This window comes from Bombyx mandarina, chromosome 05 (assembly GCF_030267445.1).
Source record: "Bombyx mandarina strain Sakado chromosome 05, ASM3026744v2".
In the NCBI taxonomy this organism is placed as follows: domain Eukaryota; kingdom Metazoa; phylum Arthropoda; class Insecta; order Lepidoptera; family Bombycidae; genus Bombyx; species Bombyx mandarina.
The window spans coordinates 6,468,319-6,581,464 of record NC_143212.1 but is presented as its reverse complement, the minus strand read 5'-3'; the positions used below and the strand labels follow the sequence as shown (position 1 = coordinate 6,581,464).

At 35.8% G+C, this 113,146-nt stretch overlaps 6 protein-coding genes across 11 annotated transcripts; 3 read left to right on the top strand and 3 right to left on the bottom strand.

Annotated features, from left to right (window-relative positions):
- Window positions 1–2,741: 2,741 nt before the first annotated feature.
- NKAIN (Sodium/potassium-transporting ATPase subunit beta-1-interacting protein) lies at window positions 2,742–6,110 on the top strand. Its single transcript, XM_028179195.2, has 5 exons — window positions 2,742–3,070; window positions 3,271–3,408; window positions 3,868–3,948; window positions 4,052–4,301; window positions 4,393–6,110. The coding sequence occupies exons 1-5, from the start codon at window positions 3,017–3,019 to the stop codon at window positions 5,148–5,150; spliced, it is 1,281 nt and encodes a 426-aa protein (XP_028034996.2). The 5' UTR covers window positions 2,742–3,016; the 3' UTR covers window positions 5,151–6,110.
- A 46-nt stretch (window positions 6,111–6,156) lies between these two features.
- Asph (Aspartyl beta-hydroxylase) lies at window positions 6,157–21,515 on the bottom strand. Of its 4 annotated transcripts, XM_028179191.2 has the most exons (17): window positions 21,172–21,515; window positions 20,912–21,100; window positions 20,446–20,552; window positions 19,131–19,334; window positions 18,625–18,942; window positions 17,132–17,270; window positions 16,417–16,559; window positions 15,269–15,377; window positions 12,827–12,904; window positions 12,102–12,194; window positions 11,882–12,030; window positions 11,507–11,810; window positions 10,929–11,026; window positions 9,070–9,304; window positions 8,125–8,230; window positions 7,341–8,051; window positions 6,157–6,785 (listed from the first exon to the last, which is right to left on the bottom strand). In XM_028179191.2, exons 1-17 carry the CDS (start codon window positions 21,221–21,223, stop codon window positions 6,635–6,637), a joined length of 3,186 nt encoding a protein of 1,061 aa, XP_028034992.2. In that variant the 5' UTR covers window positions 21,224–21,515; the 3' UTR covers window positions 6,157–6,634. The 4 variants fall into 4 exon arrangements, with proteins under 4 accessions (XP_028034992.2, XP_028034993.2, XP_028034994.2 ...); XM_028179192.2 differs by lacking the exons at window positions 18,625–18,942; window positions 19,131–19,334; XM_028179193.2 differs by lacking the exons at window positions 11,507–11,810; window positions 11,882–12,030; window positions 12,102–12,194.
- Window positions 21,516–21,916: 401 nt separating this feature from the next.
- On the top strand, window positions 21,917–25,408 carry LOC114246661 (metallo-beta-lactamase domain-containing protein 1). The gene is made up of 4 exons (XM_028179322.2): window positions 21,917–22,164; window positions 22,419–22,583; window positions 22,666–22,779; window positions 24,128–25,408. The coding sequence occupies exons 1-4, from the start codon at window positions 22,014–22,016 to the stop codon at window positions 24,328–24,330; spliced, it is 633 nt and encodes a 210-aa protein (XP_028035123.1). The 5' UTR covers window positions 21,917–22,013; the 3' UTR covers window positions 24,331–25,408.
- On the bottom strand, window positions 24,396–47,917 carry Nhe3 (Na[+]/H[+] hydrogen exchanger 3). 2 transcript variants are annotated; one of them, XM_089727610.1, is made up of 17 exons: window positions 47,474–47,917; window positions 44,999–45,154; window positions 44,477–44,637; window positions 41,004–41,219; window positions 39,730–39,803; window positions 38,059–38,199; window positions 36,307–36,413; window positions 35,154–35,356; window positions 34,756–34,867; window positions 33,873–34,032; window positions 33,076–33,127; window positions 32,304–32,333; window positions 31,879–31,947; window positions 31,481–31,555; window positions 30,878–31,069; window positions 29,433–29,513; window positions 24,396–26,326 (listed from the first exon to the last, which is right to left on the bottom strand). In XM_089727610.1, the coding sequence occupies exons 1-17, from the start codon at window positions 47,700–47,702 to the stop codon at window positions 26,261–26,263; spliced, it is 2,124 nt and encodes a 707-aa protein (XP_089583736.1). In that variant the 5' UTR covers window positions 47,703–47,917; the 3' UTR covers window positions 24,396–26,260. The 2 variants fall into 2 exon arrangements, with proteins under 2 accessions (XP_089583736.1, XP_089583735.1); XM_089727609.1 differs by lacking the exon at window positions 31,879–31,947 and having other exon boundaries at window positions 36,307–36,408; window positions 38,054–38,199.
- A 3,446-nt stretch (window positions 47,918–51,363) lies between these two features.
- LOC114246682 (myrosinase 1) lies at window positions 51,364–73,954 on the top strand. Its single transcript, XM_028179349.2, has 7 exons — window positions 51,364–51,571; window positions 65,507–65,625; window positions 65,966–66,541; window positions 66,836–66,930; window positions 67,959–68,264; window positions 70,594–70,835; window positions 73,685–73,954. The coding sequence occupies exons 1-7, from the start codon at window positions 51,534–51,536 to the stop codon at window positions 73,896–73,898; spliced, it is 1,590 nt and encodes a 529-aa protein (XP_028035150.2). The 5' UTR covers window positions 51,364–51,533; the 3' UTR covers window positions 73,899–73,954.
- LOC114246683 (facilitated trehalose transporter Tret1) lies at window positions 73,625–100,896 on the bottom strand. Of its 2 annotated transcripts, XM_089727608.1 has the most exons (5): window positions 100,496–100,892; window positions 79,780–79,894; window positions 79,112–79,509; window positions 76,404–77,210; window positions 73,625–74,228 (listed from the first exon to the last, which is right to left on the bottom strand). In XM_089727608.1, the coding sequence occupies exons 3-5, from the start codon at window positions 79,382–79,384 to the stop codon at window positions 74,040–74,042; spliced, it is 1,269 nt and encodes a 422-aa protein (XP_089583734.1). In that variant the 5' UTR covers window positions 79,385–79,509; window positions 79,780–79,894; window positions 100,496–100,892; the 3' UTR covers window positions 73,625–74,039. The 2 variants fall into 2 exon arrangements, with proteins under 2 accessions (XP_089583734.1, XP_028035151.2); XM_028179350.2 differs by lacking the exon at window positions 79,780–79,894 and having other exon boundaries at window positions 100,496–100,896.
- Between the last annotated feature and the right edge of the window lie 12,250 nt (window positions 100,897–113,146).

The window sequence follows — 113,146 nt, the reverse complement described above, 5'->3', positions numbered from 1 at the left end:
GAGTTTAACGAAAAATATATGGGCGAAATTAAGAACTTTCTCGGAATGGAAGTTAAAAGAAATAAAGATTCATTAGAACTGAAACAATCTAAAATGATTGAAAAGATATTGACTAAATTCAAAATGGATGATTGTAACGGAATTAAAACTCCCATGGAAAGAAATTACAATATAGAAATAAAGGACGATACAGAAGTTTTGGACGTACCGTATCGAGAACTAATAGGAAGTTTAATTTATCTTACTGTAACAACAAGACCGGATTTAACATTTGCAGTGTCATATCTGAGCAGATTTTTAGATAAACCGAACGAAGAATTATGGAAAGCTGGAAAAAGAGTAGTACGTTATTTGAAAGAAACAAAAGAAAAAGGATTATTATTTAAAAAGACAAATGACAATAATTTATACGGATTTTCTGATGCCGATTGGGCTGGAGATAAAAGATACAGAAAAAGTGTTAGCGGTGGTATTATCCTACAAGGGCAAAACCCCCATTGCTTGGTTTTCAAAGAAGCAACAATGCGTAACTTTATCGTCTGCTGAAAGCGAGTATGTAGCCGCCGCATCATTAGCACAGGAAATTGTTAATTTAAAAGGCATATGTAAGCACCTAGGTTGTGATGTAAATGCCGTGCTATTTGTTGACAACAAAAGTGCGATATCAATGGCCAAGAATTACGAGAACTCTAAGCGTACAAAACACATTGATATACGGTTTCATTATATAAAAGACTTGGTTGTCAATAAGCTGATTAGCATAGAACATACCATAGAACGTACCAATGAAAATTTAGCGGATGTTATGACTAAAAGTTTGAGCACAGACAAGTTTTATAAATGCATTAATAAGTTTTTGTGCTAATTCATAATTAGTTAGTTTACTGTTTGTTTAAGTTAGATATAGTTGTGTACTAAATAATAACTGTAAACCAAGTTATCATTTAGGAGGAGTGTTGAGATATAGCACTAGCTGCGTGTCGCCACACTATTAATGTTGACTCGTTACCATAGTTACATTCTCTACTTAATAAGATTGTGTCGTGTGAATAAAAATATAATTTGTGTTAATAAAAAGAGTTTGCTTATTCTTCCATATAAAATCTTAACATATTAATAGCTTGATACGATGATTGATTGTCTCAAGATGGGTGGTGGCTTTTACGCTGTAATGGGCTCCGGTAACCACTTAATACCAGATGAGCCAAGAGCTCATGCACCCACCTAAGCAATAAAAAAATATATCTGAATTTCAACCAGAATTGTTTAAGATCATGTTTTACCTATGGCGGTACATCTATCATCTAAGAGTACAATGTGTTATTTCTGTGTGGAATCCAAACTGTATACTGTTTGCAGAATAACGAAATTTAAATGATCTAAATTATCTGGAACCGCTGCGTTCATCGACAGTGCGTTTCCAAAGATCTTTTTTGCCACGTACCATCCGGCTTTGAAATGACCTCCCCTCCACGGTGTTTTCCGAGCGCTATGACATGTCCTTCTTCAAACGAGGCTTGCGGAGAGTACTTTATGGTAGGCAGCGGCTTGGCTCTGATGCTGGCATTGCTGATGTCCATGAGCGACGGTGACCACTTACCGTCAGGTGGGTGTATGTTCGTCTGCCTACAAAGGTAATAAAAAAAGTTTTTTTTATTTGTATATTTTATCAACAAGCGACGATTTTGTATAAGGACTATGTTTTTAAATTTTTAGCTTGCCGATGTTTCTACATTAAGAATCGATTTTATTACTTACAAGTCCCTAGTGATTTATATTTAAAATACTATTCTCCTAAATGTCAAATGCTTAATAATGGAACTTCTCGGGGTCCTCCAAAAAGTCCACTGAAAAAGCCTAGTGAGACTTTAAGCTGAAACGACCACCATTTTACTGACATTTTATTTCATCCTGTTGGACGGTTAAGTTTGAGGGGATTGGGTTCTGTAGGTTGATGAGGGGCTATTTAAAAACACACTGCTTCATTATAATATAATTATATTGCAGATACTTTGAACACTGTTACACCACTATAAAAATATTATCTTTATAAAACTCTTAGATGCTGCTCTGACCGTGTCTAGATGAGAAGTCATTATCTTCACTGACGAGAAGACAATCGTTGGATTTAAACATTTAATAGCATTCCAATATTCGAAATCTGTAATCTTATATGTGTCAAGTGTTGCCTACCATTACGTTCATATTCAAACTCCAACACATCTCATATCGTTTCATTTCATATCATTTTTCCTAGAAAAAAAGATGTGTATATAAGATTAGGCTATATAGTGTGATACCCTTGCCTTTCCAGTTGAAAAAATAAACTACTACTACTTAAGGGATTTTATGACCTGGTAACTGAGACCTTTAAGTCATGTCTTATTTTAATTTATATTCATATTTTTATGAAAAATGATATTATGGAGTGAAATGAAATGAAGATGATTAATTTGAGACATTAATCAACTGGGATGAAATATAATCTCAGTAAAATGGTGGTCATTTACTAAGATTTTTTCAGTGGACTTTTTGGAGGATCCCGAGAAGATACGTCCAGCGGCTTTGTTTCATTTTCCCACATTTTTGCACTTTCGAAGATATTGAACAGTTAATAAACCATCATTATTACACATTTAAACCAGAAGAAACACTAAATACACAAAATAAAACAAATCACAAACCTCACTCCTCGCGTTTCCGCCAAAAAGTCCCAAACTACTACTAGTAAACTCAAATGCATAGTCATAGATTATTGTCAATATTCAACAGTCAAAACGTAGATTAGAAATAAAACAAGTCAAGCAAAACTAAAACCTATTTTCAATAATCAAAAACTGAAGTCTGTTTAAGTAATATTTAAATCTTTATTGAGCTATGTTAATTAGAATTAGAAATGTAATTAATGAACTTTTTAAAAACATTGTGTTGAGTACATAAGTAATGCATATAAGAAGGATTTCAAATAAACATTCCGTCCACATATACCTTTCGTTGTTTCCAATATTCCATCGATATGGCCGTTTGTGGTCTTAGAACTGTATTACTCATCGTTTGTATACTTGAATTGGTATGTAATATTCTTTGGTTCGATATAAGTTCAAGCAACATCAACGTCACTTAGTTGGGAAAAAATTATAAAAGTCAATAATGGCAATATAAATAAATACATATAAGCATATAATTGTAGATTTATATAGTTTGTAATAGCTAGTATTTATTCGCAATCTGCATTATATTTGTATATTAAATTAACTTTCCATTTTACAGATAATTACTATTCAAAGACAGGTCTTTGATTTTTTAGGATACATGTGGCTGCCCATCATAACTAATTTTCTTAATATTCTACTTATAATTTTCGGATCGTTTGGTGCAGTACAATGCATCACAAAGTACCTAATAGCGGTATGTATAACCAGCAAACTGATTATTGAGTAGTAATAAGTTTGTAGTAAGTGACCTACTTTTTAATTTCTTGCAATGTTAAAACAGTTATATTGGGTATTGCTGCGTAATTGAATGGCAAATGCAAATCATAATTTATAAATAAATAGAGTAATTCCAGCATCCCAATAACACAGTTGATTTATTATGTATTGTAGGAAAATTTCTGAATAGTGTGGTTTGTATGATCCCATGTACAACACTGCACAAACCATTTTTATTTATTAAATAGTACCTTTCATCCAATGAAAGTTAAACTATTCGTAAGGAACAAATAATTTTTTACAATAATGCAAGAAAAATTAGTTATTTAAAATACTGCAGGGTAGCTGAAGTATTGGGTCAGAAAAACTACGGGCAATAATTTCTGATTTTATACTCTTGAAATGTGACCAATTTTACTCATTATAATAATTTCAGTATGCTGTATGGAGTTTTATGTGGATGGTGTGGAATATCTTCCTTATATGCTACTATCTAAACCTGGGCACTTTAAATAGGGTAATTATAAAATACATATTTTTGTAGTTAACTAAGGATGTTATTAATCATTTTAGATTTATTTACTTTTCATAAATCTTGTTAATGGGAGCTTATTTTGCAGGAAAGTGGTTTATTATCATTGGGTACTGGTAGTGTTAGTTGGTGGGAAAGCAATGGATGGGGCTGTCAGCCAGAATGGGGAGAATTGGACAGACCTGGTCTATGGAGGCCGACTCATGTTGAAGGCTGCCACTTCCAATGGTATCATGTTGAATTGGGACAGTCTGTATTTGGTGCCATTTTTGCTGCCACTGCTATACCTCTTGCCACCATTTTAGCCATTAAGTCATACAAGAAAAAGACGAAATCAGGTATGGATCAATAGTAGGATTTAGCTAAATCATTGTGGCAAATTTTACAGTTCATGTTTAAAGAATTAATAGATTTCTCTGATTGTTTTAGATAAAGGTACAATATCTCGCAGACCAGTTTATACAATAGAATTAAGTCCAGCTGAAACTAACGTAAGTGAAAGTAGTTTGAAACCAATGACACCCCGTCGAGTCAAGCGTCGATCGGGCTCCCGAGGTAATAGTTCGTCAGTTCGTAGGTCGCGACGATCTTACAGGAATGCTGGTTATTCAGCTTCAACAGGATCCTTACCCCGTGAACCACGATCGAGACCAACATCTGCACATTCGTCATATTCGAATTTTCATGGAACACGCCCAGTTTCATACCATGTACCTCGTAATGAAGAAACTGTTTCGGAAATTGTTAACAACGCATATGAGCCTGCACCGCAAGTTGAATCAGTACCGATTGTCGTTAACAGAAACAATACTATAGGTCGGAGCAGCATAAAATCTTCCGGTTACGATGTGGCTGGGCCATATAAAGAGCCGAAACCGGTGCGAACGTACGATTCAAAACCTTTGAGTAATTACGACGCGAAATACGATACAAATTCGGCAAGAAATTATAATACCAACGTTCCCACTTATGACAACATCGAAAATGTTTATGACAGAGGTCAGATGAACACCAATTATGATGGAAGGATAGATACCGTTGGCGGTTGTGAGTCTCCTTCGTACGGATACGGCGACAGCGAATGGCCGCCCCCGCCCGCTCCTCCATACAGCGCGCGAGCCACGCCGCAGGCACCAGGTCCCCCGGCCTATCAACCTGTCAATGACCTATATAACATGGCGCCATGAAATCTATATTGTTGACATTTTATAAATGTGCCTTATTCCAGTGTTTGGAACTTGTTAAGCGGAGTATCCTGCATTGTCACAATTTAACTAACAACATTTTTTATAACAAAATTTTAAATGTTTTAACAAAACAAAAAACATACATACAATTAGATAATTATGAGAAAAATTATTAGGATGGAACTAACAATAAAAACGATTTTTATTTAATTATGTTGCCTAGTTAGTTCTCTGTTTTATTAGTAGAGTTTGTTTTTTGTTTGACTGCAGTTGTAGGAGACTGTTTTACTTAATTTGTTCGACGTGATAACTTTACAAAGCTCAACACCCTGATAGGTGTACAAAAAATTCCCAGGGTAACTTAAAAATATTTTGTACATTAAAGTAATCGAAGATTTTCGTCTAGTTTTAATGTAAGTCATTGTTGCAAAGTTAATTATAGGTTACGAATTTAGCTTTAACATAATTTAGTGCAACGAAATTATAAAAATGTCTAGTTATCATTTTTAGTTGTCGTTTTTGACAGCACAAATTGCAGAACACGGTATTGTTTTTACTACATTTGTTATTTATACGAACTCAGTAGAATACATTGTTTAGTATATAAATTTAACTATACATATATTATAATCATTCCACCGGTAAGCAGACTGTTGAGAAATCTCAATTTAATCTTCAATTTAATAATCTTAAGGTTAATCTTATTTTTACAATGAGCTTATTTTTACGTTAAATGTATAAAATTTTGTTGAAGTATCAACAAAATACTGTCTCCGTCCAATGTTTGCCTTGTTTATATAATAAGTACTTAATCTTATCTTTTTTTTTAATGTTGGACCAATTAATTAAGAATATAAAACGAAGCAAGCAATCAAGCTTTAGTAGAATAAGTTCTGTTTTTTTTTTCTGATGGATCAAACTTTCCATTCATTTTATACCAAATATACACTGTTCAGAACATGCGCCTGTTTATTAATTCCTGGTAATTATTTAAATAAAATAATTATTGGTATCGAGCATAGAAATTATATTTAACCAAAACAAGATTTCTTGTATTTAACAACAACAAAAAAAATCACAATCATTTGCTAAAAACATTAAGTACTATTCAAAACACAGACGTACAAACTAGTATAATGTTATTATTCTACATCACTGACCAGTTATACAAATAATTTGGTTTGTTTTTAGTTACTTGCAACAAAAGCTTTGGTATAGCAGATATTAACGAAGAAAATTTGAAATACCTATACAAAATGTTAGTTGGACTAAATGCAATTAAAAGAAAATTAACTTGCAAATTTTTTGTTCAAAAGATAAATGTGATGAATAAAAGCATCAATCAGATTTCAAAATACACTGATTAAATCACGCGGTGATGTTTCAAAAATATACCAAACTGTCCCACCACTCGGCCCGTTATCAAACTACGACACGAAACTGATTCTATTTTATTTGAAACTACTACTACTTTAAGTTTTCTGTTAAATAGCAGGTAATTGTCGCCTCTCGGTAGGCGTAAGGTCCGGGTGCCACACGTCGACAATGAGCACTAGACGAGTACCGGTGCCATTGTGCCACACCTCGTGTTCGAAGCTGTCGTCAAACAAGAACACTTTGCCGGTCTGCCATTGCCTGTAAACAAACAAAAATAAAAACTATCGCGCTTTCAATGGTAATTAAGTATAGTGAATGCGAATTTAAACTGTCTTAGTTACATAATATATACGTAACATAATAATATTTATAGGCTTAGCCGGTTTCATTTGATCTCGTCGTGGCCTAAAGGATAAGACCCGCCATCGTATCGAGTGATGCCACCTGTGCCGGTGTTCGAATCCCGTAGGCAGGTACAAATTTTTGTAATGAAATACGTACTCTCAACACATTTTCCGCAATGAAGGAATAACTTGTCACAAAAATCAAATCGCAAAAATTATAATATATATATTTTTTTTTTTTTGTGAGATCTCTCACAAATAGGTGCTCACAATCGCCATTTCTGCCGCGAGGCAATAATGCGTTCCGGTTTGAAGGGTCGGGCAGTCTTTATGTTATAAAACAGACTTGGAATACAAGTCTCAAGGTGACTGACGGTATATACGATGTCTATGGGCTCCGGTAACCATTTAATACAAGGTTTAAGACAGTGAGCTCGCTCAAACCTTTAAGCAATAAAAAAAGCCAAACCTGGTCTCTTTGTCCACTCTTATATAAGTATCTTTGGTGTTGCTCAGTCCTAAATGCATTCGCAGGCGACAATTGGTGGGTCCCACGTGCGGTCTGACGTGGGTGCCCGCTTCCATTGCGCTGAACTTGATCTGTCCTCGTCGACATCCGGCCGCGGCTACCTCTTGCCGCACTATAGAACAAGTCACTGGAGTCTTTTTGCATCTTCCCGGTATTTCAGAACCGCGCGCGAACAAATCCAATTGTGACCATTCTCCGCGTTCTTTTAAACCCTCTTTTTCTTTTTCATACAACGCTCGTAAGCTTTCACCTTCTTCTAGAATTTGCCTCCACGAGCGTTCTAATGCACGTGCCAATTTTGTGTAGGGTGTGTTTTCTACGTTCCACCAGGGTTTACTTTTTAATCGCTCCACGTTGTATAGTGAACGCTGATTCGGCGATAAGAAGTGGCCTAGAGCTGCGCCGCGTTTGTGAACTTCGTGGGCCTCATTGAACCTTCCTAATAACAGTAATGCGTCGCCGTAGTGGTAGTAAAAACGCGGTTCGTTAGCGGGCCCAGTTTGATCCTCTAAAGCTTTCTTGAATGCATCTACTGCTTCTTCTAAACGGTTATAACTGGTTTTCAGGATGAAGCCAAGATGAGCCAATGCGACGTGGTCGTTAGGCCAACGCTTTAAAGTTTCCTTTAAAACGGTTTCCGCTAGATCAGCCCTGAAGTAAGGTCAGTAACTTTAGAGGCCGACTTACATTTGAGTCACGTTTAGTTAAGAACATAATTCAGTACCTGTTTGCCATTAATAACGAAACAGTCAAATTATTTCGATAGTTCGGATTGTCCGGAAATCGTCGAATCAATAGTTTGTAAACAGGCTCAGCACTCAGATATGTTCCTAAAAGTATTACATACATTAGTTCTGATAAGAGGAACGAGAATTTACATAATTATTATTGTTATTGTGTATTCAAATCAAATCAAATCAAATCAAAAAACTTTATTCAACATAAATGAAAGTACATACTTGTTGAACGTCAAAAAAACTACCGCCAATTCACAAGAACTAGCCTCCGTCCTGAGAAGAATTGGCAAGAAACTCAGCGGGCATGTCTTTTTTTTTTTTTTTTACATATGAAATTATTATTTATTTATTATTTATTTTTATTGTATCAATAAGTAGATTAGATTGTACTCTTTTACCCACTTATGTAAAGCTCTCCCTCTTTAAGAACTGTTAGCTGGTAGATAACTCAATTGTTGAGTTAAGCTCGCCATTTTATAACTTTTCGCAATTATTGTATAACCCACCCACTAATTTCCATTATACTTTATCAATTCCAGGCCGTTCACATGGAAGGTAAATGTCAGGGGGCTTGTCGTAAAACTTAAACCATATCATGTTTATAGCAAAGCCATGAAGGTAGGTATAACTGATTGCAAAACAAAGAAGCTTTGAAAAATTTCTATATATCTATACTAATATATAAATCTACAGTGGTTTTTACGGATGTTCCGTTATAACTACTGAACCATGCATCCGATTGACTTGAAACTTGGTACCCATGTAGAAAATACATGTACTTAATGGATAGGCTAATATTTATATGAGCGTTGGACTCTCTACACCAGTTGCGGGGGCGTTAATTATGAGAATTTTTGTGGGGGTGAGAAATAATAATGTTAATTTTAAATGCCCAGCTAAGCGGGCGATTACGGTTAGTTATTTATAAATACCTCTGAATTTGATTCTTTCTAGTGTTCTGTCAGTAACTTCGATTAACTTCTTATCCGAGAGACGCTCGTTCATCTTGAGTAGGTCGATATACGCGGCTATAGCTTGCGAAAGCAGTCTATTGTCGCGCCGAGCTTCGGCCGTTGCGTCCAGTGCCCGCGCTTTTACGTATCGAGCGCGGGCGCTGGTCTGGAGGCTCGGCGCGCTGACTCGACCCAGGGCAGCGCTCCACTCGCCCTCCGTACGTTAGTACACAACACTCACACACAGGCAACAAAACTGGACGGTTTCTCGTTCATCCAACGGGTACAGGTTGGACGAATGAACAACCCTCTCTGGTACTATATAACTAAGTGGGAAAACGTCGTCCGGGTCTCGTCAGGGGCGTCGCGTGCGGGGTGCGGGCACGAAACGTTACCTGAACGAAACTCGGACGAGGTACGGAAAATGGCACAACGAGCAAAGTTTATATAAAAATTGAAAGAAATAAAAACTGCAAAAACGAGTTAGTCGAGCCAGTCCTGGAAAATTTATGAATGTATTACACTTCTGTCTTCTGAACAAATCACGCACGATCATTCGACCCCAAGTTAGGATTCCCTGTAGTGTGGGTATCTACCAGAGACTGACATACATACATAAGTACATTTTTATACATATGTACGCATATTAAGATAATAAACACCCAGATAAAGAGCAAACAAATCTGTTGATCACACGAATGTTTCCCCGATGTGGGAATCGAACCCACGACCCTCGGAGCAGCACTCAGGGCCTTTAACTATTGCACCACCGAGTCGATCAATTTTAAGTATTCGCAGGTTGGTGTATTCTTCTATATTGTATTTTATGGTTAGCACTAAGCTTTAAGCAATAAAATCATGGGCTTATACAGAATTGATTAGGTCTTTTGCAGAATACTTAATGTATTTTTTCGGAAGACCATTCGAACTTAATATGTCCTCGTTTTGATGGTTAGATTAGGACAAGGCGTCAAGAAGCTGCTTTTAGCGAAAAGAAGCGATAGCGATAGTTTCTGTTCGCTACGATACATCGCTGCATGCGTGGCCTGGCCATTACCACCTCTCTGATTGTTATTATTTCTCGTTACTAATTTAGATTTTACTCAACAAATATTCAGGATAAACCCATGATACCGATTAGATAATTAAAATTGTTCATGCATTCAACATTCCATGTCTAAGGTCACAGTAATAAAAAATACACCAACAATAAATTAAAGAATACAACAACCTTAGCTCTGTTATTTAATTGTGACGTGCGACCGAAGAGTTTTCTATTATATCCTATTAGCAATTCTGAATAATGGCGGAATTGTAAGACATTGTGTTTTCTGAAGATCTACATAATATGTATAATTCATTTTATCTCACATATTTAGATCTAGATTAATCTATTTGCACCAATTTAGTTTTTACCTTATCATTTTCATATAGTTAATAATTGATTTGGGATAAAATTCGATATTTCGCTTTCTCGCATTAAAACTGTATAATCTCAAAACTTACTAATTTTACAGGAGAGTGTTTGAAAGGTTTAACATGACGTGATATTTTTAATCTTTGCAACATTTGTTTTTTATTTTTTATCTGTCTTTTAAAGTAAGCTAAAATTATGTATGAAATTTGTTAATAGTAGTCAAAACATAGGTAAACTAAAACTAAACTACGCTCTTTTGACAGTATTTATGAGAAAAATACTGGTGATACCAAATGATTCCGCATATTAACACAATTTCGATTGGTTTTTGGAAATTGTACACTTTTAATGCGAAAAGACAATTTATCTCCTCTTTGAACTATTAAAGATATAATTATTGTTTTTATTTATGGGTCAATACCTGTCTCAAGTCCTGTTCGGCTTGGTCTAGTTGCTGGCGCCAGTAACTCTCGCTAGGTTCGCCCGGCCAATCGTCATCTAGGCTGTCCCCACCATCTTCTGTAAAGCAATTCGTACCTTGAAACTGTTTCATTCGTGGTATTATAGTGATTTTCAAATTTGTTTGCGTCCTTTGTTCTGGCTACACCCCTGGAATTTGTGGATTCTATAGAGAGCAGATAGCCTCATAATATCATGTGAGCTATTCGCTCGTCTGACATTGAAAGCAATGATATAATACTGATATTCCTATACAGGGCATATGTGTTTCAACAATCCTGTTTTTAAATAAGTAGGAGTTTCATTTCCTTTTAATGCCTATGATTTTTTACTTTAATTTAAAATGTATTAAAATTGTAAGCAATCATAAAACAATACAAACACAATTCAACATGCAAACATAAACATTAATTAAAAACAGATGATTGTTTAAATTGTATCTGAAAACTCACGTTATTGCAAATCATGCCGTATCATTGTTATTGTGTTAATAGCAAGCCAGTAGCCGAGATCTACATAAGCGGACACATTCTTGTTTACTAGTTTGTTTCGGTCGGTCGGGTTCGGGGAGTCGGCCATATTTTGCTTCAAGCCTACTCAAAAGTTCTGCGTCATCAACATCGGATATTTCTTCTTCCTCAATCAATTCTTCTTCCAGTTCTTCGTCGATTATTTCGACGTCGTCAGGATCTTCTTCGGAATCCGCGATTTGTTCCTCAGCTTTGTGCGTTTCTACGGGTGCAACCTCTTTGGGTGTATCTATTTTTTCTTCAATCAATTCCTCGTCAAGTTCATCCTCATCGCTGTACAACTCTTTATCTACCTCGTATTGTGTTTGTATCACCTGCAAAATATGTTTATTGGAGAATTTCAAAGGAACAACTACCTTTATAGATTTCAAGGAATCGACTTTACCTCAGGAGCAGGCGTGTCTTCAACCTCTTCATCTACGTTGAGTTGACTTTTAATTGGTGTGGATTTTTGTGTACCAACGTTTTTCTCATCGACCTCTCTTTCAACGACAGGAGGTAACGAATAGTCTGTTGGAACCTCAACCGGCACCTCTAAAGTATTTAAAATCGTTATTTTAGCTCTCGAATAAACTTTTAAATGTGAGCCAATTAAAGTTCCATACCTGAATGTTGTTCTTCAAGTATTAGAGTCATTCGTCTATCGATTAAAGATGGTGTTTCCTCTCTCGCCATATGTTCGTATATGTTATCCGTCTCTGTCATGAAATTAAAGTTTTTGTTCTTTTCATATTTAATATTTTTGTTTGTCCACTTGAATTATAGCAATTTCAAATCATTATAAAGACTAATTGAGCGTAGAGATGAGTTTACAATATTAAGTAAAAAAATTGTGGTAAGCTCGAGGGATATTTTAATCTATGTACAGATATTGATACTGATTAAAGTACGAATTTTAAAATTAGTTTCTTTGTTTAATTTCGAACATCTACGATATATTTAGTAGATATAGTAAATATAACAAGATACAGATTTTTCAAGAAAATCGAAATCATATGATTATGAGCTGAAAATAATATTGATTCACAAAAAATCAAGACGTTTATACATATTACTTCTAGCTATCTAGTACTTAAAATTGCATAGTACACGCTAAAATTAAAATTCCGCGTCAAAACTAATTTTATCAGACAACAAATTCAGAGACGCATTTAACTTTCGCGTGCACTACACCAGCATTATCCTCAAACGCACCCACCAAAACCGCAAGTGTCGAGTGATTAATAAAAGGGATGCGTGCTTAGGGCATGCCTAACGGTGATTGCGTATTTTACAAATGGCCATTTCGTACAAATGCGGCTTAGGTGTGTTGTCATGCGTTAGTACGCACCGCGTGACGCAGTGGCGCGCCGCACGACTGCGTGCGTGGCGACCAGTAACGCTGCACCGACCACCACTTTCAGCCACACTGCAACACACGCGTCACGCTTTTAAACGATACAATTCTATTCGTATACGTTTAACAATATTAATTCGAGCGCTTTTTTTTTCCTACATATCCTAGTAACCTCGAGGGGTTATTCTAGATTCACCGAACTAGTAGGTGAGCTCACGGGAATCAAACCGGAAGTGTTGTCAACACTGGCCCTAGCAAGAGCAGTGCTTCGCAAAATCTACCACCGGATCGGAAACGCGACCCACTGAAAAGATCCGGCGAGAAACTCAGCGGGCTAAAGAAACGTAGTGGGCTAAGTGGAACGCATTAATTATTCGTGTAGACTTCACACTGAACTATTGAGGGCTTAATATTAACCATCAATACAGGAATTGATTGAAAAACACATTGTTTTTTAGTCTAAAATCTAATTCAATCCGCGACTTTTACAACTAAAGAACGTTTTCATATATCAGATATTTTTTGAATACTCAATAAAAAAAATACAAAAAAAAAAAAACTTTTTTCTTATACTTTTAAAATGTATAGGTAATGCACACAAGATAGCTTTGGTGTCGTTTTATTTACATAAGCTGTAATACAGAAAAGCAAATGGAGCGAAATAAAAGAAAATAATTTTGCCATTATTTATTTTTGTAATAAGTCCAAAAAACCTTTTTCGTCAGTAATATTACAATATTACTTATGACTTTTTTTTACTTCTTTTCTATAAATAATGCTTAGATATTATTGCAACATAAGTACACAAGTAGGCATCAAGTTATAAAGGATGAGTGAAACATTAGAATTAATTTTAATTTTGAGCAACATACGTTTACTCAAATTTTGTTTTCATGCAACGCGTTAACATGCTCGTCTTATAACGCGAGACCCAAGTTATCTATACATTCAAACCTACAACCTAAATTATGAGCTTTGTAATTTTGCAATGTGCGTGAATAAAATGAAATTTTAGTGTAGACTTTAGTAAAAATTAGTAATACAGGGTGGCCCATAAGTCCTTTGAAAAGTAAAATTTGAATAAAACGAACAGGGCGCGCGTGAGCGGTGCAGGGGAAGCGGGGGGAGTAACTTCGGTTTCTGGGAATTTAGTCGCGATGGAGCGTTTTACCGGAGCGGACCGTGCGTTTTGTGTGCGCGAGTTTTATAAAAACGACAATTCGGCAACCGTTGCGCGGCGTAAATTTCGAGAACACAAAGGTTTACACAACTTTGACGACACTCCAACTCTTCAAACGATTAAGAACTGGGTTGCTAAGTTCGAGGAGACCGGTTCGACGTTAGATAAACCGCGGTTGGGTCGCCCAAGGACGTCACGTACGGAACAAAACATAGACACAGTGACACAGTCTATTCGCGAAAATCCGACACAGTCAACTCGTAAGCGCGCCAGAGCATTAAACGTATCCAGGACATCGTTACAACGGATTTTGAAGAAAGATTTACATATGCACCCTTACAAAATTCAGTTGGTTCAAGAATTAAAGGAAACTGACGGTATTCAAAGACAAAATTATGCGAATGAAATGTTGAATCGGTTTACTTCCTTCAATAACATAATGTTCTCTGACGAGGCTCATTTCCATCTTAACGGGCATGTTAGTAAACAAAATTGCCGCTATTGGAGCCCCATCAATCCAAAACTTAAGCATCAGAAGCCCTTACATAGTTCGAAAGTGACTGTTTGGGCCGCTATGTCAGCCCATGGTATCCTAGGGCCTTACTTCTTTGAGGATGGCAGAGGGCGCGCAGTTACTGTTACGTCGGAGCGATATGTGGCTATGATCGAAGAGTTTTTCATACCAGAATTGCAAAACTTTTCAGGCTTTAATGCCAGGACGTGGTTTCAACAGGATGGGGCCACTTCTCACACCTCTAACACTGCTATGCCCGTTATCCGTCAACTTTTTCCTGGCAAAGTTATCTCTAAGAGAGGAGACATTTCCTGGCCTCCACGTAGTCCAGATCTGACCCCGATGGATTTTTTTTTGTGGGGCTACCTTAAGGCTAAAGTATACGACACAAACCCGCGGTCAATTGAGGCCCTAAAAGAAAACATCCGCAGAGAAATGACAAGCATTTCAGCAGTGACGTGCCGCGCAGTCATCGACAATTTTAGACGTCGTTTGCAAGAGTGCCGTGATCGCAACGGATTACATTTAGGAGATGTTATTTTCAAAAAATAATTCCCGTTTTTTAAGCTTTTTATGTAAATAAAAATTTAATTCATAATGTAATTAGTTTTATTTTAATATTTTTTTTTTCATATCAAAGGACTTATGGGCCACCCTGTATTAGTTGACTTTACCTTGAGTGTAAATGGCTAGTTAAAGTCATGCCAAGCTGGGTGCAAGATAATTTAGTTAATACACTTACTGTGCGATGCTTGTTCCTTCTCAAGGCGCAGTTGCTCCTGTTGTTTCTCATATTCGTCTTCTTCGGTCAAACTGTTGATCGGTTTTTCGGTTGAAATGTCATCCTCCAACTGTGAAATTGTGGCAACTAAATGTACTAGTCGATGAAGCGAGAGAGCTGTTCGGATTATTTTATTTTTTATTTTGTTGCTTTGATGGATGGATGAGCTCACAGCGCACCTGGTGTTAAGTGGTTACTGGAGCCCATAGACATCTGCAACGTCAATGCGCCACCCACCTCGAAATATAAGTTCTAAGGTCTCAATATAGTTACAATTATAATATTTCAACGGCCGTCTGGTGTAGTGGTAAGTGACATGGTCACTACACAAGGAGGTCGCGGGTTCGAATCCCGCCAAGGGAAGATATTTGTATGATAAATTTAAATGTCTTTTCCAAGGTTATGGATGTATATTAAATATATGTATGTGTAATAAAAATCTTACATTTATTTCCGTTATCTGGTACCTGTAACACAAGTTCTTTACGAACTTATCACGGGACCAGATAACGTGGCGTGATTGTTAGTAAAGATTTATTATTTATTATTAACTATGTGGGTATATTTGACGCGATTATAGCCGTCTTGAGCTATTTATATGTATATGCCTTTATATGTATGTACCTTTATTTAAAAAAAAAAAACATGTTACGTTGTTTGCCTGCGATGAAATTCTGAACTAATGAAGCGATTTGATGTATCGAATGAAGCGTATTAAAATGTGTAATTGAAGTTTCATTTTATTTCACCTTATGTTAAGTGTTTACCGGAGCCCATAGACATCTACAACGTAAATGCCGCCTCCCATCTTGAGATATGAGTTCTAAGGTCTCAGTATAGTTACAACTGCCCCACTCTTCAAACCGAAACGCATTACTGCTTCACGGCAGAAATAGACGGGGTGGGGGTACCTACCCGTGCGGACTTACAAGAGATTCTACCACCAGTAATTCAGTTTGTTTAATTGTTTTTTAAGAAACCCCAAAACCCTTTTTCAGTTTTTCCTTCCCCGTTATCCCATCAGTATATTTTAAACTCCACAGAGTTTTTAATTTCCAGTTAGCGCAAAATAGAATTGTATAGTGAAGCATTCTTGAAAGTAATATTACCTCAGGCAAAGGTTTCCCTGCGGGTGCTGTGATATGTTCCACTACAGGCAATTCTTCGATATCTTCAGGTTCTAAAAATTCATCTTCATCGTCTTCTACAGAGTCCTCGACTTCATCTTCAGGTTTTCCGCCAACGATTTTTTCTATTCCATGAAATTGAATTTTAAATTGTTCTTTTTTATGTTCTGCATGTATTTCAATGAAATGTTGTTTGTACGATTAATTATAACGTACGGTTTCTATATCATTTCTCCGATTGTGATTAAATTTAGTGGCATTAGGACGGGGTTCCCAAATACCAAATAATTTCTGTTAAATTTATATATTAATCTAAGTATACTGTTGTGAAATATTAAACAAATTTAGTGCAATACTCGTCCCAATCAGTCGGACTGTATGTAAGCATAGTATTTGTTTTAAGCATCAAACAAGATTAATATATGTTTTACCTATTTACTTATTGTCTAATCAATTATGAGTACATTGCTAGGAAAACCAGTTCACAGACCACTCAGTGTTAAATAGTTAAGTACCGGGGTCTATGGATTTTACAACCTTGATGCTACCCTAAACCTTGAGACACAAGGCCTATGTCTTTATTAAGTCTTAAGCTAGTATGCAATAATATGTAATAAGAAATGAATGTTTAGCGTCAGAAGTACACTGGATAATAATAGTAGCACTAGAAAGTTTCAGTAACATTTAGAAAGTGTACCTTCACTTTTTTGGACAGGTGCGTTTACTTCGTTTGAAGATAATTCCTGTTGGATCTCTTCGTCTGACACTTCTCTTTCGATTCTTTCCACTTCCACTTCGGAATCCTCTTGAACATTGTCTTCGAGATGGTCATCCTCCTAAAATGAATTATGCCAATTTTAAATATTTTCGTCTTCCTTTTCTACTGTAAGGATTGTCGTTAATAAATGTCATAAGTCTCAATTTTTTATTAGCGTTGTGACGCCTATGGCTATTCAAAAGTTTCGTTCGCTTATTTTTAATTATCAGACTAGCTCTATAGTACCATAATATTATGCTGTTATAAGAAGCACAAATGGATGCTAGTTTTCATGATGATCAACAATTACAAATTGGTGCAAATTTAGTTTAAGAATGCCTTTCATGCATATTAATAGTTACGTACAAGTCAAGATAATAGAAAGCGTTAGTCATGTTTATTTTTTTCGATTAACGATTCGACTCTTGTTTAACTTGAATTAATAAATGGTTAGATCTGGTTTTAAACAAAATATTAATCTTTATAATTATTTTATTGTGATTTGACGAACTTTTGAAGATTTTGAATGATACTTAACTGATTTTGATATATTTGAACATTGAATCTACACATTCGCACCCTATAATTGGTTGCATACTAAACAAAAGATTGTGCGCGCTAATAACGAATGAATAGAGCAATATGATCTTAAATTTTATTTTTGTATTTGCAACAAAAAAAATACAAATTTAATAATATTTTCATTGCTTTACTGGTACGTAATTATTCACCATTTTAAAAATAATGCTCTTCCTGTGTTTAAATGTAAATTGAAATCGTTTCTGATTTATGTTATTTTTTACGGTTCATCTTTTAAAGTCCTAAAAGTTAAATAAAGATAGTAGTGCTACATAATTAACAGCCCACTGAGATTCTCGCCGGATCTTCTCAGTGGGTCGCGTTTCCGATCCGGTAGTAGATTCTGCGAAGTACTGCTCTTGCTAGGGCCAGTGTTAGCAACACCTCCGGTTTGAGCCATGTGAGCTCACCTACACGCTAGGGTAACGCTGATATAGCCTCTCATCAAGGCTGTCAGCATAGGACGAAAAAAAAAACGACATTAAAATTGTTGTTGCGATACGGAATGGATTAACGATAAATGCAATCATATAATCTGTATGATTGGTGAACAATAGCATCATCTTGAACAATTTCAAAAGTTATAATGCTGATAGTATACGAAAGTCAAAACATTAAATAAATTTTCCTCAAGCTTTTTTCCTATTGTATTAGATTAGAATTAACTTATTAGTGCACTCTATGTATCTTCATATTTCAATTTTAAATTCTTGCAATAAATAATATACACACGAACATAAATGCCACAATGATTATTCCATTTTAGAAGCCGCATTAGTGCCAATCAAATCAAACTGTTATCTATCATCTATTCATTAAATTTAGAAAACAGACACACGTTATTTTTTATTGACCTCATCGCTTTCTTCTTCAGGATATTCGGCACTGTCATGTTTATCTTCAGATTCGTCTGTTTGTCCACTTTGATCGTCTTGTTTGGATACATAATCATTTTGTTCAAATGATTCATCTTCGTCATTTTGTTCGATCGATTGATTATTATCATCGAGTTCTTCGATCGATTGTGATTCTTCTTCTTTCTGTTCGACCCACTGATAGTTGTATTTTTGTTCTGTTGATTGATAATCGTCATCAGCAGATTGTAAATCTTCATTTTCGCTATCATCATCGTTTTCGTTGCTATCGTAAGACTGCTCGTGTTCATTTACACCCTGTCGACATTTAAATTTGAAATGCACAATTTTGCTAGCTTTACTACCATTATTCAAATAGTTTAGTAAAACACAGAATATGTTCATTTAAAACTTATTAACACCTTTGTTACTTTATTTAATGTTTTCATGTAAAGGGAATTATTGTACTTATAATTAAAATTAAGTATTGTAACTGTTATTCACACCTCATCAAGTTCATCTATGTCTTGCTCTTCACTTTCATTTTCTTCATCGTCGACATTGTTGATTTCTTCACTGGTTTTTTCAGTATCGTCTTCGTCACTATGAGTGCCGTCTTCCTTTTGATCGTCTTCAGCACTGTGATTACTTTCATCAAATTCTTCTTCTAGCTCATTACTTTGGTCTTCTCGATCGTCACCGTTATCATCCTACATGTTTATGATCGTTTACGCATTTGAAATAAAAAAATAGATTTGAGACTAATAAACGAAATTATAAGCAGCGATTCATTTTATCAGTAAGCCGGCGTGGAGATGCATTACTGGAGCACATTTATCAAAAGTGGAATGCCACTGGCCACTTCAATACTACAATAACTGTTATTTTACTGTTTTTTTTTGTTTCTCATAGTTTCTGAGGTGGCTTTAGAATTTTGCTAAGACTATTTCCTTATCACACATCCACAACAATAATTTTTCCTACCGAACTTTCTAATTTTTACACATCATGCACTCGAAAGATCATGGTGCAAACTCTGACGTATGGATCTAACCTCTGATGTAAAAAAAAATCTCTATGTCAAAGTAATCAGTCATTTATTTGCGAGGGTGAGAGTCGTTTTACTGGTGCAATTAAGAGGGATTTTCTTTCATAAGGTGGGTGACCAATACATTGCTATTTTTTGATGAAAAAAAGTTAATGCAGTTTTATACGGCCACAATAACTTTATAAAACATTATTCAATTATTATATTTATAACTATATTATTATTGGTTTGGATCAAGCCACGATTGTAATGCTGTGTGCAGTATGGGTATAATATATATATTTATTAGCTAAGATAGCTAGATCAGAGATATTCAAGACCAATCTAAAGTTTAACAGTTATATTGGGACCATAGACTTTCAGAGACAGAGTGCAAGTCTCAATTATATTGGTTTAACAGATATTTTACCTATAGTCTATACACAAAATTCATAATTGCTATGTACCAGAAATAGACAAAAGTTGTATCCACCTTCTTTGATTTTCTAAATTTTAGTTCAAAGATAAATTAATCTTGCGGAAGCTGGAAACACTACAGTGGGAAAAACATTTCCTCTGACCCAAAACAAAAGAGACCCTTTGAATCTCTGAATTATCTGTTTGTTCTTATCTGATAATATATATATCTGATAATATAATTATCTGATAAGCTGACTCTGCCCCTAGCATTGCTGACGTCCATGAGCGACGGTGACCACTTACCATCAGGTGGGCCGTATGCATACAAAGGCAATAAAAAAAGGGCCATGTTCTATTTAACATTTAAATCTTACATGATGCTTCAAATCCAATGTTTGTTCATCATGGTGATCATCTGGTGCATCTTCTATCCAACCATCTAAGACTCCTGAATATCTTGACTCAACTGAGTTTGCCTCTACTGTAAAAGGATATATTTAACATATATAAAAACAGATATGCAGATATAAAAAAATTATTTGTATGTATGTTGTTCTTTCTAAATAAAGGTTCAATGCTTATTATTCTTGTAAAAGTTTTTAATTTAATTCCTTCAATAAATAATAGTAAATTCAAAGTTTACAGTTGTTACTATATTGTGTGACAAACAAATTTGTTTTTTTTAAGAAACTACTGTTTCTTCTATTTAGAAAGATTCCTACAAAATTAAATTCTTCAAAGCAATTTATCTGAATTAATTGTTAATCAATTTAGGTTTCTTGGTAATTAGCCAATTTGAGCGGCATTGTTAACACCAATTAAGATTTTATAAATACTTACACTCTGTAAGACCTCGATTTTCCAGGATGATCAACCCAATAAGTGTTACAAGGACTGCTAGCAGAGAGAAGAAAATTATTTTAGCACACCAGTGACCACCCGTGCCATGATCATGTTGAGAGTGTAGGAAGACATCTCCTTCACCTAGAGCTGCTGCAGTACCACGAGGCTCGTCTACGTTTATTTCATCTAGAATAAACCAGCAATGAGATGGCTACACTTAAAATTGTATTTAAAAATAATGTTCCTTTATTTTGTACCTTTCTTTTTCCGTTTATCTTTACGTTTCCTTGGTTGTACGTCGCCTGACATGCTTCACTCCTATTTGGCGCACAATAGGCCACTAAAATTCGTTTTAATGTTTCATAACCTCGGGTTAAATGATTATATTGCTTTTGGTACACTTTACAGTAGAATGCTATCGTTAATCCTTACTGTGTAGCCGTAACTGTATTTTATTGAAGGGAAGCCGCTAGGAAAACATGTAAACTAAAAGAGAGTATCTTTGGGATAGATCACAGGTACTTCTTCAATTTATTTTAGAATTTAACCTATAAATAACCGGATTAGACAGCTGGTCACGGTACACACCATAGATTTTCATAATTTCTTTTAATGAGATTTTATGACCTGGTAACTAAAGTTTTTAAGTCATATCTTATTTTAATTTATATTATTATTTATATGAAAAATGATAATATGGAATGAAATGAAGATGATTAATTTGAGATTAACTGGGATGAAATTAAATGAAATGAGATGATAAGGGATGAAATATAATCTCAGTAAAATGGTGGTCATTTACTGAGATTTGTTCAGTGGACTTTTTGGAGGATCCCGAGAAGGTACGTCCAGCATCTTTGTTTTTTCATAAAAATAAGAATATGAATTAAAATAAGACTTGATCTAAAGGTCATAGTTAACAGGTCATAAAATCCATAGACCTATAGGTTTCATACTTCAGTGATAAAATCCTTTTAAAAAAATATACTCAAGTAACTAATATACTAATCTGTGGATACTCAGCTGTCGTCTGTCTACATCAGCTGAGTGCTACCAGCAACACTGAATCAACTTCGAATTGATTACGTTTCGATAAAAAATGAGTGAAATTATTGTTTTATTTGATGGGTTCTCAAACATGAGTGGAAAAGATCAGTTAGATGCCAATTGCAGTTGTACTCTGATAAAAGGAATGCATAATATTATTGTTGACACCATGACAGCTTGGGATGCGGATAAGATAAAAAATGGTATAAAATATTAACAATACGACGATCCAATGTGGGTTTGAGTATCTTTAAAGTGTTTGTTCCTAAATGTTATTTATTAAATTAACATTTATTTTAGTTTATGTATGATTATGCACCACCTGCGTAATGCTCTTCAAACGTCATTTTTATGTTTATTACAGTGTAAATACATGTACATACTAAGTGTATAAGTAAATATAAAATTATACGTTGGTGAGAATTAACATCTCTACTAATCTTTACTCTTATTTCAGCCCTACAACAAAACCAAATGATACCTGAAGCAATAAACTATGTTGTGTCAACACATGGACATTCAGACCATGTAGGAAATAACAATCTCTTTTTAAATGCAAAACATATTGTTGGGTTCAGTATATCATTTAGAGAAAAATATTTTATGCACCCTTTTGATAAAGGTAGCTAGCTAGCTTTGTCTAAAATAATTTTTTTAAAGGCTTTATATTACTCAGAGTATAATTTTGTAAAATAATCTTACAGGTGAAGAATACAAAATTAATGATAGTGTAAAAGTGATACCAACCCCTGGACACACACAATCTGATGTCACAGTAATTGCAACAACTAGAAGAGGAGAAGCAATAGCTATTACTGGTAAGTTTGATCATTGTGTTAAAGGAAAAAATGTCACACAACAGAGTTACTGTTATGTTTTTACGTCAAAACCGTTTACTGCGACATCGTTTAGAACAACATGCCGGTTATAATAACCTAGAACAAAGGTCCCGGCTGAATGCTATATGACCGCCTTATTAAAAACATTGCTTTATACGACATTGCTAATAACGACATACCTCATAAAACGATCACAGTTAACTATATTTCGGAGAACTAGATCTGTTAGAGCGACCGGCTAAGCTGTATTGTAAACAATTTGAATAGGTATCCATATTTGTCTTCAATGGCTATTAAAATCAGGAAAGAAAACAATAGGATTTAGTTTATAGGGTCTTTTCTAATTCTTAGAAACAAAACACGTGCATGCGGTAGAGTCAAAGCGCGCTTCTTCATATCTCTTCAGTTAGTTTGTTATTTATCTATACACAAGACGCACCAAAACTTTGTGGAGTTATTTGTGAAACTTTCAAAATGTTGCAAAGAAAAAGAAAACAAATTAATATTGAAGAAAAATCGCGTATTATGTAAATATATTTTTCCAATAATTCCCTATCGATTTGTTTGTACTTGCACGATACACGTTAAACATCACCGGTTGTTACGACTATCGGTTTTTACGACTGAATATGAGCAGTCCCTTTGATGTCGTTATAACAGATTTTGACTGTATGTACCTAAACTATGTAACAGTTTTGTGTTTCATTCAGTTATGAATGAGTAATGCTTAATTCTGGTTATTATCCTGAGTGTTGGTATTGCATGACATTTCTTAAGTACTAAATAAAGTAAAACAAGATCTCATAGAGCAGAAATATGTTATTTTATTAATAATATAGACCTTGTGAATGTCGATTGAAAATAAATATGAATAATAAAATACTATTATACAGAGAAATTAAATAATTAACTTACAAAAATATTGTTTTCATGCTAATCAAATATGTGTCTGTGGATTCATGGATCACTGAATATCATCAAGTCTTAAACATAGCCCAATTATTTCTGTCATAAAATATTCATGCTTTTTAGTTTGAAGAATGCATAGCCCTTATAAAATGCAAATAACACTTTGACCACGTCTGAAAGTTGGAGGCAGCATTCATATAATAATATAGGCTTCGGCAAAAAATAGTGTTTGTTAACTTTCTTTCACCTGTGGAATATGAAACATGACTTATCAAAAATAAAGATTATGTTTAGGAATTTTAAATGTAATTTGCAGTTTTTTACATTTCTGTCAAAGTGTGTGCTGTGAGTGACTTAACTGTCCACTGTAACACTTAACTGTAAGGGTAACTTAATACTTATGTAATTTACATTTTAGGTGATTTATTTGAAAGACGTGAAGATATTGAAAATCCTAGTATTTGGTTGGAAGCTGGAAGTGAAGACCCAGTACAGCAAATGAAGAACAGATCAAAAGTCGCAGATTCAGCAAGCTGGATTGTACCTGGTCATGGTACTAAATTTCGAGTGACTGATGAAATAAGACAAATATTAAGGAAACAAGCTCAAGATAGTTCATAGTAAAAAATTCAAGTCCATAATGTAACTTTGATATTTTACTGCTGCAGAAATAAAAATACGAAATATTGAAGAAAAAATTTATTACACATACATATTGGAATTAGTATTTGAAATATATGAAATATTTAATTATAAAAGTACAGGAACAAACTAAGCAGATCTATTTCAAAGTACAGATTTCTTAACATTGCAAATAGGTATACTTCCATGCTTCTATGTACTGTAACAGGACCAAACAAATATTCTTGTAAGTGCCTTATAAATGTTAAAATCTTACTTATGTAATCCAACAAAAGATGGACATTGACACTGATAGTATATTGTTTTATTTTAAAAAGTTTGATAGAAAATATAGTATAAATAATTTTTAGGGGCCATTCTTTAATTGTTGATTTTGATGATCTAAGGATCATGTTAGTTATTTTTGACCTATGAAACTGAGAAACATTTCTTACACAAGATTTCAAGTAGTTTTCCTAAACAGTTCAAAATCATTAGAAAAGGAATACACTACAAGAGAGAAAAGGGAAAAAAGGAGAGAAGGACTAGAATACAGGAGTACAATGATCATACTAGTATTCATTATAAATATTATAATTGCGAAAGTGAATTTCTGTGTTTACACTTTCGTCACGTGATTTTTCTTGCATGTTTTCAGGGGTACAAAAAAAATGTTTCATCAAATAAAAGTACTATTCCCGAAGGGATATATTTAATTCTATATGAACGCGAAACAAGCCGCGTGTAAAAGCTAGTAATATTATAAAAAAATGTTTGAAATGACACGAATTCATAGTTGCTTTATCTAGTGGTTTGCTCACACTGTACAAATTATGTAAGAATAGTTTGATGTAGAGTTTCTTTTACACCTTCCCTTTCAGAACTTTTAAATATGAATGGACCCCTATTTCTTTCACGAAAATTACAGATATAATATTTACTAGTATGCAGTTTAGAAAGCCACAAGCTCTAAGCATTTGCTTTATTACATCGGTTTTTATTAAATTTCGATTTGATTACGGCAATAGGTAAATTGCATAAAAGTGCATTAACATTAAAATAAATTTGAAAAACTGTATTAAAATTAGTCTTATTTGAAAAATTTGGTTTTCAAAACCATGATATTTTCCTTTAAAATTTTAAATCAAAACTATTTCACACCAAAGTTAAAAATATTTCAATCATTTTATGTTCCCATTTAATGGATTAAAGAAAAACCGTAAGGATAATCCCAAATTAAATTAATTTTCCTATCGGATAGGAATTACATTTACAGACTAGATAATTAGAGGACAGTTTTAAAGATGACATTTTGTCACACTCAGTGTTTAAGCCTTAATTAATAATCGTGTACTTGCGGAAAGAAGAAACTCGTAAAAAGATAAATTGGAATTGGTTTTAAATCAATAAACATTAAGTACAACTAGGCATAATCAAATTGAAACATATTGTAAATTTGACTCCTGAATTTGACAAAACGTATTCTAAAAATCAATCCAAAAGGTTTTTCACCAGATGATCTTAGTAACAACTATACATGCATACGTTTTAGACGATGAATAATATGATAACGATGATAAGCTACGAAAGAAGTTCTTTATATATAACTTCTAAAACAACATAATAATATGCGCACCATTTTTGCGTAAAAACATGTCATTTATCACATAATGTGAATCATTACTAATACTACAAAAATATATTTTCAAGAATGGCTTATTCTTCTGACAATTTCATATTTTTGTACCCAGTACTATGTCATACTTAACTATAAACAAAAACATAAACTGTCTTTTGCAAATATTCCAGATCGATTAAACTTCTACTTATTACCGTTCACAGTGCGTATGACAGTTAATTTCTTTTTTTTAACAGAACAAAATTAAATAGGGTTTTATTCTTTTTATGAATGACGCAAACAATAATCTATTTAAATGTTACTTCCGGTGATACCTTCAACCGAAATCCTTGTGTCGACGAGCCCAGGCCATAATTGCTGCGTGCAATAATTAAAAGAAAATTGCCTATTATTTGTCCTTTTCTGTACACTATTTAGAGAAAGTTTATATCACAGCCGAAGGTCACTAACACTACAAAGCTCAAACATGCCCATATCCATTCCTTATATTAATTGATAGCTGCAACCAAAATAGAAAAAAAAAACTTAATTATTTAAAACATTTCAAACAATTTACACATTGTTACTAACAGTATTTCAAAATAAAAATAATCAATAAGCACTTTGTGATAATAATATATATAAATTTGGTATGCATGTATGTACATGTTATAAACAGAAATATTTTATTAGATATGCGGAACAGTTGGTAGTGATATTTCTCTGGAAAAATAATATCCATAATAGATTTTTCTAGATCGTTCCATATAGGTAATCGATATTTTCGAACAGAATTAAATTCAAAAATCACTACCAACTCATAATTAAGTATATTTTTTAAACAATTAATACACTCAAGTTAAAAACAGTAAAAAAATAATCACACGAGTGACTTGAAATTATTTATAGTAAACTAGCGACCCGCCCTCGCTTCGCTTCGGAAACATTAAAATACACATGAAACCAAAGTAATAAAATAAAATAAAAATTAAAAAAAGTAGCCTATGTTCATCAGGGACAATGTCGGCTTCTAATGGAAAAATAATTTTTCAAATCGGTCCAGTAGTTTCGGAGCCTATTCGAAACAAACAAACAAACAAATCTTTCCTCTTTATAATATTAGTATAGAAGAAACCCTAAACCCTCTAAGTATTGGAACCTTAGCTTGAACCACTTGTGAAAATGCCCTTATAAGTTTTGCGTAGTTGTAGTGTTTGTAAGCTTATATATAGTTAACATAGACTTATGACATAGTCCCGGCTGTCGCCGCCGTCGTCCGTGCCAGTAAAGCCTAATGGAGTCTGTACTTAATCAAGCTTTGATAAGCGAGCAAATTGATAAAATTTTAAGTATTCAGCGGGTTGAAACTTGTTTCTATCGCTTCACCATGGCATCAATTTTAAAATAAGTATGCGTAAAAATTTTGAATTTTAATATAATGTAAAACCTTTTATCATATATTTTTTTATCCTTATCAAAACTGACAAGTAATGCATACTATATTGGGTTGACTACCAAAATAATTACATATTGACTCAAAAAATTTATAGCAAAAGGAATCCCTTCCAACCGGCTGTATATAAGGCACGTTTTATTTCATATGAAATTATTTATTGATACACTTTCAGGAAAAGCTTCTATATATTTGCCTTGTGGAACAGTAAAGAAAATTCATCCTACCGATTATTTAACGGCTTTTTACATTTCATCTTTGAAAATATTTGGCTTTCACGTCGCAAGGCCTCGTACGTTTATTTAATATGAATTCAAGGGGCTTGAAAACTCACTAGTATCGACCTCAACTTCCATTAGAACCATCTCATCTCCTAAAGAATGCTTATCGAAGGAGAGAGCTTACTTTCGGGCATTTATAGCCCGGTTCCATTAGAAGCTGAATAAGAGCTAATATGCCGGTTGCCCCTGCACTAGAGGTCCTGTGGACCATGCAGTAAGCTTTTTGGATTTCCCCTCTCATACTTTGCTGTTAAAAGGACATCGTATCAGGCTTCTTTTGCAACGTAAGGCAACTTCGCGGCAACTCTCTCGACTGAGCCCACTGATACCCACTGCGTAAGGGATCTTGCTTACACAGTGAGCATCATTTTGAAAGCTCTCTAAAGTTCTAATTGGCATCTGAACTTCAAGGCGAAAGTGGATTAATACGTCCATTCTTTCAGTCGATATAGGAGCTTCCAACTACGTATGCTGTTCTCAACTGCGGCCTGATGTACCCGAAAAAGGAGAAAACGATTTCGAAAGTGGTTAAATTGGACAATCTGGGCCAGATCCTTATTCTAGAGGATGATTTTTGCGACCTGGGAAAAGCCCCTCAGTAATAAAGTACACAGTTTTGCAGGTCTAGAAAATAGAGTATGTTCACGCATATTAACGTGTTCGGCGACAGAGGGTCGTCATTATATCCCTACAAACTGCTGGGGGAAAGTTCACACTAAAACGTTTGAGCCTATAAACATATAAGATATAATATCATATTATAAACACATATGCATACATTACAATGTAGTAATATATGATCAAACAGAAAAACAGGTAAAGATACTTTTCAGAAACATAATATCTGAGAAAAAGATTCATCCGACAATATTTAGACCCCTTTCATATTGTATTAAATCTTCAAATCATATCAAATATTGTGTACACCGGTGTACAAATGCGATATAAATCTGTGTCAAACGGATTTGCGAAAGAAAACACTCCAATTACGCTTTTTCTATCGTTTGGCGGGAAAATGGTTGCATTTTATGATCAAATACAAATAATCATAAATGATATAATTATGTCATTTCCTGCCGGACCTTCTATCGGACTGTTTCTGCATAACAGAATTCTCTCTGAATTTTCTACCAAAATTAGTCACTTATTTCTGAAGTAGAGTACCGGTAGCATGCGTTATAAATGTACGCAACAGGTTAATACCATCATATTTTGTCGCCATGAAGCAAGAATGTGTTCCGGGTTGAAGGGTGATTTATTATAGAAGTTATTTATGTTATGACTCAGCTTAATACCACGATGTTTCTGCCCACCTACGTTAACCAAAATAGCGTATTGATATGTTCTAAACACTTTCTGATTATTTTTATAATGTTAAATCGTTACAAGAAATGTACCACTAAGTACCACCAAATGTACTAAAAAAATAGCATTAAACGTAAATAACACATTATGTAATTTTGGACAGCTTAAAAAGAAACTTAAATGATATACTTAAATATATTATAATATTGTATGTATATTAATAATATCAGTAAAAATACCGAAATAAATCCTGATCGCGTCAAATTATTTATAACATTACAATTTTTTCGAAAATTGATTTTATCTTTTGTTCAATTAATTATAATTCAACTGCTTCAGGTTTCACTTTGGCACAAATAAATTTCGTTTTATTTGCATAGCATTTAAAAGTCACAATGAGTTAGCTGTAACTTCACATTTAGGTTATGTAAGCGCACGTTCCTACCTGTGGATCGATGCTTGAAGGTATCTGAGGATCATCGATACACAGATCCGAATCAGAGTCCGTTCTGCGAAGCGTATTGTCCTGGAAATAATAATTTTATACTCTCATAGTGTTGCCATTTTAAAAACGAGTACACCACAAATAATATCTGAAAATACCAGACGGTTGATCAGACTCGATTGAACCTTCGTTCGTGGGTGTGAAGATTTCAGGGAGCGTCTCTGTCGTAGTGTCGTTAAGGTGTGATAGATGGCACGCGAATGATTGCATAAACTTTCATACAGTTGGCAATACTATCTATATATATAAAAATGATTTGCTATTCGTTAGTCTCGCTAAATCTCGAAAGCGGCTAGACCGATTTGGCTAATTTTGGTCTTGAATTATTTGTAGAAGTCCAGAGAAGGTTTAAAAGGTAGCTAAATATGAAAATGTTCGAAATTAAATAAAAATAACAATTTTGTTTTTCCTTTGATGTGTCCCCCGTCGGACGGATTCCTATTGTTTGTTTTAAGTTTATTTTATACAAAAGTTTAGGTCTTTTATTTATCGATTGAGGCACTACGAAGTCTGCCGGGTCAGCTAGTATATAATAATAATAATATATAGATTTTATCCGGTTTCAAGAGTCCTCAATAAAAATGAACGCGTACGGTTTTGTTTGTTTATTCATCTTTTTTTTACGTTTATCCGATTCTGCCGAAAATGTATAGTTGTTGACACACAAGAAAACGGAACAGTCTCAATAATTGAATGTATTCCATTAATAATTTCGTAATGGACACAGAGAAACGTGGTCGGATTTCGTTAGTATGGTTTATATTATCACTTGATTTTCTGATAGAAGACTTGGTTAGTGCGTATCAACAGAATTTATCCTGAGCGAAAAATATCGATTACCAGCGACCCGCCCTCGCTTCGCGTTGAGGACTATCATTTATTATTGATTTTATTGAATTTTCTTTTATACAAATCTAAACCTGAGAAAATGATGCATTATAGGATATTCTATAGCGAATTGTTTGTAGTACCACCATTACGTTCTACCACGTGGCTTTGAAAACACTTTGTCAGCACTGCCATTCCCCTATCCCCTATCTATTGCCTAGTCACTTCTGGCTGCTTCTGGCAATTCGTAGAGCTACAAATGTAATTTACGCCCTTTCAATTGATACACCATTTCAATTGAAGCCTGCCAACTATTTTGCTATAGACAAGTGTTGGTAACAGTTCATTGTTTTTCAATATACTTACTATCTTGAAAGTTGGCATAATTTTTTCTTGAATAGCCTTTGTAGCTCCAAATAACGTCATTTAAAAGCGATTATTGTATTGCTAAATATGAGTCAAAAATGTTTATTACTCAATATCTCTTCCAAATATGAATTGTTTTAATTCTGCAGTTATATATGGAGAAGGATTAGCATGCTTCTTCTAAAACTTACTCCCTGCGTGTACTGATGGGTGGTTGTGAGTAGTCTGGCTACCGGTCTCATGAATGCAGGCAGCGTCTCCGTGAGTGGGGGACGAGCGTGAGTCAGCAGGGGCTTGAGGAGTCTAGAGTCAAGGGCGCCCCACACTCGGGCGAGACGAGCTTTCTGCCCCCCACCAGCATCCCCACCGCCCCTCGGCGTATCCTGATATACAAAAGTGTTTTCGAAAATTAATTATATAAAAAGCTCTTTCTTCAAATAACAGATCTCTAATTACTTATAACAGTTGAAGATTATTAAAGTTTATAGTTTGAAGTTACGATCTAAATTTAGAATATATTTACATGAAAACAGTTTTGAGGACTAGAGATCTTTTGTCCAGATATGTATAGGAAAATTTCTAGGATATGAAAGAAGAGATTTGAAAAAAATCAGTGTAAATTATATAATTTACACTGATTTTTTTATTATATAATTTAATATGTAACTATAAAATAAGTGTTTGCACGGTGACGTTGTAACATGTCATGCAAATTTCAATTGACAGCTGCATTCTCATGCAATGGGGTGATGTCACTTAAATAAAATACCAATAAAATCAAAATATGTACATACATCGTAACCGTTTAGTTGCCAAGGCATTATCACTTCCTTCGCTCCATTAGACCATCTAACTATCATGCGGCTTCTCTATACATTAAAAGAAAATCAAAAAGCTTAAAGTTAAAAGAATAATTAAACATGCTTTAAATGAGATACTTAATGGATTTGTCTGTAGTATAATCTCAATGTGCAGTTTCCTTAAATATGTCGATCCAAAGAACTAGTACAGCAGAATTGCAGTCCGTACATTCCCACAGCTGCACATATAAATTCTTACTTAATTTGCTTTGGTTTTTTGTTTAGTACTTAAAAAAAAATGGCAGGAATTGCAGTGATAATGCAGTTTCAGTATGTTAGTCACCCAATAAAACCCGTGCAAGACAAAAGCGTGCATTATATTATGTCCTTACTGATCCCCTGTCGCAGTTGCCGGACTGCGAACCGTCCAAATTTCTGAGGCCGAGACCGATATCAGGCGGCTGAACAATAACAAATTAACAGTTTAGTCTCGTTTTGAACCCTAGAAATAGGGCCGTCCCATTTTGAAAATCTACGCGATTAAATTTGACTATGTATCTGGTAAAATGCGCCTTGTGCACGAGACCGAGCTTAGAGTTTCGATTCTCAAAATTTCGCTGATTTATATAACATTTAACAATAAACATAACAAGTTTTAATGAGTCGATGAATACAAATTTCCCTCAAACGTAATTAAGACTAATTCAAGGCGCCCTGCGTTTGAGGAAAATCCGTGAAGCGATTTAAGCATGAATGCTATTAACAAAACCCACATTGTTTGTTATATGTGAACGGTGCATATTGGCGTGATACGTACCGATTCGCCGGTGTCCGTTGCGTGGTAGAGCTGCCGTAACAAGTTCTTATTAATTAAACGCTCGGTATTTGGCTTGTATGTGCTTTACTGCGAGCGAAAGGGGTCTTACGACGATAAAAATAAAATATCAAAATTTATAATCATTAGCGCAAATAATTATTGCAATGCGTTTAAAAACGTCGACCCTGCGATCGAATATTACGTGCGAACGAATGAAACCACTCTGCCTAGTCGTATGAAGCGAGAGCGAATGGTATTGCGTTGCTTCATTTAATCGTCCGACAGTTATGGTCGTGGAAGCATTACCAATTTCCTAAGTACACCAAATGAACAAGAAATTGGTAATATTTGTGTATATATTTTTTATGATAATGGATACACGGAAACAGCTCATACAAGCGTGTCATGGATTCGGAATTACGATAATAACTTGAAACATTTCCTTTCTTAACAAAAAAACTTAAATACTACTAAGTTTTTAGAGTAAATAACTTCACAAGAAAGCACATTACCGTGAGACAAAAGCGACATTAAATCTGTTAACAAAATGTGAATTTATGATAGCATGTTCCGTAAATTAGTTCTCTTCGAATCACCGAAGCGCGTTTCTAATTTATCGTTCAATGAATTAGTTTTACGTTTACTTTAATAATACATACATATCTAAAAGAAAATCTAATTTAGATAGAATTCTGTATCTAATCAAGGTGAAGTGAAGTAATAGTTTTGAAAAATTTGTTAAAGAGCGTGAAGGAACATTAAAAATACATACACTTCTTACATCTCTATAAGGTAACGCCTCACTCTCTTCATTCGAACCTTCTCTGAAATTAAAAAAAAACAAAACGTCTTTGATTACCATTATAATTAATTCGATTTAATTTAAAACGCTTTTAAACTCGTATTAAAATTTATTTTATATATATATATATTTTTTATTGCTCTTATGGGTGGACGAGCTCACAGCCCAAATGGTGTTGAGTGGTTACTGGAGCCCATAGACATCAACAACGTAAATGCGCCACCCACCTTTAGATATAAGTTCTAAGGTCTCAAGTATAGTTCAACGGCTGCCCCACCCTTCAAACCGAAACGCATTACTGCTTCACGGCATAATTAGGCAGGGTGGTGGTACCTACCCGTGCGGACTCACAAGAGGTCCTACCACCAGTAAATATTTTAACATATTATTATGTTTTTTAGAATTGAGTTACGCGTGAAACTCGAGGTCGAACGGGTGTGTAACGCAGGGGCTCCCAAACTTATTTTGTCTACAGCCCACTTTGAGAATAAATTATTTTTTACCGACCCAATTTTTCACCTACTATAAACCATTATAGGGAGAGCTCAGTCGGTGTCTAACAGTCCACCTAGATGAAATTTCAAATCGCCTCTCAAGCCTCTACACAACGCCCCCATTTTTTTTCTGGGTCTCTTAACGCCCCCTTTTGGCCTGCAGCGCCCACAAAGGGGCGTTATCGCCCACTTTGGGAAAGGCTGGTGTAATGTAACGAAAATATAAATTTGTGTTTGTTTTTATATTTAGAATAGTCATAAGTTGGTACACACCCGGTGGGAATACGAAGGTAGTCCAGGGCATGTGTGGCAGCGCCGCCTTGGAGCACGACCGTCGCGATGACGATCAGCGAGGTGGTCGTCAGCATCGCCTGTCGCGCCTCCGACACCGTGTTACGTATAGCGAGAGCAAACGACATAGCACCGCGCAGTCCTATGATAATTTACGTATTTTATACTTAAATACCTAGATACAAGCACACATAATATAAAGAGGTTGAATAAAAAAGATCTAAAATATGAGTGATACTGATGTAAACTCTTTTGATGTAACCTATTTTGTTCGGTTGTGTTTCATCTAAATAAAGGTGGCTTAGCTTATACTGTATTAAAAAAAGTTATAAAGTGTGTGGATTACCGATATTTTGCAGAAAGAATTTTAGGTGACTATTAGATTACTATATTTTATAGAGTAATGAAAAAAAAAGAAGTCTCGCTAGGAATGAACCAAAACAAGTTAATAAAAAACCGATATATAAATCTATGACAAAAAAATGCGATCAGACGGCACAAACCAATTTTTTAAATACTTTTTTTTTACATGTTAGGTATACACACACGGTTTGGGGATGCGTAAAGCATTATCGCACCTTACACGATTATAATTTCGGGTTCACCTAACTTGATTGAAATTGAACACTGCTTTTAGCTTGAGTTACAAGGTACATTTATTTTATAGATTTTTTATAGATTTAACTGACAGCAAAGAAAGATAATATTAATTAATAAACATTTTTCGAGTCGCACTAATTGACGAGATTTGTATCAGACGAGATAAGATAATGATGAAGCACAATAAAACTTGAAAATGTCTTTTCTTATATGAATATAATCACAAAAAAAATCTACTGTGAAACAGTAGTCGTGAGTGACTTACCGGAGAAGAAGAGCATGTGTTGGAAGTTCACCGGTATGGGCGGCTTCCGTCCTAAGTTCAACAGGAATGACAATGGATATATGTTAACCGCCCGGCCGAGCATTGAAGTTATCTGTCAATCGGTTGAGGAGACTATTTCTGAATTAATTTTATATAATAGGTTTCTATAATATATAATAAAACCACTTTGGCTATTTGTATCTGGCTGGTTGGTATCATTAAAAGTTTAAATTTTAAAGAAGATAATTCCAAATTCAAATGAGGACTTAGTTTTATAAATTACGAAAAATGTATGTGTATGAACTTTCTTTTCGCGACATAAACTAAGCTGACTTATCGAAAACAGTACCTACACGGTTAAACGTCCACAGAGTTAAAATAAATCTTGTAAAGGATACAAATCCGGCGATGATGAACCACGGATCGAAATGGTGCTTCGGGAACGTGAACATCGACACCCCGATGTACGTGAATATGAAGTTCTCCGCCAGGAAGTTGAGCAATTCGAACAGCTGTTTGGTTCGATTGCGTGAATCGGACGACAAATTGTTGTAAGTGTAATGAGCTTGGCATATGCCGCAGAACAGGACCGCTACCACACCTGGAACGCCGTTTTATAATAACACTTAAACGGGATTCTATTCTGGACGACCGAAAATGTGACTGGTTTGTCGAGAACCAGCGATTCGCGCTTATCTCGGTTATAGGGCTGTCATATAAGTGTAGGTTTAAGGCAGGGCTGTCCAAACAAATGCCCGTTTTCGTGCGACCCGCGACGCAAATTTTAATCAGAAAATAGTTTTGGATAGTTAAATTCATTGTCAAAACATTCAATATTTAATTTTGGTATAGTTTATTTTTATTCTTGTGACACTCGATTCCCATGACATCATTTAAAAGTGAAGCTATCTTTTACTATTATTTGGGGAAATTCCGGAGAGTATTTATTACCCTGTATTTTTTTTACTTCATGCCTGTTAATTTATTTTTTCTGCGGTCCGTCAGCTTTTGTAGTAAATTTCATTAGCCCCCAAAGGTATGTAGTTTGTACAGCCCTGGTTTAGGCGATTAGTGCACATACATCATAGTGCAATAATATTAGATAATAATTCTCTATTAGCATAAACTTTAATATCGGTTGAACTATTAAAATTGGACAGTTTTAAAATTACATGATTAGACAAAATAAACTAAACGGATCTGATTCTCGCTGAAAGCGGATCCGACCTAATTGATTCTAATGACCGATGATAATTTTATTGTAATCAAGACATTCATACACATGTGCTTATGCATTTTTTTCTGTAGAAAGGATTACTGGTGGCCCAGAGGCCTTTTCAGTTTCACCAGGACAGGTGGGCGAGCAAAGGTTCGGCCAGGAGAGATGGGATTTGCTAACAACTGCCCGAGCGTCTCCGAAGCAGATCTAACAGCTCAAGGGCTGCTGCTTCGCGAATGAATCTACTACCGGATCGGAATCGCGACCCGCTGAGAAGACCCGGCGAGAAACTCAGCGGGCTGATGTATAGATTATGTATGGAATTACGTTACCTGTCAACTCGCAGACTTCAGCGATAAGGAAAGCCGCGTACGACATCAGCACGAACAACGCAGACTCGAGCAGTGGCCAGTCGCGGACGTGCGTGAACTTGGTCATTTGTTTATGCGTTAAGGATCATTAATATGTTACATCTAAACTATAATTGTTATACAAAAGACACACGACACAAAAAAAAAAAATTACGTAATAGTAATTTTATCTAATAACTAGCGACCCCCCCTTCGCTTCGCTTCGGAAACATTAAATTTTATTACTGAAAGCTGAGTCCCGCGATGTTACACGCGGTTATTGTCGTACCGCGGGTGAAGCCGCGGGGCGAAGCTAGTCTAAAAAAAGCCTAAGTTACTCCTTATATCATCACCTATCAGTGAGTCTCATCAAAATCGGCCCAGCCGTTCCAGAGATTAGCCGGAACAAACAGACAGAAAGACAGACAAAAATTGTAAAAAAATATATTTTGGTGTATGTACCGTATTGCATGTAGTAAAAAGAGGCTATTTCAATATTACAAACAGTTTTTTCCAATTTTATTTATACATATGTATAGATAATCAATTTATGGAAATGATAGTGCAATGTAGAGAGGGAACAGGTCGAGAGAGTGAGGAGTAAGTGTTGAGATGACGGCTGATAGAAGAGAATGGAAGAGAAATATTAGCTGTGCCGACCCCGCCTACTAGGATAAGGTCGGTAGTGGCATTTACGATGCATATCTATGGGCTTTGCCTTCGAAACAAAAACAAAACATTTTTGCGATGCGGTAAATATGTCAGGCACACTTCATACAAAGGTCAAATATAAAGGTATTTGTTTATTGCTATAGATGGACAAACGAGCTTATAGTTCATCTAGTGTTAATTGTTTATTGGAGTCACACGGTACACGAGGTCGTGGTTTAAATCGTATCCTATAAAAGTTAATACATTTTTTTCGAGTATAATTTTTGCCATCCTGACTATTCGGTAAAGAGACGACAAAAATAGAACGATCGTGAAATACAATAGGGAAAATTAGATTTTAACAATTAATTTAATCGATATACAAACTAGAAACGCATTATTTTTAAATCGTTTCTCCATAATTCAAATTATGTTTTAAGTATTTTTTAATTGATTAATTAAGCTGAGTGGAGTGATCGTAATTAATGTTGGCCTACCTACCGAAATAGCTATAATTTAATTGGAAGGGTTCGATGGGCGAGACAGTCTTTTGTGTTTATGTCCCAAGGTCGGAGGCGGCAGTCACATTGTGTTTCTATGGAAACAGATAACCTTTTTTATTTTTTATTGCTTAGATGGGTGGACGAGCTCACAGCCCACCTGATGTTAAGTGGTTACTGGAGCCCATAGACATCTACAACGTAAATGCGCCACCCACCTTGAGATATAAGTTCTAAGGGTCTCAGTATAGTTACAACGGCTGCCCCACCCTTCAAACCGAAACACATTACTGCTTCACGGCAGAAATAGGCAGGGTGGTGTTACCTATCCGCGCGGACTCACAAGAGGTCCTACCACCAGTAAAAACCTAATAACCTAACAACAGATGCTCACTAAAAATCTTTGCACGTCTAAGCTAAAAAAACATAATGATGATTATCGTCACAAGGTCACACCGGAATCGACCATAAATAAATTCATTTGAAACAAGTTCAAGAGGAACATAACACGTAGGTATTTTTAATATCGTTTCATATAAGCGTGTGTTATTTTCGTTTATTGGGGCACGTTTAAAAGGATATCAATGCTGTCAAACATCCCATCAGAGCACCAACTAGCAGAGAAAGGCTGAATATTCCTATGAAATCCCCAATGGCTCCTAGGAAACCGGATATTTCGAAGCCGCCGTCATGCGAGTATCTCGTTTCGTAGTTTTGTATCGCTCTGAAATAAAACGGTTAATTACCAAGTGCCTTCTCACATATCTCAATAACAATAATAATTTCGAATATTTTTTGTCACAAAATCGTCGTTGCCTGAAGGTCGGTGCCAAGAATCGATGTACTTACTACTCATAACGAGCGGTGCACAATTTTTTTTATTGCCTTTGTAGGCAGACGAGCATACGGCCCACCTGATGGTGAGTGGTTACCGTCGCCCATGGACTTCAGCAATTCCAAGGGCAGAGCCAAGCCGCTGCCTACCTACCTAAATTTCCGTAATTGCTAAAACATTCAAGACGTGTAGACCTTTAGTCTCAAAGTGAGTAGCGGAATTGAGGCCGTGAGGTAGTTGACTAGTCCACGCCATACAAAAAAAAAAGTGCCATCTATTAAAAAGGAGAAGTAAATTCAATATATAAAATTTTGATTAAATCGTTCACAACCAAATTAGATTCTGGAAGATTATTTTTTGATAAATCGCAACGATAAAATTTTGATTGTGTCATTACAAAGTCAGACCTTCTTAATTAAAATGATTTAATTTAAACACTGTATTAAAATAGATCAAATAATATACTACTATTTATATGGTCTATATCCTTTTCCTGTTTGACGTTAATTCTGTTTATATATTTTGACGCTGTTACGTATGTTTCTGCGCCCGTATAGTTTTAAAACTCGTTTTTATTTCGTTTTCACGTCACGTGATACTGTTTCGATTTCACGGGTTATCGCTCACAATCGTAACGCAAACTATGGGGGTTTTATTGATCGAATACTTCATTGCGTATACGACACGTCATCACACGTCTGACACATTTTTTTGTATTTATCTTATGAAAATTGTATTCACACGTCTATTAGTCTGACGTCGAATCAAGGTAAACAATTTAAGTGAGGACAATAAAGGTGTGCCTTTTAAGCAACGTTAAAATAAGCTCCGAAAAGATACAATGTTTTTGCAAAAATGGTTTACAATTATATAATTTCAATTTAAGATTTTTCCTTTCACTTTCTATTATCAATGTTCATCGGACTACGGATTGCCCTGCACTGATTTATTTTATGATTTATTCCTATAAATTAGTGACAGAACCAAAATCATAACAAAATAAATCTTTTTCAATTTTTTTATTGCTTAGATGGGTGGACGAGCTCACAGCCTACCTGGTGTTAAGTGGTTACTGGAGCCCATAGACATCTACAACTTAAATGTCACCACCCACCTTGAGATATGAGTTCTAAAGTCTGCCACATCCTTCAAATCGAAACGCATTACTGCTTCACGGCTGAAATAGGCGGGGTGGTGGAACCTGCCCGTGCCGACTCACAAGAGGTCCTACCACCAGTAAAAATGTACTGGAATCGTTAATAAAACACGAAAAGGATATATATTAGGACATATTTTAGGAAGGGATATGGAAAAACAGAATATTCAATGTCTCCCGATCTTGCATGAATCCTATCCTGTTTCTAATTTCAAATTACACTTTATAATACCATATTCAAATAATTATAAATAAAATATTACCCGCTAAGTACAAGAGCGACGGCGTCATTCAGAACGCTTTCACCAAATATCATCGCATACAAATTGACGTCCACCTGTAACAACATGAATTGATTGTAACAAAAAGCGATATTGATATATCAATACATACATATATATAAAAATTTTGTTGTCACTTTTGCGTTTTATTTATTAGCTCAAATGTGTAGACGAGGTTGAAGCGAATCCTAATCGCGGTAGACATACATACCATGCACTTGAATGCAGTGAATTTTACAAAAGCAAATGCATATAAAGTTACAAATCGTATTATCCATATTGTCTCAAGTTGGACAACAGATCTCACATTGCTAAATAGAGGCGGTTTGATAGTTCGTATGCTAAAAAAATTTTATAATAGATACTAATAATATTATTGTCTAAATAGAGGAAAATATGATGTTACATTCGGATGATTAAAACTATTTCATAAGTTCCAAAATTGCAGGTCTCTGTGATAACAATAGATAATATTAATAAAGACGGTATTTGAACTTGGTTCTTTACCTTCAAAAAAGGTTTAATAAACATAAAATGATCTACGTGTACATAAACACCTGATAAAATAGAGACTTATCATTTTAATTTGTTTAATAATGAGAACATAAGTGTCAAGTACATTTTGTTCTTTAGCGCAAACTCAACAAAATAATAGGTCTGTCGTCGACTACCTATGAAGTTGTCGTTTTACAATACAGGTACATATCTTGTGATATATTTCCAAAAAAAGTTGGTACTTTATCTTTCTGTACACTAAACGACAATTTTATAAGTAAGTTTTATAGTAATACATTCTAAAGCATTCGAAATTGATTAGTGTGATTTTCAAGGATCGAACGTAACTACAACTCGGTATGATCATTTCAAAATTATGGATTACTAGTTCGCTGTCAAATGCGTGGTTGAATTGACGTTTTAATTAAATAAAACACGCGAAATAATATGCTTATGAAGGTGAATTAAAAATTTACTGGTTCGTGATTAAACTGGACATGAATTACACTAGCTTTCATTTAATAAAGAATCATCCAGATCGGTTCGCATAGAAAAAAGTTCTACGCATAAAAAATACAGTCGATTTGAGAACCACCTCATTAATTGAAGTCTGTTAAAAAATCATTACGTGAGATAACGTGTGTTATATTTCTTATATCACGAATGTTTTGATCTTAGTAAATTGTGCTGTGCGCTATCACGAATAACGCTATAGAAAGTTTCCAGTAATTTCGATAACCGATTTGAGTTCGAAGCCTTACCTTCAACTGTGAGAATATAGCCAGCACCGTTAAAGGGTCCGTTGGTGAGATCAATGCCCCGAAATACAGGGTGTCAAGGAACGTGAAGCTGGATGCCAATGACGCCGGCATTAGTTGCACGCAGCCGTACATCAATGCTCCTATAACTAAAGCCGAGAGAGCTGTTCCGACCATAGCGAATGTCAATATCGCACCCAAGTTTCGGAAGAAATATTTCTGAAATTTTCCATTTTTATTACGACGAATTCATACATATCAGTATTATAAATAGATCAAAATAAAATAGTTCAGTTCTTTTCCTCTGTTTGATGTCAACTGATTTGTATTTTATTTATCGTTATTAACAATAATTACAATGGTGTTTTGAATAAAAATATTCAACCCTTACAAAAATGTATATTACTAAACAAAATAATGTAATACTATGTCAATAATTATGGTCGAAATTAAACTGTTAAACAGGTATTATCTAACACATTCATATTTGCTCACGAGAAAATTATACAGCTTATGAGATAGGATATATTTATATTGATCGTATGTTGAAATAACTATAAAGCCATTTGAGGCAGATAACAGGTTTTTGTTCAGTTGTATGTTTTATTATTCTTTAGGAAATATACTGAGCAGATTATTAAGAAACTTATATTAGAGATTTGAAGTAAAGCAGGCTAGTTAGTCATTGAGTGGCAGTCAATTTTGTGCCAACTTATTTGTGGCTACAAGAATAACACCGCAATATGTATTTGTAATATACTTAGTCTGGTCATAAATACTGTTACAATTAAAAATAAAGAAAATATTACATTTGAATTTGGAATCTGTCATTTTTATATGATTGCTCATTGAGTTTTCTCATTTTGGCGCCAATACATTGTACAATATTTTGCGATATTAAAATGGAGTGGGGTGATAAAGAGAGCCGAATCGCTGTGATTGCATTACACAAAGTAGGAATGGAGCCAAATGCAATTTTTAAAACTCTCCATACGCTTGGTATTAGTAAAATGTTTGTGTACCGGGCTATTAATAGGTGCAATGAGACCTCCTCTGTTTGTGACAGAAAAAGATCTGGCCGTCCACGTAGTGTTCGTACGAAAAAGGTGGTCAAAGCAGTAAGAGAAAGAATTCGAAGAAATCCTGTCCGAAAGCAAAAGATTTTATCTCGGGAGATGAAGATAGCACCCTAGAACCATGTCGCGTATTTTAAAAGATGACTTAGGACTTGCAGCCTATAAGAGACGTACTGGTCATTTCTTAACTGATAATTTAAAAGAGAATAGGGTGGTAAAATCGAAACAACTACTGAAGCGGTACGCAATGGGAGTTCATAGAAAAATTTTGTTTACGGATGAGAAAATTTTTACAATTGTGCAACATTTTAACAAACAAAATGACCATATTTATGCTCAAAGCTTTAAGGAAGTCCCAATTAGTCGACAGAGTGCAACGTGGGCACTATCCGACTTCAGTGATGGTTTGGTGGGGTATTAGCTATGAAGGAGTGACTGAGCCATACTTTTGTGAAAAAGGTATCAAAACATCGGCACAAGTGTATCAAGATACCATTCTTGAGAAGGTAGTGAAGCCCCTTAACAACACCATGTTCAATAATCAAGAATGGTCCTTCCAGCCTTCCAAGACTCGGCGCCAGGTCATAAAGCTCGGTCTACGCAGTCTTGGTTGGAAACGAACGTTTCGGACTTCATCAGAGCTGAAGACTGGCCGTCGTCTAGTCCCGATCTTAATCCGCTGGATTATGATTTATGGTCAGTTTTAGAGAGTACGGCTTGCTCTAAACGCCATGATAATTTGGAGTCCCTAAAACAATCCGTACGATTATTGACAGTGAAAATTTTTCCCATGGAAAGAGTGCGTGCTTCTATTGATAACTGGCCTCAACGTTTAAAGGACTGTATTGCAGCCAATGGAGACCACTTCGAATAAGCTTTTTATACTTTAAATTGTTTTATATTTATGTATTAAACTAACACACTGTAATGTATTTAATTAACACACTGTATTTGCAATAGATTTTTTTTTTCCTTTGTAACAGTATTTTGGCCAGACTAAGTATAATATATCTAATATATAAAATTCTCGTGTCACGGGGTGCGTGATTGAACTCCTCCGAAACGGCTCGACCAATTTTCGTGAATCTTAGCGTGTATATCGGTCAGGGTTGAGAATCAAACAACATCTATTTTTCATCCCCCTAAATGTTAAGTGTGGTCCACAAACATTTTTTTTATAGACATTTTTTTTTTATGATACAGCATACAAAAATACATACAACCCTAAATTTTCACCTCTCTACGATCAACCCTTATTTTTTATTTGCTAATTAAAAATTTAAAATTTTTTGCGAGAATTTTGTTTTTATAATGTCATGACTTAGAATAAAAAATTCATATTACTCAGAAATTTTCACCCCTGTACAATCAACCCCTATTTTTTATTTGTTCATTATTTTCATTTTTATTTTTATTTTGTCATGAATTAAAATAAAAAATCTGATGTTACTCTCAATTTTTCATCCCTCTATGATCAACCCCTATTTTTTATTTGTTAATTATAAACTTTAATTTTTTTGGCAAGATTTTTATTTTTATTTTGTCATGACTTAAAATAAAAAAAAATTATATTACTCTCAATTTTCACTCTTATCGATACGATCAACCCTTAATTATCCATCCCGATTTTTATTTTCTATTTTTTTAAGGGATTTTATGACCTGGTAACTGAGACCTTTAAGTCATGTCTTATTTTAATTTATATTCGTATTTTTATGAAAAATTATATTATGGATTGAAATAAAATGAAGATGATTAATTTGAAACATTAATCAACTGGGATGAAATGAAATGAAATGATATGGGATGAAATATAATCTCAGTAAAATGGTGGTCATTTACTAAGATTTTTTCAGTGGACTTTTTGGAGGATCCCGAGAAGCTACGTATTATAATTGTATATTATAATTGTAGTACGATAAATTCTTATTCAGAGTTTATAATTTCAAGTTCCTTTAATTATGATTTTTTTTAAATTCAATTTGATCTCCTGCCCTCGCCTGTCGATTACTGATCAACTATCAATCGATCAGTTATCCCCGCCAGGTGTCACCACTCATCCAGCGAACATCACGTAGTAGGGATGAGGACGAAGCCGATCTCCTGTCTTACTTACTATATATTTTTCAGCCATGTTTTTTTGGTTTTATTCGGGTATCAATCGTAGCTTGCCAGCCATGTTTTTTTATTTGTGTATCAATAGTATGTTCAGCAGGTCTGAGAATCGTCTACTATCTATTTTGGTTGTCCACCCTAAACATTTAAGTATTTTTTATTTTTATTTTTTGGATGTGGTTGAATGAGGTTTTTTTTTCTACACTAGAATTTCCCTAGAAATCTTATTTAAGGCAACACAACGTTTGCTGGGCAGCTAGTATTTTATAAAATAATAATACTTACCCGTTTCAGGCAATAGCCCGCATGGAATATGATTGGTGGTAAAATTATATTAAAGAATATCTCAGGATCAAACGTAGCTTTGAGATCAATTTCATTTTGTTCTACATTTACTATTTCACCCCTGAAGCTATATGCGTATGTTTTGTTTGGTATTGGAGAATCTGTTTGGTAAAAATAAAATACAATTTTACATTATATCAGTCTAAGAGGCGTAAATTTCAGTACTGACCAATTTATGTTTCGGCATTCAATTCTAATGAATAACATAGATTGTTATTTTTATAATATATATTCCATAGCTTGATGAATGTCCTGTCTCAGGTGCTACGAGATTAGCGCCCATAAACTTCAAAGTGAATATCTTTATCGATCTTGTCATAAGGTGAAAGTCTCAATTATAATGTATAATGGTTGTCAAATACTTCGAACTAGAAATAGGTAGAACAGTGGTTCAAACCAGTGTGGGCTTACAAGTTTACACCTTACCCAATCCATGATCTGTATTATAAAAACTATAATTACCTCCTGGTGTGATCGGTAAGCTAGCAGGGAAGTGAAAACGCAACATATCCGGTGGTACAGACAGGTTGTAGGTTGTGCCGGGTTCTGGATTGACATTGATGTGGGTAATATGAGTCGTACTGCCTGCATAACGAATGATTGCTCCTACTATGAGACCTGTGAACAAATAACATTGAATGCCTAAAATGTATCAGTTAAAAAACTGGCACTAAGCACACAGAAGTATTTGTATTTTGATTTCGTTCCTGCAGAAGCCACACAACATCCACACAACAGGTATACTAGTGTCTATAGTGTGTTATATAGTTACTTGAGTGCACAGAAGTGATCATCTACCGAACTTCGAGATTAGTAAAGTTACTTCAAGAGCTAGAGTGACACTTATGTGATTTCTCCAACTCTTTGTCTGAATTAGAAATTTGTTTACGTGTAATTGGAAACTGATTAGCAACAGTATGGGAATGCGGTTTAGTTATTGTTGTATGCCAGTAGTTGTCAAATAAAAAGTTACTGAGATATAAACTGATTTCATTGCATACAGGTTAGCAGGAAGATGTTAATAATAATAGTACTGGCCACTTTGAACATAACATACTTGTTAAGTATAATTTATAAAAAAATCTTTTTAAATTTAGAAGAATATCTATAAGGTATTCATCTTTAATTTGAGTGCTCATTATTTTAAAATTCATTAGAATTTGAGGGAAAGACTGGTTTGTCTTTGTAACTGAGAGCTTAAGATATCTGTGATATGCGAAATATAACTTCACCAAAGGAAGCATATTTTGAGCAGATCAAATCAAATCAAATCAAATCAAAAAAAATTTATTCAACATAAATGAAAGTACATACTTGTTGAACGTCAAAAAAACTACCGCCAATTCACAAGAACTAGCCTCCGTCCTGAGAAGAATTGGCAAGAAACTCAGCGGGCATGAAAAACTTGAAGTTTCCTTAACCAAAAACCTAACTGGCTATAGTGGAGTGGTTTTACATCAGGGTAGTTAGAGAATAGTTTAGCAAAATATGTAAGTATGCATGTATACAATAGTTTCATAGACCACACATGAAACTGAGCAAGCACTTAATATCTGGTAAATATAAGATACCACTGTAGCACCCTAGTGCCTATAAGGTAGACCTCATATGACTGCAGGTTTTCATATTTAGCATATAAAATTTATCACAAAATAAAGCTCATTAACCATTCAAGAATATAGCAATCAAAACAATTTATAGATCTTTGTTTAAGAAAGGTGATTTCTTTTTATATGAACATCAATTTCATACTTTAGCCATTGTATTAAGTAAACATTGTTTCTGGAAGTATCCTCCTACATGACTCATTCAATACAATCTCTGAAATGTCAGTTTAAAATAATTGTCTATAAGATAAGACAGTAATAAAGTTGTATCATTACTTATTTATATTTTATTTTGATACATTGTTCTACATTTAAAACAAAGATCAAATCTTTTGTTAACTTGTAAGTTTTTATCTTAATAGTAATAATAATTAAAACACTATCATGAAAAAAATTACAAGAACTTATATTTCAAAAATATATACAGAAGAAACTAAGTAACAGAATTAAGTTAAGGTATTGCAATGTACAATAAAATATGTTAACCATCAACATATTCAAGTTAAAGGATATTAATTATACCAAATATATTAAATATAGCCAAAATTACTTATGAATATCAATGTTTATTACAATGTGTACTACAATGTTTTGTTGTAATTTTTTGTACCTCTATAAAAGTATTTTATTGGTTTAAAGAAATTTTCCCCATAATTTAATTTGTTTCTGAAAAATTGATTTTATAATGCAATCTAAATTACGGTGCTTCAATCTAATAGGTAACAAAATAGATCCCAATTCCAGTGGATTTATTTTCTGAATTTTTTTTATACATTGAAGTTTACACATACTTAGCAACATCATAGACATACTATATGATTTTTCTCAAATAAATTTATTGTTGATACAAAATAAACTCAAATATTTGGCACCAGTGCACAAACTTAAATTAATTATTGTTATTATAATATGATTCTATAATTTTACTCAGGCAAAGTATTTACTTTACTCTTTAAATTTGATGTTTCTACTTTACAATGTGAATGTTTTTTCCAACTATCTTTATATTTTTGGTTTTATAAATAAAATTGATAGATGTTATTAGTCTGAGTTATTTTAAATTCCTGACTTGACAGAAATAGTTATTACGGCAACTTGAGTTTACCATTTTATGAGCGCAGTATATTTTCTATCCTTCATCTTTTTTTATGAATATTTAAATGGTATTAATCAAGAAGTTTTTTGGTGAGTTCATACATCATTTTTCTGTTAATGTATCTATGAATTGCGCGAAGACATATAATTGTGTTCAAGGTCTCGTCGTTTTGTTGAATGTATCACATGACTGGTCTCTAATACTATAATATTGAATTTTGAATTAACTACTCACCATAAATTACTGCCAGTCCAGTTTCGTGAAGCCAGCTGACTCGACGATGTTTGAACACCCAGATCGTTAGCACAGTAAGAGTTAGGAGGCAAGTGTAAATAAGTAGATTCAAACTATCTATACGGTGTAAAAGAGTGGCTTTAGCATCTAGTGCGATGTCCGTACCTGAGCCTCGACATATTGTTACAAAACAAAACAGAAAAAATGTGAAAACTACATTGCGATTCATGATTTTATTACGAAATTGGCAGGTTTACATCACAGAAAAATGACTTAGTTTAGCATTGAAGTTCAATGTAAACAACATTTGATTATTTTTCACTTTCGTTGAGTAGTCTAGATTTTTTGCTGACAAAATAAAATCATCGACACAATAGCACACAAATTGCCTGTTTTTCTGAGTCTGACTACGGTACCGTACTGAAAAAAACAGATTTGACATATGTCAATCGTCACTACTTTGCCTTGTTTGTTTTGTCAGTTTAGACAGGCAAAGGGCTTGAAACCCAGTACAGTTTCCTATGTTATTAATTTTAGGGCATATATTTCAAAACAAGATTGTTCAGTTATTTCAAACAAAAGGTATAGTTTTTCACCTAAGAGGGTTATATCGTTTGTACATTTTTTAAATATTAGGTTTTTTTATCATATTGTTTCTATCCGTTGAAAGCTACCATTACATTACCATTATTACATCCTCAAATGTAAAAAAACGTTAAAATGACAAAATAAATTTGTCCTTGTCACATTACTGTATAATTTCATTTTCACGTATCTCTTGAAAATTATAATATTGGCTTAAGATTATAGCAAACTTGGTGTTTGGACCACGCTCCCTTTGCCTGTTGAATTCTACAAAACCAAAAAACGACCTTTTTTTTTTTTGGACGCAATACCAAGTGTTATTTGCCACTTTCAAAATAAAGGTTAGGAAGCAAAAAGCAAATCAGAAAATATAAGCTAGATAAGGTTTAGGCAGGAAAATCGGATTAGGATTAATATAATTAGGAAGAATAAGTAATATATATAATTATAATTTTAGGTTAAAACTGTTGAGGAATAAGATAATAATTTTATAAATAACTGGGTCTGTATGTAATAAATAAGGTACAGATATAGGGAAAGGAATACTAAGTGATGATAAAGAGCTATATAGAAGTGAATGATCAAAAAGGGGACATGAAAGAATAATGTGATTTAAATCGCCAATGTCCGCACCGCATTCACAACAATCATTTATCTGCAATCCGCACTATGACAAGTTTAAGGAGGGTAGAAGCATGGAGGATAGAAATATGGAGTACCTACCATTTTGATGGGACAAGTTGTAAACGTGTCCACCTGTAAGCAGTAAGTTATTGTTCAAAGGCTCACCGAAATAGTGCTAGTGTAGGAAGTGGGAAAGGTTTGAATATAGCTATTTTAAACAGAGCGAAGGTTGCTGGATCGCAGTTAAGGCTATCTTCCGATATGCCCTGCAAGCACTGTTCAGTGCTCTTAGTCTCGGAGAAATTCGTTCCGTTAAGGACTGACAGTATGCAGTCGCAGTATCCTAAGGAAATATATGACATCATAAATCGTGGCCATTTTACTCTGAATACAGGTGTTTTCGAAGTAAGGTGCTCTTAGTGTTTTGATCACGTTTAAGCAGTGACCGGTATAGCTAGCTTTAAAGGGTAATTTGTGTATTATCTACGTTTAAAGGAATGGCTTCCCAGTATACTTAATTGACGTCACAGCTTACAGTTCTTGCAGTGCATATCGGAACATAATAATATCTAGTTGAAGTGTGGTAGTTTATGGCGCTGTTTTTAAATTCTTTCCACTAGTAGCAAGTGGTGCCACCTTAATTGGTAATAGTGCTCTATCTAACGAGCACTATATCAGTGTATTTAAAGTGACCGCTGAAACGGAGTTCATTGAGGTGGTGCCATAGTAGCAAGTGGAAAGATTTAAAAAATAGCGCCATAAACTACTACATTTCACTTCAATCAGCAAACTTCACTGCGTATAAAACTGCTATATTCATATCATTTCCACTTTCTACACTAGCGCTATTTCGGTGAGCCTTCTTAGGAAGAATCACCTGTAACACCAAGCTATCTAAATACTTGCTGTTTACCGGTGGGCACTTTTTTAACTGGTCCTTTATACAAATGGTGGTTCCTACCTCTCCCTCCTTAGAAAAGCACAACCCTGCATTGCTTTATTACATGTTTACCAGCTATGAAAGTGCACAAAAAGTCTTCTGAGAAAGTCTCTAAATATCTACCATTTTACTGAAAGCATATTTTTTTCCCAATTAGTTAAAATCCCAAATTTATCAACTTCATCTCATTTTACTTCGTATCATTTTTCACATTTTAACAGAATATAAGAAAACATGGGATGTAGCTTAAAGGTCTTGTTACTAGGCCAAAAAAACATTCAAAATTAAATCTGGTTTAATATCAAATTAATTAGGAACATGGTGAAAATTTGAAGAAAGGTTTATCCTCTATAATGAACTACCCTCACCATGTCGAATGCAGATGCGGTAATTATTCGCCTTTCATAGTTCGGGTCGTACGACTTCTTCGCACTTCGTCGAACTCGACAAAGAGTTCGATGTGCAACCTAACCCATGCATCAGCTCGCTGAGTTTCTTGCCGGATCTTCTCAGTGGGTCGCGATTCCGATCCGGTAGTAGATTCATTCGCGAAGCAGCTGCTCTTTGCAGTTTACTGGTGGTAGGACCACTTGTGAGTCCGCACGGGTAGGTACCACCGCCCTGCCTATTTCTGCCGTGAAGCAGTAATGCGTTTCGGTTTGAAGGGTGAGGCAGCCGCTGTAACTGTACTGAGACCTTAGAACTTATATCTCAAGGTGGGTGGTGCACTTACGTTGTAAATGTCTATGGGCTCCAGTAACTACTTAACCTCGTCCACCCATCTAAGCAATAAAAAAAAGTTGTGAGGTCTACTTCGGAGGCTACTTTGCTCGCCTGTCCTGTCCTGACCTGTCCTTGTGAAACTGGAAAGGTCTCCGGGCCACCAGTAATTCTTGAATCTTAAAAAAAAAGTTCAGGGTAACTGTCTCGCAGGGTAACTGTCAGGGTAATTTGTCGGTTCGGGGATCAGTGAAGAAGAACTACAAAGGATGCATTGGGTTACTGACATAAAAGTACCTCATTGGTTTTGGCCCAGCGGGTATTTGATTCTTGGATAACTCGGAATTTCTGTTCGGGTTCGATTTTGGATGATTAGTTCTGGAAGGGTGGGGGAAAAAATTCCGTTTACAGCAAATTCAATATCAAGCAAAGAACTAAAACATTTGTGTTTAATTTAATCGTCCCTGTTTGGAATATGTTCTTCTTGTAACGTGCGTTATCTCTCTTCTCATCACGTTGTGAACGTTTCCCACGTAGTAGGTTATTTTCAAGTGAAGTCCTTTACGGCTTTCCGTATTTTTCTGCCTTAGTAAATCTATTAAATTTTTTTTAGTTATTAGACAATAGATTTTAGTTATTATTAGTGCACTCTGGTTAGAATTGTAGGACACTAATTATTATTTCATGAAATTGAGAATTGTCTCCTTAACTTATAGGCGATGCGCTATAACACAAAAAAAGGCTTGAAGCACCAGTTACATAATAACCCTTTTTTTAAATTAACGTTTAGCATCGAGAAACTCGAACTACCTAAGTAGTTCTATAATTCGTGAAGTTTTTCTAGTCTTTGGCGGCTACACTATTCTCTACCTGATGACCTTGAAGAAGGCCGTATATACGTCTGAATCTGCTAATAAAAACTGGTCAGTCACTAGCCTCTCTATTTCTCAAAGGGAGTATGACGACAATGAACGTGTTTTATCTTAGCTATTACTTGCTAAGTGCGGCTGTTCTCTGCCTTTAGTGTAAAATCAGAACAGTACGCGGTATAACTCCGCTCGTGCTGAACGTTTATTGTATATTTAATACGAAACAAATAAAAGTAAATTACGTTCTGTGTGATTTAACGTTCATAGATTTGACCTTAGTGTTAACATCGAGTGTAAAATATACCTCTTTAGTTATTTTAAAATGAGATTGATTTTAATCATAGCCTTTTTGTGTGAAGGGTAAGCATCAAATTCAAATTTTTTATAAGTATAGAAACCAATTAAGAGTACAAGGACAAGGGTATATTTTATTTGAACTAAATTTGCCTATTTTTGAACTATGTACTATTTTAAATTTTTTAATACTGGAATGAAAATTATTTTTAAATTAAAAAGTCCTTGAAATTGAAGTCTTCATGGTTTAAAGGATTAAAGCTCGATGTACACTTATCAATCGATGTGACTTTGCCCGTTCAAATCCCGTAAGCAGGTACTAATTTATCTAAGGGAATACGTTTACGGTCGACCTAATTTCACGATGAAAGCATAACATAGTATAATATTAATAAAATCCGCAATATTTATAATTTGTTTAATTAATAGTGGTAGGGAGTATAGTAAGCCCCTAAAGAAGATGCAGGTAGGTACCGCCGTCCTTGTTATTTCTGTCGTGATACAGTGGTATGTTCGTCATAGTTATCATCGCAATTTCACTTTGAGAAGGCGGCACAACATGAAAACCCTCTTGTCGTGGCCGCCGGTAATTACATACCCAAACCTGTGGACTGAATAGTAAACAGTCGACGTCGCCCTAAGCACATCATTACGGATCCTCCCGATCCATTAACGGTGCTTTTAGGTACCTTAAGCACCGGTCACCGTCGTCGGTCTCGACGAGTAACCCATAGTTACCCGTAGACACAGCCCACTGAGTTTCTCGCCGGATTTTCTCAGTGGGTCGCGTTTTCGATTCGGTGGTAGATTCTGCGAAGCACTGCTCTTACTAGGGCCAGCGTTAGCAACACACCCGGTTTGAGCCCCGTGAGCTCACCTACACGTCAAGGAGAAGCTTAAATAGCCTCTCAAGGCATAGGTAAGAAAAAATAATAACCGCGATCTACCATAAGACAGCCAGACAGGGACAGCTGAAGTCGTCGTGGCCTAAAGGATAAGACATCCGGTGCATTCGTGTTGAAGCGATGCACCGGTGTTGGAATCCCGCAGGCGGGTACCAATTTTCTAATGAAATACGTACCTACTCAATAAATGTTCACAATTGACTTCCACGGTGAAGGAATAACATCGTGTAATAAAAATCAAACCTGCAAAATTATAATTTGCGTAATTACTGGTGGTAGGACCACTTGTGAGTCCGCGCGGATAGGTACCACCACCCTGCCTATTTCTGCCGTGAAGCAGTAATGCGTTTCGGTTTGAAGGGTGGGGCAGCCGTTGTAACTATACTGAGACTTTAGAACTTGTATCTCAAGGTGGGTGGCGCGTGTACTTGGTAGATGTCTATGGGCTCCAGTAACCACTTAACTCCAGGTGGGCTGTGAGCTCGTACACCCACCTAAGCAATAAAAAAAAAGCACAGAAATCAAACCGGCAAAGATTATAATTGGCTAGATTGCTATGCTATTGATACATTGATTTCAAGTCTATAGGTCGAGAGCAACATTCCAGTGGCACTTAACATTAGCCGAGTTGTGAGCTCGTTCACCGCTTTCATTATGACCCAACTAAAAATTAATTCATTAAAAACGACTTATTCAAACAACGGAAACATCATGTTATTTCTATTAAAAAAAGGAATTCAATCATTTTTTAAGTATACCTAAGCATTAGTGATCAAATCAATGTGCATGGTGTGGTTCTTATAACAAAATGTAGTAAATGAATCGATTGTCATATTTTATTCAAATAATTCGCGAGGCCCTTTCACCGTATTCATTTCGCAAGGGCTGTCGAAATCGTAAGGTTTCATTCCATTACATTTTAACATTAAGGGTGCATAGTGTGTTCCAATATGCATTTTATTTAAATTGTCACGATCCATTAAATGTAAACGCCAGGTGCTCTGTTATACTACACTAGACGATGACCGAGCTTTGCTCGTTTTTTTTTTATAACGCCATCTTGTTGTGTCTTTAAAGCGGTTAGTTGCCCTCAATTAAGAAAAATAGTATTATTATTCGCCAATAGATGTCGGGAAAAGTCATAAAGTTGATTATCGATAAAGTTCATTGAAAACACGAATAAAACAACATTTTCTGAAAAAAAATCGTATGTAGATCGATTTATCGCCCCCGAAATCCCCTGTATACTAAATTTTATGAAAATCGTTGGAGCCGTTTCCGAGATTCAGATTGCTTGTTTTTTTTTTTTTATTGCCTAGATGTGTGGACGAGCTCACAGCCCACCTGGTGTTAAGTGGTTACTGGAACCCATAGACATCTACAACGTAAATGCGCCACACACCTCGAGATATAAGTTCTAAGGTCTCAGTATCAAAGGTATAAGATAATTGACTAAGCCATGTTTCAAGGTTACTGGCGGCATTTGTTTTGTTGATGTTCATGAGCTCCAGTAACCGTTTAACATCAGGTGGATCATGATCTAGTTCAACCGCATGAGCAATAAAAAATGGCAGGTAGTAAATGACCAATTTTCAAGAACGACCTCATGATGAAGGAATAAAATTATGTAATACGTCGGATTTCAAATCCTTATGGTCTTGGTAATAACATAATACCAAGTAGCTGTGAGTTATAAATTAAGAGCAATCGAAAGAAACGCCATCTGAATAGAAATCTATTGTTATGGGTCTCATGAATTTTAGTAGTACGATCTTCCAATCGAAAAGGTTCTAGGTACCTAATGTTCTTGATATAGATTGGCGGAGAATAGTTCATATGGCGATGCTAAGTTTATTCATAGGAAAATCTGAATGAAATCGAGGAATGAGGTAAAAAATTATAATTCATTACGATATTTGAATGGCCAGTACTTCTCTAATGACAACAGGAAGGATAATTACATACCATCATACGCCTTCAACACGCTGTGATTTCCAGAATTACTCAATTTTGTTAACTTGTTTAGCATTGGTAGACAAGGTATAGCAGATCTGATATCTGAACATGGCGTGTAGAAAGGCTATCGAAGCCTAGACATTACTATGTATGTAATAAGACTTATTGTATTTTATAAAAGCTTGCGGCAGAGATATGTAGATATGAAATACTAGAGTGGTAGGATCTCTTGTGAGTCCACATGGGTAGGTACCATCACCCTGCCTATTTCTGCCATGAAGCAGTAATGCGTTTCCGTTTGAAGGGCGGGGCAGCCGTTGTAACTATACTGAGACATTAGAACTCATATCTCAAGGTGGGTTGCGGCATAAATGTCTATGGGCTCCGGTAAAAACTTAGCACCAGGTGGGCTGTGAGCTCGTCCATCCATCTATGCAATAAAAAAAATTTACAAAGAATAATAAGAAAAGGAGCTGTTTTGTGTCAACGATGCTTAAGATTGGAATTAGATTGTCGCAGATTAGATTATTGGAGTGATAGCCTAACAAACTAACATATGATGTTCTTTTTTTTGTTCGGGCCGGAGGCCGAACCTCTTACGATGGCCCGGCGCTTACGGGGGCGCGCGTGTTATGTGGGACTTGCCGATCTGCTGTTGGGAGCAGACCGCAGGCCATCCAAGGAGTTTTAGGGCCCTACCGCACTAAATGATTCCCCTGCACTCTTACACTCGACGTCCGATCTCCGTCCGGGGTCAGAACCCGGTCAGAGTAGGGGGGTTCCCGCGATCAACACTACAACAAGACTCGCGGCGCCACTCCGAGGACGCCCGATCGACGGGTCGTCGAGGCGATAGTCGACGACCAACGATGCCGGTCTACGAACATATGATAATAGCCCAGAGGTCGACAAAGTGCGGCTCCGGAGCCACATGCGGCTTTTTGAACTCTTGAGTGTGGCTCTGGCACAAATATCCTAATTGTTTGCCCTGCCTCTAATATTCTCCGGCTGTGGACGAAAAAGCCGGTTAATAGTATGTACGGTCATTTAATATCAGCACCCCTGAGTGATGTCGATTATTATATATATATGTATATTAATCGAAGAAGTATACAATATAGCAGTTATTTTATGATTTGCAATAATAAATGCTTATTACATTTACAAACAGATTTGGCTTTCAATTTTTTTAAGTCGTTTTAATTTGCATATTTGGCTCTTTGGCTAATAAGTTTGCCGACCACTGTGATAGCCTAACAAACATAGAAAGATAAGTTTTTGATTTAAAAATAAATCGATTTTTACAATTAGATTGATTTATTTAGAGTCGCGATATCTTAGGATGAGGATATATTAAGATTATGATATCGAATAGGTGTTAAACTACATGTTATTCTGTTGGCACATTAAATAGGGTCGTGGACTAAATATACTAAATCTTTAGAAAGGATTAAGTGATCTGATAATACAATAATTACATTCATATTGCTTACAATGTAGATTATGCACTCTCGAGTAAATTTTATTACTTTACTGTCTATTGTATTCATAATGCATTTGTAAATAGTCACTTATCTATTAATATATACTAACACGTTTTTGTTTGTTTTATCTTTTTGTACCAGCTACATGAAAGTGAAGCACTTAATATCAAATAATTTCAGTATATTTTTATAAAATGCATTCTTAAATAAAATTAAATTGTCGATCAATTGACTAAGGATACGTTTATACATATAAAGTCATGCATGAAATAAAAGTAGAATCCGGTGCGTCTATAAATTTAAGAAAAGTAATAAATAAAGACGGCGGTAAGTAAGGAATAGCAATAGAATATAAATTAGCGATTTTATTATTATTTTTATAATATTATTTGTTTATTTGTCTGTTTGTTTACGCTCATCTACTAGTAAACGGACTATCATGTGGTTTTTACATAAAGACAAACTGAAATACAAAGATAAATTTACATTTATAAAATATTGCAGGTTAAAGAGAAATAATTGGTGATTAGATGTTAAGTTTTTCAGAATAAATTAACTGAAGAGAACTATGACCTAAAAATAATCGGTAACCATGGCTCATGGATATACCATATTTTATGTCCGGAGCACAGTCATCCGCTGCCCACTGCTCATTCTCTCTATCTCTCTCTCTCTCTCTTCCTAGTTGTTCATCCCACATGGTGGTTCGTTCAGCTTTTCTTAATTTTCTCCTCCACTTCACTCTATCTACGACATCATCATCAGTAACATTGCATTCTACCTCGTCCTTCAGCACCTTGTGTTACGCTGCCTACTGCTTATATGCGTGCTAAATACGTAAACCATTGTAGTAAATGGCGAAAAAGTTGAGAAACAGATCATGCTGTGCTTATAAATAGCTCATTTAATATATCTGCGAATTTACAATTATTCACCCAACTTCACCTGAATTTAAATTACTGTTTTCTGATTTCTTATTTTAGACGTTAGTGAATGTTGTGTTATTGCCTCCTTTAATTTCTTTTAATGTTATTATTATTATTGTGTATTAAACACTGCCACGCCTGGGAAGACGGCAGGACACACTCCGGCGAGGTGGGCAACAATCGGCCGGAGCGTTAGGGACTATTGGGAGAGAAACCGGCGAACTATACGGGCATTGTCGAGCAAGACTGCTTTTTGCATTTGGGCCACCACCGACTTTTTATTGAGACCAAGCCTCTCGAGATGTTTTGAGAGGCTTTTAGGGACCAAACCATTCACCGACACAACTACCGGGATTATTTCTGTAGATACCACCCTCCACATATCGGTCACCTCGTGCGCCAGGTCCAAATATTTGGTCTTTTTATCTGCCTCGGCCCGCACGAGGTTCTCGTCGTAGGGGATGGTGATATCCACCAGAAATACCCGAGACTCCGTCTGGTCCATCAGCACGATATCAGGCTTATTCGCAAGAATAGTCCTGTCCGTAATGATGGGCCGGTCCCAGTAGAGCTTGGCACGGTCGTTTTCGAGTACAGCGTCCGGCTGGTACTTATAATACGGTAGCCTCTGTTCGATGAGGCCATACTTAAGGGCGAGCTCTTGGTGGAGGATTCTGGCTGCTTGGTTATGTCTGTGCAAGTACTCAGTGTTAGCAAGCATAGAACAACCAGAGGTGACATGTCTGAGGGATTCACCCGATCGGCGGCATAATCGACAGATGTCAGCTGTCCCATCCCTCAGAATGTGCTTCCTATAGTTGTTCGTCCTGATAACCTGATCCTGTATTGCACAGACAAAACCCTCGGTTTCCCCAAAGAGGTCACCGAATCGCAGCCAGTGCACGGAGGCTTCTTTGTCCACGTGGGGCTCATGCAGTGCCTGAAAGAAGCGTCCGTGCAGCTCTTTCCCTTTCCATATGGCCTCACGGTCAGAGGTACTGAGTACCGCCGGTGATTGCCACCCGTCTCTGGCCAGGGCTAGCGGGGTCAGTCCTTTGTCGCATTCCATGACCTCTCTGTGCATCACACTGTCAGCCCTCAATAGGAAATATTTCCTGAGACTGCACACCCCACTGTTGTGCATGACCTTGGCGCTAAGTAGGCCCCGGCCACCACACTTCCGCGGAATGTACAATCTCATTACCGAGGACTTCGGGTGAAGCATCCTATGGAGGGTCATAATTGAGCGGACTTTTCTATCCAGGGCATCCAGTTCGGTCTGAGTCCACCTGAGCACGCCGAAGGTATACAACAGGACGGGCATCGCCCAGCCGTTAAACGCCTTTGTCTTATTCACGCCCGACAAAAGGCTCTTACACACTTTTGTCAAACGTTCATAAAACAAGTCGCATGCAGCCTGTTTGACGACCGCCACGTCAATACCTAAATTTTGCGACATGCCCAGGTACCGGTATGTTTCTCCCTCGGAGAATTATTATTATTATTATTATATTTTTTTATTGCTGTAGTCAACGGCTGCTCCACTCTTCAATGCGAAATGCATTATTGCTACACGGCAGAAATAGGCAGGGTGGTGGTACCTACTCGTGCGGACTCACAAGACGTCCCACCACCAGTAAAGACGTTTTTTTGAACCAGAACAGTATTAATTGAATAGCTGTGCTGATTAAATCAACGTTGGTTTCATCAATTCAAGTACAGTTGCTACAAAAAAAATCAAATTTTCGAATGCATAACAAATAGGTACGCTTAAAAAATATAATGACCTCATTTTTACGAATGTACATTTACTTGAAGAATAGAAGACTTCATCAATTTTATACCTTATTATTCTGGTTTTATTAAATGGTAATATGTGTAAGAAATGCAAAAGTAGATTAAGTGTAAACCAACCAACATTATTAAGCCTCATTCGTATTTTTTTCTGTTTATTGCAGTAAAAAATTTTTAATAGACATACTTAATCAAAGCTTCTATTGAACAATATGTGAATTCATGTAAGAAAATCAGTCAATGAATTTTTGCATTATCTATTGATAGACTCTATCGTATATAATTATGATTATGAATGGTAAATAAATTATGTCTTCAATCGACACGACGAATTTGCGACCTGCAAAGACAGAACATACATGCAAATTAAAAAACCATATGTTATTTCTAAAATCGTTTCAAACACCCGGAATACTGTACGCGATTACCATATTATCATATCTAGAAAACATTTAGGTATGTTTTAGATACTTAGCAAATACTATCCATAGATGGAAAGAACAAGTTTGCAAAATGGTCCCCATGAATTCAAAGTCGAAAGAAACCCTTCTCAAACCCTAATCAAACTCTGAAGGGTAGGAATTTAAGTTTTATCAATTCATCGACTTATGGCTCTTAAATAAAATTCATTCGCCTGCCCTCTCAAAAATTTCGCCCATAATTTTCTACACTTGTCATATTTTTGCGTAATCTTAACACACCTAAGATCTGGAAATAGACTAGATTGAATAAAAGTAGTCCACTAAAACATTATCGAGGCGACTGTTTCCCCGCATTACACTTCTATCTAAATTATTTAATATTCAGTTTAAATATGTACCACAGGAAACCATGGCTGAACTTCTAAGATATTTATTTGTGACTAGCTGACCCGGCCGACTTCGTAGTGCCTCAATCGATAAATAAAAACCTAAACTTTTGTATAAAATAAACATAAAACAAACAAAAGGAATCCGTCCGACGGGGGACACATCAAAGGGAAAACATAATTTTTATTTATATTTAATTCCGAGTATTTTCATATTTATCTACCTTTTAAACCTTCTCTGGATTTCCATAAATAATTCAAGACCAAAATTAGCCAAATCGGTCCAACCGTTCTCGAGTTTTAGCGAGACTAACGAACAGCAATTAATTTATATATATATATATATATATAGATTTTATTCTATAGTAGACATCTTGTTATTACTTTTGAACGTTTATAGTATTAAAATTAATGATGGACACGTTTCAATAACCAGTTTGTCTGTTTCGGATTTAAGTCGTTCACGGATAACGTCTTCTTTTTAGTGAAACATCAGACATTAATTGATTAAATTGTCCAATTTGTTTCTTGAGTTCGATGTTTTTGAATTAATGGTATTCATTGTATTTTACTTTTAATTTTATTAGAATTAACTGAATTCGTATTTTAATAGTAGTATTAATTGTATTTTATTTTTACTTTTATTTGAATTAACTGAATTCTAATTTTAATTAACTTCATAAATTTAATTTTAATTGAAAATATAATGTTTGTCTTATGGGTGACAATACCCTTTGACGGTGCTGGGTTGCTCTACTTATCAGTTGAATCGGGTTTTTAAGCGATCTATCAGGTCGGTCGGTTTTCCGCTGGGCGCTCTGCACGGCTTTCAGCCAGACCTGCCCGTTGTTTATCACGGGAACAGAGATTCCAATCCCGGGATTTGTATTGGAGACCCAGAGACTTCAATGTGACCTTTGAACAATTTTTTTTTTTTTTCCTACCTAAGCTGGTAGCCTTGAGAGGCTATTCCAGCGTAACCGTAACTAGTAGGTGAGCTCACGGGGCTCAAACCTAACGACGATGTTAACACGAACCCTAGCAAGAGTTTTGCTTCGCAGAATCTACCACCGGATCGGAATCGCGACCCACTGAGAAGATCCGGCGAGAAACTCGGTGGGCTGTGTCTGAGAGTTAATTTACTCGTCAAGCCCTTCGTCGCAAGCGACGGGTTCGACGAGAACGGTGACCGGTGCTTGAAGTACCTAGAAGCACCGTTAGTGGATCGGGAGGATCCGAGATGACGTGTTTTGGGCGACGTCGACTGCTTTCCATTCTGTCCGCAGGATCGGGAATGTAGTTACCGGCGGCCACGATGAGGGGATTCTCGTGTCGTGCCGCTTTATCGAAGTGGCACATCGACGCCGACTGCATATACTTACTGGTGGACTCTAAGTCCAGGTCGTCATGGAGGTTTGAACAATTACTGAGAACGTCTCACCTTCCGGGTGACGCAAGTGCATACAGATCAGAGCTGTTTCGGCCTTTAATTGCACTGAGTTAACAAGCGGGAGCTAACAGCAGAGTACTACCATTGTGGCGATAAGAACACAGTCGAGCTTACGCTTGTAGTCTGCTCTGATTCTGCTCTGCGTCAGAGAGGAGCAAACCCGTGTCTTCGTCGAAAAATTAGGACCGGACTTGCACGCCATAGTGATCAGGTTGTTCGGCAGCGACGTGTAGAAGTTTGACTTTGCTCCGGCCCCTGTTGGACGCAGTTTTGGTTCAGGTTGTGGTTTAGGGCATCTGAAGGAGTCGAGGCCGTCCAGCGGGGTATCACAGATGTGCAGCTTATCGAAATGGCTGGTGTAAAACCGTTGCTCTATTTAATTCACGGATTAATATATTTTACGAGTAGTAATTCCTATATTTTGTGCCATTTGCTATCTCTGAGTAAATGATTATAATAGACTAGCTGACCCGGCAGACTTCGAAGTGCCTCAATCTATAAGTAAAAGACCTAAACTTTTGTATAAAATAAACTTAAAACAAACAAAAGGAATCGGTCCGACGGGGGACACATCAAAGGAAAAACAAAGATGTTATTTTTATATCATTCAGAGCATTTTCATATTTATCTACCTTTTAAACCTTATCTGGATTTCCACAAATAATTCAAGACCAAAATTATCCAAATCGGTCCAGCCGTTCTCGAGTTTTAGCGAGACTAACGAACAGCAATTCATTTTTATATAATAATATTTAGAATAGATAAAGTAGGGTTATGGACTTATTACAGTAAAGTTAAAATCAAAATGTATGCTATCAATTAATGAAGCTAATTATAGCATTGCACTTGACTTACACAGTGCAGTTAATATTTTCCGCAAGTATACACTACAAGGGTTTGAAGGTTTTCCTCTCAGAACACTAACGACAACAATGACATAATTTACTTCCAATTAATTCTTTGACCTGATTATATTGCAATGAAATAACATTGAGATCAAAAAGGTTAGTAAATAAATCATTAGTAAGTATACGGAAGTAACGTTTACACTTAAGTGCATGCGTGCACATATTACACGACTCAAGTAGAAAATTAAACGTAAATCATAGTAAACTTGAAGTAATTAAAAATTGAGTCCAAGTAAAAGATTAATGGAAAATATATTTGACGACTCTACTATCAATGTTACCGTATCTAGATGGAAAAAAAAACTAAAGACAACCTAATCTCAGACCAGAAGATCTACTTGGAAAATATCCTGTCGGAAATATCGTCTTCGAGATACAGTTCGATAATCGTCTATTCCTATCCAACTCCTCATTTTTATATTTACTACTTCTGATTGGATGATATATTGGGAGGTAGCACTCGTTAGGGCCTGTCACATATCTTGCTCATCTCCACCTGAAAACAATCACCCGTCTATTCACCATTTATAAATAAATAGGCAATAACAAAACAGTAAAGGAGAAAATGTTCCTTTTCCTCTATTTGTCAAGCGATTTTCTTTTCCTTTTTTTTTTGCTTACTAGCTTTTGACGAGCTTGATCGCTATCGAAATCTTAATCTCAGCAAAAAAAAAAAGGGAAATTTAAATACAGAGATTTATTTTAATCTTGTAGTGTTAGCGATTATGGTCAAACATCGAACATTGGGCGAAAACATATAATAATTGAGGTATCGTATTTTTTTTCTATTTTTTATCAAATTACAATGGTAGTCACATGTTTTTTGGGAAATTTGTATTCACTGCTGGTCAATGGAAGGCGAGATTCGTATTTAAAACGTAGCAGACTTTAAAGTTAAGTTTCCTGTTCATTTTCTTTTCATCCAAAGTCAAAGTGATGCTTGAGTTATTGATTTCTATGTAAGTGCTTACGCTTGATAGCGTCGTCAATGTATTGATATGATAAATGCGAGATAAAGAATGCGTTTATTCCACGAAACTACTGGCCGTACTCTGATGAAACTATTGTTTTTGTTACAGACATTCATAGCTAATATTATGCAAGGTAGACTCGAATTATTTTGTGATTTCTTAGTTATGTATCAAGGTTATGTATCATGTTTGGCCTCGTGAGCCATAAATATAAACAAAGAAAAGGTTAATGTTATTGAAAATGTTTTTGGGTTGTTAAAATTAAATTTTGTTAAAAGGTCAACCGACGCCAGCTACGAATAATAAAAAAATTACCACCGTCACCATTCAAATTTGAATAAGCGAAGACCCGTCAACAATCTTTTTGTGTAATGTGAAGTTATGTTAATTCAGTTATGTTATCACACAAAAGATCACTAGCATGGGAAAATATATTTTATAGTTTTATCTTGATACGAATTTTGATTTGAATACGAGGTGATAAAGTAGCACAAAAACTGCAATTATTATTTAAAATTTGTATATAACTTTTTGACTGAATAAATTTATTGTAGCTCTGTAATTCCCATACATTTGAAAAATTAAAATTGAACTAAGCATTGCAAGCATTGCTTCAAGCATTTATTGAATCGACATTACATGTCGCTCTGTATCTTCGTGTTAACAGAAGTTCTGTTGATAAATCAATGAAATCAAAACGATAAATCACTGAGCTCGAATGGCGAGTTTCGTACTCAAAACAAACGGTGCAAGCGGATACCGAAGCCAATAAGCATCCCAACGCAAATTCCGACAATCCCCAAAACAAAGGTCAAATGTAGCTTATTCCTACTGCCACTAATTTTGGAGTTAATAATATTAAGTGCGTTTTTACTTAAAAGATTTGTATAAACATATTTTTTTAAGTTAACACGAAGGCCGCACTAAACAATTTCACTATGTGAGTTGTGTGCTCGCCTGTTCGTTTTTGTAAAATATTCAAGATAAATGGATAATATCCGTGCGCGTATTGTCCGCCTCTGCTGTTGTCGATATTAGCATTAGCTTGAAATTTTCTCTAATTTTTCCAATACAAGTATTGTAATGCGAATAACGACCGTAGGCTGTAATTAGTAAGCGCCCGATTTTCTCTTACATTTTACCTATATTCCTTAAAATGTGTAAATAAAACATGAAATAAAAACTATACAAAAAACCCCATACAGGTTTTAATTTTATTCCTCAATCGACCTTATTTATGATTATCATAAACATGAATAAATAAAAACAAGTCACTAAAATCTTTATGTATTATGTTTTTGTTCAAATATACCTACATATATTCATAATTGAAGGTGACAGCAGATACCGAAGGCTCATTCGAATCTAGAGGCTTTATCTCGAACGTTTCACGACGAGAGCTCGCATAGATTAATTGACATTATCTTCTGCAAATATGAAGGGTTATAGATATCTATATATTAATACGTGAAGCAAGAACTTTGTATCCCTATTTACGAAAATTGCGTGGACGGAGGAGTATGAAATTTTCCACACTTATAGAGAATATAGAGAAAAAGTGCACAATGCTAATATTTTTTTAAAATAATGCATAAAAGATACATTAAATCAATAAAGAAAACATTACACACACTACATATCATGTATTTGACGCACACACGCATGCATACTATTTATTGTCAAACTTTTGTTCTTGACGTCTGTGGTCAAATTGAGAATAGATTAAAATTAAATATTGTTTGTCTTTATTAATATTTCTTTAAAGAATAGCCTTGACGAAATTTATGATTATAGAAGTATAAAATACAATCATAATAGTGTACAAACTTAGAATTCCAATTAATTATAGTCGAGTCATCAGTTGCCAATGAAATAAAAGGGTAAACGCAACAGAAACAGAAAAAAAATGACTGTCATGATTTGAATACACACTCTAAGTGATCTGAATCTATGAATTGAATTGTGTTTTTATTGTTAGTTAATGGTAAATTTTTTGATAAAATTAAGATCTACTACTCTAAGTAATCTACTATAAGTAGACAGAAACCATTAAAAATAGTTTTCTTGTGTTTGTACATTGATAAAGGGCATATATATTATATATATATATATATATATATATATATATATATATATATATATATATTTTATTGCTTAGATGTGTGGACGAGCTCACAGCCCACCTGGTGTTAAGTGGTTACTGGAGCCCATAGACATCTATAACGTAAATGCGCCACACACCTTGAGATATAGTTCTAAGGTTTCAGTATAGTCACAACGGCTGCCCCACCCTACAAACCGAAACGCGTTACTGCTTCACGGCAGAAATAGGCGGGGCGGTGGTACCTACCCGTGCGGACTCACAAGAGGTCCTACCACCAGTAATTACGCAAATTATAATTTTGCGGGTTTGATTTTTATTGCACGATGTTATTCCTTCACCGTGGAAGTCAATCGTGAACATTTGTTGAGTACGTATTTCATTAGAAAAATTGGTACCCGCCAGCGAGATTCGAACACCAGTGCATCGCTCGATACGAATGCACCGGACGTCTTATCCTTTAGGCCACGACGACTAGATGTGTGTGATATGTAAATGCCGCAACACAGCTTCTTGTATGATGTTGACGAGATTGGTCACGTGAACTAAGAATATTTAAATATTTTAATTAAAAATTATCTTTTATGATATTAAATTATCTTATTATATTACATTAAATTTATGTTCAATGCAAATGCGAATAATTATTAACAATGTAAAAAAATATGCATTGATAATGTAAATATTGTCATTTACAGATACGCTGAGATTGTCAATTTAGCTGGAGGGAAAAATACGAACTATAAGTTTCCAGAAAATTTCATATTTGGAGTATCTACAGCTGCTGCCCAAATAGAGGGCGCTTGGAATGTAGACGGTTAGCACCTAATTTTTATTACTATTTGATTTCACAATGGAAAATCTATACTCAAGTCCATCAATGTCATACAAAAATAACTATTGAATAGAATGTGTTATATACCTACTATTGTACATTCGTATCTATTCTATGTTCAATAACAAAGTAATTTTTAGACATACGATGCATTTTTAGTATTGACTTACTTTCTAGCGTAAATGCCACATACCCTACATAATATTAGTTAAAAAAAAATTGTACCTATTTTGGGAAAAAATTATATAAAGCGTCCTTGTACGAAACATCTAAGAATGAAAACGTTTGATAATTTCAAAGATTAAATCTTTGTTTTTTATAGGTAAATCCGAAAGTATTTGGGATCATTTGCTGCATAAAAACCCCGAGTTCGTCAAAGATGGATCCAACGCGGACGTTGCATCAGATTCTTATCATTTATATAAGCGCGATGCTGAAATGGTTCACGAGCTCGGAGTTGATACATACAGATTTTCTGTATCGTGGCCCAGAATACTTCCTACAGGATTAACGAACGAAATCAATGAATTAGGAATTGCATATTACAATAATCTTATAAACGAAATACTGAAATACAATATAACACCTATGATAACGATATATCATTGGGATTTGCCGCAAAAACTACAGGACATCGGTGGATGGTCAAACGCGCACATTGTCGACTATTACACGGATTACGCTAAGATATTGTTTAAGAACTTTGGAGACAGAGTCAAGTACTGGATAACTTTCAATGAGCCGATGCAGACTTGTCTCGAAGGCTATGGGGGAACATATCGAGCGCCCGCATTAAATCGACATGGTCACGCTGAATACCTATGCACTCATAACTTACTTAAGGCACACGCTAATGTCTATCATCTGTTTGACAAAGAATATAGAACAGTAAACAAAGGTGAGTTACAATGACACCTACTTTCTATATTCATATATTAAATGTTTTTAGTCGTAGAGTATTAGTAGGAAAGCGGACCGTAGCACTAGATCGGGAAAACGTTAGCAAAAAGAAGAAGAAAAAAAGGTGGCTAATAAATCTGCTTGCGGTTGATCCAATTAATCTGCTCTTTTACAATAAGATTAGCTCTGATTAGCTAGATCGCATTTGATTAAATCGTTTAAAAATAGGAAAATGATAATTTTAAAAACTGAAACGAAATCAATATCAACGAAAAATATTTTCATTTTTCAGGGAAAATTGGTATTGCACTAGATTCTAACTGGGCTGAACCTAAGACAGATACTCAAGAAGATAGAGATGCAGCAGAGCTATATTTGCAAACACATGTAAGTTTCAATATGAACATAGATAGCGCACTTAAATATTATTATCTGAGATATATATTATTGTATATCTCAGAAAGTCGTGACAGGATATTTATCTTTACAATGTCACGTTAAAGAAAAATTTACATTTCACGTTGTTCCTTTATGATTAAAAACAATCATTTAACTTATCGCATCGTTTGTGACCGCTACAATTGGAAAGTAGGTATTCCGAACGACAGATTTTTTAAGGTCGGCTTAGAGATCCGCGAGGAAGAATTATGGAGACTATAATATGTAAATAGCCTTCCTAAGCACCTCTTAGACACAAGGTGAAACTAGTGGATGTGGCACTATTGTCGCGATGATTCCTATTTAATTTGAGATTCAGTTGCGTGTGGTTGAGTGACATGAGTTTTTAGCCTTATAGCGATAACGCCAATACCCATTGTGTAGAGGGGAGTCCGGCGAATGAGATTCTGATACAAAACATAATGACAATAATTGCGAATAATGCTATATAGTCTGTATAATAATAGTGGATATGATAATTCAATTCGTATCTGTGATATATAGATAGATGAATAATAACTTTTTAGTACACTTATTATAAATATGCATTTAATATACATATTTTGAAACAAATTTCATTTAGTTATGCTATACAATTTCGAGTACTCTAAATAATAATTCGTTTTTCATTCTACCAACTTGAATGTTTTAGATTACTTTGTAGTATTTCACTCAATAAAAGCAAACATTAAATTAGGATAAAACTATAATTTGCTTTATAAGCAAATGTACAGGTGCTATAATGGTATAATCCTTGTAACACTTAACCGCTATGTAATTAATGAATTATTGGAAGTGGTGACTGGCCAAAGAGGTCAATGTTGCGTGCACTTACTATTTGTCATAAAATGGTATGATATATTAAAAATGAATTTATGTTAGAAAAATATATATAAAATAATAACAAATTTCTGACGAAAGGCTTGCATTAGGTGAATTATTGATTAAATTTCAAAGAGTATTTGTATATTTTTCAGGTCGGCTGGTACGCTCATCCGATTTATTCAGCGGAGGGTAATTATCCTCCCGCATTAATAAAGCTTGTGGACAAAAAAAGCAAAGAACAAAACTTTACTCGTTCCCGTTTGCCTAAATTTACAACAGAAGAGGTGGAATACATTAAAGGAACGGCTGATTTCTTTGGTCTGAATCATTACACAACATACCTGCTGACGATGGCGGATAAAGAAGTAGGTTCTATACCATCTCACCAGAACGATGTCGGAATCGTGAGGGTTCAAGATCCGAATTGGCCGTCAGAATCCTCTTCAACTTGGCTCAAGGTATGTGAGTTGAACTGACACTTCTTTCTGAAGGGAGGGCATATTTTGGCAAAATTTGGTACTATAGTCTTGACTAAATCCGTTGCGAAGGAATGTTGTTTTTTTTAAGGTAGGTTACGACTTGACTTAAAATTGAGTTTTAAACTATTTATCATCAGTTGAGTGCGCCTTCTATATCGTATGAAAATAATGACTGAAATATTTGGGCAAATAGTAGTTTCATTACAGATCTCGTGCTGGTATAACCGTTACAATCTAAGGAGTTTCTTTTTTGAAAATGTATAGATTTTGTAAAGAAATTAACGTTATTGTGTAGAACTCTCAATAAATTTGGGTCAGGTAAAACAAGTTGTTGGGTAATAATAGTTATTTAAAGTTAACAAGTACACAAAGGGAAAGGAAATTAGTTTCTTATTTCAACATGACGAAATCTATCTCGAGATTGCGTTGGTTGAATACACAATTTAAAAGTATGGTTTATTTCCAATGTTAGTTCAGCTACCGTATACCTATGTATTCAATGTTCTTTAGGGTAACAAAGCGTCTTTTGTTGTTTTTCGATCAATTTACATTTTGAATTGAAGAATATTTTTTAATATGAGACTGATGGATGGGTGCTTATTCGACTTATCGTTCTGCTCTAAGCTATTTGTTTATGCGACATGTATTAAGTGTAAGAAATGTATGTTATGTACGTATATATTAAGTGTAATGTATTTACGTAGTCTTTATTTATTCTGGGTCAGTATAGCAAAGGTGCTTTCTTACAATAGTTTAATAAGTACCTAGTTATAATATAATGCTTCATATTTTTTCTGCTTGACTTTTTTTTCCGGAGACGAATCACATACAGTCCCTTTGCTTTTATAAATTAATCTAAACTATTCAGTTAGGGCGTGCTCTGAGTTATTGTTAAATTTCATTATCTTCCTATTACCAAAGTATCATCCGTCGCCGAAGTTCATCCTCGTTCTTACTGGTGGTAGGACCTCTTGTGAGTCCGCGGGGGTAGGTACCACCACCCCGCCTATTTCTGCCGTGAAGCAGTAATGCGTTTTGGTTTGAAGGATGGGGCAGCCGTTGTAACTATACTTGAGACCTTATAACTTATATCTCAAGGTGGGTGGTGCATTTACGTCGTAGATGTCTATGGGCTCCAGTAACCATTTAACACCAGGGGGGCTGTGAACTCGTTCACCCATATAAGCAATAAAAAAAAGTGTGTGTGTCCGCTCCGACGCACGACTGGAGTTTACTGGATATAAAAAATTAAACGAAACAATACGAGAAATAGTTCTATATTACGACAACACGATACACTACAGATTATTAACAAATTAACGAGACACAAAACAAACGACTAACAAATATATGAAAATACAATAATGAGAGAAACGCGCGATCAGTACGAGGCTTTGTGGCGGACTGCCGGCGCATGTACTAGCATGTCACACGAAATGCGCATAACGCATTTCGTGTGACATGCTAGTACGATTTTGGTCCCCATAATTTTCATACCCCGGGCCTATATATGTAAATCGATTCTAAAGGAGTAAACTCCAAAAAAAGCTGGTGCTTATTTATAATGCAGTAATATAGCTACCCACCCCTATGGTATTATCACAGTTTTACAATCCATACAGTTGAGAAATCCCTTTAATGTCGGGCGACACCTTCATCCGTGCACGTACTTAAGTTATCAATCCCAAATGTGCAAGGGTTGTCAAAAAAAAGAAAATAAATGTCATTATTCAATCATTTATTTATAAGTACTTAATTTAAATGTGTTGTACTGGCTGATATTTACGTGAAACTTTATGTTTTTAGATTTCTATAATAAAATTTAATTATGTAACGTATTCGCATTCGGATGAACAATCCTATCATACAAGTCTGAGAGAAACATGAGTATGGCTGTCATTTAAATATTCCTTTAAAATATTGTTTCCAACAAATGAGCGAAATTTATAGGTATAAACTTACCTCGACTTACGGAGCAATATATAAAATCCTTGCTGTATTTTGCTGTCGAAGCACATCCATTTATAAATCAAGTGTGCAACATCATAAGGGACGTAAATAATGATTCTCGCAACATACATTTTCGTATTTGCCTTCAGCGTTTGAGTGCGCAAACTTAACGCGATCGGGGGCAGAGGTCTGCCCAATCCTGCCTTTACTCTACGCAAGTAGGTACATTCTTTACCTGAATGTAGGTGATTTTAGAACTATAGTATTTACTCATATTTGTGGTATGATGGTGATGACTGGAGATCCGCGGGCTCGACTTACCTCCAGTAAAAATATCTCTACGGATGTTAATTTTCAGGTCGTGCCTTACGGATTCAGAAAACTTCTTCAATGGATAACGAAGACATACAGCGGCTATCCAATTATAGTTACCGAGAACGGCTACGCGGATTTCAATGGTCTCGATGATAAGACACGAGTGTCCTACTATAGTCATTATCTGAACGCGTTGTTACACAGTATTCACGAAGATGGAAGCGTTGTTGAAGGGTACTTCGCGTGGAGTTTGATGGACAACTTTGAATGGGATGACGGATATGTGTAAGTGCAAAATTTTCAATCGTCAGATAAAAGTTATCAAGTGAATTGTAACCTGTCTGATAAGAGTCAAATAGCAATGTGATATTATTAATGTGACATTATCACCCTAATTCTTCTGCGAATATAAAAAAAATGACCGCATAGGATGGTAATATCATTCATAGGAGAGGACCTCTCGCTGCCGCACGTCGTGGCTACGATGCTCGGCAGCGACGAGTCCTGGAAGGCGATGCTCGACTTCTGCGAGTCCCCCATCTCGCAGAAGGAGGCAGCGGAACGAGAGACGGAGAGCTCTTCCCTTTCCGCACCGATCCATCGCTGTCGAGCCGGGGGCTGGAGGAGGGATTACGCCCGTACATCTCGGCCCCTGTAGGTGGCGGCTTCCCCCCGGTAAAGGTCAAGGGGTGACCTGAGGGGGTTGAGGCCGTGCGGCGCGCTACCAAAACTCTAGCGCGCCGCCAAGGAAATACGAAAGAGCAACCGGTTGGCGGTGTATCGCGTCCCGACCCGGCAGGCTGGTATTGGTCCAGCGCGGTATTCCGGGACACCAGCGGCACCGTCCGGGCGGCCTGACGGGCTGCCGTACCGAGACGGCCGATGTTTCAGAGCCTTCGATTCGCCTCGAAGACTCCGTCGGCCGGTCGTCCTTGGGGTGAGCTGCACCGTCTGGTTGTGTTGACAGCGGTAATCCCCTTACCTGATCCGGGTTCTGATCTCGGAGGGGATCGGAAGTTTGGGCGAAGAGTGCAGGGGAGTCGTTTAGTGGGTAGGGCCCTGAAAACATCCTTGGGCCGGCGGTCTCGCAGTCGCGGACCAGTCTCACATACCCCGCGTACCCCCTAGGCGCGGGGACCTCTTAGGAGGTACAGAATTATTACTAAAGCGAAGCAGTTATATGTTCCACTTTGAATGTGTATTTATTTTTCCTACCTAATCTTTTTTAGCCTACGGGACTATTCCAATGGCTCGGAATCTCGACTCACCGAGATCCGGCAAGAAACTCAGTGGATTGTGTCTATGCCCGTTAAAGACACAAGTTTGTGCGTTCACTGCGAAGAAGGACCCCTTTGTCATGGCGCCGCAATTCCAAGGAGTATCCCTGCAACCTTCCGAGAGTATTGGGATACTTGGGGTCTACATTTCGAGCGATGTCCAGTTTCGGAGTCATTTGGAAGGCAAAGCCAAGTTGGCGTCCAAAATGCTGGGAGTCCTCAACAGAGCGAAGCGGTACTTCACGCCTGGACAAAGGCTTTTGCTTTATAAAGCACAAGTCCGGCCTCGCGTGGAGTACTGCTCCCATCTCTGGGCCGGGGCTCCCAAATACCAGCTTCTTCCATTTGACTCCATACAGAGGAGGGCCGTTCGGATTGTCGATAATCCCATTCTCACGGATCGTTTGGAACCTCTGGGTCTGCGGAGGGACTTCGGTTCCCTCTGTATTTTGTACCGTATGTTCCATGGGGAGTGCTCTGAGGAATTGTTCGAGATGATACCGGCATCTCGTTTTTACCATCGCACCGCCCGCCACCGGAGTAGAGTTCATCCATACTACCTGGAGCCACTGCGGTCATCCACAGTGCGTTTCCAGAGGTCTTTTTGCCACGTACCATCCGGCTATGGAATGAGCTCCCCTCCACGGTGTTTCCCGAGCGCTATGACATGTCCTTCTTCAAACGAGGCTTGTGGAGAGTATTAAGCGGTAGGCAGCGGCTTGGCTCTGCCCCTGGCATTGCTGAAGTCCATGGGTGACGGTAACCACTCACCATCAGGTGGGCCGTATGCTCGTCTGCCTACAAGGGCAATAATAAAAAAAAAAATGCGCTATGCACTATTGCACCTCGAACTTTTCGTCATATTAGACGAGAATGGTGACCGGTGGTTAGAGAATCTAATAGCATCGAGAGTGGAGCCGGAGGATATTACAAGATATGTTTTGGGCGACGTTGACTTTGCATTACCTCGTCGCCTGAGTGCGATATGTAGTTAGACGCGGCGACGATAAGAGGGCAATTGAGACTTCGATCTCATTTCGCAAAGCTGGCCTACAAATTGCGACGTCTGTGGGTTCTGCAGTTGGTCTTTTTTAAAGTAAAACGTGTTCCATTACCGGTTTTATCGTATTTTCTTTTCATTAGTTATCGTTCGTATCATGTTAAACAACAGACATCATAGACGCCTCGAAATATATCGCTCAACTTTTTGTATCCTTGAGACAGACACGGGTAGCGTGTTAGCTCCTTACAATAATACTTGAAGTAAGCATTATTACCAGTGCTTAAAGTAGAAAATAGGGCGATCGAAATTGTGAGGTTAGGTAGGAAAGTGGATGTTACTTAAAGTTACTTAAGGGAAGCAGCTCTAACAGACACGTATTGATGAATCAGATTAATGGTAACAGATTTTAATCATTTAGATTTTCTAATTTTGTGATAATTGTATTTTGCTCCAACTGACTAAATTTTGACTGTTTTATTAACGTTACAATATATCGATTTTATAATTGTATCAAATTTTATTGGGCTACAGAATTCATGTCGCAATACCTGGGCTCTGGCACCATGCTTTTTATTATTGTTGTTTCTGCGTTGCCGCGAATACAAAATATTTTTATATCACCAAAAATCGGAATTAATAATAAAGAAATAATAAAAAAAAACTATAATTTTCTTATGTCCTACTTAACATTTTATTTATTTTTGACTAAGAATCTGATCTAAAACTACCTTAATAAAGCCAACGAGATTATTCAAACATCCTAAAACAAAACTACAGGGTTTAAATGAAACAAATTATCAGTCAAACGCTCTCCATTTATAATTCATTCGTCATGTTTTAAATGCATTTTGCAGGTCCCGCTTCGGTCTGTATCTGGTCGATTTCGAAAGTCCCAACAAAACGAGAACAGCAAAGGATTCGGCCAAGCTGTACTCCAAGGTGATTGCGAGTCGACGCCTGCCCGAAGACTACAACCCCGACGACTTCTCCGCTTTCAACAGCGCCGGATCTCATTTCTGCTCGATCTTCATGCTGATCCCACTAACAATTCATTGGCTATTTCGGTAAACGGATTCGAAACAAATTACTAACCTAAATAATAATTAAACGTTAAGTATTCAATATCATTAAATTTTCATTTTAAATTGATCCCTTATAAGCTTAACGCTAAATACTAGTGAGAATAAGTAGTCGTCTCGTATTTTCTGGTTAGTATTCGACCGTGTCAATTTTCTTTGCGTTGTCTCTGGCGACTTCGTGGCGCAGTTGCGCTTGTATTGAGGCGAAGGACTTTCCTTTCGTTTCTGGTAGCATCATCACCATGAAGACGAGTCCAAGAAATGAGAAAATAGTGAACCCCCAGAACACTGTGTAAATTTTATAAGCTTGTTCGACAACCTGAAAATGAAACATTAATAATAAGTAAAGGTTTTTTTTTTGTGGAATACATGGACTTCGCAATGTGAATGCCGCTCCCCACATTACTTATCAATCTTGTCTACTGGTGGTAGGACCTCTTGTGAGTCAGCGCGGGAAGGTACCACCACCCCGCCTATTCCTGCCGTGAAGTAGTAATGCGTTTCGGTTTGAAGGGCGGGGCAGCCGTTGTAACAATACTTGAGACCTTAGAACTTATATCTCAAGGTGGGTGGCGCATTTACGTTGTGTATGTCTATGGGCTCCAGTAACCACTTAACACCAGTTGGCTGTGAGTTCGTCCACCCATCTAAGCAATAAATAAATAAAAAATATAATCTTATTAATTAGCATTGCAATAATGGGTGTTCTGACTTTCTTTGACAGATCGTAATTACGATGGATTTAACTAGAATGGTGCTGTATACGAATTCGCATAAAAAGATATGCGTTTAATATATGTACCACAGTGTGGTTCCTAATTGCGGCCTACACCCGTGAACACGGTGTTTTTACGGACACTATTAATAGCTTAACTAAATAACTTTTACGGTTCTTATCTTTTCGTGGTAACGGTCAGTCGTCTTAAAGTATTCGAAACTTTGGAAATAATAAAATTATAATAAAAACCGCAATAATAAACCGTAGTAAGTAGTTCTGATTAAGTCTACAAATCGCGAAAACAGGAAAAAATTCCAACAACTTAGTCTATCACCCACACACAAATACACCGTATAAGTTTTTTGACGCTCTTCATTTAAATGCAGTGATCGGTAAAAATAAATTGTCAAGTATTGAAATGTAAGACATGGATTGACGTCAATATAATTATTATAATGAACACTGCCAGCTTTTGCATTGCATCCATTGAAACAGTACTAATTTATAATACTATCCACGGTAGGTTGTACTATTTTACCAATTTCTGCAGTAGAGAGCAGTCTTGCGTGCTGGTTTTAGGGTGGGCGACTTGTAACTATACTGAGACCTTAGAACTTATATCTCAAGGTGGGTGGCGCATTTACGTTGTAGATGTCTATGGGCTTCAGTAACCACTGAGCAGTAGGTGGGCTGTGAGCTCGTCCACCCATCTAAGCAATAAAAATAAAATAAAAATTGAGATTTCGATATCGTCTCAAATTAGGTTGCAGTAAATTTTATTCTTCCCTACCTAATCGTTGGTAGCCTAAGGGGCTATTCCAACTTCAAATCGATAGTTGGGCTCACGGGCTCAACGTGAGAGAATTGCTAACACTAGTCCTAGCAAGAGCAGTGCTTCGCTGAGTCTACGACCGGACCGGAATTGCGACCCACTGAGATCCGACGAGAAACTCAGTGGGTTAATTGCAGCGCTTAAGTTGAAATGTTTATGGCTCCTAGAGTTTTGTATTTGTTTTGAATTTCTTTGCAATTTTGAACCAGCCACAATCGGATTATTTGCTTTACATAAGCAGAAGATCTCGCGGTCCATCTTATACCACCATCAGACACGGAGTCGCCGATTTCTCTATGGTATTTTAAAGTAAAAGTACTTTGTTATAGTCGTTGGGGCGTACTATGAGAACAGGCGATGAGGATTTATTCAAAGAAAAATATTCTTTTACGTTCTGATTTTAATTTAGGAAGGCGCAAGCTAGTTAAGCGAAGCTATCATAAATACTTTTCGTTTTACTGAGAAAGACAGACGACTCCCACGTATTGACGTAACTGGATTTGGACTGGCGATGGACGTGGGCTGATTTTTTTATTGAAAATATAATATAATATTTCTAACGTGATTTCTTTGTGGTATCTTATTAGAGTAGTTACTTATTACTGGTGGTAGGACCTCTTGTGAGTCCGCGCGGGCGGGTACCACCACTCTGCTTATTTCTGCCGTGAAGCAGCAATGCGTTTCGGTTTGAAGGGTGGGGCAGCCGTTGTAACTATACTTGAGACCTTGGAACTTATGTCTCAGGGTGGGTGGCGCATTTACGTTGTGGATGTCTATGGGCTCCAGTAACCACTTAACACCAGGTGGGCTGTGAGCTCGTCCACCCATCTAAGCAATAAAAAATAAAGTAGACAGGAACCAGTGTGAACAGTTTTTGTTTTATATAACGCCTTCAAAACACCCTGTATGTGTGTATGTGTAGTTTAATAAAATTATTAAATTACCCGGAAGAGATTCTGCACTGCAAACATAGCGACGCCTGTATATATGTGTGCTATACAGGACGCGTACAGCTTGACATTAGTCGGGAACATCTCCCCGATTGTAACATACGGCACGGTTGATAAGCCGATGGCGTAGCACACGATGTAAACGATAAGGGCCACTAGAAGTATCCAACTAACGTTCTGCACGGCTTGCTTGTTCGTATCGTAAAAGTAGAAATACGTTCCGATTGTTCCATTCATCAGTCCTACGCCCAAAGTCGATAGCAAGAGAAGCGGTTTGCGTCCTACTCGGTCCACGAGGAGTACGGACAAGATACAGGTAGCAACCTGCACGCATCCTATTATGATAGATTCTTGATAGGGTTCGATACTTTTACGGGTTGTCTCTTCTAAGGTTCCATTTGGCAGTATGGTAGGTCCGGTGGTACAGTTGAATATAAATTGTGAATACGCAACAACTGCAGCGCTACCACAAAACTGTTGTACCGTGAAAACCCCGAGAGTAATCCACATCGCTTTTTTGTTGGTGGCTTCTGTGAATAAATCGCTCCATGACCCGCGATTCTTCATGTCTTCCTGGACGTTCAACTCTATACTTTTGAGCTCAGTTCTTATGTCACCACTACGCAGACTTCTGAGGGATCGTTCTGCTCTGTCACTGCGCTCGAATTTTAAATAATAGTACGGAGATTCCGGTAGGAAACAGAAAGTTATGATGAAAGTAAAAGGCAGGATCAAGTTGATTGACGCCAGCGTTCTCATAGACACGAACGGTCCAATGCAGTATTGAGCAAGAATTCCGACCTGAAAACACAAAAATATTGTAAGTTATGTGATATTTTTTTGATTACATTTTAAAAATAAAACTAAATAAGTCTTGTAGTATCTTAAACTTACGTTTTGTATTATTATTTGAGTCGTCTATTATCAAAGGTGGCAATCTGTGCATTTGGACAAAAAAATGTTATTGATATGTCAATACAGATTGATTTGAATATAATCGTCTCCTTCAAAGAATACGGTTCAAAACCTGCATTAAATAAAGGTTAATAGTTAACCTGTTATTTATCTAAGATGTCGTTCCGAAGAGTTTTGTGATTGCCAATGGAATACAAAGTCAATAATTCGTTTTTCTGATTTACCAATAATTATCCAAAAGTCAGATTGCCGGCTTTGATAATAGTCGACTCATTTGTAGTAATAGCTTTGAGCAGTTTTTATATGTACCTATACATTATTCATAAATCTAATTTCGTAGAATCCATTTACAACTTGCAATTAAAATTATCCGACATGCGAGAGACTGTTATCTCGTATAAATGTGTTAGGAATTCACACAGAAACACAAGGAAATATAATCGAATGATTATGTAAATGTTTACTCCATCTTTTTGATTCAGGGTCTTTTTTAATGTCGAAGAATAAAATTTTCCTTATTGTGAAAAAACACATAGAAATAAGTCTTTGAAATCAGTAAAAATATAATTTATAAAAATAGATTTCATTCATATCCATCTCTGTACGTATTCACTGCTATTGCATCATTATCAAAATAATTCTATTTTATTATCAAAATGTGGTGATATTATGAAAAACATTCAGTTTTCTATACTCAACGGTAGGCTTGCCTTATTTATAGTTCAAGATATGATTACAACTAAGCTATGAACTACATTGCTTAAAGTATGTAGTAAGACAATAATCGAGCTATTGAAAAACTTATGGATAAATTGTAAGGTTATTACAAGATAGTTTGATATGTCCATTATAGTTATTAACATTGAAAACGTAGTTTGAAAGGATATGCCTATTACTGCAGTTATCTTCCTGAGTGGATAATTACGATGACTCACCACACGAATGACGTACAAAATGCTAACGGCAAAATCAAAATTTTATTTCAATAAAATATGGAATTAAGAAGTTCACATTTTTTCTATTGCCTGGACGGATATACGAGTTCATCGCCTACCTGGTGTTAAGTGGTTACCGCCGTGAATGACACCCCACTTGTTGAAGCTCGTGGTCTATAGGTATGTCTCTATTGCATAGTGCTCACGCAAATTGTTATTTTTGCCGGCATGAATTTAATTAATCGATATTATTGCTTCATCGTGGAAGTCATTCGTGAACAAACGCTATGCATGTATCTATACTAATATATTAATCTACAGTGGTTTTTACGGATGTTCCGTTATAACTACTGAACGATGCATCCGATTGACTTGAAACTTGGTATCCATGTAGAAAATACATATACTTAATGGATAGGCTAATATTTATATGAGTGATGGATTCCCTACACCAGTTGCGGTGGCGCTAATTATGAGAATCTTTGTGAGAGTAATAATAATGTTAATTTTAAATGCCCAGCAAAGCGGGCGGGTACAGCTAGTTTCATTATAAAACTGTGCCTATGAATTGATTTGAACACTCAAATAATCGAATCGTTCGATACGAGTATACCAGGCGTCTTTTCCTTCAGGCTACGACTTCTCGGGTTAACAATCATTTGGTTAACACCTATCTTTTCCTTATGTATTTTAATAAGATTTGTATTGAATCGAAAATTCTCAGAGGCCATAATCCTCTTTCCATTGCTTGTTTGTAGGTATAGTGTGAGTGACGCATTTATTGCGCTGATTATTCATTAATTGTAGCTTAAACTAAAGTGAAACATGAATATTAGTAATGTATATACTCACTTTGTTCATTAAAGTAATGAGAGTTGATAGGGCACCTCGAACTTCATTCGTAGCTATCTCTCCTGTATACATCGGAGCCACAGTGTACACAACTCCATAACCCAGGCCTGAGAAAATCCGCGCGACGTACAGCATTGGCAAGGACTTCGCTACGATGACAAGTATCCAGCCGATTATGAAGGGTATAGCTCCTAGAAGCAGTGTAGTTTTTCTTCCGAATTTGTCAGCGAGATAGGCGGATGGAATCGGTGTTAGAGCCGAGCAGAGTATCATTATTGAGACTATCCATGATCCTTGGTAGGCAGTTGTCGGTATTGAACTTTCTTCTGATTCAAGATACAGTAGAGTAGGAGACGGCCAACCGTAGCAAGTACCGGCTGTTGCAGTAATGAGGGTCGCTGGAATATAAATAATGATTCTGTATTACTATCATGAAACCAGACTCAATAACAGGGCAATTAAAACGAAAGTGATGTCATCTTTGAATTTAGTGAATGTCATATATTAATTGGCATATGAAATTATGTATGTCTGTGAGTTATCAATAGTTTTGACTAAATCAAATAACGACGTAAATTATTTGACACGCTTTATAGTTAGTTACGTTCAACTACTGTGTTGTAAAAACATTAAAACTAGAATTAAGGAGTACAAGTAACAAGAATTACCAGTGTTAAAGTAACATATTTCTCATCAAGAAAAATAAGTGTATTGCCCTTTCTTCAGTACAGTTTGCTGGATGTTCTTATCAGCACGGCTTGAGTTGTGAAATATATTTACATTCTGTTGATAATGGAGTAGTTTACATTAACACTAGATTTAATTATTTAAAGTTAGACATTCATAGTAGGCAACGTTATATTTCCTAACCTTAATATGTTCATTGCATCACATATCAAAACGACGAAGGTTGTATGGTTTCCGTTCACACAAGGACACGTAGGAATTGTTAAAACTTATCTTGACTTCATTGAATTATATTTACCGTTGATTATAAATTATTTTTGTAACTTATTAGTATTATTTAATAAAAATAAATCTAGAATTTACAGAAGTATATTAACATAAAACGCCAACATTGTGTTTGTTGTACAAATAGTGTCAAAAAATATATTTTACATTTGAATTTGAATAGATATTTGACATCGATTTCGGCTTATAAAAAATCCCTAAAATAAATACATAAACTAGATAATAGTAATTCTTGGAACTAACGGAATAATTTTAATCATTTGATAACGAAATATGGTCATAAAACCGCCAAGACATAAACAAATTAAATCGATATTTTATCCATACAGATATATAGTGTGGAATAAAAAATATAGATAGTGTGGCTATTTCACATACAGATAAACCTTCACTTTGGATTGGAAAGTTCCTACAGCGTTTTCGAAATCCTTATCTGGTGACAACCGGTGATCCGTTGAGACACTTATACCTGGGGACATCTTTGTACACATGCTTCGTATTATCTAACAAGTATGTATAGTTTATATGGCTTCCTGTCAATATAAAAACATGTTTGGGAGTGTCTACTCCGATATCCTCTTATCATAGTATTCTGGAAAATTCTGAGCACATTACGTTACGTTCTCTCGACCCTGTATTGTTATTATAAGACTTATTTATACTTTGGGTACATCGAATTATTGATTTTCTTTTCTGCTTATTCAGAAACTGTTTTATAGGAATATGTATATTAATTTCGTATGTTCTTCGGTTTTTTCGAGTCTTTGATACAGTTAAATCTAATTTAACGGTTTAATCTTGCATTTTTATTGTCATTATATTATTTTCTTGTCTATTCTTAATGTATTAATGAAACGAAAAAGTTTGGAAATTTATTTCATAGAAAAATAGATAGATGTTCCTGTCCACGAAAACTGCAAAATTTTCGAAAAGTAATAAAAAACCGAGATTAAGCCGTAAAATTAAATTAAATTATTTTCAGATCGGCTTCAATTAATTTGATTATATTTGATACTTTGCACCTCCATTACCTTAATATGTCTTCGTTTGCTAAGTTATTCTCGATTTATATCATTAAAGGCCATATAAATGAACGTGGCCATATAATTTACGAATTTTCCATTGACAGTCAACTTCAAGCCCGATCACAAGAGACGATACTTGTTTGCTCCTTTTTTATTTCTCTATCTTAATGACTTTTTTAAATTGACCCGGTTGCTACTGTAGCGCTATCCTTATTTAGCAGATTTTAACGGACACTTTTTAACACAGAGACGGTTCTCTTTACCTCCACAAAACTGTTAAAAAGCTTGGCTCGGTTAGTACCTATCTATCTACAGAATGGAATCGTTAGAGGTTCTACTGGTGGTAAGACCTCTTGTGAGTCCGCGCGGGTAGGTACCACCACCCTACCTATTTCTGCCGTGAAGCAGTAATGCGTTTCGGTTTGAAGGGTGGGGCAGCCGTTGTAACTATACTTGAAACCTTAGAACTTATATCTCAAGGTGGGTGGCGCATTTACGTTGTAGACCACCAGATGGGCTGTGAGCTCGTCCACCCATCTAAGCAAGAAAAGAAAAAAAACCTAGGAATTAAAAACATTGACTTATGTGTTGACGTCATAAAAAAACAATAAGTCAAAAATAATACCTATAATCCAGCGATTAACAGTGTCTAATTCAGTGCGTAAATAATCTCAAGCCAATCAATTAACGACTTTTGTTGAGGACCGCAAGATAATATAATATTTTTTTGCAGATTAAAATCTGGGTCATGTATTCAATGTTCTCATAATTTGGTAGTTATTTTGCGGCGTAGATAAACTTTCCCGTGGGTTTTGGCGAAGTGTGCTAGTGTACCAAAAAGAATTGTATTTGTATATCAAAGAGAAATGTAGTTTTACAAAACTCTATTTGTAGAGATCGTAACGACTTGGTTGTAGTCCTAGAAGCCCTACTTGAATGATCTATGATTTTATTCCTAAGCACTGTACTATTTATTGATCAGCATTACACTGAGCCAAAAGTCAAAATACAGTTTTTAAAACAAACCTTGGAAGTATTCAAAAAAATTTTTTTTTATTGCTTAGAAAGAGTGGACGAGCTCACATCCCACCTGCTGTTAAGCGGTTACTGGAGCCCATAGACATTTACAACGTAAATGCGCCACCCACCTTGAGATATAAGTTCTAAGGTCTCAAGTATAGTTACAACGGCTGCCCCACCCTTCAAACCGAAACGTATTACTGCTTCACGGCAGAAATAGGCAGGGTGGTGGTACCTACCCGCGCGGACTCACAAGAGGTCCTACCAACAGCAAAAAGCATTTTAAAAACATCATCCTATTTAACGACAGTAAAGTTAATTACATCGTAATGCGCTTTTGATTTGTACTTATTAAAAACGTTAGAATTTATCAAAGAATGTTTTTTGTACTTATCAAATAAGACTTAAAAGTGCAAAAATAAACTATGGCGTCCCTATTCTTTTTGTTATTAAGATTTTTCCGTGCGTTCATAAATCACCTACATACATACAGGTTTGGAAACGTTTCGTTTGCCAGTTGGCACAATCAGCGCTTTGCCGATTTAAATAAAATGTATATATGTACACACGTCATTATGTATACATATTATACGTTGTAAGCATGCGTCGCGTCGTGACGGTTTCGGGCGAGCGATCACGTGCGTGCGGGCTGTTTCTAATAATTGTTCTATTTATTCATTACGAATTTCCGTTAAATGACAGTCGAACGTTTATTTTTGCTTTTAGACTACTAGCATAACATCCCGATCAGTCATGATCCGGTAAAGAAAAAAGTGAACGGGAAATGGTACTGTGTTTTATTTTTATCGTGTATATTTGACTAAGAGTCAGCTTGATCAGCCCGCAGAGTTTATCTCGCATCTTTTCACTTGCTCACGATTGCGACCCGGTGGTTGATGAACTTGAGAATCAGCTGCTCTAGAGCTGTTCGGCCACCTACGGAGGTGCTCGGGTAGCTGATAGCAAACATTCTCCTCTTAGATGAGCCCTTAAATTCTACAACCTGCCTTGGTAAAGCCAGAAAGGCTTCCGGGCCAGGAAAAATAAGGCCGTCTCAAAAAAAAACTTTTCCGTGGGCTCTAGTAACGATTTCCTAAAATGTGGTTCTTCTGATCACGTCACGGGACCGATGCATATTGAGGCAATAAAAAAAGTAGTCTTCTCTATGGTTAAAAGTACAGCTTTTAACTGAATGAATAAGTTTGATTTTTTTTTATCGATTTTTATAGTGCGTTTAATTTTTATCTAATGACCATAATAACCGAAGTAAGTAAGAGAAATAAAAAAAAAACTAACGCAGAAAATGAATTTCAATAAATGAATATTTAATCTTTCGATCAATCAAGTCGTAGAGTTATGAAAAATGTAGAGCTGACATTGAAAAATTAGACTGAAGGTATAAAATATTGGTTCGACTCGCTCTGGAGCCTCCCAAGGTGAAATTTAGATGAAATAGGGTAGAATAGGAAATCTGTTATGTAGAATGACGGCATTCTTGTGCTATATAATTAAACTTTTAAAGGTATAGGTACATACTCTGCAGGGCATCGTTTGATCTCATATTGATAAGTATTTTTAGACTCAAAAAAGCATAAAACTATTAATTTTTAATACAAATCTTAAGGGTGAACACAAAAAAAAACTGTAAGAGTGATGCTTGAATTTACTAACGATTTAATAAGTTGTGAAGTCGTTCAAGAAACAATATTAATTGACATTAGTTTTAGAGCGTAGATCACATTGAAAGGTGGCGAGAAGTAGCTTGAAGTAAATACAATAAAACCGATGGTCATCATGCAACCGTGGCTCAATATTATGCAAATGTGAAGATATCGTATCCTAGACGATTAACGACGTAATTAAACAGAAGTACATAATCATAATAAATAAATTTCGATTCATTGCAACACATCAATGTTTCTAGCACACAACGCGAAAACCACACATGTATCGTACACATATTACTATAGATAAATTTAATATGTTTTGTATATGTATAATGTTTGTGTGTGGGATTGCGACCTGTGTACGAGGTCGTTTAACGCGCCTCCTCACACATAATGACGTCAACAAACGCGTGCCACTTGAATATGTACTGTATTAATATGATTTAAGACTTCTAATACCGATGAATTATTATTCATTTTAAGAATCGAATTGTTCCGGTTTTTGTTTGTTTGTTAAAAACCGATATAATATAACCTAATATAACCTGAAGAGTTTATTTATTCTAGACATATTATATACTGGGTAAGAGAATTTAGCCAAGATTAGCGGTCAATGATATTCTTTTAAATTGAGCTACTGAAGAATTAACAGGTCTTTATTTGATGCAGAAGTTAAGTTTAGTCTGATGAGCGTGTTGTGTCTCGATTTTTAGACACCCTAAACCTACAACGCGTTTTTGTAAATCGTCGGAGCTTACACAACAACGTGTCTAAATTAGTCTAGAACATCTATTATAACAGGTATTTTAGAATATCAAAGACCAGGACTAATGTTTAAATATTACTGCCTTATAATTGTATTAATTACTAGCGAAAAAAAAAAAAAAAAAAAAAAAAAAGTAGCCTATGTTCATCAGGGACAATGTCGGCTTCTAATGGAAAAAAAATTTTTCAAATCGGTCCAGTAGTTTCGGAGCCTATTCGAAACAAACAAACAAACAAATCTTTCCTCTTTATAATATTAGTATAGATATTAATCTACTACAATAGCAAAGCTAATCGTAAAAGAAGAAATGAACATTTCATACTCTTCTCTCTCTACTTAGGAACAACAACATTAGTGTGATTAATAATGTACTACTACTGTGTATACATTGTGTACGTTTGCAAGACAATGTGACCATTGCCTCTAAATATAGACATGTGTAGGGCTGTATCATAATCGTTTTAAGTAGTATATAGTACTTTTTTAATTACTGATATAATTTATGCGTATTTTCGAATACTTGTTTCGTTTGATATTAACTCGCCTATTAGAAAATAACGTGTATGAATATTAAAAATCAGGATTACCATGACCAACTTTTCAACGGTTTGAAAATCGAACTCTGTGGAGAAATCAATTTATGCATGGCATTTAATGTTTTATGTTTTTTTATTTGTAGGTTATGTTGAAAGTGATAAATGTTTATTTAAAGAAATCCTTGCATGTTTCATCCTTAACGAAATCATGTGTGTGTGCGTATAACATTGTGGTCGTGTGTTAATTCTATCGTAACACATTGTGGGTGTTTCTAAAATCAACTACGTGTATAATAATGAATGTCGAATCGACTACCAGTTAGTCTATTTTAAGGTGACGCTTATAGATATTGCAGATACTTTCAATATGTCACAAAAGAGCACAACTGTACATATTTATTTGGGCATAAGCACGGAAACGGGTTTGTCTTGTCATAAATGTTGTTAAATGGCACTCTGTTCATATGAATATATATAAAAACTATATACATAATATAATCTATATAGACGACAGGATGGAACTTTATTTATCAATTTGTTTATGTATACTTAAAAATTACGTGTCACATTGCAAAATCTGTGGCAGTGAATGAATTAATGTTCTTTATCGCTCTTATAGCTTTTCATTTCAACGAAAGAAACCGATTATTAAATATTTCTTGTTTAGAGGGAGTGGGTGTATTTGCAGTTTTTACCCTTAAAGTGCAGGTATCAAAAAGCTTCGATTGGAATGCGCCCGGGCCTCGTTTAACACATCAAACCGAATACCGAGAAATAAAATAGGGAAGATCAACATTTATCAGCCCCGTGCTACGTGTTTTTACAATACGTTTTATAATACGTTCGTTTTTTTTTATTAGTTAGTTACATTGTATTGTGTTGTACAAAGCTGCGTAGCAAAATGACCTTCAATTTTAAGATCGGGACCACGATACAATTGTGTCTGTTTTTTTATAAAACACACAACATGTTAGGTTATTAGAGGAAACTTTTATTATTTTATAGCTCTAGATGGGTACACCAAACACAGTCGAATTACTAAAATCATTATGACTCATGTTTCCGAGCCACAATTGAAGAGGCTCATTTTTGACTCGAAGGCAATGACTAATATTAGAGTTAATCGTATATACCTAGTAGTAAATTGTTTGCGTTCATTCGAATACGCAATGTTTCTTTCACGTGCACAGAGCACGTGTCTCGATTCAGCTTAGAGTTGAAGACCTTTAGTATCTCAAGAATTCGTTCCTATCAACACAGTTTAATTGGAGTGACATTTTGGCAGCATTCACTTGAAAAAATAGATAAATTATAATGTTTTTATCTTGTAACGGATGCAATCATTCTATGGAACTTAGATTACGGCTCGCTAGCAGATTTTACTCTGAGCGAAGTACTTCGTGGTTGAGTTTTTTTAAATTGATCAGAAAGAGGTATTCCCCGATATTTTTTAACTTTGGTTCATTACAACAAATGCCTTTGTACTGTCAATTTGGCATATTAAATCGAATTCCTAATTGTATTGTGTGATAAACACAGAATAGTGATAACTACTCTTGCTGACGACGATACGCTTTAGCACCAGTAAATGAACAAAAATATAAGTTTTTAAAATATATATATATGTCGTGGATAACGACTTTTAGTTGTCGTGGATAACGACTTTTAGTAACATTAAGACGGTGGTTTTGATTATTATTTTAAATGATGAAATGTTGTTTTGATAAATATCACAAAATGAAGGGTAGACTCCGTAACGCCACAGTATAAAATGGCGGTACGTGGACAGAGTCGTGGCATTCCGTGTCAGACAGTCATTCCGTCCGTCTCAGTCAGTCGGTCTGTCGGTATGTGCAACGAAACTGTCGGTTTATCCTGTCATTGTGAAAGTTGTGTGTGTTGAGTTTCAATAATTGTTATTCAAAAAGTTTTATTAACTAAACTGAGTTCAATCGAATACGAGTGATGACGAACCTACCGCTCAGCCATCCCTGACGTGTGCCGACATCAGAAGTGAGATCAGGACTCTACTCTCACTGGCGTGACGTATTTGAACATGTTCGAAGTACAGCAAAAAAAACATGATGCAGATCAGAATACTAGTAATGGTACGCCACAAGAGCGTGAATGCAGCATACGTAAGTCTTGTAATAACGTCTCTGTTACCTTGATGGAAGATCTGAGCCACGAAGAAATCATCACATCTTACGTTCTGGCTCATGTTGCCCAGTTTGACTGTCGACTTCATCACATGGCATTTTCTAGCGGAAATACAACACGTAACAAGCTATTGCAAGAAATTAAGGCAAGTGCAAATCTCAAGTGAAACTTCGATCGCAATAATGGATCTGTCATGACGAGTGGGTAGTTCCGACAAGAATTATTTTAAGCCGCTGAGTTCTGCTAGAGTTACATGGCACTAGTGCAGTAAACCAGGACATGAGACTGTGAATTGTCGCTGAAATTTTAGAATCTACTAGATTCAATACCAATAACACTACACGTTCAATGACTTCGGGCTCCAGCAAGCAAGCAAACAAGAAAGCAAGCAGGTTTCCGTGGGGAAGAAAAATTGACACATCTGAAGTCGTCGTGACCTGTAAGATAAGACGTCCGGTGCGTTCGTGTCTGGCGATGCGGCGGTGTTCGGGTCCCGCTGGCGGATGCAGGTTTTTCCGGTGAAGCGCGTGCTTGTGCGTGCTTGACAAGTGTTCGCGGTTGGCTTCCTCAGTGTGGGAGTAACATCGTGTAGGAGAGGTGGAACCCGTAAAATTGTAGTTTGCGTGGTGGCTGGTAAGATTTGTTGCGGTAAGAAGTTTGCATGGTGGTAAAATGTCTTGTGAGTCTGCACAGGTAGCCGGAGGTGAGACTTCCGCGGTCGCGGCCCACCCAGTCTGCGAGAACCGGGCAGATCGCCTCGACGGTACGGAGGCCGGCCGACGGGTCCGCCAAACGACGAGACCACGCCTCCAGCACGGACTGCCGAGATTGGAGCCCCCGCGCTCCGGCTGCACTTGCGCTAGGGCGCGCCGCCTTGTAGGAGACTGTGAGGTATCCTTGAATAACTCTGACTGCGATCGCGCGCGGCCGGCGTCACAGCGCGGCGACGTTCTCGTGGGTAAGGACGTGGCACCAGACGGGTGCTCCGTATAGTGCCATCGACCGCACGGGTACCATCACCCTGCCTATTTCTGCCGTGAAGCAGTGGTGTATTTCGGTTTGAAGGGTGGGACAGCGGTTATAACTATACTGAGACCTTAGAACTTCTATCTCAAAGTGTGTGGTGCGTTTACGCTGTGGATGTCTATGGGTTCTAGTAACCACTTAACACAAGGTGGGCTGTGAGCTCGTCCATACATTAAAACGAAGAGCGTAATCAAACGAAATTAGATACGAAGTTTAAAGGACCGTTTAAAGTAGTTGAAGTATTGGATGGTGACCGTTACACATTGAAAGCTTTAAATTCAAAACGTACTTACAAATACCCCCATGATAGGCTAAGAAAAATGCCAGCATGACACATACCAGTCGAGGTTGATGTAAATGATGATGATGAAGAGCAAGCTTAAATTGTGGTGAAAACTCGAGTAAGGATAGTCTATCGGCCGTATTGTGTTCGACCGTACCAGTAGCTATTACGTAGTCGTAGCCCGGTAGAAATCGGTGTCTCTTGAGGCAACTCAAGTAGTCCGTGGGTGCGCGGTGCGCGTTTGGCTCTGGCGGAGGTCGGGGTCTGTAAAGACCATCGTGTGTAGTCAGCGGGTGATGCACACGGGCGATCCACGCTGTGGATGCGCATCATGAGGGCAATTGCGATTGCTGGTCGGCTGGAGAGCCGTGGCGTTAGATATTTTTACTCGGAAGTTTTCTTTGATCTGAGTTCCTGTAAGCTATGCCTGATTTGTACAGAGTAAAATTGAAGTTTGATGAACGACTGTGGTACGTGCTCTGGCTGCTGAATAGTGAACTTTGTATACCCTATTGTTTGATTTGGTTAAAATGGTATTAAAACAGTTTAAAGCTTTGATGACTTTAAATTTTCCGATAAGTCGTAAAGTGTAGTCAGGAGTGATCGAGCGGAACAAGTGTTCTCGTGGATGTTTTTGATTGTAGGTTAACCATCACACGAGGACGTGTACAATCAGGAAGGCCGTGTCGCAATCAACACGTGATTGCTGCAGCCAATACGAGAAATGGGACGCAAACGCCGTCTGTCGGCGCTCGATGGGTCAACTATTCACCGGCCGAGCGGAGCAACGTGCCGGTAGCTGCGTAACATCGGGCAATTTTGGTAAATAAGAACAATCTGGTGAGTCGTATTATTTTTATTTGGATTCGGGTGCCGAATGCTCTCTTGTCAAGAAATCTATTAGTAGTAGCTTCATAACTCATCAATTTTATACGATGATTCTCATAAAAGGTTTCTGTTGTTTTGACCAAAACTGTACGGAACAAATCCTTTGCGATGGTTTATTGCTTACTCATTTTTATGTCATGTACTACCCGATAGTTGTTTTAATCGGTTCAGTGAGATTGAGCATTCAGCGAAATAAGCACTCAAATCTAGTGTGTCCTTATTCGAAGCCCACACTTGCGTTATTGATGACCAAGCTCGCGATGAGCTCATGGAATTGTTCTTGACAAGAAGTGCTAGAAGCCGTACATCTTTTTTAAATTGTTCTATTCAAAGAATAACAGAGGCGAGCCCCTTCGAATTCTTAATAGTTCCCGTGCCATATCCCTAAAGGTTTTTACTTAAAATTATACTGAAAGTAAGAGATTAACCTTGACGAGACCAAAGAGCAACCGGTAAGAAACATAAATTATTACATAGTTGCCTTTAAGTAGTGCTACTGACGAGACTGTGATGAGTGAGGTGAGAGTACCTCCAGCGATTGGTACAGCGGAGACCTGAGTATCAATGGAGACTATTGTTGTGTTGGTCTAGTAATGACCTTGACTCTATATTGTGAAGTGATGTGTATTGGTTTTATCATTTGTTTTAATGATAATGTGGGTGGCAATGTCACTAGCTGCGCCGGCAGCCAGGCCAGGAGCGTTCTATACGATTTTGTTGACACTAGTGATGTAGAAGATGTAGGATCAAACGACCACGATACAACTGACTGATTAAAGTAAGGATTTTGTTGTCCTATTTGTGTGATTAGTAAAGAACAGTATTCGGTGTCATTTATGACTGGTAATTGAACACATCGCTCGATTTAGGTGATGTGTTCGTTTTATTGCCGGATGGAGGCATTGCGATGTGTTTTATGGTTGAAGTGGGTACTGGATGGAAGTTCCACTTGCGTGCCGGATGGAGGCATTAGTGTTTTGTGTTGAAGTTGGGTACCGGATGGAGGTCCCACTTATTTGCCGGATGGAGGCAATAAGTAGTCAAGAGCTACTTGATGGAGGTGGCACTTGAATTGGTTTATCGTCACTCGATATAGGTGGCATGAGTTACTCTCACTAGATAGAAGTAATTGTAACGATAGTTTGTGGTTGATACAGAATACTGATGAAATACTGCTCAGATTGAGTTGTTTTGTAATAACTCGGGTTTCTAATGCTTATTGAGCATTAATGAAATTTTTCAGTTGTATAGTGTATCACTAATAATTGGGTAATTAAGTTATCTACTCACACAGGTTAACATGGTCTGTTAAAGATCTTGTTGAGAGCTAACGTTATGGTTTGTAATGAATGGAATCCCAATCCTCAATCGTGAATGTATCAGGATTGGCCGAGACGAAACCTGTTTGATATTGCAAAAGGTTGTTTTCCTTGCAGGAGCGTCACACAGGGACGTGTGACGTGTCAGAATGGCCGTGTCGTGGATAACGACTTTTAGTTGTCGTGGATAACGACTTTTAGTAACATTAAGACGGTGGTTTTGATTATTATTTTAAATGATGAAATGTTGTTTTGATAAATATCACAAAATGAAGGGTAGACTCCGTAACGCCACAGTATAAAATGGCGGTACGTGGACAGAGTCGTGGCATTCCGTGTCAGACAGTCATTCCGTCCGTCTCAGTCAGTCGGTCTGTCGGTATGTGCAACGAAACTGTCGGTTTATCCTGTCATTGTGAAAGTTGTGTGTGTTGAGTTTCAATAATTGTTATTCAAAAAGTTTTATTAACTAAACTGAGTTCAATCGAATACGAGTGATGACGAACCTACCGCTCAGCCATCCCTGACGTGTGCCGACATATATATATATATATATATATATATATATATATGTATTTATATAGGTACGTATTTTCTTCGAATTATTGCAAACAAGTCTGTATTGTTTAAACAACGCCATAGTCGCGTCACCCAAAATGAGCACACGTTCTGTTTTCGCCATTTAAAGATAACGATTTTCGACTAATTAATTTGACACAGCGAATTAACTGTGCCCTTCTCAACCATCAAAACTAGTTTGAGTTTATTCTACTAGTAGAACATGATGTCATGTGTAAGATTATTTCTGGAAAGGTAGCTTGAATGAAGCGGTTTCAGGCAGTAGTTATAAACTCTGCTTCGGTAGCGGATGCTGTGATTGTAAAGAGGAAATGACAAGATCATCGTACGATTTAGAAACGGCCTAAATGGCCTTACGAGGCCTAAATGATAGATAATACGGACGATAGGTATATTCATATTGAGCGACGTGACCATGTCGATGTTCGTATACCGCAGGCAGTTACCAATTTTTTCAAGGTACTTGGCACTTGTTCACGAATGACTTCCGCGATCGAAGGAATAGCACCGTGTCATAAAAAAACAAACTCGCAAATAATGTATTATGATGTGTATAATTACTAAAGATTTGCCTTGTCCTGGTGAAACCGGAAAAGGGCCACCAGTAATTCTTCAATCACAAAAAGAAACTAAAGAATTGCGATCTATAACTCAAGTTATAAGGTGAGTGGATGGTGGCGACATTAGATATGATTTTTCGGTAATCACTTAATAGTACGCAGGCCATAAGCTTGCACATTTATCAATGCAATTAATAAAATAAAAAATATAATACCATCATGTGATTTCTTGTTGCATCAAAATTTGATTAATTAAATATTTATAAAGATTAAAAGTACTTAATTATGTTATTATATCAAATACATAAAATAATTAAATTATTAAAATAATTAATTTATATGTATAGATTACGTTATCATGTATCTGATGGCTATCGTTGTAATCACACTTGCAATTTATCATTCGTTGTTTCAGGTCTTTGAATTTCAACTTAGACAGTATTCAAATTAAAAGTATGTACTTTATCATATACAGTTACCCCACACGGCACGAGCATGAACAGAGCTTTGACGAATGCTTGGCTTATGCAGACCTGTTTCGTCTAGTTCTAGTCATCCTTGATACGTGTCTATTACAAATATCTTTTGTTGCAACGAATATTTATTAAAAGAAAAAAGAGAGAGTTTAATTTTTTGTAGATTATTGTGAACTGTCGAGCATTTCCAATCTATACTAATATTATAAAGAGGAAAGATTTGTTTGTTTGTTTGTTTCGAATAGGCTCCGAAACTACTGGACCGATTTGAAAAATTCGTTTTCCATTAGAAGCCGACATTGTCCCTGATGAACATAGGCTACTATTTCTTAATTTTTTTTTAATTTTTTTTTTTGTTTCATGTGTGTTTTAATGTTTCCGAAGCGAAGCGAGGGCGGGTCGCTATCGATTGTAAAGTCATAACCATTTAAATATTAAAATGACGTATATTTTGAATATGAATACGTAATGGGTTTTTTTTTTGTAGTTACGCGAGAAACGCGTGAAGATTATCCGAGAAATGAAGTATTATAAATGAATTTTATTTATTTATTGTGTAGATTGACGCTCTCGACCAGTTCTGTTTTAAGTAGTTACCAGGTTTCATAGACATTCCAACGTGAATGCCGCCACCTGTCTTGATACATGACTTGAAATAGCGGCATTAACCACTTAAGACCAGTTGGGCCGTGAGCTTGTTCACCTGTCTTTGCAATAAAAAAATACATACTATTTATAATTTAAAGTGATAGGGGTAATAATTTATAATAGACTAAATACATACACAATAATTTATAATAGACTAAATACATAGACAATCTCTTATTGGCCTTAAAAATACATTCACTACCGGATTCGTCATACTTGATTAACGTAGCGATAAATAAAAGTAGTTTGTAACGTAGTTGTACTGTTTAATTTCACAAAAACCTGATTTGATAAATAACTCATTATTGAAAAAATAAAAACAATGTGAATATGGCAAAGAGATCCCTATCGGGCAAGTGATTTATTAATGACTGAAATAATACTTACTCGAAACTAAGAATATTTAAAACACAGAGACACAAAGATTCCCCTCCTGTAGTAGAAAGTCAGATTCATAGTGTAGCATCCACATATTACATGCATTTAGAAATGAGGATGCCGACGGACCGCAGAGCTCTTTATGACAAAATAGACTTGCCCAGCAGTTTCATTAGCGTAAAATTTGTATTTCAGAAATAATGAAACTTGTTGAATTTACTCGAGAAAAGTTTTTGTTACTCGAAGATCCATAAATCAGTCGATTTGTAGTTTAGTTGCTGCGTAACAAGGTACACATTCGCATGCCGTTATTAATTATAGCAGATTTATTCGGCGTTACCTGAATCATATCATTTACTATGAAGTATTTCTTGGGTTAATCCAGGTAATAAAAATTATCTTCGTATTAAATTTCATCCATATCCTTTTGCGTAGTAAAGTAAAAAACGTACATTCACATTTAAAATATTAGTTAGTTCTATCTATAGATTCCTTATGCTTGCTTGCTCTCTCCAAAGTCAATCGGGCGAAGAAAATCGCAACATCTCATGCAAACTACATAATGTCAATGACATCTGCGTGCTTCTGACGTTTTATGTTCCTTCAAATATTCATAATACACCCGCGTTAGATCGGCACTAATTTATATTTGGTTTTTCCGAGACGTAATTTATTTATCGCTTTGTACATATACATATCGGAAATGGTCTTATTAATTTTGAGTAATTAGTTACGGGAAAAGTGATACTATAATACTATAAACGATATAAGTATGATAATTTGTGGCTTCAATCTGACTTCTAGGAAAGTTATTTTAAGCGAAATTTTTCTTTTTTTAGATTTCTTGTTTGTCTCTCCTTTTTTTGCTCTTTGTATTTATTGGATTGTTTAATTTTGTTATTACTACAAAATAGTTACTAGTAGTAATTGTGTGTTAATGGTTGATAGCTAGGTGTAATAAAGCAAGCGGCTCTGTATTCTGCATAAGATGAGCGGTAGCGGTAAATATTTACGATTGACTTCCACGGTGAAGTAATAACATTGTTATTTGTATTTTGACATTCAACAAGTGTGTCATACTGACATCTAAGTTGAAATAAATGATTAAAAAAAAAAAAAAAAAAACATCGTGTAATAAAAAACAAACCCGCAAAATTATAATTTGCGTAATTACTGGTGGTAGGACCTCTTGTAAGTCCGCGCGGGTAGGTACCACCACCCTGCCTATTTCTGCCGTGAAGCAGTAATGCGTTTCGGTTTGAAGGGTGGGGCAGCCGTTGTAACTATACTTGAGACCTTAGAACTTATATCTCAAGGTGGGTGGCGTATTTACTTTGTAGATGTCTATGGGCTCCAGTAACCACTTAACACCAGGTGGGCTGTGGGCTCGTCCACCCATTTAAGCAATAAAAAAAATAAAAAAAAATGTTTACGTTTTCAATAATCACAAAGTAAATTTTCTTTATTGTGGTATTGATTAGGATTATAAAAGAATTCGAATTTGCTTTGTACGCTGAGTTTGGAAATTTAATGTGCATAAATTTTCTTCGTTTCAATTCCACACCAATAAGAATGTTTCGTCTCGCTATCTCACTCGCATACCCGCACCTTAATGGCAGTGATGCCACAAAACATTATGTACAACAAAAGGTTTTTTTTTATATAAAAGAGTGTTTTGTGGTGTTATATTAAATGATGTGGTGTTATATTTCAATACCTACAATGTACACAGAACTGTTAACGCTAGCAGTATATTTTTTTAAAACAATGGAACCGGCATACGATTTTTTTGTCGATTCATCGGTTTGGACAGGCAAAAGAAACACAGCCCATACAGCCAAGCCTTCCAATATTTTTTTAGCAAAAAGTCATTTTTGTTATACTGCTGTAGAGGTAAGTAATTTTTGTCTGTATGTACAGTATCGATTGCATTCCGTTTATTAAAGCAGTTTTTCCTTACACATGCCAAGTTTCAAAAACTTATAATGCGTTTTGTTATCAATGTTCAACGTTTAGTTGCTATCTTTTTTTCAAATATGTTTTGTTTTGTTTAAAAATATAATAAATACACGAAAATATTTGGATTGTTACCCTTTATAAATCAGACAACTCTTATAAGGAAACAATAAAAAATAATAGTGGTATAAAAACTGCCGTTCATCAAAGATAATCACTATTGAATGAATGTCAACACTCTGGAAAAACAGCCTAAATAACACTATTATTACCTATACTGTTACGAATACTTTACAAAAAAGAACTAGCTGCTTATGTTGCGCAAGCATTGCTCGTATCGTATCTGATTGACGTCATAATTATATTTTATGCATGCAAATCAATATTTTTTAAATTGATTTTGTAGGCAGACGACCATCTTTAATGGTAAGTAGTCACTGTTGCTAATGGGCATCAACGATGCAAGGGTACAGCATCGCTGAAACTGTTGAGCACTCTCCTCAAGCGTCGTTTGAATAAGGGTTAATTTACTCTCAAAATACTCATTCAATATTTTTTTTCGTAGCTTCTTTGGGTGGACGAGTTCAAGGCCCACCTGGTGTTAAGTGATACCCGGAGCCCATAGTCATTTACAACGTAAATGCCGCCACCCACCTTGAGACATGAGTTCTAAGTCTCAGTTTTTACAGTAGAACGGCTACCCCGCAATTCAAACCGAAACGCATTACTGCTTCACGATAGAAATAGGCAGGGTGGTAGTAGCACCAGTTTCTTAATGAGTATTGTCGGTTTTCGCATTTTATTTATTCTCAACCAATGGAATACTTAATTACAAAACTGTAATGAGGGCGTTGAATATTAAACTGATGTTACAGAAATTTCCGTTGAAACATTTGATAGGTCATGAATGTTAGGGTTAAATCTACCTGACCCAAAATGACTGTTCGTTCTGTTGACTGCCTGTTTATGTCTTAGTTAATGCGTGAATTACATCAAAAGTAACTCTATAAAAATTATATCACTTTATCTTGCCACGGTGACTAAAGGTATGACGTAAAAGCAAATTCAAAGCAACAGTCGCGGCATAAAACTAGATAAATTAGCGTTTAGTACAAAATTTGATTGCCGGCAACAATAAATACGTATCATAACAGATTTCGATGCGTAGGTGTATTCCTACTTTCCCGCAATAAACAAACCCAATAAATTTTATTGAGCAGCTTTGAATTTTATGGTACTTTTGGCACGTGACAAGGTTATTACTGGAAAAGGAACGTAGATTTTTAATAACCTTGATAACTGAGTTTTATAAGTGCTGATAATTGATAAAGTTTATTGTTCATTTCAATGGTTGTAAATAATAAAAAAAAATTAATGCATATTTTCGTAGATTATGGGACTATGTAGTTGCAAAAAAAAGCATCATTATGAAAGCGTAACGTTACGAGGATCGTATTTACGAAAGAAATTGTTTTACAAAATGTTTTGTTTGATTTACCACTCAATATTTGTTAGTTATGGAAAAAAGAAACAGTACATATTTGATTTCCATTTTTGTGTAACTTTACCATATGCAATAAATTCGTGTTCTTTGTTTCTTTTTGTTTCATTATCTTTTGTGTACTTTTTTGAGACATCCATTATAGTCCAAGATCCCAGGGCCCCCAGACGTCACGTATTTTCTGACGAACGAAATGTGGCCGATTGCGTAGTGTTACTATGTACTAAGAACGCATAATGGTGGATAATGCCCTCGCGCTCTTACCCACAGAGGTATTAAATTGAATTTAGGGGATGATTGGCCCTTTAAAGTGTCTGCAAAGCAATTCGGCCGACGGAAAGTGTCTGAGACTAAAGGCGACTTATTTTTAAGGATATTGCCTAAAATATACGTCAAAATCAGCTTTCAAAAAATACGTGAAGTAAGTAATGATTTTATGTATCTTGAGTACCTGATACCTGAAAATTGGCCGTCTAAGCAAGATAGAGATATCAATCAGGTAGGCATGCGTTCTTAGTACATAGTAACACTACGCAATCGGCCACATTTCGTTCGTCAGAAAATACGTGACGTCTGGGGGCCCTGGGATCTTACTCTATTAAGAGTTTATCCCGATATCAGGTTGAAATATTATAATTGGTTATTATCGATCTATTAAACGGATGTCCATAGGTTATGCGTAATACAGTAATTACTAGTGGGTGTCATACGTTTGACTTAATACACTGATATCAATTCCTTTGATTCATGACGAACGCTTTTTAAGCCTGTAATCCAAAGTTGTATATTGTATTATAGATATTTTAACGATATTCGATTATTTTAAATTATTGTCGTTGTAAAATATGAAATAAAACAATCTGTTTACGGTTATTAATTGCGTGCACGAATCTGTTTCGCGATGATCGCATGACGTCATTTTCGACAATAACTCCAACTACGTTTCTTATATGAGTCGACTATTATCAAAGCCGGCAATCTGACTTTTGGACAATGATTGGTAAATCAGAAAAACGAATTATTGACTTTGTATTCCATTGGCAGTCACAAAACTCTTCGGAACGACATCTTAGATAAATAACAGGTTAACTATTAACCTTTATTTAATGCAGGTTTTGAACCGTATTCTTTGAAGGAGACGATTATATTCAAATCAATCTGTATTGACATATCAATAATTTTTTTTTGTCCAAATGCACAGATTGCCGCCTTTGATAATAGACGACTCATATATCTGAACGAAATTTCATTCGGTAAATATTGGAAAAGTTTTAATGTTATACGATTTCCGTGATGCAATTCATAAACAAACAGATGTTGATATTAATAATGATATATTGCCATTCAAATTGTGAGATGCGATTGTTCAAAATTTAAAATAGAAATGAATTTGACGTTTCAAACTGTCACTGCATTTATAGTTACTACAAATTGTTTTCTTGGTTTTATAAATTTTGTGGTGATTGATTTTTACATACTTAAACAATATTTCAATCAATATAAATATGGATTTTATTGTTTGCACTATTGTTAACATTTTAGTCATTTCAAAATTGTTTCCTCTCTCTCTCTCTCACTGTATTTATACACGCACAAAAACCTACACCCCAACAAACAAACACCCTATTGAAAAAGTACTTTAGTGTTGTTTTGAATCTTACTTCTCTTTCTAACAGTAAACGGTTTGATATAAAAAGGAAAAGGATGCCTGTAGTTGTTCTGACCATTCTGCTTTATATATGAGGTCGCAAATTCTTAGAATACAAGAGTTCTCAGAAATCAACTCTAACGATTGAATTGCTTCAAACGTTTTCCATTGAACCGTTTCCATTGAATTTTACGAGCATCAAATGTTCGTTTCGTTTCAATGGTTTTATTAGTCAGAAAACTATTTTGTTTGCAAGGCTTCAGGTTTATTAGGTTATGATGAGATCGCTTAGCATAAAATAATTTTATTTTTGTTTCATAGATTTTATTATATTAAGTGGGTCGACCGAACGAACGGTGTTCGTAAATTTAGCAATAGGCCACATATGCTTCTAAGAGTTTTTATAGTTTTTCCTTGTAAAAAAGAAAAACAGAGCCCATGCTTTCTGAATTAATTCATAATATATTTTCTATTTTGGACTTTGGGGAAATTATTGATATAAGACCGCGTAAGCATCTCTATTGACAAATAAAAAAGTTTGCATGCGAACTAACTTCTGGTGTTTTGGATCATATTTTTATCTAGCTACGATGAAGTGTTTCTGAAGAGTGTTCGAACTATTTCACGGCGCTACGGGGCATTATGATCTGTACTTCTTTAGATCAAGTTCGAAAGGATTTCGACAATAGATCAGGGCTTGACTATGCTCCTAACATTGTTGTTGTTATCCAGACTTTTTGGCGGGAACACGAGAAGCGCAGTGCTATGAATTGTTTTATTATGTTAGTTTAGTGTTTCACCAGGTTTAAATGTGTAATTTTCGGTGTTTTTTTTTACTGTTTACTATTTGTCCACCGAAAAAGGCTCAATTAATAACCACCATTTTACTGAGACTATATTTCATTCTATATCATCTCGTTTCATTTATTTTCATCCTAATTGATTAATTCAAATTAATCAAATTCATTTATTTAAATTAGTTTCATTTATTTTTGACACGACAATAATTATATTAATTGTGTTGCCAGGAATATTTTTTCTCGCTTTATTTACTAGCTTCATTAGTTTTTTTTTTAATATAGCATCAATGTTCCTAATTTTCTGCACGTCAGGGAATATTATTGAATCCGAGCAGCTTAACCGAGATAAAGTAATTCAAAAATAGTGATAGCCTCCGTGACCCTGTTTAATATCGGAAACGAATTCACAAAAGAACTTATTTATACAATAGTATTTTGTATTTAAAATCACAAAAATGAACTTTATACGTTTGCGAAGAAGGATTGTTACTCTTTATTCAGCATTATTCATAGCTCCGTAGTCAATTTTATGCTTTCTAAGATACGATTCTACTTTGTATCTCTAGTCTATACGTATTAAAATGATTAATGATTATGATTGCCTACGGTTAAAACCCTCACATCAAATATTTCTTAACTCATTATTGAAGAAAGCCATTAATTTTAAAATAAAAAAAAGGTGCGAAGATATACGAAGAACGGTATAGCGAATTTGCAGTTTTGCAGATTTTCACTTATTTCATGAATATAGTATCAAATCATTATTATTATTAAAATTATATAAAAATATAAACACCTGACTGACTTTCTCTTTCTTTCTTTCTCGGCATAGGTTTCCCTATACTAACAAATTTTCTGATTGTGAATCGAGGTTAATTGTAGAAATATCATGTCGAGGTCAGACACTTAGAAGCATTGTAACACACTAGTGACTAGTGAATTCATGAATGTGCGACGTGGACTACACACATAAGCTATAGCTACATAGTTACATAAACTCCTAACGAATAAGCAGTTACTTTCTGAACTCTCGAGCGATTAATACAGGACAATACGAAGAGTAAACAACATTAATTAAAAACAAGTAATTAACGTCTGAATGATGTATGTGCGTTTTAGCGGCTGACGACACATGGCCGGTCCATACCCACAACTATAGGTTAGGAAGTTACTCACCACATAATGCTATTCCATATTCCTTCCAATGTGAACGAGTTTTTACTGCCATTTTGTTGTATTAATATAAATATATTTACGTTACTTTATATTTATTATTGCGCGATTTGGAATGAAATTATTTGAGCACTGAATTTTTAATAAAGATGTTATATTTTAAACAATAAAATTTGAAATCATCGTAATAGTTATAAATTATAACAATATAGGAGAATTAACTAAATATCACAAAATAATGTATTCGATCTTAAATTAAATAGAGGTTTATAAACGAAACGTTATAACCGATGAGGCTTCATTTTGGAAGGTTTATGTATTGTTGGCTTGCTGGTTCATGATGCGAGAAGAACGCGCGCAATGTCGTGGTATCGCGACGGTAACGAGTGAGCAACTGAACGATGTTTTAGTCGTCTGTCGAACGAAAGGGAGCGGCGAACGATTCGAATGAAACGAATTAATCGCAAATTATCTGTGATCGCAAAGAACCAAGAGGAACGAATGAGGCAAAACGGCGCGGGCGCACGCTTTTGCTTGTTGTTTATCGGACGGCCGGCCAGCTCTTGTTGAGATAAGGAGAAGTTCGATAACAGGATTGAGACACGAGGGTGGAGCGCATGCGCTCCATCCGCTGCCACGCTACCGGTCGACAACTAGCCACTCGCTCCGCGACTTGCTCTCCCGAATATTTCTACAGACCATTTATTTATAGATATACGACGACAAAAATAATTCTGACAATCGTTTGAACTGTGCTTTACGTGACTAGTTTGATTTGCTTAGAAATAATTTAGATCAGCGAAAATTGCTGCTTCATGCAGGGCTATTCATTCGATCACGGTTATCCTTCCGTAGAGAAAAATTATTAATTTAATAAATTAGTACGTATTCAAAGCAAAAAAATATTTTTGCAGAGTAGGTACTACTTCATTACTTTGAATATAGTTATTTTCATATCGAAGATTGCTTATGTGCACCGGGTACCTGTGATTTTGGCCAATGCTTAATTGGTAATTGATATTTGGTTGCAGTCCATTGATTAACTATAGCTATGCTCTTTTTGTTGCACAAGCTTAAGAAATGACCCGCTTATAGAGCTTAAGTAATTAATAAATAATACAGTAGTAGTTACTGTGACGTATGATAAATGTTATTACAATCATCTTTACCTATAGCAGATCTATTAACTTTTCTAATTAGTAAGAATTAAATTTGATGTAAATACAAGAGTTGAGATCGGCTCGACCAATTTGACAATTTTCAAGATAAAACAACCTCAGTAGGTTTTGTTAATAAAGATAAATAGTAAATAAAAATAATATAAATCGGTTCTAATGTTAATGAACAAACCTCAAAGTTTTGGCGGTTGGAAATTTGAGAAAAGTATAGATTCGTTAAATGTGAAGTATACATGCAGGACTTAGTCCCAATTTAAATGTGATTGATCTGCTATTTCCAAAAACAAAATTGTATTTAGCAAATTTTCAAATTTTTCTGCAAACGTCCTTCATAGAATTATGGCGATTTTTCGCTACAATACTTTAAAAAACCAGAGAAATACGTCCAATAATTTTATTGCACGAGTTTCTCTGACGGGCGTCGGACGTGCCGTGGTGGCTGTGGTATGATATCATAAAAATAATGTTGTATTTAAAACGATCGAACACTAGTAGGGAAGAGTATCAAAATGGCATATACTTTAATTGGATTAGGACAGGTCAGGTATACCTAATGATGTACATTACTAACCTTGAGATTCGTGTGTAACTGAACATAAAAGTGTTGAACTAATTTCAAATGGTATGCTGCTTTGTTAAGTTCAATTTGTCAATCAAAAAATGTATGTAGAGTAGTTAGTGTAATATCATATGAAAAGTTTGTAATCGTGAAGCCAATCAATGCTTAAGACTAAGAAAATCACGGAATTACGTATTAACACATCTTCGCCAAGAAAAATAAAGAAAGCTTACATTACAGTATCGTCATAGGACATCTTTCCTAAGAATATATTACTGGTAGACGGAGACAAGCGTCTCTGCTTCTAAAAAAACCCACAAACTACAAGAAGCTTTCCATGAGACTCTACAGATAAATAACTCAACCGGGTCATCAACGTAGGGAATAAAAAAAAAATTTAGAGAAACAATAGAATACGAATACTTTACAATCAATCAAACAAGTACTTTTTAGTCTACGTGTATTCTGCAGTTTCTTTACATGATCGACGGATAGGCGGTCTTTTTGACAACGGCAATGCAACTAACATGGTTAAGACGTTGTTTAATGAGATAATGGACTATAATAAAAAAAAACATAAGTTATAATGATTAATTGCTAAATACGTCTATGTTCACTATGAATCGCTATGAAAATCTCAGTGTGTGCACGCATGTGAATAAACGGGTCATTACGGATTCTCCCGATCCATTAACGATGCTTTTAGGTAACTCAAGCACCGGTCACCGTCCTCGCCGAGCCGGCGCTCGCGACGAAGGGCTCGACGAGTAAATTAGCCCATAGACACAGCCCACCGAGTTTCCGATCCGGTGGTAGATACTGCGAAGCACTGCCCTTTCCAGGGTTAGTGTTAGCAACACTGACGGTTTGAGCCGCATGAGGTCAACTACACGTTAGGGTGAATCTGAAATAGCCCCTTAAGGCTATAAGCATAGGTAGGGAATTTTTTTTAATTGTATTAATGGCTAACTTCTGACTCCTGTAATTTTTTATAATTTGTTTTTTAATATTTTTTTTAAATGAAACAATTGCTAATTAGGATCCAATAAAAAGAGCCGCGTTCTTAGAAAGTTTAAGAGAAAAAAAACCGAACATGTAAATGATTTTTAAATACAAAAAAATGGTAGTCAAAATTTGTGTATAGTTTTAAATCGTAAACTTAAAGCTTGGAATTTTCAGAAATACTACGTAAAGTTATGGACACATGAGTTTTTCGTAAGATTTATATTATGTATGTGAATTTGCTGTCGTTTAGAGATAAACTTAATGCAATTTCATAATAATTCAACGTTATTAACTAATTATTAATCGGAATTATCATGGGGTGATTTTACGACTCTGGATTTTATTTTTTAATGAATTACGCAAATGCATATATTATGAGGCCGTTTTAATCTAATAATCTCACGAAATACTCATTGTAAAGCAATCTGTAATGATTATTGTGACAGTGTAGAAAATTTAATCTTGTAATCAAAATAATATGTATTGGATGACAATTTTTATTATTATATCTGATTTCGGTCTTTTATTTTTAATGAATTACGCAAACACATATATTATGAGGTCGTTTTTATCTAATAATCTCACGAAATACTTCTTGTAAAGCAATCTGTAATGATTATAGTGACAGTGTAGAAAATTTTATATTTTTTTATACAAACATTTGGTTCCTACTTATTAAGCATTGATTTTGCTATTATCACAGTATGCACAAATATGACAGGTGCTTGTTTTTTTTATCTAAATACAAATAAATTTGATCAGTTTTTTCCATACGCGAATCTATTATTTTAAGAACAGTACAAACAAATATGTATGTAAGACTAACTACTTTAAAGATAAATATTATTAGTAGACAAAAATTTACATAGAATATTTAAATCTTTAGAATATACTAAAGTTATTAGAGAATTAATATTACTAGGCCGGGGGATGTCTTTTGGAAGGATATCATAAAGAGGAGACACGATATTGGGGCGTCGAAGAAAATGTGCGATAGGGTACTCTCATCTAATCCACACTCACAAAGAGAATGGTCTCGGACTCTAATTTGGACAAGAAAAACAGGCTGCTGAGACAATTCTTTAGGGAGATGGCGGTGGGGGAATACCAGGGCTTAGAGGGAAGGCTCGGTTGCAAGTTACCATAATGCGTACCTACTGACTGACGAGAAATCTGCCAATTTTCATTCCAAGATTGAAGCATATCAGGTTTTGCGAGGGAATGTAAATCTCGAGGAAAAATTTTGTTATACTTGTTACAGCCCATGACAACAGCCTCCTTGGCACAGGAGTCAGCAAATTCTTTTACATTAATTCCGTTATGACTCGGGATCCAGACGAGAGTGACATCACTTCCGGAGCAGTGACATCGAAACAGTTTCTTTAATTTTTAATAAAATTTCATAATTGACTTTTGAATGCGATGGAAATTTAATTATGTCTTTAAGACAGCTTAAGGAGTCCGAAAAATTATTGAGTTACTAGCTGACCCAGCAGACTTCATAGTGCCTCAATCAATAAATAAAAGACCTAAACTTTTGGGGGACACATTAAGGGAAAAACAAAATTGTTATTTTTATTTCATTAAAACCTTTTCTTTTAAACCTTCTCTGGACTTCCACAATTAATTCAAGACCAAAATTAGCCAAATCGGTCCAGCCGTTCTCGAGTTTTAGCGAGACTAACGAACAGCAATTCATTTTTATATATATAGATTTATAGAAGATAGAAGATTTAGACCACGGGTTTTAATAAAAAGAGCTGCTTTTAAAAGAGCAACAGTTTCATTAGAGTACACCGGGGAGGCCTGAGGGAGTTTGTATTTTAAGGAGATTTTAAGCTTAGAGATCCATACCGCAGCACCTACAGGACCGTTTTGGGATAATTTAGATCAGTGAATAGAGGATAATGATTAGGCCATTGTAGTTGGACTATATTTTGAAATTGTAAATTTGCCCCTGGGAGTCTTTATGGATCCCAATATTCAAAAAGGTAGTGGGACGAAATACATGATAGTCAAAAGAGAAAAGAAAGAGTGGGTATTTTGAGAAATCAGAAAAGTCAAATTTTGCAGTTTCTTATACGAGTTGACAAGAGGAGGTAAAGTTTTATGACACCAGTATCTAGACTTTACGGTCAGTTGAGAGTTGTAAGTGTCGTTTTATTACATGGCTCCAAAACAAGCAACCATGGTCAAAGTGGCTTCTAATTCAGGCGTTATAAAGAAGCTTCTGGCTGTAGGGATGTGAACCCCATTCAACACCGGAGCTGCGCGTAGAACATTGGTGCTCTTCTCAACTATATTGCAGATATAGTTTAAATGGTGGTAGGACCTCTTCAACTGGTGGTAGGACCTTTTGTGAGTCCGCACGGGTAGGTACCACCACCCTGCCCATTTCTGCCGTGAAAATTCTTGAAAAAGGCTACTATTAGGGTCAGAGATGTAACTTATATTAGTAAATAAAATTTTAGTTTTGTGTGCCATGAACAATAGCCTACTTCTTTTTCTTGAAATGACAAAAAAACGGTGTGGAAAATAAAAGTTCAGGTTTTATTCCAAAGATACTCAAAATTGCATGGTTTCGTTCTTAGCTGTTTTTTTGAATGATCTACATAATCTCTGTCCTATTTAGCAAACGAGATAGTCCGGCGTTCATTCAAAGCGCAGTACGCTCCATCACCATATTCTATCTTCTATATATATAAAAATGAATTGCTGTTCGTTAGTCTCGTTAAAACTCGAGAACGGCTGGACCGGTTTGGCTAATTTTGGTCTTGAATTATTTGTGGAAGTCCAGGGAAGGTTCAAAATGTAGATAAATATAAAATGCTCGGAAAGAAATAAAAATAACAATTTTGTTTTTCCTTTGATGTGTCCCCCGTCGGACGGACGGTTTGTTTTAAGTTTATTTTATACAATAGTTTAGGTCTTTTATTTATCGATTAAGGCACTATGAAGTCTGCCGGGTCAGCTAGTCTATAATAAAAATATAATAAAAAACTTTTCAAAAATAATTATTCAACCGTTCAGTAAAATATTATCGTTGCATATGTTCAAATTACATCCTAGATAAAATATATTGTAATATTACACTTGTTTAAACAATGACGACTTCGTCGCCATCACTTGAACGTGGCGTGTAAGTATGTCGCTTATGAGTAAGTTCGCATACAACATATTTCTTTTCAAATTTTATTTTTATGTTTTAAAGAAAACCACGACATTAATAGAAACTCTGATTTACGGCGTGAAATGAATCGTTCTCCTAAAATAAACATCCACGTCAAATTACATTTACATGAATTGTTACTCTCTGCTCGTTTATCATAAGACTAGCTTTTGCCCGCGACTTCGTTCGCGTGGAATAGTTACTTTGGAATAACTCCAAAAATTTTACCCGCGACTTCATTTACGTCGAAGGTGAAAATATTTTTGAGTAATAGAATGTTAAGGAGCTATTTAAGGTACCATAGTCACGCTTTTTAACCGACCTCAAAAGAGGAGGTTGATGATGAGAGGAGGTTCGACCACCATTTTTTATCTATGTATGTTCACCGATTTGCTTGAACTGATTCTGATAATTATTTTTCTTTTTTTTTTGTTCGAAAGGATAGACCTCCCGAATGGTCCTGTAATCATTAGGATCAGAATCTGATGATGGGATCCTGGAGAAATCGAGAAAAATCTACAATTTTCAAAGCCTATCTTGAAGTGATTTGGGTATTTCTTGTTATTCTGCTTATTCTGCGCAGCCGCGCACCGGCCATAGTTATTACATTATTATTATACGCGCTTGATCATTATTTTGCTGCGATTTTATTTTAAAACTGCGATATCTTATAAGATACTCCTTGAAATCAAATGATATACAGGGCAAATTACTTTTAAATTAAATAACGTATTTATTTGGATAAGGATTAATATCATCTTCATAAAAACACCTTCACAAATATTTTTTAAAACAATTTTAGAACAAATGTAGTTAGCATGAAAAACGTTATAGTGAGCCAACCTTAAAATACAAACATAGGCTATCGCGGACTTTTTTTTAGAACTAGTAAAGGGGAACAATTCAGTCATAATTATTTTAGTGAAACTTTAACCGTTTCCGCAGCACACGCAGCGGAAGCTCTCGAAAAGAAGAAAAAAACGATTTTGAAACATTCTTTATTATATGTATACAGCCTACAGCCTTCCTCAATAAATGGGCTATCTAACACTGAAATAATTTTTCAAATCAGACCAGTAGTTCCTAAGATTAACGCCTTTGATTACACTGCTTTACAAAAAAAAAGTTTTTCTTTTACCCAAAGATAATTCATATTGTGTGTGTTTTTTACCGACCCCTTTACTACAAAAATATATGTCTCATAATTGTATCACGTCAAGTTTTTGATATAAACACATTCACCAGAATTCACCTAAGTAAGCTACCTTGTTAGCCATGTCTGAGTTTATAGATTGTTTTTATTGCGTATGAGTGTTATTCCAACATTTTTATTTCTTTTAAAATATCATCAAGGCAGTGTAAATTAAACCCAAATAACTTTTGCCATGTTTATGGTCAAATTATTTTGTCAAAAAAAAGAGACCACTCACTGAATCACGTAAAACGAGCCTTGCACCATTATTTTCAAATCGGTAACAAACCTTGATAAAAAATGGGTTCCTGGTGTAGTGTGCGAAAATTGTAGAAGTATATTATTGAACTGGGCTACAGGAAAAAGAAAACATTTACGATTCGACATCCCAATGAAATGGAGAGAACCAACAAATCATACTACTGACCGTTACTTCTGCCTAACTGAAACTACAGGTTTTAGCAACAAAAACCGAAAGCACATACAATTTCCTGATGTTGCACCAGTCACAAAACCTGTGCTACATTCTGAAAAAGTTCCGGATCCATCATTACCAAGCTTACAGCTATTACATCAAACTGGAATTAATGAAAAACTTTGTCAAAGCACTTGACAAAGATGGACAAGCTTTAAAGTATTTAAAAACCATTTTTCCTTGTTTATTTGATGCAAAACTCAAAGAAGGAATCTTTGTGGGTCCCCAAATAAGAAAAATAATAAAGGATGAAAAGAGGAAGGAGAGGAAGAGGTAGACCTAAGAAGAAATGGATGGATTGTGTGAAAGACGATATGGGTAGGAGGGGAGTGAGCGAAGAAATGGTATATGATAGAAGAGTATGGAAGGAGAAAACATGTTGCGCCGACCCCAGGTGACTGGGAGAAGGGCAGGATAATGATGAATAAAGGATGAAAATTTTTATGGTAACTTATCCAATGTCGATTTCTTAGGAAAGAATAAATCTGAATAAGAAACAATTAAGCAGAAATTATTTCCAATTTACTGAGAAATTACCAAAGAACGGGAGTGAATATTTCGTTAAAAATTCATTTTTTACATTATCATCTGGACTTTTTTCCTGAGAACCTGGGAAGCGTGAGTGATGAGCATGGCGAACATTTTCACCAGGATTTGAAGTTTTTCGAGGAAAGATACCAAGGATTTTGGGATAAAAATATGTTAGCGAATTACTGTTAGTCTATAATAAGGGAAACTGATATGAATCAGTATAAAAGAAGAAGTAACACGACCCATTTTTTATTTGTTTTTGAGAAAAATGTATGAAAATGATAAAAAATAAATATAATCAGTATTTACAAAATTGGACGTCCTAATTTTTTTCCAGCTTCAGTTTTTAAGTAAGGGTTTATAACTCTACCGATACATATCAGTTTCATCTCTGGGTAAAAAAACCTTGTAAAGTAGTGTTTTATATACACGTCATTAGCGCGTTCAACCAAACAAACAAACTCTTCAGCTTTATACTCGTAGTATTAGCATAAAAGAGGCGTATGAAGATAAAGCTTTACGCTTCGTTCTTTACAACATGGGTAAACACGTGATGCAATAATAATGTTGAGAGTGTAAGATTTTGAAATAGTTTATCATACGATAATGTTAAAGTATTCGAAAAAACGCACGTAATTTTGCAAAGCACTCCGCGATCACGTTGGAATGTGGCCCAAACATTGGTCAGGCGACTGTCGCGTGAATACGTACGCTGACACGCCAAGTATACTTGCGTGTGTGCGGGCATGTTTATGTGTAAATTGTATAACAGTTCTAAACATGTGTATTCCTAAACGATATTCTTATGCATGTATGAGTGATGCGTTGTATATACATGATTTTTAACGAACGCAAACACAGACGTGTTGTGGCATGATTGTACGAGTCTTTACGGCTTTTTTTAATTCAGGTCAATACTTGTTTAGCAGTTTAATATTTATTCTATTTGTAAATACTTTACTTAAATAGAAATGATATGTTTAATTTATATCTTAAACTATAAAAAGAAGTTTGAAGATATTTAATTAATAGTTTTTCGAATGTAAAACTGAAGTTGTTTTTAAATTATCATTTTTACAATAAATTCTTCATAAATTTCTCCACAATGAACACCAAGCAGAAGCGTAAATCCTAAAAGTGTTTTCAAAACTATTGAACTGAATTTATTCAAGAATGAATATACATAGTTGCATACCCTCTGAGGTAAAGCCAAATGCTGTCATTAAACGACTTCAAAAAAGGAAATTCCTAATTCAACTGTATTTTTATGTGTTAACACACTTAGAATTTTTTTCTAGGCGAACTGATTTTGATGATTCTTATTTATTTGAAAGTTAGTGCTTCTCATGTGGCCCTGTTTACATTGTATAATATCAAGATCTGACCAGTAGTGGTTGAGCTATCTTTAATAATGTATATTTAATTGGCTTCGACTACATTGATCCTCCTTCTTGGGTCGATAATCCTCAATGCTGAGGGTCGAGGACTCCTCTAATAGCTCTCCCCTGAATTATCCTGCGCCACTCCTGCCTATCCTCGGCTGTGTGGATAGCAACGTGCACTGAAGCGTTGAGAGTGGAGAGTGGACCGAATAGCGCATTGGAATTTTATTTTGTTGAGACGGTTCTTTTTTTCATTTTTGGTAGACATAGTTTTAACGATGTGGTCGCTGCTGATTCTTTCGTGTTTATTGAATACGAGGGCGGCACTGAAAATTTCGGGAATTAACGAAGTGACACAACATTACTATTTAAAAATGTATTTATTGCTTTTCGAAGTATTCTCCGCGAAATTTGACACATTTTTCCATACGATGGAACCAATCATTGAAGCAACCATTCCATTCGGAAGTTGGGGTCTCCAAAATGGCCGTTTTGTAGGCGTCCACAGCTTCTTCAGGTGATGAAAATCTCTGTCCAAGCAATTTATTCTTTATTTTAGGGAAAGTATAGAAATCATTAGGGCTTAGGTGGGGGCTGTACGGCCGATGGTCTAATAATTCTATGTTTTCTTGCTCTAAAAACTCTTTTGTTTTGTGCGCGGTGTGAGAACTCGCATTGTCGTGATGGAGGATGATGCGGCGGTTGCAGTTCTCTTTACGGAGTTCAGAAACGACCTGTGGCAAACAAATGCTAGCATACCATTCTGCATTAACCGTTCTTTGTCCCTCAAGAGGAATAGTCGTAATATGGCCGGTTTTGGAGACAAACGTGGCCACCATTTTTTTTGCAACATTCCGTGAACGAACAATTTTTGTTGGCTTTAACTCATTTTCGAACACCCAAACTCGTGACTGGTTTTTTGTTTCGGGTTCGTACGCGTATATCCGGGTTCCTACGCGTATATTTCGAGGTATGTCACATGTCGATCTTCCTCAATCAGCTTACGCACAGCATCAACGTTTTCTTGGGTGACTGCAGTTTTTGGACGACCTTGACGGGGATCATCACTGAGCTTGACACGTCCACGTTGAAACTCAGCAAACCAATAAATTGTATTTTTGGATGGGACTTCATCACCAAATGCAGAAATCATCCGGTCAACACACTATTTTTGTGTTAAACCACTTCGAAAGTCATAATAAATCATCGCTCTTGAATTTTCTCGAGTCAATTCCATTTTCTCAACGACTAAACAAGTTTGACAAAACCTCGTGACAAGACCGAGAATCTTTTTTTAAATAGATAAATGGTATTCTATTTTTAAAACCAAGGAGTTTTCAATTAAAAAGATTTTAATATGACAGGAACAGTGGAAATATTCCATTCCCGATACTTTTAGTGCAGCCTATGTAGGTATATGTAAATGAAATCTTATGCAAAGTACGGATTCTTGAATCAATACAATTTTGATTAGGTTCGTATCAACTTTTTTTCCTACCTATGCTGATAGCCTTGAGATGCTATTTCAGCTTCTCCTTGAGGGGCTCAAACCGGGAGTGTTGCTAACACTGGCCCTAGCAAGATCAGTGCTTCGCAAAATCTATCACCGGATCGGAAACGTGACCCACTGAGAAGACCCGGCGAGAAACTCAGTGGGCTGTGTCTATGGGTTAATCTACTCGTCGAGCCCTTCGTCGCAAGCGACGGGTTCGACAAGGATGGTAACCGGTGTTTGAATACCGGTGTACCTAAAAGCACTGGACTGGAGTATCCGTAATGACGTGTTTAAGGCTCGTATCAACATAATCTACTTGTTGTTCATATTTTCGTAGCAGACATAGGCAAGAACCTATGTCTGCTAGTAGTTTAAGAATACATTCAAAAATAAATCTTCTTTTTTTATTTATTGCTTAGGTTGATGACCAGCTCACGGCCCACCTGATGCCAAGCGGTTACGGGAGCCCATAGACATCTACAACGTAAATGCTGCCACCCACCTTGAGATATGAGTTCTAAGGTCTCAGTATAGTTACAACGGCAGCCCCATCCTTCAAACCGAAATACATGACTGGTTCACGACAGAAATAGGCAGGGTGGTGGTACCTACCCGTGCGGACTCACAAGAGGTCTTACCGCCAGAAATTAGGTACGCAAATTATAATTTTGCAGGTTTGATTTTTATTATACGATGCTCTTCCTTCACCGTGGAATTCAATCGTGAACATTTAATTTTGTTAAGTACGTATTACATTACAAAAATTGGTACTTGTCCGCGGGATTCGAACACCGATGCATCACTACATACGAATGCACCGAACGTCTTATCCTTTAGGCCACGACGACTTCTTCAGGTGGACAAAGGAAAAAATAAAATAAAAAAATACAAATGTGTTTAGAAATGATGTCATAAATATTTCAAGGATAGCGCTGCGGGTAATTAGAAAATAACAATACGGGGTGTTTATTTTGATTCGTCACGTCACATTTACTAGAGGTGTGGCCGTGCGAGAGAAATAGCGAGACTTTATCACTGGAGGGCTATTTATCTGAATATCTGACTCTATTATTCAAAAATACTGTCACGTCATTTTACATATATATAATTTTAATGCAGCTATCACAAAGGGGTTTTTATAAATTCAATATTACTTTATAATTATTACTCTTTGTAGATAGACGAGCTGATCGCAAATAGACATGACAACGTAATTGCTGCCTTGAACTATACTCTTTCGAAGTCTTAAATGTGTTATTTAATGGTTGTATACTGTAATCATAGTTCCTTTACTACTTTTGGTTGAAACGTGCATGACGTGGTCCTCATGCAGGTCACATATTGTGCGTTGCCACTGAAATGCTGCACTTACAATTAAACAGATCCGAATTAAACAGAAACAGTCCAATTATATCAGTTTAAGATCTTCTAACTAACAAACTGAACGTAGAATTGTCTTGATTGAGTAGGCCAAGTTAGATTTTGTTATGGACTAAAAAAATACGATATAAACTGGCGCCAAACAAATTAAGTCTTATCAGTCTTCAAAGATTAAAAAAATTTAAATTGATTTTTAATACATTTTTATTTTGTGTTTTTTGTTTAAAACTGTTTTGTAAAAACTCTTGTAATGCCTCTTGTAGGAATAAAATTTGCTGTTTATTCTAA

Excerpts from the sequence above, each read along its gene's own strand:
- NKAIN (XM_028179195.2), top strand. The coding sequence starts at position 3,017 with ATGGCCGTTTGTGGTCTTAGAACTGTATTACTCATCGTTTGTATACTT. Across the intron at positions 3,071-3,270 it reads TCGTTTGTATACTTGAATTG|ATAATTACTATTCAAAGACA; the intron begins GTATGTAATATT and ends TCCATTTTACAG. Across the intron at positions 4,302-4,392 it reads CAAGAAAAAGACGAAATCAG|ATAAAGGTACAATATCTCGC; the intron begins GTATGGATCAAT and ends TGATTGTTTTAG.
- Asph (XM_028179191.2), bottom strand. The coding sequence starts at position 21,223 with ATGTCAGGCGACGTACAACCAAGGAAACGTAAAGATAAACGGAAAAAG. Across the intron at positions 21,101-21,171 it reads AGATAAACGGAAAAAGAAAG|ATGAAATAAACGTAGACGAG; the intron begins GTACAAAATAAA and ends GGTTTATTCTAG. Across the intron at positions 8,231-9,069 it reads AGAAAGAATCAAATTCAGAG|GAACATATCTGAGTGCTGAG; the intron begins GTATTTATAAAT and ends TAATACTTTTAG.
- LOC114246661 (XM_028179322.2), top strand. The coding sequence starts at position 22,014 with ATGAGTGAAATTATTGTTTTATTTGATGGGTTCTCAAACATGAGTGGA. Across the intron at positions 22,165-22,418 it reads TGCGGATAAGATAAAAAATG|CCCTACAACAAAACCAAATG; the intron begins GTATAAAATATT and ends CTCTTATTTCAG. Across the intron at positions 22,780-24,127 it reads AGAAGCAATAGCTATTACTG|GTGATTTATTTGAAAGACGT; the intron begins GTAAGTTTGATC and ends TTTACATTTTAG.
- Nhe3 (XM_089727610.1), bottom strand. The coding sequence starts at position 47,702 with ATGAATCGCAATGTAGTTTTCACATTTTTTCTGTTTTGTTTTGTAACA. Across the intron at positions 35,357-36,306 it reads TGAAGTCTGCGAGTTGACAG|GTGTGGTAGCGGTCCTGTTC; the intron begins GTAACGTAATTC and ends ACGGCGTTCCAG. Across the intron at positions 29,514-30,877 it reads CCCATCAGTACACGCAGGGA|GACAATACGCTTCGCAGAAC; the intron begins GTAAGTTTTAGA and ends TATTATTTCCAG.
- LOC114246682 (XM_028179349.2), top strand. The coding sequence starts at position 51,534 with ATGAGATTGATTTTAATCATAGCCTTTTTGTGTGAAGG. Across the intron at positions 51,572-65,506 it reads ATAGCCTTTTTGTGTGAAGG|ATACGCTGAGATTGTCAATT; the intron begins GTAAGCATCAAA and ends TGTCATTTACAG. Across the intron at positions 65,626-65,965 it reads GGGCGCTTGGAATGTAGACG|GTAAATCCGAAAGTATTTGG; the intron begins GTTAGCACCTAA and ends TGTTTTTTATAG.
- LOC114246683 (XM_028179350.2), bottom strand. The coding sequence starts at position 100,547 with ATGGCAGTAAAAACTCGTTCACATTGGAAGGAATATGGAATAGCATTA. Across the intron at positions 79,510-100,495 it reads ATATGGAATAGCATTATGTG|CGACCCTCATTACTGCAACA; the intron begins GTGAGTAACTTC and ends TTTATATTCCAG. Across the intron at positions 74,229-76,403 it reads CAGTGCAGAATCTCTTCCGG|GTTGTCGAACAAGCTTATAA; the intron begins GTAATTTAATAA and ends TTTCATTTTCAG.